At 43.2% G+C, this 119690-nt stretch overlaps 1 protein-coding gene across 6 annotated transcripts; it reads left to right on the plus strand.

The window, feature by feature from the left end:
* Positions 1–39951: 39951 nt before the first annotated feature.
* LOC139569638 (double C2-like domain-containing protein alpha) lies at positions 39952–119340 on the plus strand. 6 transcript variants are annotated; one of them, XM_071391038.1, is made up of 11 exons: positions 39952–40530; positions 72076–72431; positions 73018–73097; positions 75088–75162; positions 75442–75551; positions 87152–87278; positions 93640–93699; positions 104798–105000; positions 106869–106950; positions 110517–110613; positions 115590–117542. In XM_071391038.1, the coding sequence occupies exons 2-11, from the start codon at positions 72080–72082 to the stop codon at positions 115628–115630; spliced, it is 1227 nt and encodes a 408-aa protein (XP_071247139.1). In that variant the 5' UTR covers positions 39952–40530; positions 72076–72079; the 3' UTR covers positions 115631–117542. The 6 variants fall into 6 exon arrangements, with proteins under 6 accessions (XP_071247139.1, XP_071247141.1, XP_071247142.1 ...); XM_071391036.1 differs by lacking the exon at positions 115590–117542 and adding an exon at positions 117549–119340 and having other exon boundaries at positions 39953–40530; XM_071391037.1 differs by lacking the exons at positions 39952–40530; positions 115590–117542 and adding exons at positions 69887–69944; positions 117549–119340.
* Positions 119341–119690: the final 350 nt, after the last annotated feature.

Consider the following 119690-nt stretch of genomic DNA (forward strand, 5'->3'; position numbering starts at 1 on the left):
GTACTGTAGAAAAACCCAGTTCTATCCCCAGATTTTTATTTTCTTTATTTAACTAGGCAAGTCCGTTAAGAACAAATTCTTATTTTCAATAACGGCCTAGGAACAGTAGGTTAACTGCCTTGTTCAGGGGCAGAACGACGGATTTTTACCTTGTCACCTCAGGGATTCGATCTTGCAACCTTTCAGTTACTAGTCCAACGCTCTAACCATTAGGCTACTTGCTGTCCCAAGGCAGGTAGCAGAACCTAAAATAGGAGGATATACAGTTGAAGTCGGAAGTTTACATACACCTTAGCCAACTACATTTAAACTCAGTTTTCCACAATTCCTGACATTTAATCCAAGTAAAAATTCCCTGTTTTAGGTCACTTTATTTTAAAAATGCGAAATGTCAGAATAATATTAGAGAGAGTGATTTATTTCAGCTTTTATTTCTTTCATCACATTCCCAGTGGGTCAGAAATGTACATACACTCAATTAGTATTTGGTAGCATTGCCTTTAAATTGTTGAACTTGGGTCAAACATTTTGGGTAGCCTTCCATAAGCTTCCCACAATAAGTTGGGTGAATTCTGGCCCATTCCTCCTGACAGAGCTGGTGTAACTGAGTCAGGTTTGTAGGCCTCCTTGCTCACACACGCTTTTTCAGTTCTGCCCACAAATTTTCTATAGGATTGAGGTCAGGGCTTTGTGATGGTCACTCCAATACCTTGACTTTGTTGTCCATAAGCCAATTTGCCACAACTTTGGAAGTATGCTTGGGGTCATTGTCCATTTGGAAGACCCATTTGCAACTAAGCTTTAACTTCCTGACTGATGTCTTCAATATATCACATCATTTTCCAGCCTCATGATGCCATCTATTTTGTGAAGTGCACCAGTCCCTCCTGCAGCAAAGCACCCCCACAACATGATGCTGCCACCCCCGTGCTTCACGGTTGGGATGGTGTTCTTCGGCTTGCAAGCCTCAGCCTTTTTCCTCCAAACATAACGATAGTCATTATGGCCAAACAGTTCTATTTTTGTTTCATCAGACCAGAGGACATTTCTCCCAAAATTATGATCTTTGTCCCCATGTGCAGTTGCAAACCGTAGTCTGGCTTTTTTATGGCAGTTTTGGAGCAGTGGCGTCTTCCTTGTGAGCAGCCTTTCACGTTATGTCGATATAGGACTCATTTTACTGTGGATATAGATACTTTTGTACTTGTTTCCTCCAGCATCTTCACAAGGTCCTTTGCTGTTGTTCTGGGATTGATTTGCACTTTCTTCACAAAGGTACGTTCATCTCTAGGAGACAGAACGCGTCTCCTTCCTGAGCAGTATAACGGCTGAGTGGTCCCATGGTGTTTATACTTGTGTACTATTGTTTGTACAGATGAACGTGGTACCTTCAGGCGTTTGGAAATTGCTCCCAAGAATGAACCAGACTTGTTCCAACCAGGTCTACAATGTTTTGTCTGAGGTCTTGGCTGATTTCTTTTGATTTTTCCCATGATGTCAAGCAAAGAAGCACTGAGTTTGAAGGTAGGCCTTGAAATACATCCACAGGTACACCTCCAATTGACTCGAATGATGTCAATTAGCCTATCAGAAGCTTCTAAAGCCATGACATCATTTTCTGGAATTTTCCTAGCTGTTTAAAGGCACAGTCAAGTTAGTGAATGTGAACTTCTGACCCACTGGAATTGTGATACAGGGATTTATAAGTGAGATAATCTGTCTGTAAACAATTGTTGGAAAAATGACTTGTGTCATGCACAAAGTAGATGTCCTAACCAACTTGCCAAAATTATAGTTGTTAACAAGAAATTGGTGGAGTGGTTGAAAAATGAGTTTTAATGACTCCAACCTAAGTGTATGTAAACTTCCGACTTCAACTGTACCCAATGCAGTTCTATTTTCTCTAACCCCTCTTCTTCTTTAGTTTCACTACATTCATTCACTAACTACACTACTGTAAATGGTTCCACATGCGTGTGGTAAATAACCACAATTGGTTTCAATTGTATTTTAACTTCAGTACGGAGGTCTCCCTGTCTCCTCTCTTGTGGATGTAATGGAAGAGTAAACTCAAATCTCTTTCCCAATACGCAATTCACAAATATATCCTTTTCTTGTACTAGTCTTAAAGACTTGTTTATACCAGTCTAGATTTATTTCAGCACATAGAAATTCTTGATATTGACTAGCATATATCCATTCGCTGTTATTAAATACACTCAACTCATACAACAATTCTCCCACACCAAATCTATAATCCCATCAATTATACATATATCAAAACAAAACCAATGCCTTCCTTCAGGTAAAGTCACCATACATAAATCCAGTGTCTTCCCTCAGGTAAGAACACCATACACAAAACCAGTGTCTTCCCTCAGGTAAGAACACCATACATAAATTCAGTGTCAAATCAAATTGATTTATATAGCCCTTCTTACATCAGCGGATATATCAAAGTGCTGTACAGAAACCCAGCATAAAACCCCAAACAGCAAGCAATGCAGGTGTAGAAGCACGGTGGCTAGGAAAAACTCCCTAGAAAGGCCAAAACCTAGGACGAAACCAGGCTCTGAGGGGTGGCCAGTCCTCTTCTGGCTGTGCCGGGTGGAGGGACAGGTAGCACGTCCGGTGAACAGGTCAGGGTTCCATAGCCGCAGGCAGAACAGTTGAAACTGGAGCAGCAGCACGGCCAGGTGGACTGGGGACAGCAAGGAGTCATCATGCCAGGTAGTCCTGAGGCATGGTCCTAGGGCTCAGGTCCTCCGAGAGAGAGAAAGAAAGAGAGAATTAGAGAGAGCATACTTAAATTCACCCAGGACACCGGATAAGACAGGAGAAATACTCCAGATATAACAGACTGACCCTAGCTCCCCGACACATACACTACTGCAGCATAAATACTGGAGGCTGAGACAGGAGGGGTCAGGAGACACTGTGGCCCCATCCGATGATACCCCCAGACAGGGCCAAACAGGCAGGATATAACCCCACCCACTTTGCCAAAGCACAGCCCCCACACCACTAGAGGGATATCTTCAACCACCAACTTACCATCCTGAGAAAAGGCTGAGTATAGCCCACAAAGATCTCTGCCACGGCACAACCCAAGGGGGGCGCCAACCCAGACAGGAAGACCACGTCAGCAACTCAACCCACTCAAGTGACGCACCCCTCCGAGGGACGGCATGGAAGAGCACCAGTAAGCCAGTGACTCAGCCCCTGTAATAGGGTTAGAGGCAGAGAATCCCAGTGGAGAGAGGGGAACCGGCCAGGCAGAGACTGTAAGGGCGGTTCGTTGCTCCAGAGCCTTTCCGTTCACCTTCACACTCCTGGGCCAGACTACACTCAATCATATGACCTACTGAAGATATGAGTCTTCAGTAAAGACTTAAAGGTTGAGACCGAGTCTACGTCTCTCACATGGGTAGGCAGATCATTCCATAAAAATGGAGCCTATAGGAGAAAGCCCTGCCTCCAGCTGTTTGCTTAGAAATTCTAGGAACAATTAGGAGGCCTGCGTCTTGTGACCATAGCGTACGTGTAGGTATGTACGCAGGACCAAATCGGAAAGATAGGTAGGCGCAAACCCATGTAATGCTTTGTAGGTTAGCAGTAAAACCTTGAAATCAGCCCTTGCCTTAACAGGAAGCCAGTGTAGGGAGGCTAGCACTGGAGTAATATGATCAGCTTTTTTGGTTCTAGTCAGGATTCTAGCAGCCGTATTTAGCACTAACTGAAGTTTATTTAGTGCTTTATCCAGGTAGCCGGAAAGTAGAGCATTGCAGTAGTCTAACCTAGAAGTAACAAAAGCATGGATTAATTTTTCTGCATCATTTTTGGACAGAAAGTTTCTGATTTTTGCAATGTTACGTAGATGGAATAAAGCTGTCCTTGAAACAGTCTTGATATGTTCGTCAAAAGAGAGATCAGGGTCCAGAGTAACGCCGAGGTCCTTCACAGTTTTATTTGAGACGACTGTACAACCATCAAGATTAATTGTCAGATTCAACAGAAGAAGAGTGATTTCTCACTCTACTATCTCGGCCTTGAGCCTGCGTGACTCAGCAGGTGCAGACAATTCTCAGCCTGAGACCTAAAGCAGTACATCTCCATTTACCCAGTACTTTTCCATCATTGCGCATTGCAAGCATACACAGGTTATCACATATATACAGTAATCATGGCATTGGTGTAGCCCCATACCCGACCCCCAGGGTAACGCCCAACCTACCTTTCCAACAAGTCAGTTCGTAAAATTTCTACCCTGCTAGAGCTGCCACGGTCAACAGTAAGTGCTGTTATTGTCAAGTTTAAACGTCTAGGAGCAACAACTGTTCAGCCGCTAAGTGGTAGGCCACACAAGCTCACAGAACGGGACCACTGAGTGCTGAAGCACGTAACAATCGTCTGTCCTCAGTTGCAACACTCACGACCAAGTTCCAAACTGCCTATGGAGGCAACGTCAGCACAAGAACTGTTCTTTGGGAGCTTCATGAAATGGGTTTCCATGGCTGAGCAGCCGCACACAAGCCTAAGATCACCATGCGCAATGCCAAGCGTCGGCTGGAGTGGTGTAAAGCTCGCCACCATTGGACTCTTAGCAGTGGAAACGCGTTCTGGAGTGATGAATCACGCTTCACCGTCTGGCAGTACGACGGACTAATCTGGGTTTGGCGGATGCCAGGAGAATGCTACCTGACCCAATGCTTAGTGCCAACTGTAAAGTTTGGTGGATGAATAATAATGGTCTGGGGTTGTTTTTCATGGTTCGGGCTAGGCCCAATAGTTCCAGTGAAGGGAAATCTTAACGCTACACCATACAATGACAATACTAGACGGTTCTGTGCTTCCAACTTTGTGGCAACAGTTTGGTGAAGGCCCTTTCCTGTTTCAGCATGACAATGCCCCTGCGTGCACAGAGGTCCATACAGAAATGGTTTGTCAAGATCGGTGTGGAAGAACTTGACTGGCCTGCACAGAGCCATGACCTCAACCCCAGTGAACACCTTTGGGATGAATTGGAACGCCTACTGCGAGCCAGGCCTAATCGCCCAACATCAGCGCCCAACATCAGTGCCCAACCTCACTAATGCTCCTGTGGCTTAATGGAAGCAATTTCCTGCAGATGTTTTAACATCTAGTGGAAAGCCTTCGCAGAAGAGTGGAGGCTGTTATAGCAGCAAAGGGGGACCAACTCCATATTAATGCCCATGATTTTGGAATGAGATGTTCGATGAGCAGGTGTCCATATACATTTGGTCATGTAATGTATCTCTAGTTGCACAAGAGTTTGACTTACAATGATGTAGTCTGGTCACAATAATGCCCATCAAATATATTTTGACACACATGGCTAGGGAAACCCCTTATCACCCAGTAACTCTCCCTCTAACCATATTCTCATCCCTCTGGCTGATGATATCTGTGCCCTGTTGATGGACACTATGCCCTCAGGCACAGAGAAGAGGGATCCCCAACTCAGATCATCAAACTGTCCAATCTCTGGAGGGATCAACAAAAATAGCTCAATGTGCGCTTGGTTCGGCCCATGTGCCACCCAGCCGAACAAACTAACATTTTAATGCATAAATCCTTTAGCTATTGTTTTAACATTTTGTGTGTATTTCATACAACCTTGTTATGATATTTGCTTTGTAACTCTTATCGAAATCTGTAATCGTGTCCATCAGGGCTACATTGTTAAACGTCAAACTCCATTCTCTTATATGCCAAGGCGAACTGATGGACAGTGGACCAGCAGCAGTCAGTATGTAACCTGACCTCACTGGAGGTGTTGATGGTATTTGTGTAGAACAACAAAGAAGTAGGCGGCCAGTACAAGCAAAACTTTTGTGAACTATTTACATAAATAAAATAATATATATAAGTAGGAGCAAATCAAAATCAAATTAAATTTGATTGGTCACATGCGCCGAATACAACCGGTGCAGACCTTACCGTGAAATGCTTACTTACAAGCCCTTAACCAACAATTGCAGTTCAAGAAATAGAGTTAAGAAAATATTTACTAAATAAACTAAAGTAAAAAATAAAATTAAAAGTAACACAATAAAATAACAATTACGTGGCTATACCGGTACCGAGTCAATGTGCGGGGGTACAGGTTAGTCGAGGTAATTTGTACATATAGGTAGGGGTCAGCCTGTAGTTTACAGCCACATGAACGTTACCATATCCCTGGCCAACAGCAGTAGCTCAGGCAGCTCCATCCCAATGCCGATGTCCACGTACCCCAGAACTCCTTCATCCCAATACCACTTATCCTCCTCCTGTATATCCTGCTCGCCCATCAGGAGGGCCCACTGAAGCTCCCTTGTCCTCTCCTACATCACCCCGGGATGCCAGTGGAGGGCTGGCAGGCCATCCAAAATAGACAAAGCAAGGAAATGTGTAAACAATGTGCTTACCACATTTGTTCGGGGTTTAGAAGGGCACTGAGTAAGCCATCCTTACATTAAACATAATAGCCCTGACCTTTTACTGTGTGACAGAGTTTATTTCACACCTTTGGTGCTATTATTTTTTAGATGCCATCCACCATATCGGGCTCCCGAGTGGCGCTGCGGTCTAAGATACTGCATCTCATTGCTAGAGGCATCACTACAGACACCCTGGTTCGAATCCAGGCTGGATCACAAACGGCCGTGATTGGGAGTCCAATAGGGCGCACAATTGGCCCATCATCGTTCAGGTTTGGCCGATGTAGGCCGTCATTATAAATTTAACTAACTTGCCTAGGTAAATAAAGGTTAAATAAGAATAAAATATCCTTAGAGATAATATATAGAGAGAAACACAAACCCCTGCTGTATGTTTTATGTGAGGATACGGGATGTTAGGATTTTTTTCTCCCATTTAATTGTATAATTTCTTAAATAGTTGTTTTTAGTTAAAATATTCATTTTTACATAAATATTATTTGAACCATTCTTACTCTCATTAAAACATTGTTGATTGTATTAAATAGCAGGATATAAAGTGCCTCATGCTGTACTCATATTGAAGAGACCAGTTGAAGAGATCTGGCGGGGGTTAGAGAGGATGATCCCCTGTAGTTGCAGAAAAACATATATCAGACATCACTCCTAATATTGCTTTGACATCACTCACAATCTCAGTGGCTATAAATAATGTTGTTGTGAGCGTTTTATAGAATACTGTTGAAGTTGATAAACTAATAGTACAAAAAGCTTTTATCAAATACTGTATATATATAGTATTTATATATATATATATATATACTGCTCAAAAAAATAAAGGGAACACTTAAACAACACAATGTAACTCCAAGTCAATCACACTTCTGTGAAATCAAACTGTCCACTTAGGAAGCAACACTGATTGACAATCAATTTCACATGCTGTTGTGCAAATGGAATAGACAAAAGGTGGAAATTATAGGCAATTAGCAAGACGCCCCCAATAAAGGAGTGGTTCTGCAGGTGGTGACCACAGACCACTTCTCAGTTCCTATGCTTCCTGGCTGATGTTTTGGTCACTTTTGAATGCTGGCGGTGCTTTCACTCTAGTGGTAGCATGAGACAGAGTCTACAACCCACACAAGTGGCTCAGGTAGTGCAGCTCATCCAGGATGGCACATCAATGCGAGCTGTGGCAAGAAGGTTTGCTATGTCTGTCAGCGTAGTGTCCAGAGCATGGAGACGCTATCAGGAGACAGGCCAGTACATCAGGAGACGTGGAGGAGGCCGTAGGAGGGCAACAACCCAGCAGCAGGACCGCTACCTCCGCCTTTGTGCAAGGAGGAGCACTGCCAGAGCCTTGCAAAATGACCTCCAACAGGCCACAAATGTGCATTATGTAACGTTACAGCCTTATTATGAAATAGATTAAAGGACTTTTTCCTCATCTATCTACACACAATATCCCATAATGACAAAGAAATATCCCATAATGACAAAGAAAAATAAAAGTATTCACACGCTGTACTCAGTACTTTGTTGAAGCACCTTTGGCAGCTATTACAGCATCAAGTGTTCTTGGATATGACTGACTCTACAAGCTTGGCAACCATGTATTTGGGGAGTTTCTCCCATTCTTCTCTGCAGGTCCTCAAACTCTGTCAGGTTGGATGGGGAATGTCGCTGCACAGCTATTTTCAGGGCTCTCCAGAGATGTTCGATTGGGTTTCAAGTCCGGGCTCTGGCTGGGAAACTCAAGAACATTCAGAGACTTGTCCCGAAGCCACTCCTGCATTGCCTTGGCTGTGTGCTTAGGGTCGTTGTCCTGTTGGAAGGTTTTCATCAAGGATCTCTCTGTACTTTGCTCCGTTCATCTATCCCTCGATCCTGACTAGTTTCCCAGTCCCTGCCGCTGAAAACCATCCTCACAACATGATGCTGCCACCACCATGCTTCACCGTAGGCATGGTGCCAGGTTTCCTCCAGACGTGACGCTTGGCATTCAGGCCAAAGAGTTCAATCTTGGTTTCATCAGACCAGAGAATCTTGTTTCTCATGGTCTGAGAGTCCTTTAGGTGCCGTTTGGCATGCTCCAAGCGGGCTGTTGTGCCATTTACTGAGTGGCTTTCGTCTGGCCACTCTACCATAAAGGCCTGATTGATGGAGTGCTGCAGAGATGGTTGTCCTTCTGGATGTTCTCCCATCGCCACAGAGGAGCAATGTCAGAGTGACCATCATGTTCTTGGTCACCTCCCTGACCAAGGCCCTTCTCCCCCGATTGCTCAGTTTGTCTTGGCGGCCTCACCATCACACCTCCTCCATGCTTCACGGTGGGAACCACACATGCGGAGATCATCTGTTCACCTACTCTGTGTCTCACAAAGACACGACGGTTGGAACCAAAAATAAAACATTTGGACTCATCAGACCAAAGGGCAGATTTCCGCTGGTCTAATATCCATTGTTCTTGTTTATTGGCCCAAGCAAGTCTCTTGTAATTATTGGTGTCCTTTAGTAGTGGTTTCTTTTCAGCAATTCATGTTAAACAAATCAAAATATATTTTATATTTGAGATTCTTCAAATATTCACCCTTTGCCTTGATGACAGCTTTGCACACTCTTAGCATTCTCTCAACCAGCTTCATGAGGTAGTCACCTGGAATGCATTTCAATTAACAGGTGTGCCATTTTAAAGTTATGCTGAACCACACTGCTGACATTTTACAATATTCTTTAGGTCAGTGTTTCGAATCTGGGCACCCCAGTGCACATATATATATATATTTTTACTTCATTACACAGCTGATTAAAATAATTAAATATTATATTTGTATCAACTGTGTAGTAGTATTAACACATAACCCAAAAATGTCCACTCCTTGGGGTCCCCAGGACCGAGTTTGGGAAACACTGCAATAGGTTTTTGGCAGAGTCAGCAGTCAGATCAAATAACTCGGCTAGTGCCTGAAAGAAACGGGAGCTTGATTAGTGGGGAGTTGCAGTAGGGTCCAAAAGCAGCTGGTCAGTGGTAGAACCGGCCAAGCTGGGTCATGGTTCTAGGTTGACTCAGAATGGACAGCTCTTTGGGAACAGTAGCATTAGAATAACAATATTGAGTTAGATGTCAACTGGGCAGCAAGGATGACTTGTGAAACAGAACAAGACATTTAAGTCGTTTTATTGAGTCACTCTATAAAAGTAAATAAAATGAGGCAAGAAGACCAAATGCTGGAACCCAAGCCAATAACACACGGTTGCTGTTCCCGATGACTTGTTAACTCCTTCCACGTGTGAGTGTGAATGGATGACAGGTTGTGTCAATGTGTGTGAATCGGTGCATGTATTGTTTATTCACTTCAATGTGTCATCATTATGCAATTTGTATCAAGTTGTCATAGGTTTACTTTTAATTTGTCATTTCATACTTCAAAACATTTTCGTCATAACAATTATCAGATTATCTTGAACCCAATAACAAACGAATAACAATAACTTTGCCTTTTATTTAACTGGTAACATTGCCCAGTCCCTCAACCCAATGGTGCAACAATAGAGTGAGGGAGGGAACTGACTGTAATCAAACACGGAATGCATATATTGACTAGGAAACAACATATTAATGAATGCAGCTAAGGATGCACAACACATGACTTGGCTAGTTAGCAAGCAAGGCTGCATGGAGCAGAAAACTGCTAGCTGAATCTCCAGTGGTGGAAAAAGTACACAAGTGTCATAAAAAGTAAAGATCGAATATGAATAGAATATGACTCAAGTAAAAGTCATCCAGTAAAATACTACTTGAGTAAAAGTCTAAAAGTATTTGGTTTTAAATATACTTAAGTATCAAAATCATTTCAAACTCCTTATATTAAACCAGAAGGCACCATTTTATTGTAATTTTTTGTTATTTACGGATAGCCAGGGGCACACTACTACACTCAGACATTATTTACAAACAAAGCATTTGAGTTTAGTGAGTCTGTCAGATCAGAGGCAATAGAGATGCCAGGGATGTTCTCTTGATAAGTGCGTGAATTGGACCATCTTCCTGTCCTGCTAAGCATTCAAAATGTAACTAGTACTTTTGGTTGTCAGGGAAAATGTATGGAGTAAAAAGTACATTTTCTTTAGGAATGTAGTAAAGTAAAAGAAGTAAAAAATCTAAATAGTAAAGTACAGTTACCCCAAAAAACTACTTAAGTATTACTTTAAAGTATTTTTACTTAAGTACTTTACACCACTGAGAATTTCTGTTTTTAATCAGATTATGTTACAATTTCTTAACTCTACACCAGTCGGGAAAGAGTGCTTATCCTGCCATCAAGCATCAATTGCCCTGTTTAGTCCCTGAAAGAAAACAGATTGAAAATATATATTTCCAACATTTCTCATTAGCTAGCTAGCCAGATAATCAATTCAGGATTTAAAAACTGAGTGGTTCTTCATAATTTACACATTCCTGAATTAACTAGTTAATTTAACTTTGCTTGTTCATCTAAACAGCTGATGAGATTTGCCTAATATAGTTAGCTAAGTTGGCTAGTGGGATGATCTCGAAAGCACACACTGCATTAGTTGAATATATTTTGGGGGGGGGAATAAATAAACATTATACTCACATTTCATGAAGTCGTTCTTTATTTTTCTAGTTAGCTAAAAAACGTTCTCCCAAGAAATGGCTGAATGAATCGCGTCATGAATTTGTTCTTAACTGACTTGCCTAGTTAAAGGTTAAAAAATATATATATATAATTATAAATGACACAAAGATTATCCCAATGAATGGAGATCGCCGACTTGCATCTGAAGCCACATTTGTGGATTATAATACATCGACAGGCATTTTTAAAAATAAATTCTGTTAGCACAGAATGCAGATCCACAAGCAGTTTTTGAATGCGTAAATTCACATTCCACCATTGTAAAGGTTAGGTATTTCTGAACATTTGCTCACAAATCGTTCTACATTTGTTCAGATTGTATTTTTATTTGTGAGCTATGTTGAATATTGTGCAAATCAATCCCAGAACAACAGCAAAGGACCTTGTGAAGATGCTGGAGGAAACAGGTACAAAAGTATCTATATCCACAGTAAAACGAGTCCTATATCGACATAACCTGAAAGGCCGCTCAGCAAGGAAGAAGCCACTGCTCCAAAACTGCCATAAAAAAGCCAGACTACGGTTTGCAACTGCACATGGGGACAAAGATCATACTTTTTGGACAAATGTCCTCTGGTCTGATGAAACAAAAATGGAACTGTTTGGCCATAATGACCATCGTTATGTTTGGAGGAAAAAGGGGGAGGCTTGCAAGCCGAAGAACACCATCCCAACCGTGAAGCACGGGGGTGGCAGCATCATGTTGTGGGGGTGCTTTGCTGCAGGAGGGACTGCTTTGCTCCAGGAGGGACTGGTGCACTTCACAAAATAGATGGCATTATGAGGAAGGAAAACGATGTGGATATATTGGACCAACATCTCAAGACATCAGTCAGGAAGTTAAAGCTTGGTCGCAAATGGGTCTTCCAAATGGACAATGATCCAAGCATACTTCCAAAGTTGTGGCAAAATGGCTTAAGGACAACAAAGTCAAGGTATTGGAGTGGCCATCACAAAGCCCTGACCTCAATCCTATAGTCCTATATATAATATAATATAATAATATATATAATATAATATATAATATATATAATATAATTTATAATATAAATATATATATATATATATATATATAAATAATAAATAAATATATATTAATATACAGTGGGGCAAAACAGTATTTAGTCAGCCACCAATTGTGCAAGTTCTCCCACTTAAAAAGATGAGAGATGCCTGTAATTTTCATCATAGGTACACTTCAACTATGACAGACAGAATGAGATAAACAAATCCAGAAAATCACATTGTAGGATTTATTATGAATTTATTTGCAAATTATGGTGGAAAATAAGTATTTGGTCACCTACAAACAAGCAAGATTTCTGGCTCTCACAGATCTGTAACTTCTTCTTTAAGAGGCTCCTCTGTCCTCCACTGTCCACAACCTCAAACAGTCACACTCCAAACTCCACTGTGGCCAAGACCAAAGAGCTGTCAAAGGACACCAGAAACAAAATTGTAGACCTGCACCAGGCTGGGAAGACTGAATCTGCAATAGGTAAGCAGCTTGGTTTGAAGAAATCAACTGTGGGAGCAATTATTAGGAAATGGAAGACATACAAGATCACTGATAATCTCCCTCGATCTGGGGCTCCACGCAAGATCTCACCCCGTGGGGTCAAAATGATCACAAGAACGGTGAGCAAAAATCCCAGAACCACACGGGGAGACCTAGTGAATGACCTGCAGAGAGCTGGGACCAAAGTAACAAAGCCTACCATCAGTAATACACTACGCCGCCAGGGACTCAAATCCTGCAGTGCCAGAAGTGTCCCCCTGCTTAAGCCAGTACATGTCCAGGCCCGTCTGAAGTTTGCTAGAGAGCATTTGGATGATCCAGAAGAAGATTGGGAGAATGTCATATGGTCAGATGAAACCAAAATAGAACTTTTTGGTAAAAACTCAACTCGTCATGTTTGGAGGACAAAGAATGCTGAGTTGCATCCAAAGAACACCATACCTACTGTGAAGCATGGGGGTGGAAACATCATGCTTTGGGGCTGTTTTTCTGCAAAGGGACCAGGACGACTGATCCGTGTAAAGGAAAGAATGAATGGGGCCATGTATCGTGAGATTTTGAGTGAAAACCTCCTTCCATCAGCAAGGGCATTGAAGATGAAACGTGGCTGGGTCTTTCAGCATGACAATGATCCCAAACACACCGCCCGGGCAACGAAGGAGTGGCTTCGTAAGAAGCATTTCAAGGTCCTGGAGTGGCCTAGCCAGTCTCCAGATCTCAACCCCATAGAAAATCTTTGGAGGGAGTTGAAAGTCCGTGTTGCCCAGCAACAGCCCCAAAACATCACTGCTCTAGAGGAGATCTGCATGGAGGAATGGGCCAAAATACCAGCAACAGTGTGTGAAAACCTTGTGAAGACTTACAGAAAACGTTTGACCTCTGTCATTGCCAACAAAGGGTATATAACAAAGTATTGAGATAAACTTTTGTTATTGACTAAATACTTATTTTCCACCATAATTTGCAAATAAATTCATAAAAAATCATACAATGTGATTTTCTGATTTTTTTTTCTCATTTTGTCTGTCATTGTTGAAGTGTACCTATGATGAAAATTACAGGCCTCTTTCATATTTTTAAGTGGGAGAACTTGCACATTTGGTGGCTGACTAAATACTTTTTTGCCCCACTGTATATAATATAATATATAATCCTATAGTGTAACAAATGGAACTATCTAAGCAGAAAATACATCTCCTTAAAATGTTGATATTGGTTGCGTTGACAACCAAACACAATTCAATATCACTTTTTAAATATACATTGCCTTGAGAAAGTATTCACACCCCTTCGCTTTTTCAAAATGTTGTTGTGTTATAGCCTGAATTTAAAATGTTTAAAATAAAAAAAAATTGTGTTAGTGGACTGCTCACAATACCCCATTATGCCAAAGTGGAATTATGTTTTTAGTCATTTTTACAAATGAATAAAATGCTAAAAGCTGAAATGTCTTGAGTCAATAAGTATTCAACCCCTTTTTTATGGAAAGCCAAAATAAGTTCAGGAGTAAAAATGTGCTTAACAAGTCACATAAGTTGCATGGACTCACTCTGTGTGCGATAATAGTGTTTAACATGATTTTTGAATGACTATCTCATCACTGTACCTCACACACACAATTATCTGTAAGGTCCAGTGGAGGCTGGTGGGAGGAGATATAGGAGGACTGGCTCATTGTAATGGCTGTAATGGTATAAATGGAACAGAGTCAGAAATATGGGTTCCATATGTTTGATGTGTTTGATACTGTTTGATCAATTCCATTCGAGCCATTACAATGAACCCATCCTCCTTTATATCCTCCCACCAGCCTCCACTGATGGTTCCTCAGTCAAGCAGTGAATTTCAAACCCAGATTTAACCACAAAGACCAGGGAGGTTTTCCAAAGCCTCGCAAAGAAGGGCACCAATTGGTAGATATAAAAAAAAATATTAAAGCAGACCCGTTTGAGCATGGTGACATAATTAATCACACTTTGGATGGTGGTATCAATATGCCCAGTCACTACAAAGATACAGGCGTCCTTCCTAACTCAGTTGCCGGAGAAGAAGGAAACCGCTCAGGGACTTTAATAAGGATCGTACCCTTTCCTTACATTTTTGCCTAAAATGACATACCCAAATCTAACTGCCTGTAGCTCAGGACCTGAAGCAAGTTAATGCATATTCTTGATACCATTTGAAAGGAAACACTTTGAAGTTTGTGTAAATGTGAAATTAATGTAGGCAAATATATCACATTAGACCTGGTAAAAGATAATAAAAACAAAAAAACTTGTTTAAAAAAAAACAACATGTTTTTCCATCATTGAAATGCAAGAGAAAGGCCATACTTTCAGATAGGAAGTCTAGGTGTAATTTAGATTTTGGCTACCAGATGGCATCAGTGTGTGCGCAAAGTTTCAAACTGATCCAGTGAAGAATTACATTATTGCACAATAAGTCTGCCAGGTGTTTGCCCAAATGTGCCGAATTAGTAAATTTATATATTTTCAATTATAGAACTATAGAGAAAATACAAAAATTCTATGTAATAAAACATTTAAGTTTACACACTCCCAGGAATGTCATAATGATGGATCATTAGCTTATACACTAACTTTCACACATCTTGATCCCTGGGCGGGATGGATGTGAAGCCAGAGGCAGCAGTGGGTTCAAACTGTAGACCCCAGTTCCTACATTTGAACATAGTTTTGTTTGGTAAAATCAATTTTTATGCTACATTCTATCTCTGGGGCCCTCAGGAGGACAAATCAGAGCAGGATTACTAAATGTAAGTACATTATTTACCTTCATAGGTGAATGTATCAAACCAAACACATCATTGAGTACCGGTCTTTATTTTTTCAAGCATGGTGGTGGCTGCATCATGTTCTGGGTATTGTTGTCATCGGCAAGGACTAGGGAGTTTTTTTAGGATAAAAAGAACAGAATAGAGTTAAGCACATGCAAAATCTGTGGTGGTTAAATTCTGTATTATCAAATGAGGAGAGACAAAATTATCCCACATCCCGCTGGTCGACGAACCACCCTCAGATGATTCGTTTAGAGCCCCGATACAAAGGCTATAAAAAATATTTTATAGCAAAGATCCACCCCATAGTCTACATGACAAACAACAGATGTGTGGAATGCGTCACAAGGTGAGACTTGATAAATGATTAAGGAGTATCCCGCAGCCAGATAATTATCTATAATACCTAACTAATTCTGATTCTTCCAACACAAATCCTAGAGGAAAACGGTTCACTCTGCTTTCCAGCAGACACTGGCAAACAAATTCACCTTTCTGCAGGATAACTTCTCTAGGGTATGTGGGACGGTAGCATCCCACCTTGTCAACAGCCAGTGAAACTGCAGGGCGCCAAATTCAAAACAACACAAATCCCATAATTTTAATTCCTCAAACATACAAGTATTTTACACCATTTTAAAGATACAGTTGTTGTAAATCCAGCCAAAGTGTCCGATTTCAAAAAGGTTTTAGGACGAAAGCACACCAACCGATTATGTTAGGTATGAGCCAAGTCACAGAAAAAGACTAATTTGGTCGATATATATCCAAAATGTCCATTTATTTGGCGCGTTTGATCCAGAAAAACACAGGTTCCAACTTGCTCAAACATGACGACAAAATATCTCAAAGGTTACCTGTAAACTTTGCCAAAAAATTTCAAACTACTTTTGTAATACAACTTTAGGTATTTTTTAACGTTAATAATCAATAAAATTGAACACGGGATGATCTGTGTTCATTACAGGATTAAAACCAAATGTAGCATGTCTTCTGGACATGCACTTCAATCAAACAGGACACCTGGAGTGACTTGACTTCAAGATGGCCGTATTTCTTCATTACACAAAGGAATAACCTCAACCTATTTCTCAGGACTGTTGACATCCAGTGGAAGACGTAGGAACTGCGAGCTATTCGCTTAGAAATCTGGTTTCACAATGAAAACCCATTGGAAAGAGAGTGACCTCAAAAAAATAATAATAATCTGAATGGTTTGTCCTCGGGGTTTCGCCTGCTAAATAAGTTCTGTTATACTCACAGACATGATTCAAACAGTTTTAGAAACTTCAGCGTGTTTTCTATCCAAATCTACTAATAATATGCATATCTTAGTAGCTGGCAGTTGAATTTGGGTATGCTTTTCATCCAAACGTGAAAATGCTGCCCCCTACCCTAAAGAAGATAACAACCTAAAACACAAGGCCAAATATGCACTGCAGTTGGTTACCAAGACAACATTGAATGTTCTAGTTACAGTTCTGACTTAAATCGGCTTAAAAATCTATGGCAAGACTTGAAGATGGCTGACTAGCAATCATCTAGCAACTTGACAGAACTTCATTTTTTTTTAAAGAATAATGTGCAACTATTGTACAATCACAGATCACTGCACCTGTACATAGCCAATCTGTAAATAGCCCATCCAACTACCTCATCACCATATTGTTATTTTTATTTTTCTCCTTTGCACCCCAGTACCGCTACTTGCACACTCATCTTCTGCACATCTATCACCCCAGTGTTTAATGTGTCCTACTGTAATAATTTTGCCACTATGACCTATTTATTGCCTCACCCCCCTTATCCTACATCATTTGCACACACTGTATATATACTTTCTCTATTGTATTATTGACTGTATGTTTGTTTATTCCATGTGTAACTCTGTGTTGTTGTTTGTGTCGCACTACTTTGCTTTATCTTGGCCAGGTCGCAGTTGTAAATGAGAACTTGTTCTCAACTAGCCTACCTGGTGGAATAAATAATAAATATATAAAAAATACAGGTGTGCTCTCAGAGATTTACCGAAAAAACTCACAGCTGTAATCGCTGCCAAAGGTGATTCTAACATGTATATGATTCTAACATTTTATTTATAATAAATTAGCAAACATTTATAAATACCTGTTGTTGTTTTGTCATTATTCGGTATTGTGTGTAGATTGATGAGGGAAAAAAACACTTTAATCCATTTTAGAATAAGACTGTAACGTAGCAACATGTGAAAAAAGTCAAGGGGTCTGAATATTTTCTGAATGCACTGTATGTGTCCCCCCTCCCATCTCTCTCTCATCTCTCTCTCTCTTGCACCCTCTTCTTTTCTCCCTCATGCTCAGTCTTGGTACCCCTCTTTCCCTTTCTGCCTCTGCCCATCTCTCTCTATAGAAAATAAAGAACCAAATTTCTTCTCTGGTTAATAAGTGCATCCACGTAGTGGCATGGTTTCTTTAAACTTGAGTTCCTTGCAAAATCAGCAGAGATTCCATTTCACATAAAATAGTTATTCAGGGTTGGTGTATGATAGCTTGAGGCAATCCCATGACTACTGCACATTGTAATCCAGGATATAAAAATATTTTGTCTCAGGGAATGTCTTGAGATCACACAGAGCTGAGATATTGATGGCTGGAGTATTGGTGATAGCCTGGTGGTAATTTGTTACATGAGATTTAACTGGCCATAAAGCTGATGGAAAGTGGAGATATAAGAATAGATATCAAGAATATCGTCACATGGATCACATGCCATGTGACGATATTCTTGAATAGAATAGGAGGCTTTTGTACCTCTTCTAGCTAGAGATATTCTGTCACTGTACCAACATCATCATGGAAACACATTGGTAAAAAAATTAAAAGCAAAAACCGCTCATGCACAATGATTTCCAAATTGTTCTAATTCTGTGTATGTTTGTGTGTGTGTGTGTGTGTGTGTGTGTGTGTGTGTGTGTGTGTGTGTGTGTGTGTGTGTGTGTGTGTGTGTGTGTGTGTGTGTGTGTGTGTGTGTGTGTGTGTGTGTGTGTGTGTGTGTGTGTGTGTGTGTGTGTGTGTGTGTGTGTGTGTGTGTGCGTGCATGCATGCAAGTGCATGCTCATGTGTAGTTTGGAGAGGCACATATGGATTGATTTCAATATGTTGTTTCCACACGTCACAGACATTCAATAATTATACATGATCATACACAGAAGCAACCAAGCGGTGTCAAAGTCAATTAAAGTTCACAAGATATCCAGATTCAATAGGACGTATTACCAACCTGGCCTATTTGCATTCATCCCTCGAGGTTCTTTTTAAATTACCTGCTTCAGCTTCGTTCAGCTTTACTGAGCAAAAGAAGTTTAGTTATTGTAATTGTAACTATTATTGTTATTGTAACTGGCGGCAGAGAAGTCAGACGCAGGAGAGAAATAACTGTGTTTCCAACGGCGCAGTTTATTTACAAAAAAAACACCCTAAAACATAATAATAAACATCAATGGGTAACAGAACCCGACGCACACCAGTACAGACGTACACATACACTTACAATAAACAATCACCGACAAGGACATGAGGGGAAACAGAGGGTTAAATACACAACATGTAATTGATGGGATTGGAACCAGGTGTGATGGAAGACAAGACAAAACCAAGGGAAAATGAAAAATGAATCAGCGATGGCTAGAAGGTCGGTGACGTCGACCACCAAGGAGAGGGAACAAGTACCCCCCCCCCCCCCCCGACACCGACCTCGGGGACGACCCGGAGGGCGAGGCGCAGGGCGATACGGATGGAGACGGTGGAACTCTCGCAGCATAGAATGATCCAACACGTCCTCCACCGGAACCCAGCATCTCTTCTCCGGACCATACCTCTCCCAGTCCACGAGGTACTGAAGGCCCCTCGCTCGACGTCTCGAATCCAGTATGGACCAAACGGAGTACGCCGGGGTCCCTTCGATGTCCAGAGGGGCGGAGGAACCTCCCGCACCTAGGATTCCTGGAGCGGGCCAGCCACCACCGGCCTGAGGAGAGACACATGGAACGAGGGGTTAATGCGGTAATCGGGGGAAGCTGTAACCTGTAACAAACCTTGTTCACTCTCCTCAGGACTTTAAATGGCCCCACAAACCGCGGACCCAGCTTCCGACAGGGCAGGCGGAGGGGCAGGTTTCGGGTCGAGTGCGAACACCGGGGCCTCACTGCGGTGACGGTCTGCGCCAATTTTCTGGCGCAGCACGGCGCGCTGAAGGTGAACATTGGCGGCGTCCCATGTTTCCTACGCCGGCCGTAACCAGTTATCCACCGCAGGAGCCTCAGTCTGACTCTGATGCCAAGGAGCCAGAACCGGCTGATACCCCAATATACACTGGAAGGGAGAGAGGCCAGTGGAGGAGTTGCAAAGCGAGTTCTGGGCCATCTCTGCCCAGGGCACGAACGCTGCCCACTCCCCCGGCCGGTCCTGGCAATAGGACCTCAGAAACCTACCCACATCCTGGTTAACTCTCTCCACCTGCCCGTTACTCTCGGGGTGAAAACCTGACGTAAGGCTGACCGAGATCCCCAGACGTTCCATGAACGCCCTGCTGACCCTCAACGTGAACTGGGGACCCCAATCAGACACTATATCATCAGGCACCCCGTAGTGCCGGAAGATGTGTGTAAACAAGGCCTCCACAGTCTGGAGGGCCGTAGAGAGACCGGGCAACGGGAGGAGACGACAGGACTTAGAGAAACGATCCACAACGACCAGGATCGTGGTGTTACCCTGTGAGGGAGGAAGATCCGTCTGGAAATCTACCGACAGGTGCGACCACGGCCGTTGTGGAACGGGTAAGGGTTGTAACTTACCTCTGGGCATGTGCCTAGGAGCCTTGCACTGGGCGCACACCGAGCAGGAGGAAACATAAACTCTCACATCCTTAGCCAAAGTGGGCCACCAGTACTTCCCACTAAGACAGCGCACTGTCCGACCTATCCCAGGATGACCAGAGGGTGACGTGTGGGCCCAATAGATCAGACGGTCGCGGACAGCAGACGGAACGTACAGACGCCCAGCTGGACACTGGAGGGGAGCGGGCTCTGCACGTAGCGCCTGCTCAATGTCCAAGTCCAACTCCCATACTACCGGAGTCACCAGGCAGGAGGCGGGGAGTATGGGAGTGGGATCCATGGGCCGCTCCTCTGTGTCATACAGCCGGGACAATGCATCTGCTTTAACGTTCTGGGAGCCTGGTCTGTAGGAGGGTAAACACAAAACGGGAGAAAAACATGGCCCACCTTGCCTGGCGAGGGTTCAGTCTCCTCGCTGCCCGGATATACTCCAGATTGCGGTGGTCAGTCCAGATGAGAAAAGGGTGTCTAGCCCCCTCAAGCCAATGTCTTCAAGGCCTTGACGACAGCTAACAGCTCCCGGGCCCCCACATCATAGTTTCGCCGGGCTGAGCTTCTTAGAGAAGAAGGCACAAAGGTGGAGCTTCGGTGGCGTACCTGAGTGCTGAGAGAGCACAGCTCCTATCCCAGCCTTGGACGCATCAACCTCCACTATGAACGCCAAAGTGGATGGGCCAGCACGGGAGCCGAGGTAAACAGAGCCCTCAGGTGACTAAAAGCCCTGTTCGCCTCAGCCCCCGTTCAGTAGTTAGGTAATGGGAGCCGCTACCTGACCAAAACCCCGAATAAACCTCTGGTAGTAGTTGGCAAACCCTAAAAATCGCTGCACCTCCTTTACCGTGGTGGGAGTCGGCCAATTACGCACGGCTGCAATGCGGTCACTCTATCTCCACCCCTGAGGTGAAAATGCGATACCCTAGGAAGGAGACGGACTGTTGGAAGGACAGGCATTTCTCAGCCTTGACGTACAGGTCATGCTCCAACAGGCGACCAAGCACTCTGCGCACCAAGGACACATGCTCGGCGCGTGTAGCGGAGTATATCAAAATGTCATCAATATACACCACCACACCCTGCCCGTGCAGGTCCCTGAAAATCTTGTCTACAAAGGCTTGGAAAACTGATGGCACAACCCGTACGGCATGACAAGGTACTCATGGTACTTTAAATTACTATTTTATTTCATGTTATAAGGCAGGCACTGCTGTTTCCTGTTGTCCCTTTCTTTCCATATGCTCCTGGGAATTCAAGCTACCTGTAACGAGTGCGCTGAGAGTCAGGAAGCAAGTTCAGGGAGTGAAAACATTTAATTAATAAATGAACAAAACAAGAAACATGAACAGCGCACCGACATAAAACAGGAACAATGATGACTGGGGAAAAAACCAAAGGGAGTGACATATAAAGGGCAGGTAATCAAAGAGGTTATGGAGTCCAGGTGAGTGTCATTATGCGCCTAACGTTGGTGACAGGTGTGTGCCCTAACAAGCAGCCTGGTGACTAAGAGGCTGGAGAGGGAGCACACGTGACACTACCCATGTATACTATTATAATAACTGGAAAATCTAAATACAAATTACATATTTCTCAGGCATTTATTTTGTTGAACCGTGACACCGAACCTTGACATACCAAACTGACCGTGAGTTTTGTGAACCGCTTCACCGCTAATATGTACCCATTGATTCTTGAAGAATATAACTTATAAATGTCTCATGAGGTTAGTTCAACTGTTGTACCCCATCAGAACCCAAAATATATGCATGTTTTACTCCAATGTTAGTAAACAAAGTAAATGTAAACAAACACTATAGCCTCAAAACATTGTTAAAACTATACTTTTGATGTCATCTATGGTCACTCCCTGCATCCATAAGTCTATGAATTTAAGAAGGATTACATTTCTCGAGCCCCATCCCTCAGCTTTTTACCAAAACCAGGGTGGTGCGAACACTTTGTTTCTAATCTAATCAAATCAAAGTTTATTTGTCACGTGCGCTGAATACAACAGGTGGAGACCTTACAGTGAAATGCTTACTTACAGGCTCTAACCAATAGTGCAAAAAAGGTATTAGGTGAACAATAGTTAGGTAAAGAAATAAAACAACAGTAAAAAGACAGGCTATATACAGTAACGAGGCTACATACAGACACCAGTGAGTCAGGCTGATTGAGGTAGTATGTACATGTAGATATGGTTAAAGTGACTATGCATATATGATGAACAGAGAGTAGCAGTAGCGTAAAAGAGGGGTTGGCGGGTGGCGGGTGGCGGGACACAATGCAGATAGCCCGGTTAGCCAATGTGCGGGAGCACTGGTTGGTCGGCCCAATTGAGGTAGTATGTACATGAATGTATAGTTAAAGTGACTATGCATATATGATAAACAGAGAGTAGCAGCAGCCTGGTGTAGAGGTCCTGGATGGCAGGCAGCTTAGCCCCAGCGATGTACTGGGCCATGCGCACTACCCTCTGTAGTGCCTTGCGGTCAGAGGCCGAGCAATTGCCGTACCAGGCAGTGATGCAACCAGCCAGGATGCTCTCGATGTTGCAGCTGTAGAACCTTTTGAGGATCTCAGGACCCATGCCAAATCTTTTTAGTTTCGTGAGGGGGAATGGGCTTTGTCGTGCCCTCTTCACGACTGTCTTGGTGTGTTTGGACCATTCTAGTTTGTTCTTGATGTGGACACCAAGGAACTTGAAGCTCTCAACCCGCTCCACTACAGCCCCGTCGATAAGAATGGGGGCGTGCTCGGTCCTCCTTTTCCTGTAATCCACAATCATCTCCTTAGTCTTGGTTACGTTGAGGGATAGGTTGTTATTCTGGCATCACCCGGCCAGGTCTCTGACCTCCTCCCTATAGGCTGTCTCGTCGTTGTCAGTGATCAGGCCTACCACTGTTGTGTCATCTGCAAACTTAATGATGGTGTTGGAGTCGTGCATGGCCATGCAGTCGTGGGTGAACAGGGAGTACAGGAAGGGGACTGAGCATGCAGCCCTGGGGAGCTCCAGTGTTGAGGATCAGCGTGGCAGATGTGTTGCTACCTACCCTCACCACCTGGGGGCGGCCCGTCAGGAAGTCCAGGATCCAGTTGCAGAGGGAGGTGTTTCATTTCAGAATCCTTAGCTTAGGGATGAGCGTTGAGGGTACTATGGTGTTGAACGCTGAGCTGTAGTCAATGAATAGCATTCTCACATAAGTGTTTCTTTTGTCCAGGTGGGAGAGGGCAGTGTGGAGTGCAATAGAGATTGCATCATCTGTGGATCTGTTTCGGTGGTATGCAAATTGGAGTGGGTCTAGAGTTTCTGGGATAATGGTGTTGATGTGAGCCATTACCAACCTTTCAAAGCACTTCATGGCTACGGATGTGAGTGCTACGGGTCTGTAGTTATCTTCTTGAGAATACAGGGGGTGCTATTTTCCCATTAGCATAATTTGCTCTACAGATTAAACTGCCTCTTATTCAATTATTGCTCTTACTATATGCATATAAATAATACCATTGGAAAGAAAACAATCTCTAGTTTCTAAAACCGTTTCAATTTTGTCTCTGAGTGATACACAAGTCATTTGACAGCACTTTCCCTGACCAAGAAGTAGAATGCAAGAAGTCTATGCTCGCTTCAACGCTCTGCCTATATATGGTCATGACCCCTATGACCAGAAACACACTTCATTCGCCTTCCTCTGGGTGTCAAGAGGACGTCAGAGGAGAAATTCTTTGTTTATCTGGTACTGACGTGAAATAAGACCTATTTCTTTGGCGTGACCGACAACTTCCGGTCTTCTGATTCGCACGATTTGGAGCTGCGATTGTGTACTGTTTTGCTGGCGTTATGGATGAAAACTATCTCCGTGTCGAATTTTGTTTGATACATGTGACCATATCATCGTAATGTATGTTTTTTCAATATAGTTTAATCAGATTATTTGAATTTTTTCGGGAGTTTTGTGGTGTTCCGTTGTCTGATTTTATTTACGTTTGAGAGATCCGTGCCACTCGACCAGTACCTGTGCTAAATGGAGTGGGAAAGGAACAATTCTGAACGGAACCAACGACTCATCTTGACAAAGGACACTTTGATCAACATTCTGATGAAAGATCAGCCATAGTAAGACCCAATTTACAATGTTATATCATATCTGTTGTGCATGTGAACTGGCCGTGGGCGCCTAGCCGAATCTGCCTGGTATAGCTATGCTAATTTAGCGCTACATTTTGTTTTCGTTATAAAACATTTAATAAATCTGAAATATTGTTTGGATTCACCAGATGTTGGGCTTTCAATATCTGTACGCTGTGTATTTTTCTGAAATGTTTTAAGATGAGTAATTCGTTATATGACGTTGGTCTCTGTAATTGTTCTGGCTGGGTCAGCACTATTTCAGATTGCAGCTGCAATGTAGAACTGTGATTTATACCTGAAAAATGCACATTTTTCCCAAAAAAAACTATGCTATACCATAAATATGTTATCAGACTGTCATCTTATGAAGTTGTTTCTTGGTTAGTGGCTATATATTTTTTTATTTAGTCGAATTAGTGATAGCTACTGACGCAGGAAAAAACTATTGGGAGTAAAAAAATCGTGTCCTTTGCTAACGTGGTTAGCTAATAGATTTACATATTGTGTCTTCCCTGTAAAACATTTTAAAAATCTGAAATGGTGGCTTTATTCACAAGACCTGTATCTTTCATCTGGTGTCTTGGACTTGTGATTTAATGATATTTAGATGCTACAAGTTACTTGTGACGCTATGCTAGCTATGCTACTCAGTGGGGGGGGGGTGCTACCGGATCAGGGTTGGTGACTCGTGAGAAGTTATTTAGGCAGGTTGCCTTTGTGTTCTTGGGTTCAGGGACTATGGTGGTCTGCTTGAAACATGTTGGTATTACAGACTCAATCAGGGACATGTTGAAAATGTCAGGGAAGACACCTGCCAGTTGGTCAGCACATGCCCGGAGCACACGTCCTGGTAATCCGTCTGGCCCCTGTCTCAGCCTTGTGTATGTTGACCTGTTTAAAGGTATTTTTCACGTTGGCTACGAAGAGCGTGATCACACAGTTGTCCAGAACAGCTGGTGCTCATGCAAGACTCAGTGTTGCTTGCCTCGAAGCGAGCATAGAAGTGATTTAGCTCGTCTGGTAGGCTCGTGTCACTGGGCAGCGGCTGTGCTTCCCTTTGTAATCTGTAATAGTTTGCAAGCCCTGCCTAATAAGACGAGCGTCGGAGCCGGTGTAGCCGGTGTATTCAATCTTAGCCCTGTATTGACGCTTTGCCTGTTTGATGGTTCGTCGCAGAGCATAGCAGGATTTCTTGTAAGCTTCCGGGTTAGAGTCCCGCACCTTGAAAGCGGCAGCTCTACCCTTTAGCTCAGTCCGAATGTTGCCTGTAGTCCATGGCTTCTGGTTGGGGTATGTACGTACAGTCACTGTGGGGACGATGTCCTCGATGCATTTATTGATAAAGCCAGTGACTGATGTGGTGTACTCCTCAATGCCATCGGAAGAATCCTGGAACATGTTCCAGTCTGTGATAGCAAAACAGGCCTGTAGTTTAGCATCTGCTTCATCTGACCACTTTTTTATAGGCTGAGTCACTGGTGCTTCCTGCTTTAATTTTTGCTTGTAAGCAGGAATCAGGAGGATAGCGTTGTGGTCGGGTTTACCAAATGGAGGGCGAGGGAGAGCTTTGTACGCGTCTCTGTGTGTGGAGTACAGGTGATCTAGAATTGTTTTCCTTCTGGTTGCACATTTAACATGATAGAAATTTGGTCGAACTGATTTATGTTTCCCTGCATTAAAGTCTCCGGCCACTAGGAGTGCCGCCTCTGGGTGAGTGGTTTCCTGTTTGCTTATTGCCTTATACAGCTGACTGAGTGCGGTCTTAGTGCCAGCATCTGTCTCTGGTGGTAAATAAACAGCCACGATAAGTATAGCTGAAAACTATCTAGGCAAGTAGTGTGGCCTGCAATTTATCACAATATACTCTACTTCCGGCGAGCAAAATCTAGAGACCTTAGATTTCGTGCACCAGCAATTGTTTACAAATATGCACAGACCGCACCCCACCCCCCTCGTCTTACCGGAGTGTGCTGTTCTATCTTGCCGGTGCAGCGTGTATCCCGCTAGCTGAATATCAATGTCGTCATTCAGCCGTGATTCCGTGAAACATAGGATATAAAAAATGTTGATGTCCCGTTGGTATGATATTCGTGATCGTACCTTGTCTAGTTTATTGTCCAATGATTGCACGTTGGCGAGTAGTATTGAGGGTAACGGCAGCTTTCCCACTCACCTTCTCCGGGTCCTGACCAGGCATCCGGCTCTTTGTCCTCTGTACCTGCGTCGCTTCCTCTTGCAAATAACGGGGATGTTGGCCCTGTCAGGTGTTTGGAGAATGTCTTGTGCATCTTGTTTGTTGAAGAAAAAATCTTTGTCTAATCCGAGGTGAGTGATCGCTGTCCTGATATCCAGAAGCTCTTTTTTTGCCGTAAGATACGGTTGCAGAAACATTATGTACAAAATAAGTTACAAATAACGTGAAAAATACACATAATAGCACAATTGGTTGGGCGCCCGTAAAAAACTGCTGCCATTTTAAACTTCTACTGCTGATTACTGCTTTAAGGTTGACTGTAAAACTTCCTTCCAGCTCAGCCTTGAGGCCGAGGGAAAAAGTCACATTGCTGGAGCAGCAGAAGAGACTGGAATGCCTGAATGAATCCACACTGCAGTTCCGTGGAGAGACAGTGAGGCAGTGGCTTCGTCCAAAATGGCACCCTATTCCCTTTTTGGTGCATTCATTTTGACCAGGGCCCATAGTGTGAAGTGACTTGATTTTCCCTTTCTCTTTTTTATACAGCTGGACAAATAGTCCAACACTTCTTTAAAGTGATATTTAGTTGGTAGGCCTACTCATATTTAAATTCCAACTAAAGATTTAAATTTGATCTCTGCCTGGGTATACGCCGCGTGCTAGCTTAGTGGAGGCCTCCTCTGCTCCATCTACGGCTGCCCCCTGGACACTATGATCACTTGGCTACATAGCTGATGCATGCTTGACTGTCCATTAATTCACGGTACTCCATTCTGTTTATTTGTGTTTTACCTGTCGGCTCTGTGCTTTAACTCAGGATCTGTGTGTAGTTAATCCGACCCTCTCTGCCTAGTCGTCGCCATTTTTACCTGTTGTTGCTGTGTTAGACTAACACCCTGTTATTGCTGCTGTTATCTTACCTGTTGTTTTAGCTAGCTCTCCCAATCAAGACCTGCAATCACTTTATGCCTTATTGTATGTCTCTCTCAAATATCAATATGCCTTGCATACTGTTGTTCAGGCTAGTTTTCATTATCATTGTTTTGGTTTGCAATGGACCCTGTAGTTCCACTCTCCGTACCTCTGATACCCCCTTTGTCCCACCCCCCACACATGCGGTGACCTCACCCATTGAGAGATACAAGAGAGATATCCAGAGATATTGTATCCAGAGATACAACCTCTCTTATCATCACCCAGTGCCTGGGCTTGCCTCCGCTGTACCCGCGCCCCTCCATACCCCTGTCTGCACATTATGCCCAGAATCTATTCTACCACGCCCATAAATCTGCTCCTTTTATTCTTTGTCCCCAACGCTCTAGGCGACCAGTTTTGATAGCCTTTAGCCGCACCCTCATCCTACTACTCCTCTGTTCCTCGGGTGATGTGGAGGTAAACCCAGGCCCTGCATGTCCCCAGTCACCCTCATTTGTTGACTTCTGCGATCGAAAAAGCCTTGGCCTCATGCATGTCAACATCAGAAGCCTCCTCCCTAAGTTTGCCTTACTCACCGCTTTAGCACACTCTGCCAATCCTGATGTCCTTGCCGTGTCCGAATCCTGGCTTAGGAAGGCCACCAAAAATTCTGAGATTTCCATACCCAACTATAACACTTTCCGTCAAGATAGAACTGCCAAAGGGGGAGGAGTTGCAATCTACTGCAGAGATAGCCTGCAAAGTTCTGTCATACTTTCCAGGTCTATGCCCAAACAGTTCGAACTTCTAATTTTAAAAATTAATCTCTCCAGAAATAAGTCTCTCACTGTTGCCGCCTGCTACCGACCCCCCTCAGCTCCCAGCTGTGCCCTGGACACCATCTGTGAATTGATCGCTCCCCATCTAGCTTCAGAGTTTGTTCTGTTAGGTGACCTAAACTGGGATATGCTTAACACCCCGGCAGTCCTACAATCCAAGCTTGATGCCCTCAATCTCACACAAATCATCAAGGAACCCACCAGGTACAACCCTAAATCCGTAAACATGGGCACCCTAATAGACATTATCCTGACCAACCTGCCCTCCAAATACACCTCTGCTGTCTTCAATCAAGATCTCAGCGATCACTGCCTCATTGCCTGTATCCGCCACGGGTCCGCGGTCAAACGACCACCCCTCATCACTGTCAAACGCTCCCTAAAACACTTCTGCGAGCAGGCCTTTCTAATCGACCTGGCCCGGGTACCCTGGAAGGATATTGACCTCATCCCGTCAGTTGAGGATGCCTGGTCATTCTTTAAATGTTACTTCCTCACCATATTAGACAAGCATGCTCCGTTCAAAAAATGCAGAACCAAGAACAGATATAGCCCTTGGTTCACTCCAGACCTGACTGCCCTCGACCAGCACAAAAACATCCTGTGGCGAACTGCAATAGCATCGAAGAGCCCCCGCGATATGCAACTGTTCAGGGAAGTCAGGAACCAATACACGCAGTCAGTCAGGAAAGCAAAGGCCAGCTTTTTCAAGCAGAAATTTGCATCCTGTAGCTCTAACTCCAAAAAGTTCTGGGATACTGTAAAGTCCATGGAGAACAAGAGCACCTCCTCCCAGCTGCCCACTGCACTGAGGCTAGGTAACACGGTCACCACCGATAAATCCGTGATAATCGAAGACTTCAACAAGCATTTCTCAATGGCTGGCCATGCCTTCCTCCTGGCGACTCCAACCTTGGCCAACAGCCCCGCCCCCCCCGCTGCTACTCGCCCAAGCCTCCCCAGCTTCTCCTTTACCCAAATCCAGATAGCAGATGTTCTGAAAGAGCTGGAAAACCTGGACCCATACAAATCAGCTGGGCTTGACAATCTGGACCCCCTATTTCTGAAACTGTCCGCCGCCATTGTCGCACCCCCTATTACCAGCCTGTTCAACCTCTCCTTCGTATCATCTGAGATCCCCAAGGATTGGAAAGCTGCCGCGGTCATCCCCCTCTTCAAAGGGGGAGACACCCTGGACCCAAACTGTTACAGACCTATATCCATCCTGCCCTGCCTATCTAAGGTCTTCGAAAGCCAAGTCAACAAACAGATCACTGACCATCTCGAATCCCACCGTACCTTCTCCGCTGTGCAATCCGGTTTCCGAGCCGGTCACGGGTGCACCTCAGCCACGCTCAAGGTACTAAACGACATCATAACCGCCATCGATAAAAGACATTACTGTGCAGCCGTCTTCATCGACCTGGCCAAGGCTTTCGACTCTGTCAATCACCATATTCTTATCGGCAGACTCAGTAGCCTCGGTTTTTCTAATGACTGCCTTGCCTGGTTCACCAACTACTTTGCAGACAGAGTTCAGTGTGTCAAATCGGAGGGCATGTTGTCCGGTCCTCTGGCAGTCTCTATGGGGGTACCACAGGGTTCAATTCTCGGGCCGACTCTTTTCTCTGTATACATCAATGATGTTGCTCTTGCTGCGGGCGATTCCCTGATCCACCTCTACGCAGACGACACCATTCTATATACTTCCGGCCCTTCCTTGGACACTGTGCTATCTAACCTCCAAACGAGCTTCAATGCCATACAACACTCCTTCCGTGGCCTCCAACTGCTCTTAAACGCTAGTAAAACCAAATGCATGCTTTTCAACCGTTCGCTGCCTGCACCCGCACGCCCGACTAGCATCACCACCCTGGACGGTTCCGACCTAGAATATGTGGACATCTATAAGTACCTAGGTGTCTGGCTAGACTGCAAACTCTCCTTCCAGACTCATATCAAACATCTCCAATCCAAAATCAAATCAAGAATCGGCCCTCTATTCCGCAACAAAGCCTCCTTCACTCACGCCGCCAAACTTACCCTAGTAAAACTGACTATCCTACCGATCCTCGACTTCGGCGATGTCATCTACAAAATAGCTTCCAACACTCTACTCAGCAAACTGGATGCAGTTTATCACAGTGCCATTCGTTTTGTTACTAAAGCACCTTATACGACCCACCACTGCGACCTGTATGCCCTAGTCGGCTGGCCCTCGCTACATGTTCGTCGTCAGACCCACTGGCTCCAGGTCATCTACAAGGCTATGCTAGGTAAAGTGCCGCCTTATCTCAGTTCACTGGTCACGATGGCTACACCCACCCGCAGCACGCGCTCCAGCAGGTGTATCTCACTGATCATCCCTAAAGCTAAAACCTCATTTGGACGCCTTTCCTTCCAGTTCTCTGCTGCCTGCGACTGGAACGAATTGCAAAAATCTCTGAAGTTGGAGACTTTTATCTCCCTCAACAACTTTAAAAATCTGCTATCCGAGCAGCTAACCGATCGCTGCAGCTGTACATAGTCCATCTGTAAACTACCCACCCAATTTACCTACCTCACCCCCCATACTGCTTTTATTTATTTACTTTTCTGCTCTTTTGCACACCAGTATCTCTTCTTGCACATGTTCATCTGATGATTTATCACTCCAGTGTTAATCTGCTAAATTGTAATTATTCGATTTATTGCCTACCTCATGCCTTTTGCACACATTGTATATAGATTCTCTTTTTTTCTACCATGTTATTGACTTGTTTATTGTTTACTCCATGTGTAACTCTGTGTTGTCTGTTCACACTGCTATGCTTTATCTTGGCCAGGTCGCAGTTGCAAATGAGAACTTGTTCTCAACTAGCCTACCTGGTTAAATAAAGGTGAAATAAAAATAAAAATAAAAATAAAAATAGCCTACCAAAAAAGAACATATCTATGTGTCAAAAAGGAAAGAGTGCATTTTTATATTTCATGTTTGGAGTGCTCCCGAAATGACACACTCAATCTTCTTAATCTAACCTGAGGCGTTGCTTGGCGTTGCTTATCAAATCGACAATGGGTATTGAAATGATGATGTTATGGTGATAAAATAGATAAGAGATTGGCAGACTGGTGGGGCTGAGATGTAGACAGGTCTGTGTATCACTGTCTCTCCCAATCAAGCACAGGGTCTAAATGAAGTCCCCCTTTTCATCATTATTCTCAACCAACCCCCTCCACACATTCCCTCCTCTGACCCGCCACCCACGTCCCCACCCCCACCAGGCCACTGCAGTCATGATACAGATGGTATTATAAGTTCAACGGTTGCCTAGCAACTGAGTTGAGACTTGCGAGTAGGACCATACACGGTAGAGAATGAACAGTGTTTAGGATTGTGTTTGGGTGGGGTGGGATTGTGTGTGTGTATGTGCATAACAATACCTCAGTCTTAAGTTCTGTTCTATACAGTGTAGATTCTGTTCCCCAAGTATTATACTTCAGTTCCCCATGCATTAGCCTATAGTTTGTTCATGTGTTACACTTCCTTCCACTTTTTCGGAGTTTTGGGGGAAATAGTGCTTCTAACGAAAATATTACATGAATGCTATTTCAAGTTCATAAAAGTGCAATGTCACTCTTGACCTATGATAATGTTTAATATATCCTCTTTCTCCTCCTCTTTCCCCTTCGCTATCTCTCTCTCCGCTCTCTCTCTCTTTCTCCCTCTCTCTTTATTTTCTCTCTCTCTCGATTTCATCATCACCGCTCAGGCAGACTTCCTGAGACTCTTTCATTAATGAAGCAATCAATTAAACATAATCTCTTCGAGGGCCATGTTACAATAAGACCTAATCACTCTCTATTAATTGAGTTTTCTTCAATTGGGGCATAATTTCATGCACATTACACGGCATCCACCTTCATACTACTTTCCCTATTCTAAGGGTTCTATTCAAACAGATCCGCTTTAGCCGACATCCGCATAGCGGTTGTTTTGGCAGTGTCGAAGGTGGAACTGCTTTAGAGCTTTCAAATCCACAAGCAGCTCCTGACATTATACCTAAAGCGGACATTGCCATTGGCTGCAAGGAGTCACATTACGAGAAATCCCATGCAGCCTTGTTTACACGTTTGAACCCTGGAATGTGAGATGTAATCTACACCTCCGTTAGTTAGGCTGATATAAATCAATTTTTTTATTTTTATAATTTGCAATTTCGGCATCATTATTTCTATATAGTCACAACCGTCCCGTGAGAGATATTTTTTGCACCCCCCAAAAAAATTGGGATTTTAGTTTTCGGCCAAAAAATACTAAAATAACCAGGAATTCAGCAAAAACAATAAAATCATTGAGGAAATCTGTTGCCAAAAAATTTATTTGATCGTGTCTCAATGCTATCAAGGTATTAAATTATTGTCATTTTCAAATACAATCTCTTTTGGTCTTAGTTGTGGTCAATTTTGTATATATTTTTATTATTTATTATTTATTTCACCTTCATTTAACCAGGTAGGCCAGTTCAGAACAAGTTCTCATTTACAACTGCTACCGGCCAAGATAAAGCAAAGCAGTGCAACACAAACAACAACACAGAGTTACACATGGAATAAACAAACGTACAGTCAATAACACAATAGAAAAAATCTATATACAGTGTGTGCAAATTAGGTAAGATTAGGGAGGTAAAGGCAATAAATAGGCCGTAGTGGCAAAGTAATTACAATTTAGCAATTAAACACTGGAGTGATAGATGTGCAGAAGATAAATGTGCAAGTAGAGATACTGGGGTGCAAAGGAGCAAAAAAAATACAAAAATAACAGGTAGTTGGAGGTAGTTGGATGGGCTATGTACAGGTGCAGTGATCTGTGAGCTGCTCTGACAGCTGATGCTTAAAGTTAGTGAGGGAGATATGAGTCTCCAGCTTCAGTGATTTTTGCAATTCGTTCCAGTCATTGGCAGCAGAGAACTGGAAGGAAAGGTGGCCAAAGGAGGAATAGGCTTTGGGGGTGACCAGTGAAATATACCTGCTGGAGTGCGTGCTACGGGTGGGTGCTGCTATGGTGACCAGTAAGCTGAGATAAGGCGGGGCTTTACCTAGCAAAGACTTATAGATGACATGGAGCCAGTGGGTTTGACGACGAATATGAAGCGGGGGCCAGCCAACGAGAGCATACAGGTCGCAGTGGTGGGTAGTATATGGGGCTATGGTGACAAAACGGATGGCACTGTGATAGACTGCATCCAGTTTGCTATTTTATAAATGACATCGCCGAAGTCAAGGATCGGTAGGATAGTCAGTTTTGTGAGGGTATGTTTGGCAGCATGAGTGAAGGATGCTTTGTTTGCGAAATAGGAAGCCGATTCTAGATTTACTTTTGGATTGGAGATGCTTAATGTGAGTCTGGATGGAGAGTTTACAGTCTAACCAGACACCTAGGTATTTGTATTTGTCCACATATTCTAAGTCGGAACCATCCAGAGTAGTGATGCTGGACAGGTGGGCAGATGCGGGCAGCGATCGGTTGAAGAGCATGCATTTAGTTTTACTTGCATTTAAGAGCAGTTGGAGGCCACGGAAGGAATGTTGTATGGCATTGAAGCTCGTCTGGAGGTTAGTTAACACAGTGTCCAAAGAAGGGCCAGAAGTATACAGAATGGTGTCGTCTGCGTAGAGGTGGATCAGAGAATCACCAGCAGCAAGAGCGACATCATTGATGTATACAGAGAAAAGAGTCGGCCTGAGAATTGAACCCTGTGGCACACCCCCATTGAGACTGTCAGAGGTCCAGACAACAGGCCCTCCGATTTGACACACTGAACTCTGTCTGAGAAGTAGTTGGTGAACCAGGCAAGGCAGTCATTTGAGAAGCCAAGGCTACTGAGTCTGCCGATAAGAATGTGGTGATTGACAGAGTCGAAAGCCTTGGCCAGGTCGGTGAATATGACTGCACAGTATTGTCTTTTATCAATGGCAGTTATGATATCGTTTAGGACCTTGAGCGTGGCTGAGGTGCACCCATGACCAGCTCGGAAACCAGATTGTATAGCAGAGAAGGTACAGTGGGTTTCAAAATGGTCGGTGATCTGTTTGTTAACTTGGCTTTCAAAGACCTTAGAAAGGCAGGGTAGGATTCATTTTTTTTTTTTTTACTTTTATTTAACTAGGCAAGTCATTTTAGAACAAATTCTTATTTTCAATGATGGCCTAGGAAGAGTGGGTTAACTGCCCTGTTCAGGGGCAGAATGACAGGTTTGTACCTTTTCAGCTCGGGGATTCGATCTTGCAACCTTTCGGTTACAAGTCCAACGCTCTAACCACTAGGCTGCCTGCCGCCCCGGCCTAGGTCTGTAACAGTTTGGGTCTTTGAAGAGGGGGATGACCGCGGCAGCTTTCCAATCTTTGAGGATCTCAGAGGATATGGAAGAGAAGTTGAACAGGCTAGTAATAGGGGTTGCAACAATTGTGGCAGATACTTTTAGAAAGAGAAGGTCCAGATTGTCTAGCCAGCTATCTGGATTTGGGTGAAGGAGAAATGGGGGAGGTTTGGGCAAGTTGCTGTGGGGGGTGCAGGGCTGTTGACCGGGGTAGGGGTAGCCAGGTGGAAAGCATGGCCAGCCGTAGAAAAATGCTTATTGAAATTCTCAATTACCGTGGAGTTATCGGTGGTGACCATGTTTCCTAGCCTCCGTGCAGTGGGCAGCTGGGAAGGGGGTGCTCTTATTCTCCATTGACTTTACAGTGTCCCAGAACTTTTTGGAGTTTGTGCTACAGGATGCACATTTCTGTTTGAAAAAGCTAGCCTTTGCTTTCCTAACTGCCTGTGTATATTGGCTCCTGACTTCCCTGAAAAGTTGCATATCGCGGGGGCTATTCGATGTTAATGCAGTACGCCACAGGATGTTTTTGTGCTGGTCAATGGCAGTCAAGTCTGGAGTGAACCAAGGGCTATATCTGTTCCTGGTTCCATTTTTTTTTAATGGGGCATGCTTATTTAAGATGGTGAGGAAAGCACTTTTAAAGAATAACCAGGCATCCTCTACTGACGGAATGAGGTCAATATCCTTCCAGGATGCCCGGGCCAGGTCGATTAGAAAGGCCTGCTCACTGAAGTGTTTTAGGGAGCAGTTTGCAGTGTACAAAGGGAGCAATTTGCAGAAATCGGCCTGTGTCTGTATCTAGCTGCCTACCCCTGCACTAAACTAACATAGCTACAGCAAACCAGGGCAGATCTCAAGCAACTGCACACACAAACATGCTCTGTGCAGACTCATGTGAACGAGTGTAAGCCCCTACAGAGAAGTGTGTTGCAGGCTGCCTGTCTCCAAGTGGCAACCAAGGACAGTGGGAATGGCGCTTTTGCCACTTGTCTATGGAATATACACTGAGTATACAAAACAGTAAGAAGACCCGTTCTTTCCATGACATAGATTGACCAGGTGAACCAGGTGAAAGCTATGATCCCTTATTGATGTCACTTGTTAAATCCACTTCAATCAGTGTATATAAAAGGGTGGAGACGGGTTAAAGAAGGGTTTATAAGCCTTGAGACAATTGAGACATGGATTGTGTACGTGTGCCATTCAGAGGGTGAATTGGCAAGACATAAAATGTAAGTGACTTTGAACAGGGTATGGTAGTAGATGCCAGGTGCACCGGTTTGTGTCAAGAACCGCAATGCTGCTGTGTTTTTCACACACAACAGTTTCCCGTGTGTATCAAGAATGGTCCACTACCCAAAGGACATCAAGCCAACATGACACAACTGTGGAAAAGCTTTGGAGTCAACATGGGCCAACATCCCTGTGGAATGCTTTCGACACCTTGTGGAGCCCATGCCCCGAAGAATTGAGGCTGTTCTGAGAGCAAAAGGTGGGGGGGTGCAACTCAATATTAGGGAGGGGTTCTTAATGTTTGGTATTCTCAATGTAAACTTCTTTTGAATCATTTTGCAGTGCATATTTGACATTTTAGTCATTTAGCAGATGCTCTTATCCAGAGCGACTTACAGTGGTGAGTGCATACAGGGTGGCAGGTAGCCTAGTGGTTAGAGAGTTGGACTAGTAACCAAAAGATTGCAAGATCGAATCCTCGAGCTGTCAAGGCAGTTAACCAACCCACTCTTCCTAGGCGGTCATTAGTTAAATGAAGGTAAAATAAATGTTCATACTGGTCCCCCATGGAACCCACAACCCAAGCACCATGCTCTACCAACTGAGCCACACAAGATCACTAAAAGCTCTCCAAGACTTTAAGACGTCAAGGCCATTTTGTTTTTTGTGTGAAATTATTGTTTTCTTCTTCAAGATGTCAAGACCATTATGAGAGTGGGAATATCTTATATAAAAATGGACAGTCTTTTTGGGATCATGGATCTAGCCTATTACCTTTCATTTTTACATTCAATTATGTTATTTTAATATGATCTATACTAGTGTTTGGGGTTGTACTCTCACAGTATCATACACCAATGTTGGTATTCGTCTAGCCTGAGTGCCAGTCTGTTTGTGATGTCATGCTAACTTCTTGTCATGCAAAACATGGCTTGACAATGAGCAATGGAGTTGGCAAGAGCACAAACAGATCTGGTACCAGGCTAGTATTTGTCCTCATATCATTAATAGACTATACTGTAAGTCACACAACAGCCTCTCTTTTATTTCAGGCAGGATCTAAGTTAATACCGGTAATGATGCCAATGTTTCCGTCTGTCACTTCTGTCAGCTAGTGAATCACCCAATACTCCAGGGTGGATTTGGATCACAGAATATGTACTGGAGAGGATGTCTGCTTCCCCAATAGCACCCTATTCTTTATAAAGTGCAGCTCTTTTGACCAGTACTTTGGTCAAAAGTAGTCTACAATATAGGAAATAGGGTGCCATTTGGGATGCAGTCGATGTACCAGAGTGCTTCTTTTACAAGAGCCTTCTTATATTTCACTCCTCCGTACAGGATCTTACTCGAAAAAGATCTTACTCTCAGGAAAATTGCAACAGGAAAATGAAAGAAACAAACCTTCCCTTCTAAGTCCACAAGTCTCTGCGATCATCGTCTGTGATTTTATTAGTGGTTCACCGCGAAGCTGTGAAATCTATTGTTATTGTCTGAATTATTAATAAAAAATATATATTTACATGGTCAAATAACCTAATTGATTGGTAAAATGTTTTCTAATTTGGCACTCAGAAACTAGATGTCACGCCCTGACCATAGAGAGCTTTTTATTCTCTATGTTGGTTAGGTCGGGGTGTGACTAGGGTGGGTCATCTAGGTAATTATATTTCTATGTTGGCCTGGTATGGTTCCCAATCAGAGGCAGCTGTTTATCGTTGTCTCTGATTGGGGATCATATTTAGGTAGCCATTTCCCCTTTGTGCTTTGTGGGATCTTGTTTTTTTTGTGTAGTGCATGTGAGCACTGCATTTTCTTCACGTTTCGTTTGTTCGTTTATCGTTTTGTTTTGCTTTGAGTTTCACATAGTAATAAAATATGTGGAACCCAGATCATGCTGCGCTTTGGTCCAGTTATTATGACGATCGTGACACTAGAGGACATGAGTAACTTGGTCAAAACAAATGGCACCGATTGGCTTATAGGGGGTGCTATTGTAAGCAGTCTCACTTAAACCCTCATATCGTCACCCCATTTGACCTACTTTGTATGTAGGTGTCTTTCCTCATGCTGAACAAATTTCCCATAAGGTCCATCAGCATAGATTTTCCTCAATCTTAATCTTCTCATGAACCGTACGTCCAAATAACACCAACTAAGGGATTAGATAAGAGACGGCTGAGTTATTGATCAATCAGGAAATCAGAGTTTATGTGTCCATTTGAATCCTTTGTAAATCCACTCCACAATGGCCTATCAACTTGAAACTTTTTAGGGTCATCAAAGACATTACCAGGATGAACCATGTTACGTTTGGCATTGATATCTTAACAAATAGGGAAACTATTAACATTTTTTTTTTTTTACTATGCAACACTAATGGTTAAAATAACCATAAAAAAATCTGTAAGTCAGATTCACTCCAAATGTGGTCTTTGGACTCATCACAATAGTGCCTAAAGAGTTTGAGAAAATAACATTGAAGCATTCAAAGATTCCAACATTATGCCAGTAGATTCATATTAGCGCATACACTAATATGCAAAAAAAATCAAAAAAATACTTACAAAATCCTCTTCTCATGAACCAAATGACAGCAAATTACATGTACATGTTTGACCTTAGTTTGAGAAAAGCTAAGGCATTTTACATGTCAATTTAAATCACTGTAAATCCACTCCATTGTGGCGTTTTAACTCAAAACTTGTAATCACTAACATGGACGTACCTAAGATGAACCACACTGAATTCCTACATGATAGAGTGGTTGCTCTGTTATCCAAATGATCTTATGTCCTTTCTGTCATACTGTGAAACCTGATCATTGCTGCTCACAGCTATATATTTTTTTCTTCCTTTCAGCATCCATCATCAATCATCACTCTATTCCAGAGAGTCTTGGGATCCTTTAATCGATATTGCTGTATTTCTCATATATAGTCTTATACTCACTTTGAGGTAAAAAATTTGTCAGATTGAAACACCTGGTTTGTTATTATGCCAGCCCAATCTTTAAAAAAAATACGGGACTAGGCATGTACAGGGTATAATCCATATAATCCACAGGCATATGCAATATTCCTAGGAGTCAATATTTTTTATGGTCAATCATTTTCTTCTAATGTCAACACAGCCAAGCATGACATAATTGCTTTGGAGATACTGGGTAATTACTTTCACGCTGATAGTGGACCACATGCATTTTTATGAGGGGATTTTCACTGTTCATCAACACTAGTGGATGTTAAGAGAAGAAAAGAGCAGCTTTGGGAAAGTGAGATATGGGTGAGGGAAAGAGTAGCGGATTAGAGAAGGTTAGAATGATTGAACACCCTTTTTTGAGAGTTTACGGGAATGTGTGTGTATGTGTGTGTATGTGTGTGCGTGCGGTGTCTGAGAGAGAATGTGACTGTGAATTCATATGCATTTGAGTGGAAGGGGGAAAGAATAGAAAGACATGAACAGAAAGAGACTGACTCTGTGCCAGCTAGTCCTAAAAATGGCCAGCTAGTCCTCATTGCTATACTACAATGCAACTTTGACATTATTTGTGCTGCTCTGTGATGGATGAATAGATTCAGAGAGTGAAGGCCAAGGATTGGGTTGTGAGAACCACAGAGAGAAAGGGATAGGGAAGGATGGGAAGAGAGAGAGAGACAGAGAGAGAGGGAAAGACAAGGAGGGAGGGTGTGAGGAATAACGACAGGAAGACCCATAAGCAACACCAATTATGACCCTTTACCAAGAGGAGAGAAGAGGAAATAGCATGTCTGCCTGTGTCTATCACTGCCTGAAGTACAATTAGTTTAATTATATGGAGAGAAAGAGTGAGTGTGTGAGAGAGGGAGAGAGAAAGAGGGGCAGACAGAGAGAGACTGAGGGGTGGGGGGGTTGACTGAGAGGGGGGAGTTGAGAGTGAAGAGTAGAGACGGAGAGAGACTGGGAGGGGGAGAGGGAGGGGAAGAAACAGACATACTGAGAGGAGAGAGAGACAGAAAGGGAGACTGGGAGAGAGGTGGATAGAGAGGCGAGTGATAGACTGGCACTGTCTGTACTGCATTGCATTGGCACTGGCTTGGAAAGCAAATAGAACAGAAAAAAGAGGAAGAGAGAAATAGTTTGTCTGGTGATCCTGGAACAACTGCAACACTGCACTGAAGGAGGAGGGAGGGCAAGTGGGAGGAGAGAAAGAGAATGAGGGAGAGAAAGGAAAGACAGAAATAGTCACACACAGAAGCGCAAAACAGACTGTCAAGGAATATCTGTCAAGGAATAATTTTCCTTCCCGTTGACTCACTCTATAATCTTCCTCCTCCAGCATGCCTTTGTACTTCCTCCTCTCCTTCTCTTTTTTTATCTCAACTTGAACTATTCATGCATTACATTTTGAATGCATCTTTCTCCTCTCCCTGACTCTCTCTCACTGTCTCTCTTTCTCCATCTCTCTCTCTCCCTGTCTTCCTCCTCCGTCCCTTCTACTTACCACCTGTTAGTCTTGATTCTCTCTTCACCGGAATTTCCAGTTTTTTGGGGGGGAGTTTCACACTCACGCTATTACTAAGGTAAGTCCATACTTTTATCAGTGGATATTGCATTTCCATCTATTTCTAAGCTCTTTTTTTTGTGATTGCAATGTTTCTTTTTGTAAATCTTGATCTTTCGTTTATTCTATCACTCTGCTTATTTTACTGTCCACATTCACTCTTTCCCTGCATTGTCTGTCACATCCCCTCTACTCCTCTCTTTTTTCTCTCGCTATCAGTAGGTCTAATGTACAGTTTGTCAGTATAGCTGTTTGAGCTGTCAGTGTCTCCTCACTCAATGTAGTGTGTCCTTGTGTCAGTGTGTCTGTTCACTTCATGTGACATTTACTCTCAACGATTGTCACCTGTGCTACGCTGTGAAACGAATACAGGAAAAACAATGCGTAGCCAATGTTGTAGGGTGTACCCACCCGCGCAGATACGCACGTATGTACAGACACATATGCACGTACACACACGTACACACTTTAAGTTTGATTTAGTTAACTCTCTCTCTCGCTCACACACAACTAGAGACTTGATGCTTTATCTCGCCCTCACACATATGCACATTTTTTGGGTCTTTTTTTTTGTATCTCCCTCTAACACACATGCCCCCCCCCCCCGCAACCCCTACCCCAGCTCCAATCCTGAAACAAACACACACAAAAGCACACACACACACACACTGGAAATAATTTGACTCTAATTGACAAGCGCTCACCGTGGTACTCGGAGGCTGAGTGAAACACAGACTATTAGGTTCTAATGAGTAGAGTGCACTGCACAATAATGTCTGTCTCCGCAGTGTTATTTAAAGGCGAAAAGAGACTGCCCAAGGACCTATTTGTGTTCTATGAAGGACTGGAAAGAAAGTAACTCAACACAGGTTGGGGAAAGAAACGCCAAAAAGACTGACAGAGAGATAATGAGAAAGATAAAGACGGGAGGATGCAAGACGAAGGGTTGACGGATAGAGAGCGGAAAAGGGGGCGAGAGGATGAAAAGAGGAAAGTTGTGGGAGCGACCATGCATATGATATGAGTCTGATTCAAGGTGAAAGAGCTAACTGAAGGGAGAGTTGCTAAGAAGTTTTTCTGAGATGTTCTTGTCTGTCAGGGTGGATAAAGCCCTTTTTATTCAAGTTTGGAGCTGAGAACTGGCTGTCCCCATAGAAGAACCCTTTGAAGAACCCTTTTTGGTTCTAGGTAGAACCCTTTTGGGTTCCATGTAGAACCCTTTCCACAGAGAAATAAAAAAATCCAAGAGCCAATGTTGGAGAATTACAGTACCTTCAGGTCTCTAAATCTACAATTAGATGCCACCTCTATGCCAATAGGCTTTTTGGAAGGGTTGCCAGAAAAAAATCCTTTATTGAGAGCAACCAACAAATGTACACACCTGGAGTTTGCTAAACGCCTGGAGTTTGCTAAACGGCATTGGCACTTGGATTGGAGCCGGTGCTATTGTCCGATGAGAAGAAAATAGAGCTCTATGGTCATGCACACCAGTGGTGGGTTTGGCATCGAAAGAAAGATGCATATACAGAAAATAACCCCAAGCGCAATGATGGCAATCATCCATTTTTATCACCAGTAAGAAACAATTGGCTGCTAACAGCTGAGAACTTCTAGCTAACTGGCAAGCACAAAAACAGTCAACAACTTTGGGAGTAGAGAGACCCCTATAAATTGGCAGATCGCCCTCTAGTTGCGAAAGTAAGAACCGCCGAAAATGCGGAGTCAAAGAAGAGAATAAGTATTCTGTAAAGGAAACGTACATACAGTACCAGTCAATAGTTTGGACACACCTACTCTAGGGTTTTTCTTTATTTTTACTATTTTCTACATTGAAGAATAATAGTAAAGACATCAAAACTATGAAATATCACATATGGAATCATGTAGTAATCAAAAAAGCTTTAAACAAATCAAAATATATTTTAGATTTGAGATGTTTCAAAGTAGCCACCCTTTGCCTTGATGACAGCTTTGCACACTTTTGGCATTCTCTCAACCAGCTTCACCTGGAATACTTTAACAACAGTCTTGAAGGAGTTCCCACATATGCTGAGCACTTGTTGGCTGCTTTTCCTTCACTCAGCGGTCCAACTCATCCTCAACCATCTCAATTGGCTTGAGATCAGGTGATTGTGGAGGCCAGGTCACCTGATACAGCACTCCATCACTCTCCTTCTTAGTCAAATAGCCCTTTTACAGCCTGGAGGTTTATTGGGTCATTGTCCTGTTGAAAAATAAATGATAGTCCCACTAAGCGTAAACCAGATGGGATGGTGTATCGCTGCAGAATGCTGTGATAGCCATGCTGTTTAAGTGTGCCTTGAATTACTACATATTCCGTGTCTTCACTATTATTCTACAATGTAGAAAATAATACAAATAAAGAAAACCCCTGGAATGAGTAGGTGTGTCCAAACTTGACTGGTACTGTATATATTTTTTTAGGCACTCTAAGACAAAATAAACCTGAGACAGTGTGTAAATGATAACACAGTGCAGGAAATTAAGAATTTGATTAAAATGCTTGAAGTGAATGCTGGAATTAAACAACAAGCTATGCAAATGGTAAAAAGCCGTGTGCATTAAGGAAATAGACACCTGGCTCAAATAGAAGTCTCTCTCTAATAAGCGCCTGTTTAATTTAAGTTTTACAGTATTTATTTTACAGTTATAAGGAAGGTAGTCTCGCGTTGCCATACCTCCAAAATCACGTAATTGTCACGCCTCCCTTGGAGGTTTGGAGATTTTTGCATTGCAAAAACAGTTTGAAAGATCTGCTGGGGGCAATATTTAGATTGGATGTTACATTTCAAGTACCTTCCCCCAACACGCCCATTGAAAGGGGTGGTACGTGTTATGTTTGTCACTATTTTCCAACCGGGTAGGGCACATTTTGTAGAAAGTCTCTCTCCGGGAAGATGTCAATTTATATTTACAACCTGAACTTTCCTCAGTTCAAAATACTGTAAATATTAAAAAATATATATATGTATTACCGTAAAACGTCAATTAAAAGCTGAGTCTCAAATAGCTGCCTTTCCTTTTTAATAGCTGGGCAACAGCACACATGTCAGCAAATATACAAACGCCTGTTTTAAATAAATCTAAATGAATTGTTTACAAGGTTATCATGAATTACTATGAATTGTTTTCAAGGTTTAACGTTAGATTTTTTTGTACATTAAATAATTCAGTAATGACTTGAAAAAATTATGGCAATCATCCATTTTTATCACCAGTAAAAAACTGCTAGCCATTGGCTGCTGACAGCTGAATACTGCTAACATGGCCCCAGATGAGTCAACTGATCGATGTCCCCCTAGATATGATGTGCATCATTATAGTAGTGCCATATCTCTAGATTTAAAACCTACGATCCATAACTCTGTTAATAAGTGTTATTGGAAATGTACGCTGATCTTCTTAAGGATGAATCTTACTGGAAAGAGAAAAAATTTGATTGAGATTTTTTTTTAACAGCACTGATGTACAGAAGTAAATGGGAATATCTAAAATTTAAGATCTATGAATTTTCCATTTCTTTTACTAAAAAGGTTTTTCAGTGTATAAAACAGTCACTTTGATTCGGAAAGTATTTAGACCACTTGACTTTTTCTAAATTTTGTTACATTACAGCCTTATTCTAAAATTGATTAAATACTTTTTTTTCTCATCAATCTTCACACAGTACGCCATAATGACAAAACAAAAACAGGTTTTTAGAAGAAAGAAAAAATATCACATTTACATAAGTATTCAGACCATGTACTCAGTACTTTGTTGAAGCAACTTTGGCAGCGATTACAGCCTTGAGTCTTCTTAGGTATGACGCTACAAGCTTGGCACACCTATACTTGGGGAGTTTCTCCCATTCTTCTTTGCAGATCCTCTCAAGCTCTGTCAGGTTGGCTGGGGGGTGTCGCTGCAAAGCTATTTTCAGGTCTCTCCAGTGATGTTCGATCTGATTCAAGTCCGGGCTCTGGCTGACATTAAGAGACTTGTCCCGAAACACTCGTGCATTGTCTTGGCTGTGTGCTTAGGGTCGTTGTCCTGTTGGAAGGTGAACCTTCGCCCCAGTCTGAGGTCCTGAGCGCTCTGTAGCAGATTTTCACCAAGGGTCTCTCTTTACTTTGTTCAGTTCATCTTTCCTTCGATCCTGATGCTGCCACCACCATGTTTTAAGAAGTTTAAAATTTTTTATTAAGCTTGCTTTCAAATGCACCTACCTCCCTGTTGCACACAACAAGCTCCATTCCCCCTGTCATAAGGGGAGTTCTGGCTCATTTAATCCTTAAGAGTCTACTGACGTACCCGTGGGTCAATCTAAGTAACATATTTTTTTTTGCATGGGCAACAATCCACCACATCGGTCTATGACGGCCTTCCGTAGCATCAGAACCGTTTGGGCTAAAAACTAATGTGACCCCACCTTGGAAAGAGGACACTCTCATGAACAGAACGTGTTCTCCGTTTTGCTCTACGACCCCTGTGGTGGTTAATATCTGTATTACCAAATGAGGAGAGAGACAAACTTCACACACCAGTCAGAGTTATACTTAAACTACATCTTTAATAATAAGAGCTTTGCAATAGCAATGACTTTCAATGATGCGCCATTTCTAATGAACCATTGAAAGTCACAACACAAAAGTACAAAGATCTTTTATAGCCAAGATCCACCCCTCTCAACCTACATGATGAAAAACAGATACATAGAATGGTCACAAGGTTAAGATTTGTATGAAAGGTATCTATAGTACATAGCAGACAGCAACTGCTGTGTCAACAGTTGTCATTGTAAAGACCAGTGTCTGGTCCTCCTACTCCAAACTGGAACCGTCTCACCCTGGTACGGTATAGCACAAAAACATTAACTCATGTTCTCTGGAATGCTCTTTAGGTTTTATCACCCAAAGACATCGTAAATCTCCTCTGTCATTGTTATCTCATAGAGGCCCTCCTCAGTAGAACACACACAATAGTTAACATAACACTCTATTCTGTGGAATAAAACAACCATTATAACACAATCTTGCAATTTCCATGACACCCCACTAGTGTCACGGGATGTGTCAGAGGGTAGGCCATACAAATGAATGGAAGTATGGAGGTAGTTTTATGCCAACAAAAATAAGGGGTTAAATATGTGTAATATATACAGTGTATTCAGAAAGTATTCAGATCCCTTCCCTTTTCCCACATTTTGTTATGTTACAGCCTTATTCTAAAATTGATTAAACATTGGTTTTTCTCATCAATCTACACACAATACCCCAAAAGAACAAGGTGAAAACAGGTTTTTAGATGGTATTGAGTATGCCACCTCAGTCACTGGCCTCATCAATAAATGCATCGACGACGTCGTCCCCACAGTGCTTATCCCAACCAGAAGCCACGGATTACAGGCAACATCCGCACCGAGCTAAAGGCTAGAGCTGCCGCTTTCAAGGAGCGGGACACTAATCGGGACGCCTATAAGAAATCCCGCTATGCCCTCAGACGAACCATCAAACAAAGTGTCAAAACAGGACTAAGATTGAATCCTACTAAGCCTATTCCCCCTCAGGAGACTGAAAAGATTTGGAATGGGTCGTCAGATCCTCAAAAAGTTCTACAGCTGCACCATCGAGAGCATCCTGACCAGTTGCATCACTGCCTGGTATGGCAACTGCTTCCAACCGCAAGGCACTGCAGAGGGTAGTGCGTACAGCCCAGTACATCACTGGGGCCAAGCTTCCTGCCATCCAGGACCTCTATACCAGGTGGTGTCAGAAGAAAGCCCTAAAAATAGTCAGACTCCAGCACCCTAGTCATAGACTGTTCTCTCTGCTACCGCACGCCAAGCAGTGCCGGGGCGCCAAGTCTAGGTCCCAAATGCTTCTTAACAGCTTCTACCCCCAAGCCATAAGACTCCTGAACAGCTAATCAAATGGCTAACCAGACTATTTGCATTGCCCCCCCCCCCCCCCCCTTTCACACTGCTGCTACTCTTTGTTTATTATCTACACATAGTCAACTCTACCTACATGTATGTACATACAACCTCAATTACCTCGACTAACCTGTGCCCCTGTACATTGACTCTGTACTAGTACCCCCTGTATATAACAAATCTACTGTTATTTTACTGCTGCTCTTTAATGATTTGTTACTTTTATTTAAACATTTTTACTTATCTATTTTTTACTTAACAATTATTTTTCTTACAACTGCGTTGTTGGTTAAGGGTTTGTAAGTAAGCATTTCACTGTAAGGTCTACACCTGTTGTATTCAGCGCATGTGACAAATATATATATTTTTTCTTGTGTTTCTTGGCCCAAGCAGTCTCTTCTTCTTATTGGTGTCCTTAAGTAGTGGTTTCTTTGCAGCAAATCGACCATGAAGGCCTGATTCACGCAGTCTCCTCTGAACAGTGGATGTTGAGATGTGTCTGTTACTTGAACTCTGTGAAGCATTCATTTGGGCTGCAATTTCTGAGGCTGGCAACTCTAATGAACGTATCCTCTGCAGCAGAGGTAACTCTGGGTCTTCCTTTCCTGTGACGGTCCTCATGATAGCCAGTTTTATCATAGCGCTTGATGGTTTTTGCGACTGCACTTGAAGAAACTTTCAACGTTCTTGAAATGTTCTTCATTGACTGACCTTCATGTCTTAAAGTAATGATGGACTGTCGTTTCTCTTTGCTTATTTGAGCTGTTCTTGCCATAATATGGACTTGGAATTTTACAAAATAGGGCTATTTTCTGTATACCACCCCTACCTTGTCACAACACAACTGACTGTCTCATATGCATCAAGAGGGAAAGAAATTCCACAAATGAACTTTTAACAGGGCACACCTGTTAATTGAAATGCATTCCAGGTGACTACCTCATGAAACTGGTTGAGAGAATGCCAAGAGTGTGCAAGAGCTGTCATCAAGTCAAAGGGTGGCTACTTTGAAGAATTTCAAATATATAATATGTTTTTGATTTGTTTAACACTTTTTGGGGTTTCTTCTTGATTCCACGTGTGTTATTTCATAGTTTTGATGTCTTCAATTTTATTCTACAATGTAGAAAATAGTAAAAATAAAGAATACCTTTGAATGAGTAGGTGTGTCCTAACTTTTGACTGGTACTGTATATTTCTTGAGCTTTCTTATATCTCCTAGATATAGGTCAGACACTTAAAAACCCTATTACTTATGATACATTGTATGACTGTATTTTTTGCCATTTATGAACGTGTTACCACGCGTTTCTATGGGCTATTGTAGTAAAGGCCAAATTCAATATTTTATTAAATATATTTTTTTATATACATTTTGGATAGTAAGGATCCGCCCCTTTTATTTTTAAATTTTTGCCTAAAATTACATACCCAAATCTAACTGCCTGTAACTCAGGCCCTGAAGCAAGGCTATGCATATTCTTGGTACCATTTGAAAGGAAACACTTTTAAGTTTGTGGAAATGTGAAAGTAATGTAAGAGAATATAACACAATAGATCTGATAAAACATAATACAAAGACAAAACCACCCATTCATTTGTATTTTTTTGGTACCATCATCTTTGAAATGCAAGAGAAAGGCCATCATGTATTTTCCAGCCCAGGTGCAATTTATATTATGGCCACAAGATGGCAGCAGTGTATGTGCAAAGTGTTAGACTAATCCAATGAAGCATTGCATTTCTGTTCAAAATGTTGTATCAAGACTGCCCAAATGTGCCTAATTTGTTTATTAATAACTTTTCATGTTCAAAATTGTGCACTCTCCTCAAACAATATCATGGTACTATTTCACTGTAATAGCTACTGTAAATTGGACAGTGCAGTTGGATTAACAAGAATTTAAGCTTTCTGCCAATATCAGATAGGTCTATGTCCTGGGAAATGTTCTTGTTACTTAAAACCTCATGCTAATCGCATTAGCCTACGTTAGCTCAACCGTCCCTTGGAAGGGACACCGATCCCGAAGAAGTTGAAGTGGGCCTAAAATTATAAATCAAATAGTTAAATAATCCATCCATCTTTAAACAATTCCATATATTAGCTTAGACCGCCCCCCCACCCCAACGGTTAACACTGTTATGGTCAAACTTTTATAGTGTCGTGTCTTTGACTATGCCAGATTAATTGTTATGACATGCTATTCTATAAAATAATTTCTCCGTAATTAATATTACCTGATTGAACTAATCATGTAAATGTTAATTAACTAGAGAGGGACACCACGAAATAATATTTATAGAGCTGTTATCTTTCGAATAAACTCTTAAAGATTTAGTAAGATTTTACATCCATAACAGTCACATTAATCGTCATTTTATTCAGTCTCATCTGAAAGTTGTAAATCCTTGATTATCTGCAAGAATCCTGGCTAACAAGTTGAATCAGCAATACAAAATTGGGTTTAATTATTTATTTACTAAATACCTAACTAATCACACAGAATCACACATATACAATTAAATCATAACTTGATCACAAATTACGTCATACAGAAAAACGTCCCTAGCGGGCGGAATAGATATGACAGCTTGTTACACAAAGGGAAGGGGCTGAGTCTTAGTGAAAGAGCGGGAGACTGGAACATAGGCGAGCTGTGCTATCGTAAATACAGTATCTTATGCATTCTAAATTACCGCCCATTTGAAAAGGAAAATGCAATAAATATTTACTCTGAGCTGCGCTTCAGTAGGTTGGTGGTAGATGGAAGACCGTATCGCCAACCCGAGTCCTCTGTCCTTTGGAGAATGTCTCTGGTAGTCACGGGATACGTTGGAGTAACGTTGTGTGTAGTAGACGGGATACTCGGACTGTCCTTCCTAACCTGCGTTTAGCTGTTGCTAACTCAACGGCTAGGAGATATCACTTCTGTAGTGAATACGAGTTCAAAGTTCATACCATTCACAATCAAAGTCCATGCTGATGTTGGCTTAGTTCTGTAGTTATTATCTGAACCATTCTGACACCGGACCGTCATCCTAGTGTACCCGGAACAGAAAGTTATATTCTTGTCAATGGCTTTTATAGTGGAGGGAGAGGGGTGTGTCTGAAAAGTTTATAACCCATGCCTCTTCACAGGGGCGGGCCACTGTGAGCAGAGGAAAACTTATGAAAGCCCAGATCTCTCATTTGGAAGCTAAAATTACATTTCACCTCTTCACAAATAGTGTCATATTCAAACATTTCAATTAAACAACAATTCCATGTGAATCCGATACCTCTGACGTTTAGACTTTCCACAGTAGAGTTTATGTCATTCTATCATTGATGAGAATGTGTCAGAGGGCAACCGAACTGACATAATATACCTTAAGTACCACCGCATATGTTCAGTTGGTCGGATTACCAGAATATAGTTCATTTCCCCCCACTTCTGATGTTACCCAGAATCTCTATGTTAACCCATGGGTTTCCTTATGTCACATCAGTTATAGTAGGGAGAGAGAAAAAGGGGGAAAGAGGTATTTATGACTGTCATAAACCTACCCCAACTGCCAACGTCATGACAATAGTAATTTTTCTTAATTGAATCTTTTAAAATGGGAAAACATGCTTGTTAAAATAATTTGAACGTGCTCTTTATGGCAGAATGTAAAAATGTTCTGAAATAAATTATCTTTGTCAAAATTACACTATCCAAAAGCCACTCTATTTGTGGAATGACACTGTTGTTGCAACTGCAACAGCTAATGGGGATCCAAATAAACAAATAAATTGTCACGCCCTGACCTTAGAGAGCCTTTTTATTCTCTATGTTGGTTAGGTCAGGGTGTGACTAGGGTGGGTAGACTAGTTTTTTATTTTCTATGTTGGCCTTGTATGGTTCCCAATCAGAGGCAGCGGTCTATCGTTGTCTCTGATTGGGGATCATATTTAGGCAGCCTTTTCTCCACCTGTTGTGTGTGGGATCTTGATTTTGTATTGTAGCTTTAGCCCTACAAAGCTGTACGTTTCGTTTGTTATGCTTTCTTGTTTTGTGCTGGTTATCATTAATAAAAAATTATTAACCTACCCCACGCTGCATCTTGGTCCGACCATCCTTCCAGCAACGATCGTTACATAAATGCATACTTTGTTAAAGGTGTGGTAGGAGGCTATACTTGGGGTTTGAGCAATGGCAGGACATATATAATAATACATATATAATACATTTGAGGTATTAGACTATACATCTTCTAGCAGAATGAAAGTACGAGGTGACACTTCCATATGAGTTATGCCTGAGGCAACTAATCTCCAACATAATCCATAAGAAAGCCATGATAATCTTAATTGGTGAGGATATTATGAAGAGGCATAATAGGATTAGTAGCCTCATAGTCATCATTTATATACCAGCTTATTATAAACTAGTCTGGTCCCAGATCGGTTTGTGCTCTTGCCAACTCCATTGCTCTCATTGTCAAGCCAAACATGTTTGGCATGACATGTCCATAAAGAGGTGGTAAGAGATCAGAATCAGTCTGGCAACCAGGCTACATATTTTTATGAACTATGAATGAATAATTTATTTGTATAAGCTATAAATTACGAGGCTCGGCGACTGGTATAAATTATGACTGTGAGGCTACTAATCTTGTACAGCAGCTATAAAAGATCCATGATAAAACCTGACAGGTTAGGATATATGACAATGAATTTGTACTTTGTATGAGCTGTAAGCTTTGAGGCTGGGAGACACATCTGTATAATGTTCTGGAGCTGGTCATGATGTGTAGACAGTGCTGGTTTACGGGTGATTCTTCGGGCTTGTCGGTGACTGACTGATCAACACCCACCAGCTGCCATGGCGCGCGTGCGAGTGTTTGTTTTTGCGAATGTGTGTACTAATTTCAATCTGATCTTGATGTTGTCTGAGAGTGTGTGTGTGCTTGTGTGAGTTTTGCTATCTGTGTTTTGCCAGTTTACATCTGATCCTGAGGATGCTTGAGTGTGTGCGTGTGCATGTGTGAGTGCTTGTGTGCATACGTGTGTGTGTGTATGTGCGTGCCAGTGTCCATCTGATCCTGATATTGTTTAAGTGAATGTGTGTGTGTGTGTGTGTGTGTGTGTGGGCCCAATAGCGACTATAGCCTGATGGTTTATTCTTGTGTTGTGGTGGTCGAGTTGTTGATCGTGACAAGGCTCTCCTGTCACCACATCAAACCCCCCTATATTATCATGGATGGCGTGTCACAGAAACACAATGTGGATTTAGAGAAGCCCCGGGAAAAGTAATGGCCCCTTTTCTTCAGGTGCTGCAATCCAAGATTTGTCTCTCACTATACCATGCTACTTAATTGAGCGCTGATGAACTCTGACCCCGGGCTTACAGCTTCAACATGGAGTCATCAATTCTGCCTTTGTGCTCTGATGATGTCGGCTACGTCCCAAATGGCACCCTATTCTCTATGTAGTGCACTACTTTTGACCAGGGCCCGTGGGACCTAGCTTCCCATGCTTGGGAAACTGAATGTGCACTGACCGTGCTACAACATTGAGTCAATATGGTTGCAGTCTGCCCCAGCCAGCCAACAGAGTCGTGTTCAGTAGATGTTTCATATTAAGTCCACATAGTTACTCTTTATTTAGTTTGTGGCCCGATTCAGACGCCTTTCCTACGCACATCTTTCCTACCCACTTCTCAGTAGCTGGTATTCAGACTTAACTTATGCAGGTCCGTAATGGGCTTTGCAGACGTGTTTCCCTTACACATGCGGAATACATATAATTACAACGCTGAAAACCATCCCACTTGCAGGCCAACAGATTTTCTCGTGGAGTTTGCATTCAATAGGGGTTTCAGTACATTTACTGTATCTTAAGCCATCCCTTTAAATACGGTGTTCTTTAAATTTGAATTTTGGCAAACTCACAAGAATGCATTGGGAGAATGGGTTCAGAATATAGGGATCAAGGAAAGCCATCTAAATACAGTTATAGTCGGAAGTTTACATACACCTTAGCCAAATACATTTAAACTCAGTTTCACAATTCCTGACATTTAATGCTCGTAAAAATGCCCTGACTTAGGTCAGTTAGGATCACCACTTTATTTTAAGAATGTGAAATGTCAGAATAATAGTAGAGAGAATGATTTATTTCAGCTTTTATTTCTTTCATCACATTCCCAGTGGGTCAGAAGTTTACATACACTCAATTAGTATTTGGTAGCATTGCCTTTAAATAGTTTAACTTAGGTCAAACTTTTCAGGTAGCTTCCCACAATAAGTTGGGTGAATGTTGGCCCATTCCTCCTGACAGAGCTGGTGTAACCGAGTCAGGTTTGTAGGCCTCCTTGCTCGCACATGCTTTTTCAGTTCTGCCCAGAAATGTTCTATAGGATTGAGGTCAGGGCTTTGTGATGGTCACTCTAATACCTTGACTTTGTTGTCCTTAAGCCATTTTGCCACAACTTTGGAAGTATGCTTGGGGTCATTGTCCATTTGGAAGACCCATTTGCGACCAAGCTTTAACTTCCTGACTGATGTCTTAAGATGTTGCTTCAAGATATCCACATAATCTATTTTGTGAAGTGCACCAGTCCCTCCTGCAGCAAAGCACCCCCACAACATAATGCTGCCACCCCCGTGCTTCACGGTTGGGATGGTGTTCTTCGGCTTGCAAGCCTCCCCCTTTTTCCTCCAAACATAATGATGGTCATTATGGCCAAACAGTTCAATTTTTGTTTCATCAGATCAGAGGACATTTCTCCAAAAAGTACGATCTTTGTCCCCATGGGCAGTTGCAAACAGTAGTCTGGCATTTTATGGTGGTTTTGGAGCAGTGGATATAGGACTCGTTTTACTGTGGATATAGATACTTAGGTACCTATTTCCTCCAGCATCTTCACAAGGTCCTTTGCTGTTGTTCTGGGATTGATTTGCACTTTTCGCACCAAAGTACGTTCATCTCTAGGAGACAGAACGCATCTCCTTCCTGAGCGGTTGGCTGCGTGGTCAAATGGTGTTTATACTTGTGTACTATTGTTTATACAGATGAAAGTGGTACCTTCAGGTGTTTGGAAATTGCTCACAAGGATGAACCAGACATGTGGAGGTCTACAAAAAAAATTCTGAGGTCTTGGCTGATTTATTTGGATTTTTCCATGATGTCAAGCAAAGAGGCACTGAGTTTGAAGGTAGGCCTTGAAGTACATCCACAGGTACACATCCAATTGACTCAAATGATGTCAATTAGCCTATCAGAAGCTTCTAAAGCCATGACATCCTTTTCTGGAATCTTCCAAGCTTTATAAAGCTTGGCACAGTCAACTTAGTGTATGTAAACTTCTGACCCACTGGAATTGTGATACAGTGAATTATAAGTGAAATAATCTGTCTGTAAACAATTGTTGGAAAAATTACTTGTGTCATGCACAAAGTAGATGTCCTAACCGACTTGCCAAAACTATAGTTTGTTGACAAGAAATTTGTGGAGTGGTTAAAAAACGAGTTTTAATGACTCCAACCTCAGTGTATGTAAACTTCCGACTTCAACTGTTTATGCATATTCGTCTCTGTTCAGCACCAACTGGTAGACAAAGAAATACTCTGATAATGTAGATTATTTAATCAAATTGTAGGGTTAGGTAAGTATGTATGAATCATAAGAACAGTGTTTGAGTCATCTGGAAAGTTACCGTATTCAAATTCGATGAATAAAATATTGGAAGGTGGAAAAAAGTGTACAATAGGGGTTGAACAACAGTCCTATAAATCTACCCTAATCCTCACTAATCATGGAACTGCATGGCAACGGTTCAGTCGTTGTGAACCGTGCACCAAGCTCCATAATGATTCAAATAGGCTACATGTCCCAAATTATTGCACAACTTTAGCCTAATATGAAACACTATTACTAGCGACCGTTGGGAACATTTACACAGATGAGGAAAGACAGGTGAATGGAATGGAATGGAATAACGCTAAATTTTGTCTACAAATTGAAGGAAACAAACACTAAAATGACAGTTATAAATTCATGTGGGTATTACTGACAGTGGGTCCCGATAATGGCTAATATTTAACATTATAAAACTGGTAGAATCAAACTGAGAGATTTCATCCCTGCAAATGATGAGGGCGTCCAATTAAAATTCTGAATAATGGCACAGCTATTTATAGCCCACTTCACTGTTTAAAAGTGGCCGCAATACATGTCATGTCGATATGATTTTCAGTTTTCATCAATTTGACTGGTTTCACATTCGTCTCCAGGGATCATGAGGAAAATGTATCTAAAACAATTGCTATGTGTTAGGTTCTTATTTTTCAGAGTAAATAACTCACGGACACTAGAGAAGCTTTTACCAAGTTTAATTCTTCCCAAAGGTTCTGTACAGCTGTATCCAGACAACTCAACATTTCTCCCATCCAGATATATATATCCCACTTAAGACACTCCTCCTTCTCTCCAATCCTTACATTTTATGGTTCTACAGGAAGAGAGTAAAGATGGTAACAGGATACCAAACATGTATTACTCCCTTCAGAGAATCTGTCCTCACCTCCTGACCTCAACCCCTCCTTCATCTAATCCACAGATGTCCATCTGTCTCCCCTGTCTCAACACGTTGTTCTCCTCTTGTCACCCAACACATTCCACAGCTATCTGTCTTGCTACAGAGACTCAGTCTCTTTCACTCCTTGATATACTATGCGTCTGATCAATCATGTCTTTAATATCTCAATGTTCAAAATGTCAAATCCAACAGTGTATTTACAATCCAGTTCTCCAAACGGATGACTAATTTACCTAGCTCTCAATAGCTCCTATGAATTTATCAATTACAGTGCCTGGAGATTCTATCTGAAAAAAGAAAGTAGATGCTTTTTCTACTTGGAACCGGCACGTTCGATCAACCTTATTCATGGTCAGAATACGGTGTATCTGTAGACACACCTCCGCCACACGTTCATTTCTTTGATCTCCACCCAAAACGAATAGCGGATGAATAGCACGTTATTCTCATGCTTAAGTTCAAGGTCAGAATACGTGTAGAGAGAAAAGTGCATAGAAAGGGAATTACATCCCATTTAAGCACACATAACTAGATCCCTAATGACCATGACCTAGGTCTGTGTCAGGGTCATGTTCATTAGGGCACGCAAAGGAAAATGTTTTAAAATGGAAAATGAATGTTTCTTATTATTAAGTTCAGGTTGTCGTCTTTTCTGTTTGGTGCCTAATGGTCTGTATTATTTGGTCAATGTGGAGGTGATCTACCTGGTGTCAGCTTGGGAGATGTTTGTTTGATCTCAGGCCAGAGAAAACTAGATGAGTTCTGCCTCCTTCCACCCAATTCGCTGCAGAGAACTTGGGCTCAACATGACCAATGACCCTCATGACTTTGTAAGCACTCTCAAAGTCATTGGTCAGTGACCCAAAGTGTGTCGCCACTACTGAACATTTCTTTAGTATGTGTCACATTCCCCTTATGTTCCCAAGAACTCTAAGGCTTCGTGCCACAATGACTACCGCCCTATGAAAGGCTTTGAGAGGCTGGTTATGGCACACATAAACTCCATCCTCCCAGACACCCTAGACCCACTCCAATTTGTGTACTGCCTTAGCAGATCCACAGACGACGCAATCTCAATTGCACTCCTTACTGCCCTCACCCACCTAGATAAGAAGGATACCCATGTGAGATTTCTGTTCACTGACTAATGCTCAGTGTTCAACACCATTATCCCCTCCAAGCTCAGGACCCTAGAACTGAACACCTCCCTCTGCAACTGTATCCTGGACTTCCTGACGGGCCGACCCCAGGTGGTGAGGGTAGGCAATATCACCTTCGCTACACTGACCCTCAACACGGGGGCCCAACGGGGGTATATGCTTAGTCCTCTCCTATACTCCCTGTGTTACAAATACACAGAGGCTTGTTGTGCAATTAAACTGATCGTCTTTACTTCAGGTCAACATGTTCACAACTCGTACAAAACTCACTCATCCCATCCTCACACCTCCGTTCACACACAACGTGCCTGATACATATTACTGAACACAACACAACACCATGGCCACGACTGTGTGGCCATGCACGACTCCAACACCATCATCCAGTTTGCTGACTACACAACGGTAGTAGGCCTGATCACCGGCGACGATGAGACAGCCTACAGAGAGGAAGTCAGTGACCTGGCAGTGCCGGAACAACCTCTCTCTCAACGTCAGTAAGACCAAGGAGCTGATCGTGGACTACAGGAAGCGGGAGGGCGAACACGCCCCCATTCACATCGACGGAGTTGCAGTGTAGCATGTCGAGAGCTTCAAATTCTTCAGTGTCCAAATCACAGACATAAAATGGTCCACTCACACGTGCACAGTCACGAAGAAGGCGTGACAGTGCCTCTTCCCCCTCAGGAGGTTGAAAAGGTTTGGCATGGGCCCTTAAATCGTCAAAAAGATCTACAGCCATACGACTGAGAGCAGCTTGACAGGCTGCATCACTGCTTTGTATAGCAATAGCACTGCCCTAGATCGCATTGGCTCTACAGAGAATGGTACATTACTGGGGCCGAGTTCCCTGCCATCAAGGACCTCTATAAATCGTTAAAGACTCCATCCACCCAAGCCATAGAGTCTCTGCTTCCGCACGGCAAGCGGTACCAGTGCACCAAGTCTGACACCAACAGGCTCCTGACAGCTTCTATCCCCAAGCCATAAGAGTGCTAAATAGCTAACTAAATAGCTAACAAAATGGCTAGACAGACTATCTGAGTTGACCCTTGTGTATATACAGTATATACATTTTTTGCACTGTCGCTATGCACACTCACAGGGCCCTACACACTCACGCACACGCACACTGACACTCCAACACACACAAAGACTCACTTCATAATTTGCTCACACATATGATATGCACATACATGTATACTGACTCTACACACACGCACACCCACTCACAAACAGTCATCATACACTGAGTGTACAAAACATGAAGAACATCTTCCTAATATTGAATTGCACCCCCATGTTGACGCCAATGCGTCCCACAGTTGTCAATTTGGCTGGTTGTCCTTTGGGTGGTGGACCATTCTTGATACACACGGGAAACTGTTGAGTGTGAAGAACACAGCAGTGTTGCAGTTCTTGACACAAACCGGTGCACCTGGCACCCGCTACCATACCCCGTTCAAAGGCACTTCACCCTCTGAATGGCACACATACACAATCCATGTCTCAATTGTCTCAAGGCTTAAAAATCCTTCTTTAACCTGTCTCCTCCCCTTCATCTACACGGATTGAAGTGGATTTAACAGGTGACATCAGTAAGGAGTCATAGCCTTCGCCTGAACATAGGGCATGGGTGTCTGTGGTGGCTGGTGATATCCCACTGGGCACAACACATCGTTTCTGTCTATGTCATGTTTTGTACACTCAGTGTAGGTTGTAATCGACCAAAAATATCAACCAAATATTTATCCACACCGAAACGATGTGGTGTGCACAGTGGGACATCACCAGCCACCACAGACACACGTGTTCTGTGTTCAGACAATGACTGAGTCCCAAATGGTACCCTATTACCTATAGTGCACTATTCTGGACCAAAGCCCAGACAATGGAAACGTCCCAAATGTCACCGTATTCCCTATATTGTGTTAGGTTTGTTAAAATAGAGCCCTTATACTTAGAATTATTCTTATGCTTTAACTTATTCATTTTCTTATCTTATACTTATCTTATACTTGTGATGAACATCCCTCCTGAAAAAAAGTCTATAATTGCTCCCTTAAAATTTCATCCTGAATAAAAGTCTCAGTCATTGGACTGATTCGGAATAAAACCACAGCATATCAGAGAAACAAATTAGTGGTCTGAAGACAGTAAGGCCGGGGAACGAAAACGCCCTAACTCCAATCCTCATTATCCCGGTCTGATAGCAGTGTCAGACCGGGAGCCACTTCAAACATGCACATTATCTTAACATGCAGCACACTGCCTCACCAAGCATATTGAAGAATTGGCTAATTATCAAAACGTCTGCTTATGGAGGACGACAATTCTTCATTGTGGCTGTAGACGTCTCAGTGGTTCTTGTACTGAGTGGTTCATGTTGGTTTCATCCCAGTTGGCACCCTATTCCCTACATTGGGCCCTGGTCAAAAGTATTGCACTATGGCAAATCTAAGGTTGTTCGATATTTTTTTTGCTATGTTCAAAGCCATTATTATGAGAACAGTAGCTGGCGGAGGCGCAAAGGGTCTGGATTTTGATGAATAAACAAGTTGTAGGTGTGAAGAGGGCTTGGCCATTGCTTAATACTGCATATGTTTGTCTCAAGTTGTGTAGGTTAAACCTTTACTTAACTGGGCGAGTCAGTTAAGGACAAATTCTCATTTACAATGACGGCCTACCAAAAGGCAAAAGGCCTCCTGCGGAGATGGGGGGGATATATATTTTTTTAAACAACACACATCACGACAAGAGAGACACCTCAACACTACATCAAGAGAGACCTAAGACAACAACATAATAACATGGCAGCAACACATGAGAACACAGCATGGTAGCAACACAACATGACAACAGCATGGTAGCAACACAACATGGCAGCAGCACAACATGGTAGCAGCACAAAACACGGTACAAACATTATTGGGCACAGACAACAGCACAAAGGGCAAGAAGGTAGAGACGCGAAGCAGCCACAAGTGTCAGTAAGAGCGTCCGGGATCGAGTCTTTGAATGAAGATGGAGATAAAAAACTGTCCAGTTTGAGTGTTTTTTGCAGCTTGTTCCAGTCGCTAGCTGCAGCGAACTGAAAAGAGGAGCGACCCAGTTTCATTTGGATTGATACTACAGTTTATTAAATAGCATAGGCTAATGTAACCAGTGATAGTAACAGTAAAACAAATCCAGTGTTTGACAGGCAATGTTGTTGTAATTAGCTTCAATGAGTATAGGCCTTTTACTCATCTCACTTCTCCTCAAACAAAAAACACTAGGCTCCCTTGTATTGTATGTGAGGCACATTCTTAATAAGCAAGATATAGCCGACCTTTGATATGGCATTAGAGTACTGAACATTTTGAACATGTCTTTGGCAACCGGACAAGAGACGCTCTCTGGAAATGGGGATGGACTCGAGCCAAATGGAGTATGCACTGCAGGTACTGTAGGCCTGTGTGAATAGTAAATAATGCAATAGCCTCGTGAGTAGACGATTTAGAAACATGGATAGGCTACTTGGCTAATGTTCATCTTTCCCTCGATCCAGTCCCAGACACTGAAAAATATCCCCATAACATGATGCTGCCACCACCATGATTCCCCATGGGAATGGTGCAAGGTTTCCACCAGACGTGACGATTGGCATTCAGGCCAAAGAGTTCAATCTTGGTTTCATCAGACCAGAGAATCTTTGCTTCTCATGGTCTGAGAGTCCTTTAGGTGCCTTTTGGCAAACTACAAGCGAGCTGTCATGTGCTGTCATGTGCCTTTTACTGAGGAGTGCCTTCCGTCTGGCCACTCTACCATAAAGGCCTGATTGGTGTAGTGCTGCAGAGATGGTTATCCTTCTGGAACGTTCTCCCATCTCCACAGAGGAACTCTGGAGCTCTGTCAGAGTAACCATCGGGTTCTTGGTCACCTCCCTGACCAAGGCCCTTCTCCCCCAATTGCTCAGATTGGCCAGGCGGCCAGCTCTAGGAAGAGTATTGGTGGTTCCAAACTTCTTCCATTTAAGAATGATGGAGGCCACTGTGTTCTTGGGGACCTTCAATGCTGCAGAAATGTTTTGGTACCCTTCCCCAGATCTGTGCCTCGATAACAAGCTCTATAGATAACAAGCTCACTGTCAACTGTGGGACCTTATATAGAGAGGAGTGTGCCTTTCCAAATCATGTCCAATCAATTGAATTCACCACAGGTGGACTCTAATCAAGTTGTATAAATATCTCAAGGATGATCAATAGAAACAGGATGCACCTAAGCTCAATTTCGAGTCTCATAGCAAAGGGTCAGAATACTTATGTAAATAAAGTATTTCTGTTTTTTTAATTTTTATACATTTGCTAAACTTTCTAACAAAATCTTTTTTTCGCTTTGTCGTTATGGGGTATTGTGTATAGATAGATGTATTTATTTTTTAATCTATTTTAGAATACGGCTGTAACGTAACAAAATATGGAAAGAGTGAAGGGGTCTGAATACCTTCCGAATGCACTGTATGTATGGCGTGCGCCAAGTTAATAAATCTCAATATTTGTGATAGTGTCTAGTCTTTTCAAATATTTAGTGTAAAATTTACACAACAGTTATAAATGAGCCCCCAGGGCATAACCTAGCGAGCCTGATCGCAGTGTTCAACATTCCATTTCACTTCACATTTTATGATATCTGAATTGAAATAGAAAGATGAATGCATCAATCAGGTTGGTTCCACTAGGCTAATCATAACCACCATTGATAATGTAATCAATTGTCACGTTTCCCCCTGCTCCCCCGCTCCGGCGCTCAACGTCGCCGGTCTACTAAACACTGGTCCTAGCAACCCATCAGTACGCACACCTGGCAACCATCATTACGCACACCTGCGCCCAATCATGAGGCACACCTGGACTTCATCACTACTTCATCACTCCCTGATTACTTCCCCTTTATCTAGCACTCTTTTGTATCACCCATTAGGTAGTATTGTTTCCTGCTGTCATGTTTAGACACTACTCCTGTTTTTGTATTCACTCCATGTTCGTTCCTATTAAACTGCACCTGCTTCTTGACTCCCTGCGTCTCCATCACACAATACGACCTCACAGAATGGAAGTAGCAGCCAACCGAGACCTCTCCCAGATGGGAGGCTATGGGGACGGCTATGGATCAGGTCATCTGCTTTCTTCAACGTCTAGATCTTCCTCAAAGGACGTCACCCCCAACAAGCGGAGGATCTTCTACCATGAGTCGACCCAGCACCCCAGCCCAGTCTGTCCAGGTCAGCGATGCCCGTTTGTCCTTTCCGGACAAATATGACGGGACTCCATACAAATTCCGTGGCTTCCTCCTCCAGTGCTCCCTCTATTTTTCTCATCAAACGGGAGTCCCCACCACCGAGAGGTCCAAGGTTATCACGGTTATTTCCCTGCTGACCGGGAGTTGCAGTGGGCTACGGCCATCTAGGAGAGAGGGGAGGAGGAGCTGGGTTCCTATGGGAGGTTCATGGCTCTGTTCATAGGAGTCTTCGATCATCCACCGGAGGGCAGAGAGGGGAGTGAGCGCCTACTCCAACTACGGCAGGAGGACCAGACCACTGCGGAAGTACGCCCTCATCTTCCGTACAGTGGCAGCATCCAGCGGATGGAATGAGCCGGTGCTGCGCACCTTATTCAGAAGAGGATTGCGCGAGGAGGTACAGACGGAGTTGGCATGCCGAGACGACATCCTCTCATTTGACTCACTCATCGCGATGGCCATCCGTCTATATAACCTCCTTCGGGAGCGTCAGCGCTCCCATCGCCTCTCTCCCTCCTTCATTGAACAATCTGAGTCAGAGTCTGAACCCATGGAGGTAGAGGCCACACGCCTCTCTGCAGCTGGGAAACACCGTCTGAGATAGCTGGGGCTCTGTCCCTACTGCGGTCAAGAAGGGCACCAGCTTCAACGGTGTCTGCTACGTCCCAAAACCCGGGAGCCACTAGAACAGATTGACGGCCCTGTGATCATCCGTCTCCTGGGGTAGGTGTGAGTATTCCATTATCATCAGTCTCCACCAAATTCTTTTTAGTACCGATTACACTAGCTGGCTGTCCCTCGTGTTGTTCCTACAGCTCTAGTGCACTCTGGTGCCACAGGGAATTTTATTGACCAGGCTCTTGCCTCCTCCCTGAACATAACATCATACCCGCTCTCCTCTCTTTTTCCGATTCAAGCGCTGGATAACCGACCACTGGGATCTGGGACAATCACACACATCACAGAACCACTCACCATCACCGTGGGACCCCTGCACCAAGAAAACTGCTTTCCCTTACCCTGTCGTTCCACGTCAGTTGAGAGTCCTGTGGTTGCCCTCCAGGCCGACATCCCGGAGGTTTACCAGGATTGGAGGTTTTCTCCAAGACCCTGTCTCCCTTCTCATCGCCCCTGGGACTGTGCCATTGACCTGCTAACAGACTCGGCGCCTCTGCGCAGCTGCATCTACCCCCTGTCGGTGGCTGAAATCAAGGCTATGGCAGAATACATCCAGGATGCTCTCCAACAGGGTTTCATCTGCCCATCCACCTCCCCTGCATCGGCAGGTTTCTTCTTTATGGCCAAGAAGGAGGGGGGTCTTAATCCATGTATTAACTACAGAGGTCTCAATGCCATCACCACCAAGTACTGCTGACCGCCATTGAACAGCTCCGCGGGGCCTGTTTTTTTACCAAGCTGGACCTGCGGAGTGCCTACAATTTGATCCGCATCCGGGAGGAGGATGAATGGAAGACGGCCTTCAGCATGATGTCTGGGTACTACGAGTACTTAGTGATGCCTTATGGATTATCCAATGCTCTGTCAGTGTGGCAGGCATTCGTGAACGAGGTGTTTCGGGACACGCTTGGGCGTCAGGTGGTCGTGTATATCGATGACATCCTGATCTACTCGGCCAACGGAGGAGCACATTGCCCACGTCTGGGTAGTCCTGGAATGCCTCCTGGAGAACGATCTGTACGTCAAAGTGGAGATGTGCCCGTTCCAACAGGCCACCGTCTCCTTCTTGGGATATCGGATCAGCCCGCAAGGAAGGTAGATGCAGTCAGGTCATGGCTAGTCCCAAACACCATAAAGTGGGTCAATGAGGAGACATACCGATTACAGCTTCCCACTAACTACCGGATCTCACCCTCTTTCCACATTTCCCTCCTCAGTCCGGTGGTTTCTGGTCCCCTGGCTGATGCCGTCCCCCACAACACCCCTCCACCTTCCCTGGACATTGAGGAAAGCCCCACCTATGCTGTCAGATCCCTCCTGGACGTCATGGGGGTCAGCTCCAGTACCTGGTGGACTGGGCGGGTATGGTCCAGATGACCGGTGTTGGGTTTCGGTGGACGAGTAGTATTGTTTCCTGTTTTTATGTTTAGACTCTACTCCTGTTTTTATATACACTCTATGTTTGTTCCTATTAACCTCACTGACTGCACCTACTTCCTGACTTTACCTCCAGCCGCACATCTTGCCAGGTCACCAACGGTCGTCGATGGGGTTGGTAGGTTTCGTCTGACCTGTTCAAACTTCAATATAGTACCTGTTTGTGTGTCAGATATGACCTATCCTAACTGCCATTGATAATAGAACAGTGTGTGTGTGTGTGTGTGTGTGTGTGTGTGTGTGTGTGTGTGTGTGTGTGTGTGTGTGTGTGTGTGTGTGTGTGTGTGTGTGTGTGTGTGTGTGTGTGTGTGTGTGTGTGTGTGTGTGTGTGTGTGTGTGTGTGTGTGTTCACAAAAACCTGTATGGAGCCATGATGATGTGATAAAGTCGATTGACAGACCGGCTTGATACTTTTTTATTTATTTATCCGTTATTTCACCAGGTAAGTTGACTGAGAACACGTTCTCATTTACAGCAACGACCTGGGAAATAGTTACAGGGGAGAGGAGGGGGGTGAATGAGCCAATACTGATGACCTGACACTCGGCATAAACATTTTACTCGACACAATTGTCTTTTTGATTATTGAATTGAATGGTATCAGTCAATATGGGGAGGGAGAACCCCTGTGTATTTTGCCAAGGTAGCCCCCTTACCATCAGAAAAAATGCTGATATAAAGATGAAATCTGCATATTGTCATATTAGCAGAACACTGCTTTTATTGTATTATGTAAAGGGTTGTTTATTCTACATGGACTTGTGACTACATCTGAAAGTTATCAAAACACTTAGTTTAGAATATGTACATAAATGTAGCAATTGCATTCTTCTCATGCTCTGTAGGCTACTGACCTATTCAAAGCTTCCTCTGCCATCTCACCATACATCTATCAGCCTGTAGTTATTTAACTCAACCTGCAAGAGGGCTGTTTGTTGTGATTGAGTGGGGGAAAACAGCCGTGGGCAAAGTTCTGAGGACACACCCAAGAAACAACCACATCTCACCACGCCCCCAAGGCAACTCACCAGCATTTCTTGAGGAGCAAGCCAAAAAACTAGGCCAAATCATTGGGTGCAGTTCCACTTTAAGCCCTGATGGTTGTAAAGTGCCAAAAGAGTTCCCTTTGGTACAGCTTTTTCTCAGTGTTCCCTCCTCTGGGTAAAGATAAACCTTTTTCAATACCTGGAAAAAGTAAAGTGACACTGCGTGAACATTTGTTAAAGTGGCAGGCAACAGAGTCATTTTCATCATTACGCCTTATGCTCACTAATTATTTGCTTAAGGCGCCTATAGGTTTTCCCAACATACAACATATCACATGGGTAACATAAGATGTAAATAACATGCATAGTGTTACATGTAATAAAACCTTGAATGTTAAACCTTTTACCAGAACAAAGTCAGAGCTTTTTACTGTAATATTACACTGTGCTTAATTGCCACAGGGATGATTGCCATCTCTGAGAGGCGCAAGGAGGGTTTGTTTGGGACCAGAATTAAGGTCGCTCTAACAAGTTTTTTGTGGAAGTTCGGACCTTGTTTATAAAAAAAAAAGGGGGGTCTTTAAATAGCTGGCTCAGCGTAGGATGCTAGTAGATGCTAGTGTTGCATCACATAATTATTTTATCAATCAGTGTCACGACCTCCGCCGAAGTCAATCCATCTCCTTGTTCGGGCGGTGTTCGGCGGTCGACTTCACCTATGTTCTAGCCATCGCTGATCCATTTTTCATTTTCCATTGGTTTTGTCTTGTCTTACATCACACCTGGTTCCAATCTCATCAATTACATGTTGTGTATTTAACCCTCTCTCTTTCACAAAGGCTGGGAGTTTGTGAACTAAAGGCTTAATTCAATTATCAACAAAATTAGACAAAGGCTCCAATAAAGCATCATTACCAGCAACAATGGGTCTACCCTTAGGTTTGTTTAGGCTTTTGTTAATCTTAGGGAGTGTCTAAAAACAGGAATTTGCAATTGAGATAAAGGAATTCATGCTTGGATATCCAGTTTAGTTCAAGGGCAGATAATAATTAAATAATTAACAATCTTAGTCTGAAAATCACGGATAGGGTCGGCCTTAAGTTTCCTATAGAAATATGAATCATACAGCTGGCGATAGGCTTCTGTCTCATAGTCTGATAGATTCTGGATGACAATAGCGCCGCCTTTATAGGCAGGTTTAATCACAATTTGGTTATGCTCGGAAAGTTAATCAATAGCTTTCATCATGGCTGAGACTGTGAGGTACACTACACTATGATTCCATAAGTGTTATTTAATAGTTTTGATGTCTTCACTATTATTCTACAATGTAGAAAATAGTAAAAATTAAGAAAAACCCTTGAATGAGTAGGTGTATCCAAACTTTTGACTGGTTCTGTAAATATTTACACCCCTGAGTCAATACTTTAAGGAAGCACCTTTGGCAGCGATTACAGCTGTGAGTATTTCTGGGTAAGTCTCTAAGAGCTTTCCACATCTGGATTGTGCAGCATTTGCCCATTTATTCTTTTCAAAATTCTTGAAGCTCTGTCAAGTTGGTTGCTGATCATTGCTTGACAACCATTTTCAGGTCTTGCCATAGATTTTCAAGCAGATTTAAGTCAAAACTGTAACTCGGCCACACATTCACTGTCTTCTTGGTAAGCAACTCCAGTGTAGATTTGGACTTGTGTTTTAGGTTATTGTCCTGCTGAAAGGTGAATTCATCTCCCAGTGCCTGGTGGAAACAGACTGAACCAGGTTTTCCTCTAGGATTTTGCCTGTGCTTAGCTCCATTCTGTTTATTTTTTATCCGGGAAAAATTCCCCATTCCATTAACAATTACAAGCATACCCATCACCTGATGCAGCCACCACTATGCTTGAAAATATGGAGAGTGGTACTCAGTAATGTGTTGTTTTGGATTTGCCCAAAACATAACCCTTTGGGTAACAATTTACTTCACTCCTAGCGTCATAACACGTTATGCCACAGTTATAACTATGTCAAAATATGTCATAACAGCTGTCATAACTTGGCATAATATGGTCATAACACTGTCATGACTTATATATTTAGACCTGTTGTGAGACATATTGCGTTATTTTACGGCTGGTTATGACACCTACATAAGAGTGTCAAAACACGTAAAACCTACCACAGGAGGCAAAACATTCCATTCCATTATAGCCTACATTATAGCCTACTTGTCAACAGTATTTTTATTATATAACATTTTATGAAATTGACCATATTAAATTATCATTATCATTTTCTTAGTCCCAGCAAAGTGACACACGATGGTCATAATGCTTTATGACAGTGTCACGAAGTGTATTTTCTAGTTATTCAAAATTAAATAAAAAAAACAACTGTAAAGAGTTAATTACAACAACATCAAAGGATTTAAGAAACAAATGTTCAAACTAAAGGAAACTTCCTGGCAGATAAAAAGCTGATTTGAATAAATGTGGGTTTTGACACTCTTATGTAGGCGTCATAACCAGACATAAAATAACACAATATACAGTATGTCACAACAAGTGTAAATATATGGGTCATGACAGTGTTATGATCATATTATGACAGGTTATGACAAATTATGTCAGCTGTTATGACATATTATGACAGCGCTATAACGAATTATGAAGCTACACTATACATACGAAAGTTTGTGGACACTTGCTGACAGGTGTATAAAATCGAGCACACAGCCATGCAATCTCCAGAGACAAACATTGGCAGTAGAATGGCCTTACTGAAGAGATCAGTTACTTTCAACCTGGCACCGTCGTAGGATGGAAGTCAATTAGTCAAATTTTTGCCCTGCTAGAGCTGCCCCGGTCAACTATAAGTGCTGTTATTGTGAGCCTCAAAGTGGTAGGCCACACGAGCTCACAGAACAGGATCGCCGAGTGTTGAAGCGCATAAAAGTTGCCTGTCCTTGGTTGCAACACTCATGATCGAGTTTCAAACTGCCTTTGGAAGCAACGTCAGCACAAGAACTGTTCGTCGGCAGCTTCATGAAATGGGTTTCCATGGCCGAACAGCCACACAAAAGCCAAAGATCAGTAAGCACAACGCCAAGTGTCGGCTGGAGCGATGTGGAGCAGTGGAAATGCGTTCTCTGGAGTGATGAATCACGCTTCACCATCTGGCAGTCCGACAGATAAATCTGGGTTTGGCTGATGCCAGGAGAACGCTACCTGCCTCAATGCATAGTGTCCACTGTAAAGTTCGGTGGGGGAGGAATAATGGTTTGGGGCTTTTTTTCTGGCTAAGCTCCTTAGTTCCAGTGAAGGAAAATCTTAACGCTACAGCATACAATGACATTCTAGATTATTCTTTGCTTCCAACTTTGTGGCAACAGTTCGGAGAAGACCCTTTCCTGTTTCAGCAAGACATTACCCCCATGCAAAAAGCGAGGTCCATACAGAAATGGTTTGTCGAGATTGGTGTGGAAGAAATTGACTGGCCTGCACAGAGCCCTGACCTCAACCCCATCGAACACCTTTGGGATGAATTGGAATGGTGGTGCGGTGGTGCTGGGAAATGGAATCGACAGAGCCCTCTCTGGACGTCCGCGGGTGACCAGTAGGTTATCCAGCCGAATGGACATGTCCACCAGCTGGTCGAAGGTAAGAGTGGTATCGCTGCAGTCCAGCTCCCGACGGACATCCTCGCGTAGGCTGCAACGGTAGTGATCGATGAGGGCCCTGTCGCTCCATCCCGCTCCGGCAACCAAGGTCCGAAATTCCAGTGCAAACTCCTGGGCGCTCCGGGTGAATTCCGTGAAGTCATCCAATGGGCGTTGGAATGGGCGTTGGCCCATTCCAGAGCTCTCTCTGAGAGGCACGAGACGAGGGCGGACACCCTCTCCCGTCCCGAAGGAGCTGGATAAACGGTGCCCAGGTAGAGGTCCAGCTGTAGTAGGCAGCCTTGGCACCGTGCCGCCGTCCCATCATACTCCCCGGGAAGGGCGAGACGCATCCCACTGGAACCGGGTACAGGAGGGACGTGTAGTAGGACCCCTGTTGTGCTGGAGGAGGTACTGGAGGACCTCCCTGTCTCTCCCAGCGATCCATCGTCTGACAGACGCGGTCCATGGCGGTGCCGAGATGGTGAATCAACGCCGTGTGCTCCTGGACGCGCTACTCGACTCCGCTACCATAGGTACCTGCTCCTGCTGACTCCATAATGGGTGTGGTATTCTGTCAGGTATGCGTAAATGGCTGTAAGAGAGTCAGGTGCAGGAGAGCAGATATTGGGTTGCCAACAGAGCCTTTTATTTAGGCGAATCAAAAGCACACGGCAAAATAACACGAAATAACAATTGGGGTTAACATAACCCAGCGCAACAGACTAACGTGCGCATAACATGAAACAGAATAAACAATACCACACAAAGACATGGGGGAAACAGAGGGTTAAATACACAACCCATAATGGGGGAAATGAGAACCAGGTGTGTGGGAAAACAAGTCAAGACAAATGTAAAATGAAAAATGGATCGGCGATGGCTAGAAGACCGGCGACGTCGACCGACGAGCACCGCCCGAACAAAGAGAGGCATCGACTTCGGCAGAGGTCGTGACAACTTCACCATTAACTATGACTTATCACAAATCAGTTTTCTTGATGTGATGGTTATTAAGGACAAACCCTCCCTCTACAGATCTCTATTAGGAAACCTACGGACAGAAATACCCTCCTTAGAGGTGACAGCTTTCATCCACGTCCACTTATTAAAAGTCTCCCTATAATTAAATTCAGTCGTATCAGAAGAATATGCAGCTCTGATGCTTCTTATCAGAAACAGACCACGGACCTCACACAAAGATTTAAGGAAAGGGGGTACAAAGACAATTGGGTAAAACATGCCAATGATTGTTTTGAAGGTTTAACACAGTTGGAAAGCCTTCAACCAAAAGTCAAAGAAAAATCAGAACAAGTCCCATCATGCTTTACCCAATACTCACCATTGGGGAAGACATTTAAGGACAGTATCAGGAAACACTGGTACATTATTGATTCTGACCCACAATTGAAACCCATTTTTAAATATCCCCCACACATGGGTTTTAAAAGACCCCCAAATGTGAGAGATATTGTGGTTTAATCTGATTACCCACCAGAGAAAAGGGAAACTTTTTTGGACAAGGTTCCAGAGGGTAATTACAAATGTGGCCAATGTGCTCAATGCAGCTTTACCTACAAATGCAACTAATTTACCCACCCCCGCACAGGACAAAGATTTAAGATCAAGGGCCTGATTACCTGCATGTCCACCAATGTTATTTACATATTGAAATGTCCTTGTGGTCTGTCTTACATAGGGAAAACCCATAGAAGCCTTAAGACACGGATCAGTGAGCACCGCAGCAATATACGGACAGGTGAGCCAAAAATCCAGTTGCTTCTCATTTTGTACAAGCTGGACATCCTATTAGCTCTCTGAGATAAATTGGAATAGAAATGGTCAAGATGTCACGTAGGGGAGAGGACATTGAGAGGAAACTTCTTCAAAGGGAATCTTTCTGGATCCACAGGCTCAACACACTGTCTCCTCTTGGCCTTAATGAGGAGTTTGACTTGGACCTGTTTCTATAGTTTCAATGTCTAAATTGTGGGGGGGGGTTTTTCATTGAAATTGAATATTGTATGTATATTACTGTAAATGTTGATCACATTCCCTGTGTATGATCATATATTTTGATACATTGAATGCTAATATTGTGAAAATATATATTTTTAAGAATTTACCTCCTGTTCCAGGAAGCGATGTCACTGAGTACTGCCCCTATAGATATATAGGACCTTCCACACCCACCGGGGATATGGATGCCTGATGAAGACCTAAGGGTCGAAACGTTGTTAATAAATATCACCTGGGGGCATGAGCAGCGGTGTTTTCCTTTCTGTTTTCCATGAGTTTCTGCTATTTTCAACTCTTGATGATCGGCTATGAAAAGCCAACTGAAAATTATTCATGATTATTATTTGACCATGCTTGTCACTTATGAACATTTTGAACATCTTGGCATAGTTCTGTTATAATCTCCACCCAGGACAGCCAGAAGAGGACTGGCCACCCCTCATAGCCTGGTTCCTCTCTAGGTTTCTTCCTAGGTTTTGGCCTTTCTAGGGAGTTTTTCCTAGCCACCGTGCTTCTACACCTGCATTGCTTGCTGTTTGGGGTTTTAGGCTGGGTGTCTGTACAGCACTTCGAGATATTAGCTGATGTACGAAGGGCTATATAAAATAAACTTGATTGATTGATTGAGTTTGCCTACAAATCCAGCTCCTGCGGAAAGTACCTGGATGTGCGTATGTTCTTATTAAATACACTTTGGATGGTGTATCAATACACCCAGTCACTGCAAAGATACAGGCGTCCTTCCTAACTCAGTTGTCGGAGAGGAAGGAAACCGCCCAGGGATTTCGCTGTGAGGCCAATGGTGACTTTAAAACAGTTAGAGTTTAATGCCTGTGATAGGAAAAAACTGAGGATGGATCCACAACTTTGTAGTTACTCCACAATACTAACCTAATTGACTGAGTCAAAAGAAGGAAGCCTGTACAAATCACAATTATTCCGCAACATGCATCCTGTTTGTATCAAGGCACTAAAGTAATACTACACATTGTTTTGCAAAACAATAAACATTTTGTCCTGAATACAAAGTGTTATGTTTGGGGCAAATCCAATACAACACATTACTGAGTGCCACTCTCCATATTTTCAAGCATAGTGGTGGCTGCATCATGTTATGGGTATGCTTGTAATCGTTTTTCAGGATAAAAAAGAAACGGAATGGATTTGAGCACGGGCAAAATCCTAGAGGAAAATCTGGTTCAGTCTGCTTTCCACCAGACACTGGAAGATTAGTTCACCTTTCAGCAGGACAATAACTTAAAACACAAGGCCAAATCTACACTGGAGTTGCTTACCAAGAAGACAGTGATTGTTCCTGAGTGACCAAGTTACAGTTTTGACCTAAATCTGCTTGAAATCTATGGCAAGACCTGAAAATGGTTGTCTAGCATTGATCAACAACCAAATTTGACAGAGCTTCAAGAATTTTGAAAAGAATAATGAGCAAATGTTGCACAATCCAGGTGTAGAAATCTCTAAGACTCACTGCTGTATTCACCGTCAAAAGTGATTCTAACATGTATTGACTCATGAATGCTTATCTAACATGAATACTTATCTAATGAAGATATACTGTATAAGTGTTTTTTACAAATGTTAATGTTGTTAGTATTCTGTGTAGATCGTTGACAAAAAATGACAATTAAATCCATTTTAATCCCACTTTGTAACACAACAAAATGTGGAAACTTACACTGAATCGCTTGATTACGTACAACCCCAGGACTGAGTTGGAAAACACAAAGTGGTTAGATGGAAAAAGGATCAGATGTCATCAAAGACTAAGTACCACAACTGAATATATCCGCAAGGTCAATATCATGATTTGTGTCTATTTCCTGACTATAACAACTGTTTCTTTCCCCCTCCAGCCCTATGACTGTGCGAAAGGGAAACAAGCGCCTGACCATCTCCATCCAGGAACACATGGCCATTGACGTCTGTCCCGGGCCAATCCGCCCCATACGACAGATCTCTGCCTACTTTCCCCGCCTCTCGCCCACTTCCTCCGTCTCTGAGTTGAATCCAGCCAATCCATCTGGGTTTCCCGCCACGCTCAGCCCCAGCAGCGGAGGAGGGGCAGTAGGTGGAGGAGGAGGGGGCAGCGGTGGCCTGTTGTCCCCACTGTTGGCGGGGGCAACAGGAGACGGCGGAGGGGGCACGTTGTCGGCCATGAGTAGCATGGACACATCAATCGAGATTGACAGCTGTGACAGCGATGACAGCAGTGAGTGGAAGGGTTGTGGAGTGGAGTATCAGAGTGGAGCAACAGGGTAGAGTAAGGCAGTACATACCCAGGGTGGAGTAAGTGGGTCGCACAGGGTGGAGTAAGTTGGTGTAGAAGCACAGTGGAGTAACAGAGTGGAGTAAGAGGGTAGAGTAATTGAGTGGAGTAATGGGGTGGACTAACAGGGTGACGTAACAGAGGGGAATAACAGAGGGAAGTAATAGGGGGGAGTAATAGGGTAAAGTAACAGAGTGGAATAACGGGGTGATGTGACAGGGTGGAGTAACAGGTTAGAGTAACAGGGTGGTGTAACAGAGTGGAATAAAGGGGTGGAGTAACATGATGGAGTTAACAGGGCGAAATGACAGAGTGGAGTAACAGAGTGAAGTGACAGAGTAGAGTAACACGGGTGGAATAACACGGTGGCGTAACGGAGTAACAAGGATAAAGTATCAGGGTGTAAAAAAGTGAAATAACGTGGTTGAGTAATGAAGTGAAGTAATGGGGTGGAGACCAGAACCATCACATAGATTTGTGGGATAAAGGAATCATACATGAACGTCTTATTTCTGTTACTGTCTTTCAGCCGCCTTGGGGACATTGGAGTTTGACCTGCTGTATGAGCGAGCCACCAGCTCCTTACACTGCACCGTAATCAAAGCCAAGGTAGCTACACTCAAACCCCCAGTCTCAGAGAAACTGTTCTCTCCAAGCATCTCTCTCTCTATCCTCCACCTGCCACTAGTGGTAGAAAAAGTACCCAATTGTCATACTTGAGTAAAAGTAAAGATACCTGAATAGAAAATGACTCAAGTGAATTGAAAGTCACCCAGTAAAATACTACTGGAGTAAAAGTCTGAAAGTATTTGGTTTTAAGTATCAAAAGTAAATGTAATTGCTCAAATATATTTAAGTATTATTCCAACCTCATAGCGTGGAAATATGTATAAACACAGGTAAATCAAGTTTTTGAATGCACCAGCCTTTCATCTAACATGTTCAAGCAGGAATGCATGATTCCAGGTATTTTTATTTGAAACTTTAAACAGTGATCGTCATGAATGTTGTGTTTGAAGATATTAGGCAAATGGTGCTACGATTTTATTATCGAAACAGGGTTCCAGTTTTTCTTATTTTTTAATTCACTAGATTAGTGTCTACATCTCTTTGGACACTAATATTCCATAGGTTAATTCATTTGGGGGCTAATTCACCACCTGAGGAAGTGGTTAGTTAGATAATATAGCCTTGCCCAGCTTTTCCCAAACCTGGTCCTGAAGACCCCGAAGGGGTGTACATTTAGTTTTTTGCCCTTAGCACTACATAGCTGATTAAAATAATCAAAGCTTTATAATGTGTTTATTATTTGTTTCAGCTGGGAAGAGTTAGGGACAAAAAATAACTTTGGGGTCACCAGGACATAGTATGGGAAACGCTAGCCTAATATTTAGGCTACTAATAGTTAGCCGTGTAATTGATATCTGTAACGATTTTCTTCCTCTTCTGACGAGGAATATGAAGAATCGGACCAAAATGCAGCGTGGTACGTGTCCATGTTAAATTTATTAAACTGAACACTGAAAATACAAAATAAAAAAACGAAACAGTCCTATCATGTGACACAACACAGAACAGGAAACAACTACCCACAAACACAGGTGGGAACAGACTACCTAAGTATGGTTCTCAATCAGAGACAACGATTGACAGCTGCCTCTGATTGGGAACCATACCAGGCCAAACACAGAAATACAAAACATAGAAACAAAACATAGAATGCCCACCCCAACTCACGTCCTGACCAAACCAAAATAGAGACATAAAAAAGGAACTAAGGTCAGAACGTGACAATATCAGTAAATTTAATGAATAGGCCTATGCACTCACTCACCTTGAATGGCTGACGTGAGTACCCTTTGGTCAATATTAAGAGTTGATAAATCAAATTCTGACCAAAAGAAAGCTGGGACCCTCTTCTCTTTTACAGTAACAACAGTTGTTGCTTTCAAGACATTGCGCAATAAATAAATCGCAAGGAAAAACGATCACAACAAAAATGATCCCGCAACGGAGCACACAAAGGAGAGAGAGAGAGAGAGAGAGAGAAAGTGGACTGCTAGGCGTAAATGTTTTGGAAGCCTTGCCTATTCATTCAACCCGTTTGAATACAAGAGAAGCCATCCACCATTGATGGGCAATCAGCAGAACACTATAATATTTGAGAGCATGTGAGAATCTTGAGGGTGCTCTAAATGACAGCAATGCTGACAAAGTTTGATCAATTTTCCCTCTTTGATACGAAGTAATCCCAAATGCAATCAGCTGTTTTTAAGAATGTAACTGTAATCAGATTTCTTTTGTAACTGCGCTGATTACAGTTCCTTCAAATTTGTATTCGGATTACGCAATCCCCGTTACATGTAATCCTGTACTACCCTGTCCCCTCTACCATTATTATCCTCTACTATAGTAAGATAGATTTTTGGAGAGGTTTTATAATAAATTGTTCATATGCCCACCCGTGTAGGGCTTCGACTGTGCACAATCGATGTTGTCAGTTGGACTTGATATTCTCTCTCTCCTCCCCACCACATGCTCTATCCCCCTCTTTCTCCCTCTCTCTATTCTCTTTTTTTTCTTTCCCCATCCCCCCTAGGGTCTGAAGCCAATGGATTTCAATGGCCTGGCCGATCCTTACGTCAAGCTGCACCTGCTCCCAGGCGCCTGCAAGGTCCACTTTTGTTATTAGCACACATTACATACAGTATATTGATATAGCCTTATCATCAAAAGTCTCATTTATTTTGCACCTATAACGAGTTTTACACATAACCTTTGTTGGAGTCGGGAAATCCCTTGCCACTGGTTATTTATTATTAACAAGGTTATCCCGTGCCATGAAATGTTTCCCAAATAGGTTGGTACTTTGCCCGTTAGGGCCAATGTAAATCGGTATGGGTTTGCTGTTACTGTTTTAACCCTGCTTTGTTGTGATCTTCAACACTCCCAGGCGAACAAACTGAAGACCAAGATCGTGCACAACACCCTGAACCCTGTGTGGAATGAAAGACTCACCTACCTGGGCATCACAGAGGAGGACATGTACAGAAAGACACTCAGGTAAGTATTATACTTGGGAAGGGTTGAAAGTAGATTTCATTTATTTCTGGTACGGGACCTCCTATGTGTGCACGCGCTTGCGCGTGTACCAACATAATGTAGGGGCCTAATCATGAAATTACATATAGAATCAATGCATTTAGTTGTCCAACTGACTAGGTATCCCCTTTCCCTTTCCCTAAAAATAGTGCCCCATGTAGGGAATAGGGTGCCATTTTGGCACAGTAATAAATTATATATATATATATATATATATATATATATACTAAGCAACAACAAAAAAACATCCCTTTTTCAGGACCGTGTCTTTCAAATATAATTCATAAAAATCCAAATAACTTCACAGATCTTAATAGGATCTCTGTGGGCCTAGTCGTAAAGATTTGTCATTTCACTTAGAAAGTGTTTTACCTTTTATTGTGGCAAAAAATATATATACTAAGCAACAACAAAAAAACATCCCTTTTTCAGGACCGTGTCTTTCAAATATAATTCATAAAAATCCAAATAACTTCACAGATCTTAATAGGATCTCTGTGGGCCTAGTCGTAAAGATTTGTCATTTCACTTAGAAAGTGTTTTACCTTTTATTGTGGCAAAAAATATATATACTAAGCAACAACAAAAAAACATCCCTTTTTCAGGACCGTGTCTTTCAAATATAATTCATAAAAATCCAAATAACTTCACAGATCTCAATAGGATCTCTGTGGGCCTAGTCGTAAAGATTTGTCATTTCACTTAGAAAGTGTTTTACCTTTTATTGTGGCAAAAACACAGCCAGTCATGATCTTTTCATCTGATTGTCAAACAGTCACTTCAAAGGGCTCCTTTACTAGGCTACCCACGCACATTCATCCACTCGCAACATATTTCCAGCCTCCAAAACAGTGGTGATTGGAAAGAGACACCTGATGCTGCTGGAGGACGGTCATGACCTGGAATATGAAATTTGAATGCAATTGGCCTAAAAGCATTTTTTACCTCTATTGGATGTAGAAACTAAGTGACTTGTTAGAATGAATTCTGAAAAGAATATCGTCACATTATTTTAGATTGACTCCCGAGTGGCACAGTGGCACTGCATCTCAGTGCTAGATGCGTCACTACAGACACCCTGGTTCGAATCCAGACTGTATCACAACCGACCGTGATTGGGAGTCCCATAGGGCGGCACACAATTGGCCCAGCGTCGTCCGGGTTTGGCCGGTGTAGGCCGTCATTGTAAATAATAATTAGTTCTTAACTGACTTGCCTAGTTAAATAAAGATTAAATAAAAAATGTTAAAATACTAGATACTTAAAACTGTCTGTCTCTGTCTGTCTGTCTGTCTGTCTGTCTGTCTGTCTGTCTGTCTGTCTGTCTGTCTGTCTGTCTGTCTGTCTGTCTGTCTGTCTGTCTGTCTGTCTGTCTGTCTGTCTGTCTGTCTGTCTGTCAACCCTGTGACACTCATCTTTTCCCATTGAATGAAATGCATTAACAAAAACATCAACCATTTGACACCTACCTTTTCCCACTGAATGCAATGTATTAACAAAAACAATATATTGTGATGTTTTCCTTTTTCCAAAACATGCTGTAACGATAAATAATGGTTTAATAGCCTACAGTTTTCTTGACCTATTGTGATAGGGTCATGTTTTACCGTTACGGTGTACCCCCACAATTTATTTTGCTGGGACGTCGTACCTGACGTACCGCCTTACTTTCACCCCTGTACTCTGGGCTCCCTTTCTATTTATGTCCTCTTTGTTCTCTCTCTCTCTGTCTCGCTCTCTCACACAGGCGCGAGACAGACACAGACAGACAGACAGACACACACACAAAAACAAACACACACTTTCTTTTTCATTTCTCAGTGTCTGTTTCACTCTCATCTGCATGTTTTGTCAACCCCTTTTCTGTCTTCCCCTCCTCTCTTTCTCTTCCCTCCCTCCCTCTCCTTCACCTCATCCTTCACTATCACTCACTCCCTCTCTCTCTCCTCTCAATCTCTCACCATCCCTCCCTTCCCTGCTCCTCCCTCCCTATCTCCCTCTCTCCCACACTCCCTTCCGCCTTCCCTCTCTCTCTTCAGCTGCAGTGACAGATTGAGGTCGGAGTCATCACCAGGGGGTATTTAAGTTAATTGACCCCTCCCCCAGAAGTGACGCAAGCCTCAGATTGTTCGTCTGGGCGACTTCAAAACTTTCTCTAAAGCCGCACGTGGGTGACGGAGTTGTATAGAATAGACTATCGATCTCCTGCGGGAAATTCGATTGTCACCAGCATGAGAGACAATGTCTGCATCAAAAAATAGTGCCCCATGTAGGGAATAGGGTGCCATTTTGGCACAGTAATAAATTATATATATATATATATATATACTAAGCAACAAAAAAAAAACATCCCTTTTTCATGACTGTGTCTTTCAAATATAATTCATAAAAATCCAAATAACTTCACAGATCTTAATGGTAAAGGGTTTAAACAGTTTCTCATGCTTGTTTAATGAACCATGAACAATTAATGAACATACACCTGTGCAACTGTCGTTAAGACACAAATAGCTTACAGACGGTAGGCAATTAAGGTCACAGTTATGAAAACTTAGGACACTAAAGATGCCTTTCGACTGACTCTGAAAAACACCAAAAGAAAGATGCCCATGGTCCCTGCTCATCTGCATGAACGTGCCTTAGGCATGCTGAAAGGAGGCATGAGGACTGCAGATGTGGCCAGGGCAATACATTTCAATGTCCATACTGTGAGACGCCTAAGACAGCACTACAGGGAGACAGGACAGACAGCTGATCGTCCTCGCAGTGGGAGACCATGTGTAACAACACCTGCACAGGATCGGTACATCCGAACATCACACCTGTTGGACAGGTACAGGATGGCAATAACTGCCCGAGTTACACCAGGAACGCACAATCCCTCCATCAGTGCTCAGACTGTCCGCAATAGGCTGACAGAGGCTGGACTGAGGACTTGTAGGCCTATTGTAAGGTACGTCCTCACCAGACATCACCGGCAACAACATCGCCTATGGGCACAAACCCACCGTCGCTGGACCAGACAGGACTGGCAAAAAGTGCTCTCCTCAATCTTAACGCTGTGCGTTACAGGGAAGACATCCTCCTCCCTCATGTGGTACCCTTCCTACAGGCTATATAATAGTCATTATAAACATCACAGAAGACTGAAATGTATTTTGAAAAACATAATTCCACTTTGACATTATGGGGTATTGTGTGTAAACCAGTGACAAAAAAAAACAAAAATTAATACATTTTACACAGCAAAATGTGGAAAAAGTCAAGGGGTGTGAATACTTTCTGAAGGCACTGTATAGAGATTAATGAGATCTATTGAGATTCATGGCGCTCGGTGGGGAATGGAGGTGCTGTGATTGTGTGATATTCATCAGTGACAATTGTTCAGGAACTTTCTTGCTTTATCTCTTCATCTGTCCTCTCAAGAATCTTAATAATCTAGGGGCTTATCGAATTTAGTTTTACCGTCTCTACTTATCCATGACCTGCATACAAAATTTGTATCAGGGAATATATTGGAGTGGCTGACACCAAACTGATGTGTCAATTAATCTAAAATCACCCATTGATACACTAAATGACCAAAAGTATGTGGGCACCTGCTCGTTGAACATCTCATTCCAGATGCATGGACATTATGGAGTTGGTCCCCCTTTTTCTGTTATAACAGCCTCCACTCTTCTGGGAAGGCTTTCCACTCGATGTTGGAACATTGCTGCGGCCACAAGAACATTAGTGAGTTCGGCCACTGATGTTGGGAGATTAGGCCTGGCTCGCAGTCGACGTTCCAATTCACCCCAAAGGTGTTCGATGGGGTTGAGGTCAGGGCTCTGTGCAGGCCAGTCAAGTTCTTCCACACCGATCTCTACAAACCATTTCTGGACGGACCTCGCTTTGTGCACGGGGGCAATGTAATGCTGAAACAGGAAAGGGCCTTCCCCAAACTGTTGCCACAAAGTTGGAAGCACAGAATCATCTAGAAAGTCATTATATGCTGTATGCTGCAGCCCCAGACCATTATTCCTCCTCCACCAAAGTTTACAGTTGGCACTATGCATTCGGGCTTGTAGCGTTCTCCTGGCATTTGACAAACGTTGGACTGCCAGATGGTGAAGCGTGATTCATCACTTCAGAGAATGCGTTTCCACTGAGTTCAATGGCGGCAAGCTTCCTCCACTCCAGGCGACGCTTGGCATTGCGCATGATGATCTTAGACTTGTGTGCGGCTGCTCGGCCATGGAAACCCATTTCATTAAGTTCCCGACAAACAGTTATTGTGCTGACGTTGCTTCCAGAGGCAGTTAGGAACTCGGTAGTGAGTGTTGCAGCCCAGGACAGACAATGTTTATTCAATTTGATTAACTGACTTGTTGGAAAGGTGGCATCCTATGACAGTGCCCCGTTGAAAGTCACTGAGCTCTTCAATAAGGCCATTCTACTGACAATGTTTGTCTATGGAGATCGCATGGCTGTGTGCTTGATTTTATATACGTCAGCAACGGGTGTGGCTGAAATAGCTGAATCCACACATTTTAAAGGGTGTCCACATACTTTTGGATATATAGTGTACGTTAATTTGCATGTTTGGATTGGCGTATTTCACTGATTGAAGTGTCTTCATTTAAATAAATTATTTCACTGATTGAAGCTTCGGTTTGTGCCACTCTCCCAGTGCGAGGATTAAATTCAAACAGCCTTTTATCACCGCTACAGCCATTGTGTTCGCCAAGGAGCTGAAAATGTCAGCCACCATCACGGTAATAGGAAATTGATAATGTATTCTGAGGGCAATAGAGTGCCGCTCCCTTCCTCTCCCCTCCATTTTTTTCTGCTTCTCTCTCTCTGTCTCACTGACTCCCTATCTGCCTCCCCGCTATCTCTCTCTCTCTTTCCCTGCCTCCTCTCTCTCTGTGTCTCGGTCTGTGTCTCTCTGTCTCTATGTCTCTATGTGTTTGTTTCGCTGGTTTTCTTCTAGAGGACGTGAAGTAAAGGTTGCTTGTGTTCTGAGGGCTAATAAGACAATACAGTGTAAATTATCTCTGGAGCCTTCAACAGCTATCGAGTGGTTTCCCTGGGCAACTGGCCTCTCGCACCTGACCGCACATAAGCAAAGTCCTAAATGGCACCCTATTCCCTACATAGTGCACTACTTTTGACCAGAGCCATATGGGCCCTGGTCAAAAGTACTGCATTATATAGGGAATATGGTGCCATTTGGGACACAACCATATTTGTACAGTACATCCTTCCCAGTTCCAGGCGGCTGAAGACAGCCAGGCAATTTGGCCGTCTTGGTCCCTTGATCAAGGATTTAGTTAAAGAGGAAAATCAGACGATCGGGTCGGTGGACAGGCAGCACATTCTATTACACACTCTCTCTTACACACACACACACACACACACACACACACACACACACACACACACACACACACACACACACACACACACACACACACACACACACACACACACACACACACACACACACACACACACACACACACACACACACACACACACACACACACACACACACACACACACACACACACACACACACACACACACACACACACACACACACACACACAAATGCCTGTGCATACAAAACAGAAGGTAACACTTTATTTGGAGAGGCAGAAACATTTCAACTATCTACTAACCCTGACTCTAACCATAACCTTAACCTTAGCAAGCAGCTGCTTATCAACAGTGGTTTGTTGATAGTATGACCATCTGTACAGATGGACTATCCAGATTATCCAAATAGTGTCTCTCTCTCGTTTTCCTTTCTCATCTTTCCCTGGCTTTCATCACCTTCCACCCTCTCCCTTGATTTCACATGCACACCCTCTCGCTTTCTCTCCCACCCACTTCTTTCTCCATGTGTGTTTCTGTCTAATTTAGGTGACATAGTGGCAGGATATAAAAACAACTGCAGAGCCCATAAATATGGATTAGATTAGCCTAACATGCTGCACTTTCACTCTCTGAAATCCCAGTGGTGCCACATGCTAATTGTGTCTGCTATGTGTGCATGTATTATTCATTATATTTGCCTGTATCTTTATCAGACACAGCATACATGCATCATTTTCACTATTGCAAAAACATAGTCTAAGCCAAAGCAGCAAATGTATGTTGTGTAACAGCATTTTGCATGATTTTTGAACTTTTATTTAACTAGGCAAGTCAGTTAAGAACAAATTCTTATTTACAATGACGGCCTAACCTGGACGACGCTGGGCCAATTGTGTGCCGCCCTATAGGACTCCCAATCACGGCCGGTTGTGATACAGCCTGGAATCGATCCAGGGTCTGTAGTGTCGCCTCTAGCACTGAGATGCAGTTCCTAAGACCACTGCGCCACTCGGGAGCAGAATTATGATACAGTTGTAATGCATTTTAAGACTTGTCATGAGCATTTGAGCTTCACAATGTCTTGTCATTATGATGACTAATGACAAAATAAGAGCCATTTGAGTCAGTTGAAATTTGGATACATAGAGACTGATGGCTGATGCATGTTTATAACGAGTTAAAAAGCATTATACTTGCAGGTGTAACAGATGTGGATTTGTGAATCTCACTCCTCAGCCGGAAAACGTGCGACTGGTTAGAATGTATCAGGACAGCGATCACGTGTCTGCAAGGCAAATGTCCCAGGTTCTAGTCTTGGTGTGAGCTAGAGCAGAAGGAATTGGTACAGCTAAGCAATGCACAGTGACGTCCGCTACACAGGCTGTGTTTCTTTCGAATTCAGTGCATGTCAGTCCTGTCAATGGTTAGTCATCGTAATTGAGTTAAGTTAGTCATGACCGACTTTGTTGAATGTTCATGTCTACTTGTATGCTCTCTCGCTCTCTCTGTCTCGCTCTCTGTCTCTGTGCCCTATTCCTCCCCCCTATACCTAGGGCTCTATTAAATCCGCATCGCGGAAGTTTAGCTTTCTGGGTAGTTGTAATTTACAGTTTTTTACAATCACTTTGGCACTAATTTCAGAACCTTGTGGTCATTTTTCAAAACTCTAGACACAAAACTCAACACGGTCATGACTTTGTAAGACAGGCTGTCCAATGTTCAAAACATTGCATTGTGCATTCATATCTTTAAAGAAACCTTGCACTTGCAGAATCATTGGTTCAAATAAATCATTTATTTATGAAATACCATAGGAACATTCATTTAGATCACCCACACACAAGATACCGATAGTTTCACTGTGTAGTTGTTCGTACAATCATTAAATATTGTAGTACAAAATATGTGATACATGTTTCATTATGCTACTACACGTAAATACATCACTGTAAAAGGACTAGTAGAGAGAATACTACAGACACAGTGGAATCATTGAACAAAATATGAAGTGTATTGATGATATACAATAAAATCACAACTTAGGTTTCTTTGAATCAAAGCAAAAATAATTGGCTACAATTTTTTTTTTAAACAGCTAAAGGTCAACTGCAGTGTTCCTCACCTGCCTTACTGTAAAAAGCAAAACAAAAGATTGATTACTGTACTTCTATATTCCATTAACCCTGTCTTGTGGATTTGGCCACAAGTTCTCATCCACATCACAATGGATGTTTTCATTAGCCAAACATCTTGGGATGAATCTTCGGGCATGGGCAATCCTGGCCTGACACTGGTCTGCCGTGATGTCATTGCATGCGTCATCCATGGCCTGGAGAAGGGTGGCTTGTTCGTGAGGGCGCCAATCATATACCTTCCACCTCCATGTGGAGAAAAATTCCTCAATTGGGTTAAGGAAAGGAGAGTATGGGGGTAAGTACAGGGTGGTAAATTGTGGATGGGCCTGAAACCATGCTTGCACCATTTGAGCATGGTGGAACCTGACATTATCCCACACAATGACATAGGTCATGCCATCAGCTCTACAGACTGGATTTAGCTCATCAAGGAAGGTTACATTCGAACAGCGAATCATGTGGCTGCCTGCACCTCAATATATAGAGTATATAGAGTAGAGAGCTTTAGATGTTGTTCGACCAAACATTAGAACGGACAAGATGCGAAATCTAAGCAACTTTGACCGTGGTATGATTGTTGATGCCACACATTGTCACGCCCTGACCTTAGTATTCTTTGTTTTCTTTATTATTTTGGTTAGGTCAGGGTGTGACATGGGTGATTATATGTTTTTGTCCCGTCTAGGGTTTTTGTATGTTTATGGGGTTGTGACCAGTCTAGGGCTTTTGTATGTCTATGGTTGCCTAGATTGGTTCTCAATTAGAGGCAGCTGTTTATCATTGTCTCTGATTGGGAACCATATTTAGGCAGCCATATTCCTTGAGTATTTCGTGGGTGATTATCTATGTCTATGTTTAGTTGCTTGTGTCAGCACTATGATTATATAGCTTCACGTTCGTTTTGTTGTTTTTGTATAGTTCATTCCGTGTTCTTTCTTTATTAAAAGAAGATGTATTCAAATCACGCTGCGCTTTGGTCTCATCGCTATAACGAACGTGAACGAATCACCCACCAACCAAGGACCAAGCAGCGTGATATCGGGCAGCAGCAGAAATCTCAGGACTCATGGACATGGGAGGAGATTCTGGACGGAAAGGGACCCTGGACCCTGGGCGGCGTTGGTATGAGGAGGCAGCACGGCAGCGCGGCTGGGACGAGAGGCAGCCCCAAAAATGTATTGGGGGGGGGGGGGGCACACAGGTGGCTAAGTCAGGTAGGAGACATGAGCCAACTCCCCGTGCTTACCGTGGAGAGAGAGTGACCGGGCAGGCACCGTGTTACGCGGTGAAACGCACGGTGTACCCAGTGTGCATACGTAGCCCGGTGCGCTATATTGCAGCTCCTCGTATCGGCCGGGCAAGAGTGGGCATCGAGCCAGGAGTAATGAAGCCGGCTCAGCGCATCTGGTCTCCAGTGTGTCTCCTCGGTCCATGTTATATGGCACCAGCCCTACGCACAGTGTCTCCCGTGGGTCTGCACAGCCCAGTGTGTCCTGTGCCTGCGCCCCGCAAGTGCCGGGCTAAAATCAACATCCAGCCAGGACGGGTTGTTCAGGCCCTTAGTTCGAGACCTCCAATGCGCCTCCACGGACCGGTCTATCCTGTGCCTCCTCCAAGGACCAGGCCTCCAGTAGATCTCTCCAGCCTGGTGAGTACTGTGCCTGTTCTAAGAACCAAGTCTCCTGTGTGTCCCTCCAGTCCGGACGCTCCAGAGCCTCCCTCCAGTCCGGACCCTCCAGAGCCGCCCGTCTGTCCTGAGCCGCCAGAGCCGCCCGTCTGTCCTGAGCCGCCTGAGCCGCCCGTCTGTCCTGAGCCGCCTGAGCCGCCCGTCTGTCCTGAGCCGCCTGAGCCGCCCGTCTGTCCTGAGCCGCCTGAGCCGCCCGTCTGTCCTGAGCCGCCTGAGCCGCCCGTCTGTCCTGAGCCGCCTGAGCCGCCCGTCTGTCCTGAGCCGCCTGAGCCGCCCGTCTGTCCTGAGCCGCCTGAGCCGCCCGTCTGTCCTGAGCCGCCTAAGCCGCCCGTCTGTCCTGAGCCGCCTAAGCCGCCCGTCAGTCAGGAGCCGCCTGAGCCGCCCGTCAGTCAGGAGCCGCCTGAGCCTCCTGTCAGTCAGGAGCCGCCTGAGCCGCCCGTCAGTCAGGAGCCGCCCGTCAGTCAGGAGCCGCCCGTCAGTCAGGAGCCGCCCGTCAGTCAGGAGCTGCCTGAGCCGTCCGTCAGTCAGGATCTGCCAGAGTCTCCCTCCAGTCCGGATCTGCCAGAGTCTCCCTCCAGTCCGGATCTGCCAGAGTCTCCCTCCAGTCCGGATCTGCCAGAGTCTCCCTCCAGTCCAGAGGCGCCACTCACTCTAGACTCAACCATCAGTCCAGTGGCGTCCTCTAGTCCGGGGTCGGTGGTGAGGGTTCCCGCTCCAGAGACATTACGTAAGTGGGCCGAGTCAGAAATGGAGCGGGGTCCACGTCCCTCACCAGAACCGCCACCGCAAAGTTATGCCCACCCAGACCCTCCCATATAGGCTTAGGTGTGCGGCCAGGAGTCTGCACCTTTGGGAGGGGGGGGGGGGGGGGGGTACTGTCACGCCCTGGCCTTAGTATTCTTTGTTTTCTTTATTATTTTGGTTAGGTCAGGGTGTGACATGGGTGATTATATGTTTTTGTCCCGTCTAGGGTTTTTGTATGTTTATGGGGTTGTGACCAGTCTAGGGCTTTTGTATGTCTATGGTTGCCTAGATTGGTTCTCAGTTAGAGGCAGCTGTTTATCATTGTCTCTGATTGGGAACCATATTTAGGCAGCCATATTCCTTGAGTATTTCGTGGGTGATTATCTATGTCTATGTTTAGTTGCTTGTGTCAGCACTATGATTATATAGCTTCATGTTCGTTTTGTTGTTTTTGTATAGTTCATTCCGTGTTCTTTCTTTATTAAAAGAAGATGCATTCAAATCACGCTGCGCTTTGGTCTCATCGCTATAATGAACGTGACACACATGGTGATTCCAGCATCTCAAAAACAGCTGCCTTCCTGGGATTTTTACGCACTACAGTCTCCAGAGTTTACAGAGATTGGTGCGATAAACAAAACACATTCAGTGAGCGGCAGTTCTGTGGGCAAAAACACCTTGTTAATGAAAGAGTTCAGAGGAGAATGTCCAGACTCATTCAAGCTAACAGAAATGCCACAAATGCTCAAACAACAGCTGTTTAAAACAGTGGTGTGCAGAAGGGCTTCTCTTAATGTACAACACCGTAAATAACCCAGGCTGTTGTGGAGGCAAAAAGGGGGTCCTACCCAGTACTAGATAGGTGTACCTAATAAAGAGTGTACAGTAATGTCAAATCTGAAAACATGGTCTGGAAAAGTGGTACATGGGACCATAGAAACAGTGTATGATAAAGAATGATGATGAAATATTACAGCCATAGATAATGTAGTCCAATTGGTTCATATTCCACGGTAATTGGTGTCAATGGATCTCTTTATCCTGAAACTTTCATGATCTAAACATGGAATATTATTTGTCAGTTTCCATAAAACTATGCATTAAGAGTAATGCAACAGTTACTCATCATTTTGAGCAGTTGTATCAATTGATAGTTAGATCATTGTAATGAAATGAATAGACAGTCATCTCAGATTTAATGTGTGATTTGCATTTTGAAATGGTAATACTTTGATGTTAAGTTGTGTCATTTTGAACAGGTGATTTTAGTTCAATGAACAAATTATCTTAGCTTTATGTGTATTGTATCCAAGCAATTGGAAAAAGTGTTAGAGTTTTGAAAAATTTGCATTTTGATCATTGGTTGTGAGTTTTCTGTCTAGAGTTTTGAAAAATGACATCAAGGTTCTGAAATTAGTGCCAAAGTGATTCTAAAAAAACTGTAAAGGCAATGTTACTGCTTTAGTGGAGACTGCATTCACGGTAAATGCTGCATGTCTGCTCAACCGGAAATTACAGATTGAATAGAGCCCTTAGTCATGACTGAGTTAGACACAAGTGACCAACTCTGCTTGACTTGTGTGTGTTCTCTCTCTCTCTCTCCTTCTGTCTCTCCTCCATCCATCCGTCAGGGTGTCTGTGTGTGACGAGGACAAGCTGACGCATAACGAGTTCATCGGAGAGTCGCGGGTGGCCCTGCGCCGCGTGAAGCCCGACCAAACCAAGCGCTTCAACATTTGTCTGGAACACCCACCGCCTGTGAGAAAGAGGGAGAGAGGGATGAGGGGGAGCGAGGGACGGAGGGGGGATGGAGTTCACTTTATTGGACTTTTTCAGGAATTTCTCTCACATCATAAGTTCTTCTTCTTGAGTCATCTCTTCCCCACCCCGTGCCAAACAAAACCATACAGTCAAAATGTCAGATCCAAACCACCAGCGATGAGAAGATAGATAAAGGCAGATTACAATAAAAAGGGATAAGGGAGTGAACGTTGTTTATAATAAGGGTTACAAGAGGAAAATCAGACCACTCTGAAATTAAAACAGATAGCCCCCTCTTCAGCAAAATATATTTGACCTGAACGTTTGGAAATAAAAAGTTTGCTAAACACAAAATAATAAAACAAATTGGAGGATAGCCGAGAACATGTCTACCGTTTACCCTCACTTCTTCAACAGACCAGAGTGTTAGATATGCATCCTGTAAGCATTACATGGCAATGCAGGAATTTTGATAGCGCCCAGGGCCGTGGGCCAGAAGGTTGTGGGTTCGCAGACCACTGTAGACAAGAGTAGGGGTGGCCTCCTTAGTGGTCTAAGGCATTGCATCGTCGTGCTAGCTGTGCCACTAGAGATTCTGGGTTCAAGTCCAGGCTCTGTTGCAGCCGGCCGCAACCGGTAGATCCATGGGGCGGAACAAAATTGTCCCAGCATCATCTGGGTTAGGGAGGGTTTGGCCGGCAGGCATGTCCTTGTCCCATCACGCACTAGCGACTCTTATGGCGGGCCGGGCGCAGTGCACCCTGACATGGTCACCACGGTCACTTCCGGGTTAAGTGGGCATTGTGTAAGAAGCAGCGCGGCTTGGTTGGGTTGTGTTTCGGAGGATGCGTGGCTCTTCGTCTCTCCCGAGTCCGTACGGGAGTTGCAGCGATGAGACAAGACTATCAATTGGATACCATGAAATTGGGGAGAAAAAGTGGTAAAAAAAAAGAGTAGGGGTGGAAAAATCTCCTTTATAGTAAAAGTATTACATGAATCGATCATGGTATTTGCTGGTCTGAGAAAAAAACATTTTTTATAAAACTTTCATGCAATTCTGAAACATTTTACAAATTGTCACGAACCGGCTCGAAGTTCGTAACAAAAAGGGAGACAACGTGGAGATAAGGAATAACAAAATATATTTATTAACTGAAGTAAACTAAATACAATTAACAATGGTGTGTGTAGTCAGTAATCAGTAGTGTAAGTGAGTGGTTGCGTGCATAAATGTGATAATGAGAGAGGAAGGTGCCAACGCAAACAAAAACGGCCACAACCAAAATCTATCAGTGTCTGCATGGAGAGAGTCTCCCCAATGAATGGGGAAGAGGTGTATTTATCCCATTTTCCTGACGACCCTCCTTGCTCCGCCTACCGACATCCTATTAAGGAAAACAAGAGCAAAGAGAGAATTCCGCAGACAGAGTGGGAGGGTCGTCACAATATAAGCAGAATATTTTTTAATACCACACAAATTATCAGGTGTGACGGTAAAACAGTGATGCAGACAACGTCAAATTAACAATGGTTTAATAATCCAACAGGGGCAGACAATAGACAGGTCAAGGCAGGCAGGGGTCAGTAAACCAGAGGTGGGGCAACGGTTCCCGGACAGCAGGCGGGCTCAGGGTAGGCAGAGGTCAATAATCGAGGTGGGGAAAATGTACAGATCGGCAGGCAGTGTAAAGGCTTCTAGGAGTAGTGGGTGGAGGAGTCAGGCGCAGAGAGCAGGGTAGTTCAAAACGTGGATCTTTATTCCAAGAACAGAGTAACTGTCACGCCAAACACAAGGGCTCATAAATACCCAGTCCAACAAATAGGACGAAACTGTACAGAAAAGCGGAATCCACAATAATCCACACACCATGAACAGAAAAACAAGCCCGCACAAAAGCTGGCGGGCCTACCGGGTTTAAATAGCCCGAAACAAAACCCAAACAAGAAACAGGTGAAACTAATCAGACAAACTAACTGAAACAGAAAAGGGGATCGGTGGCAGCTAGTAGGCCGGCGACGACGACCGCCGAGCGCCGCCCGAACAAGAAGAGGCACCATCTTCGGCGGGATTCGTGACAGGCAGGCTCATGGTCAGGGGCAGGCAGAGTGGTCAGGCAGGCGGGCTAAGAGTCAAGACAGGCAAGGGTCAAAACCAGGAGGGTGAGAAAAAGAGAGACTAAGAAAAGCAGGAGCTGAGACACAAAAACGCTGGTTGACTTGACAAACATGCAGCAGACAAACACAGGTATAAATACACAGAGGATAATGGGGAAGATGGGCAACACCTGGAGGGGGGTGGAGACAATTACAAAGACAGGTGAACCAGATCAGTGTGACAAATTATGGAAATTACAGGCTAAGAATAGACAGAGGCCGATGTGTTCATATTAATCATATTTATCCAAATGCCAAATCAGTGTGTCTTGTTTGGAACTAAATTGTCCCTGTTTGCAAATAATTCAATCTGAAACTATAACGGCACAAGGCGAGACCCAGATGCAGACACAGGAGGCAGATGGTTCGAGTCTTAGTTGTTTATTTATATCCAAAAGGAGTAGGCAAGAGAATGGTTGTGGACAGGCAAAAGGTCAAAACCAGATTCTGAGTCCAAGAGGTACAGAGTGGCAGACAGGCTTGATGTTAGGGCAGGCAGGTGGGTCAGGCAGGCGTGTCCAGAAAAAACAGGCAAGGGTCAAAACCGAGAAGACTAGAAAAAGAGAATAGAAAACATACAAGACGAACTGGCACAGAGAGACAGGAAACACAGGGATAAATACACTGGGGAAAATAAGCGACACCTGGAGGTGGTGGAGACAATCACAAGAACAGGTGAAACAGATCAGGGCGTGACAGAAACGTAATTTGGAATCTGAGCATGGTACTTTCCAAAAGTTAGGCCTAACTTTCCACCCCATACAGAGTACGCCTACCGTTGCAGAAAAATGTAAGCTTTAATTGCTGGCTACACTTCTTCAGTTGCGTAACCCAATGAGAGAAGATCACAGGTGTTTCCCTAAAAGCTGTCTGGGTTTAAGCATCTTCTATTGTACAGAAAGTGAATAGCTTAATCAGTTGATAGTGACAGAATTAGAATACTTCCAAGCAAAGTAAATGTTTTTGTCTCCTCGGCTATAGGACATTGTAGCTCAGCCTCTGAATGTCAAATAAACGAAACAATGATATCCCCATATGCATCAAAGTCACGTCTTTCCCGGGTATTTTACAGCTTGTTTCTAGAATAAAGCACTGCGGACCAAAGCGCTGTTATAGATCATTTTATATAATCAGATCTGTTTTATTTTCTTCAAAATCTTAAGCTAACAAGGGGTAGGCCTGTGCTTTTTGACATTTTATTTAAAATAAGGTAGGCCTATGGCATACCCTCTCATACCCCCTCAATTCGAGTCCTGGTTTTAACTTAACAGCCGTTCACTGACACAGAGGTAGGCTTTTTTAAGAGTGAATAGTGGGTGGAGGAACTGACCGACAAATCTATGGTTATATCAGCCTATAGCTTAATTTCATCTGTCAAACATTTAGGCTTACCTCTTATTTCTTAATAGGTAAAAATAGGCTCCAACACAAAGCCCTCTTGTTGTTAGTAGTCTAATTAAAATGAAGACGGTTGAAATGCCTAGTCGAATTTGCCTTCTTTCAGCACTATGAGCTGTCCATTTCTGATTGCTGCTGCTTCAAGTTTCAGCACCGCAATGTAAATGATTCGAATCTGTCTTATTGTGAGGTCAATAACTCTGATAAATACATAATGGGCAAGAAACATATTGTTTTTAATAAAATCAATTATAGTAGTAGCAAGCTATCAAAGATGACCTCCGGTCCTCCCCTTCGCACTCTCTTTTCAAACTGAACAGAACATAAACTATAGGCCAGTCTTCACGCACGTTTTTGGACAAGGCTTAATAGCCACCAAAAATCAAAAGAAGCCTTTGACTCTCCTCCTGAACTGCCACCGTAGATCTACACAGCACAGCCATTGGTTAGGCAGCACACAAAAACTTTTTTGATCAGTAAGAGCAGAGCAGCCCGGGGCTCAGGGTTGGAATATCCTTTGCAGTGTGTAATGCTGCCTAGTTTTAGTTAGACCACCCCAGCAGATATCTTAGAAAGATAACTTTGTTCCGTGCTTCTCTGAGCACGCACTTCGTAGCCTATAGGCTATGGATCCTTATTGAGACCACATGAAATAGCCTATAGACACACTTGATATTGCGTGCCCAGCAAAGCTGTGAAACCTATTGTTATTCTCTGAATTCTTATTATTTTCATTTCCCTTGACTTGGTCAAATAACTCAAGCAAAGATAGTGAAAAAATATATATATTTGGCACACAGACACTAGAGGTCATGAGTAACTTGGTCAAAAATAATGGCACTGATTGGCCTATGAGGTGCTGTTATAAGCAGTCTCACTTAAACCTTCAAATCCGTCGCCTCTTTAGACCTAGAGACTTGAAATGCTGAACAAATTTGCCTCAAGGACCCAAAGGTCTCTCAAGATAGATTTTCCTACATCTTGAACATTTTTGAAAACGTATTCTCATTCTTCTCTCAACTTAGTTTCAGAAAAGCTAAAGGATTGGGTAAGATATGGCTGAGTTATTTATAAATCAGATTTTACCTGTCCATTTAAATCCTTTGTAAATCCACTTCACAATGGCTTATCAACTTGAAACGTTTTAGGGTCACAGTTCTCTTTTTTGACTGTAACTGTAATGCTTAAAATAATCACAAAACATCTTCTCATGGACTAAAAGTCAGATTGACTAAAAATTTCACAATAGTCACTAAAGAGTTCGAGAAAATAATGTTCAATAACATTCAAAGATGGCCACACAATACCAGTGGATTCATATTAGCACATACGTCTTCTCATGAACCATAGGACCAAAAGACACCAATTTGGAATGTAGGCCCATGGTACATGTCTTAACTTGGTTAAAGAAAATCTTGGTCAAAAGATGGCTGAGTTATTGACCTATCAAAAATCCGATTTGACATGTCCATTTAAACCAATGTTAATCCACTCCACAGTGTCCTATCAACTTGAAACTTATCATCGCTATCATGGATGTCTGAAAGTCAAACTGAATTTGGTATGGATGTCTAAAAAAACAAGGAAACTAGAAACAACTAATTGTTTGCATATGTAACGCTAATGCTCAAAGTCATCTGCAATCATCTTCTCCTCATTAACCATATGTCAGATTCCCTCCAGGTTTTGTATTTACTCATTACGTCAGTCTTTAATAGTTGCCGCATTCAAAACATAAGCTGTGTGAATAGTAAGTCACTGCTACCTTAGATGGCTGCACCAGACTAGATGGCGGCACTATAAATGTCATTGGCACCAGTGGCACCATAGGACACTAGAGCAATAACACTTGATCAAGTGGACTTTGTCTAATGCAAAGGATTGTTAAATTATGCTGACGAATAATGTGAAAAACAGGTTTTTAGAAATGTATTAATTTATTTAAAAAATGGAAATACCTTATTTACAAAGGTATTCAGACCCTTTGATATGAGACTCGAAATTGAGCTCAGGTGCATCCTGTTTCCATTGATCATCCTTGAGATGTTTCAACAACTTGATTGGAGTCCACCTGTGGTAAATTCAATTTATTGGACATGATTTGGAAAGGCACACACCTGTCTAAATAACTCCCCAAATACGGGTATCGCAAGCTTGTAGCGTCATACCCAAAAAGACTCGAGGCTATATTTGCTGCCAAACCTGCTCCAACAAAGTACTGAGTAAAGAGTCTGAATACTTATGTAAATTTGCAAACATTTCTAAAAACCTGTTTTTCTTTTTCATTATGGAGTATTGTGTGTAGATTGATGAGGGGGGTAAAAAAAAACAATTTAATCAATTTTAGTCTAAAGCTGTCACGTAACAAAATGTGTTAAAAGTGAAGGGGTCTGAATACTTTCCGAATGCACTATATGTGGTCTGAACGTAGTGAAAAGTGGAGATTTTATTTGGGAAAATATGAAACCGGAAGTCCTGCCTCTTGCTCTGTCAGGATACGACAGTTGTGAGGGTATATTTAAGTATTTTGGAATGCTAATGTGGAGTGAACCGACTGAGATTGAAATCATTTACACAAGCAGAATTAAGTAATGACTTTAAGAATGATTACAAGCTGCATTCTAAGATAACGAACCTACAGCACAGACTAAACTTCACTTGCGTCATCCTTGTGATACTGAGAGATAAACACGCTAATGCTTTCACTGATTGCACATAAAGGAAGATAGTTGTGAACCGTGTTCATTGCTGCTCGCAGCTATATTTATCTTTATTCCTCTCTCTCTCTCTCTCCCTCTCTCTCCAGCTTCCCTCCCCTTCTGCAATGAGTGCGGCACTGAGAGGCATTTCCTGCTACCTGAGAGAGGTACACCAAAAACACCCCTTCGCCTCTGTCTGTCTGACCATGGTTCAAACAAACTGTGCTGTGCCAACATCGCACGGCGCTTGTCTTTTAAAGGCCGTGTTGGCTTGAGCAACACCGGATTCAAAACGTTGAATTTTTCCATTTCAATTATTATACAAAATTCTTGCCACCAATAGAATGTTATATAAATGGGGGATAAAACCATCCCAGCTCTGCAGATTTCGCTACGAAGAGACAGAATCATTAGATCATTTGTTTTTTGGTACTGACCATATGTCGCTTGTTTTTGGTTGCAGGAATGGTTGAAGAAGTGAAACATTTACCTGGCGCTAACTCTGCAGATAGCACTACTGGGTGACTTGAAAAGTCAAAGTCAATCGCTCAAAAATATAATAACACTTTTAACAAAAATGTTTGTCTTTAATTTACAATCTTTAGAAACTATGAGAATAGAAAGGTTCAGAACTTTCAAAACATTAAAAAAATGTAAACTTAAATATGACATTCAGACCCTTTACTCAGTACTTTGTTGAAGCAAACTTTGGCAGAAATTACAACCTTGTGTCTTCTTGGGAATGACGCTACAAGCTTGGCACACCTGTAATTGGGGAGTTTCTCCCATTTTTCTCTGCAGATCCTCTCAAGCTCTGTTCAGTTGAATAGGTAGCGTCGCTGCACAGCTATTTTCAGGTCTCTCCAGAGATGTACGATTGGGTTCAAGCCCGGGCTGTAGCTGGACCCCTCAAGGACATTCAGAGACTTGTCCCGAAGCTACTCCTGTGTTGTCTTGGCTGTGTGCTTCAGGTTGTTGAAAGGTGAACTTTCGCCCCAGTCTGAGGTCCTGAGCACTCTAAGCAGGTTTTCATCAAGAATATCTCTGTACTTTGCTCCGTACATCTTTCCCTTGATCCCGACTAGTCTCCCAGTCCCTGCCACTGAAAAACATCCCCACAGCATGATGCTGACACCACCATGCTTCATCGTAGGGATGGTGCCAGGTTTCCACCTGACGTGACCCTTGGCATTCAGGCCAAATAGTTCAATCTTGGTTTCATCAAACTAGAGAATCTTGTTTCTCATGGTCTGAGAGTCCTTTAGGTGCCTTTTGGCAAACCAAGCAGGATGTCATGTGCCTTTTACAGAGGAGTGGCTTCTGTCTGGCCACTCTACCATAAACACCTGATTGGTGGAGTGATGCAGAGATGGTTATCCTGGAAGGTTCTCCCATCTCCACAGAGGAACTCTGGAGCTCTGTCAGAGTGACCACCGGGTTCTTGGTCACCTCCCTGACCAATGCCCTTCTCCAACGACTGCTCAGTTTGGCGGCCAGCTCTAGGAAGAGCCTTGGTGGTTTCTAATTTCTTCCATTGAAGAATGATGGAGGCCACTGTTTTCTTGGGGACCTTCAATGCTGCAGACATTTTTTGGTATCCTTCCCCAGATCTGTGCCTCGACACAATCTTGTCTCAAAGCTCTTTCGACCTCATTGCTTGGTTTCTGCTCTGACATCCACTGTCAACTGTGGGACCTTATATAGACAGGTGTGTGCCTTTCCAAATCATGTCCAGTCAATTGAACTTACCACAGGTGGACTCCAATCAAGTTGTAGAAACATCTCAAGGATGATCAATCGAAACAGGATGCACTCTATAAGCAGGAAGTAGAAGCCTAAGTGTTGTTGTCCATTAGTTTACTCCAATTAGGGGAGGGGTGTTAGGGTTAGTGGAAAATAATGAAGGAAAATATATTTAAAAAATATATATATACAGTACCAGTTAATAGTTTGGAATCACCTACTCGTTCAAGGGTTTTTCTTTATTTCACTATTTTCTACATTGTAGAATAATAGTGAAAACATCAAAACTGTGAAATAACACATGGAATCATGTAGTAACCAAAAAAGTGTTAAACAAATAAAAAATAATTTAATTTATATTTGAAATTCTTCAAAGTAGCCACCCTTTGCCTTAATGACAACTTTGCACACGCTTGGCATTCTCTCAACCAGCTTCATGAGGTAGTTACCTGGAATGCATTTCAATTAACAGGTGTCCCTTGTTAAAAGTTCATTTGTGGAATTTCTTTCCTTCTTAATGCGTTTGAGCCAATCAGTTGTGTTATGACAAGGTAGGGGTGGTACACAGAAGACAGTCCTATTTGGTAAAAAAAACAAGACTATATTATGGCTCAAATAAGCAAAGAGAAATGACAGTCCATCATTACTTTAAAACATGAAGGTCAATCAATCCTGAAAATGTCAAGAACTTTGAAAGTTTCTTCAAGTGCAGTGGCAAAAACCATCAAGCGCTATGATGAAACTGGCTCTCATGAGGACCGCCACAGGAAAGCAAGATCCAGAGTTACCCCTACTACAGAGGATAAGTTCATTAGAGTTAACTGCACCTCAGATTGCAGCCCACATACTGTAAATGTTTGAGAGTTCAAGTAACAGACACATCTCAACATCAACTGTTCAGGAGGTGACTGTGTGAATCAGGCCTTCATGGTCAATTTGCTGAAGAGAAACCCCTACTAAAGGACACCAATAACAAGAAGAGACTTCTTGTCTGAAGTCCCTGCAACATACGTCACGTGTCTGAGCCGTTGACCTGCAATTCTACTTTATCTCTGTATTGATGTTGTGCTTATTTGATTGCCTTACGGAGGGCATAACTGCACTGTTTGTATTCAACCATATTCCCAGTCACATTGCTGTGGTTAAATGCGATGGTTTGTGTTTTCAGTTTTGCGCGAATGCTGCCATCTATCCACAGTTTTTGGTTTGGGTAGGTTTAAATAGTCACGGTGGGAACACCATCCCCTATACACCTCCTTTCCCACTGTATGTAATAACACAAAAAACATTCTGGGCTAATAATGTAAGGAAAATATATCCTGCAAAGTTGCTTAGGAGCTAGAAGCAGAGCTGCCATTTCGAAATTATTTGTATTTTTTTTAATATATATATAAAAAGTAGTACTCACTCTTCAAACAAGTGATAGGCTAATAGTGTCACCCATCAGACTATTCTGAATTGAATCTTGTCTTTACATATACTAAATATTATATGTATGACATTTGTTTTGATTTAGAATGGACCATTATCATGCACCTGTCTCAGAACAGGGGCAGAGGGGAAAAAATGCATGTCATCTATATGGATTTTCCCATGGCTTATTTTCATGCCAGCCAGGTAGGTTATACTCCTGTTGTAAAGCTTAGAAATGTGCTTGATATTTGGAAAGTTGAGAAATAAATATAATAGGCCTAGCCTATAGAAAGCTGATGGAATCCTCCTCTTTTTAATAGAGGCCATCAAAAGTCTGTTTTCTCACGCAATTGCTTAGGCTATAGAAATGTTGCCCAACACGAGCTCATGGGCTCTCATGAAGTGCCTGATTTTTTAAAATACATTTGCATTGATGTTGTTAGAGGGACAATTACTTACTTACTGACTTTATTGTCCCTATGGGGAAATTTTTGTTGCAGTGTCATGTTGTCACGATCGTCTTCGGGAGAAAGAGAGGAGGACCAAGGCGCAGCGTGAAGTGAATACATTCTTCTATTTATTAAAGAAGAAACGAAGAACACTTGACAAACTTACTAAAACAACAAACGAACGTGACGCTATATATAAAACGTGCAGACACAAGCAACTAACATATAGACAATAACCCACAACCCACAATACAAAACAGGCTACCGAAATACGGTTCCCAATCAGAGACAACGCAAAACACCTGTCTCTGATTGAGAACCATATCAGGCCAAACACATAGAAATAGACAAACCAGACATACAACATAGAATGCCCACTCAGATCACACCCGGACCAAACAAAACATAAAACATACAAAGCAAACTATGGTCACGGCGTGACAGTACCCCCCCCCCCCCCCCTCCCCCTCAAGGTGCGGACTCCGGCCGCAAACCTAAACCTATAGTGGAGGGTCTGGGTGGGCATCTGTCCGCAGTGGCGGCTCCGGCGCGGGTCGTGGACCCCACTCCACCATAGTCATAACCCGCTTTGGTGGCGCCTCTGGAGCGGGGACCCTTGCAGTGGGTCCCGGACTGAAGACCATCCTAGAGGGCGCCACTGGACGGAGGGGCAGCTCTGGACTGAGGGGCAGCTCTGGACTGAGGGGCAGCTCCGGACTGAGGGGCAGCTCCGGACTGAGGGGCAGCTCCGGACTGAGGGGCAGCTCCGGACTGAGGGGCAGCTCCGGACTGAGGGGCAGCTCCGGACTGACGGGCAGCTCCGGACTGAGGGGCAGCTCCGGACTGAGGGGCAGCTTAGGACTGAGGGGCATCTCCGGAATGACGGGCATCTCCGGACTGACGGGCAACTCCGGACTGACGGGTAGCTCCGGACTGAGAGGTAGCGCCGGACTGACGGGCAGCTCCGGACTGACGGGCAGCTCAGGACTGAGGGGCAGCTCAGGACTGACGGGCAGCTCAGGACTGACGGGCAGCTCAGGACTGACGGGCAGCTCTGGACTGACGGGCAGCTCAGGACTGAGGGGCAGCTCAGGACTGAGGGGCAGCTCTGGACTGAGGGGCAGCTCCGGACTGAGGGGCAGCTCCGGACTGAGGGGCAGCTCCGGACTGACGGGCATCTCCGGACTGACGGGCAACTCCGGACTGAGGGGCAGCTCGGGACTGAGGGGCAGCTCCGGACTGAGGGGCAGCTCCGGACTGAGGGGCAGCTCCGGACTGAGGGGCAGCTCCGGACTGAGGGGTAGCTCAGGACTGAGGGGCATCTCCGGACTGACGGGCAACTCCGGACTGAGGGGTAGCTCAGGATTGAGGGGCAGCTCCGGACTGAGGGGCAGCTCCGGACTGACGGGTAGCTCCGGACTGAGGGGTAGCGCCGGACTGACGGGCAGCTCCGGACTGACGGGCAGCTCAGGACTGAGGGGCAGCTCCGGACTGACGGGCAGCTCCGGACTGACGGGCAGCTCCTGACTGACGGGCAGCTCAGGACTGATGGGCAGCTCAGGACTGAGGGGCAGCTCAGGACTGAGGGGCAGCTCCGGACTGAAAGGCGACTCCGGACTGAAAGGCGGCTCTGGCAGCTCCTGACTGGCGGGCGGCTCTGGCAGCTCCTGACTGGCGGGCGGCTCTGGCGGCTCCTGACTGGCGGGCGGCTCTGGCGGCTCCTGACTGGCGGGCGGCTCTGGCGGCTCCTGACTGGCGGGCGGCTCTGGCAGCTCCTGACTGGCGGGCGGCTCTGGCGGCTCCTGACTGATGGATGGCTCTAACGGCTCCGGACAGACGGGCAGCTCAGGCGGCGCTGGACAGACGGGCAGCTCAGGCGGCGCTGGACAGACGGGCAGCTCAGGCGGCGCTGGACAGACGGGCAGCTCAGGCGTGCCGAGGCGCACTGTAGGCCTGGTGCGTGGTGCCGGAACTGGTGGTACCGGGCTGGGGACACGCACCTCAAGGCGAGTGCGGGGAGAAGGAACAGGGCATACTGGACTGCCGAGGCGCACTATAAGCCTGGTGCGTGGTGCTGGTACTGGTGGTACTGGGCTGGGGACACGCACCTCCTTGCGAGTGCGGGGAGGAGAAACAGGGCGTAACAGGGCACTGGAGATGCACAGGAAGCCTTGTGCGTGGTGTAGGCACTGGTGGTACTGGGCCTGTGCGAGGGGCTGTCACAGGCAGACTGGTGCGTGGAGAAGGCACCGGATAAACCGGACCGTGGAGGCGCACCACAGGTCTCGAGCACCGAGCCTGCCCAACCCTACCTGGCTGAATGCTCCCCGTAGCCAGGCCAGTGCGGCGAGGTGGAATAGCCCGCACTGGGCTGTGCTGGTGAACCGGGGACACCATGCGTAGGGCTGGTGCCATGTACCCTGGCCCAAGGAGACGCACTGGTGACCAGATGCGGAGAGCCGGTTTCATGGCACCTGGCTCGATGCCCAATCTAGCCCGGCCGATACGAGGTGCTGTTATGTACCGCACCGGGCTATGCCTGCGCACCGGGGACACCGTGCGCATCTCCGCATAACACGGTGCCTGACCGGTCGCTCTCTCTCCACGTTAAGCACGGGGAGTTGGCTCAGGTCTCCTACCTGGCTTAGCCACACTCCCCGTGTGCCACCCCACCCCCCCCAATACATTTTTGGGGCTGCCTCTCTGGCTTCCAGCCGCGCTTACGTGCAGCCTCCTCATACCGCCGCCTCTCCGCTTTCGCTGCCTCCAGCTCAGCTTTTGGGCAGCGATATTCACCAGCCTGTGCAGGGTCCCTTACCGTCCAGAATCTCCTCCCAAGTCCATTTCTCCACAAAGCGCTGTTCCTCCATTTCACGCTGCTTGGTCCATTGATGGTGGGTTATTCTGTCACGATCGTCTTCGGGAGAAAGAGAGGAGGACCAAGGCGCAGCGTGAAGTGAATACATTCTTCTATTTATTAAAGAAGAAACGAAGAACACTTGACAAACTTACTAAAACAACAAACGAACGTGACGCTATATATAAAACGTGCAGACACAAGCAACTAACATATAGACAATAACCCACAACCCACAATACAAAACAGGCTACCTAAATATGGTTCCCAATCAGAGACAACGCAAAACACCTGTCTCTGATTGAGAACCATATCAGGCCAAACACATAGAAATAGACAAACCAGACATACAACATAGAATGCCCACTCAGATCACACCCTGACCAAACAAAACATAAAACATACAAAGAAAACTATGGTCAGGGCGTGACACATGTACACGTTTAAAGTAGCGTTTAAATACGAAACAAAATTGACAATACAACTTTCATAACAGTTACATACCAATAAAATATATATATTTTTAAAGACTAGCCTGCTGGTCTTACTGAGTCGATAGGAACATTAGAACGAGCAATTTAGGAGGGATATCACACCTGGCACAAATGATGGTCTAGTTCTGTTTTTCCTGTTGACTACCAGAGTGCTCAGAGTGCTGAGTACCAGGTAGTTAGCAAGTTTGGTATGTTACCAATAACCATCAGCAGCATCAGAACTTGGAGAAGCCTAGTTACCTTGACTAAAAGGTCATGTGGAATTTGACTGTGGTCATGACTCGTGAATGCCAGTGTGGTGGTAGTATGGTCACTGTAACAGCCCTAATCAAAGGTTGGCAAATTTATGCACTCACAAAAATAACACAAAATAGACATACATGTAAGGGGGTAAAAATGGATGTGGAATACAGACGAATGTATGCTTCACTATTAATACATGCATGTAGCTCGGCTCTGCCTGTGGCCATGGGAGTGACTCATGCTTCCCTGAGATGTTGCATCTCATCATTCTTAGCTTCTTTGAGTGGCTGCTCCCTCGCTTTTCTTTTCTATTCCTTCATCCGTCAATCTTAATGTGATGTGCCATGATGCGTACCGTGCTGTACTTGCGATCAGACTCTTCCATCACAATAGTCAGTCTATAAGACACACAAGAGGATGAATGAATAGATCAATTTTATTGATCCCCAGAGGGGAAATTGAGCTTGTCACTAGCATAAGATCGATCACTGGCGGACTTACCACTAGGCGGAAAAGGCAGTTGCCTCAGGCCTCGCATCATCAGGGGCCTTGTGAGCTGGGCATAATAAAAAAATAATAATACTAGTAGCCCCCCCACCATGCTCTGCCTGCTAGAGTGGCACCTCCTTTCCTTATTTTCCTTCTTCTTCGTCTGGTTTTCCGGCAGACTAGACGCTTTGTTGCGTATTGCTGTCATTCACAGTTCGGGAAAATGCATTGCACATTTTGTTCACAAAAAAAGGGAAAAGGGAAATGGGCAACACCACCTTTCTGTTCCTTCTGTCCCTCACGCTTTTTCAGCTACGGTTAATAAAGTAGCTTAAAAATTGACTTTTCCGCTGTTTACTTCACTCGGATAAGACCAGGTCTATACGGAACTGGTCTAGTTGGCCTCGGGTCCGTTCGGAATGAGTCGCTATATTAAACAAATACATTTATGCATATCGGGTCCAACATTTTGGACCCATGAAGAACTCTAACGTGACGTGCCATACTCTTTTTGGCCAGACAGCATCAGATACATGGCCTACATACACTGAGCGTACAAAACATTAGGAACAATATTGAGTTGCACGCCCTTTTCCCTCAGGACAGACTCAATTCATCGGGGCACGAACTCTACAAAGTTTTGAAAGCGCATGTTGACTCCAATGCTTCCCACAGTTGTGTCAAGTTGGCTGGATGTCCTTTGGGTGGTGGGCTATTCTTGATACACATGGGAAACTGTTGAGCGTGAAAAACCCATCAGCATACTCAAACCAGTGTGCCTGGCACCTACTACCATACCCTGTTCAAAGGCACTTAAATATTTTGTCTTGCCCATTCACCCTCTGAATGGCAAACATACAGAGTACATTTCTCAATTGTCTCAAGGCTTAAAAATCCTTCTTTAACTTGTCTCCTCCCCTTCATCTACACTGATTGAAGTGGATTTAACAAGTGACATCAACAAGGGATCATAGCTTTCACCTGGATTCACCTGGTCAGTCTATGTCATGGAAAGAGTAGGTGTTCCTACTGTTTTTTACAGTCAGTGTACAGTATAGTTAGACAGAGGGGCGCTGTTTCCCTCGTTTGGATGCTTTCCCTGGTAAGATAAACTCAGCAAAAAAAGAAACATCCTCTCACTATCAACTGCGTTTATTTTCAGGAAACTTAACTTCTTAGTGATCCCTTCGGGCAGTTGTTGTTGCCATCCTGTACCTGTCCCGCAGGTGTGATGTTCGGATGTACCAATCCTGTGCAGGTGTTGTTACACGCGGTCTGCCACTGCGAGGACAATCAGCTGTCCGTCCTGTCTCCCTGTAGCGCTGTCTTAGGCGTCTCACAGTATGGACATTGCAATTTATTTCCCTGGCCACATCTGCAGTCCTCATGCCTCCTTGCATGCCTAAGGCACGATCACGCAGATGAGCAGGGACCCTGGGCATCTTTCTTTTGCTGTTTATCAGAGTCAGTAGAAAGGCCTCTTTAGTGTCCTAAGTTTTCATAACTGTGACCTTAATTGCCTACCATCTGTAAGCTGTTAGTGTCTTAACGACAGTGCCACAGGTGCATGTTCATTAATTGTTCATGGTTCATTGAACAAGCATGGGAAACAGTGTTTAAACCCTTTACAATGAAGATCTGTGAAGTTGGATAGTTGTGTTAGTTGGATTTTTACAAATTATCTTTGAAAGACAGGGTCCTGAAAAGGGGACGTTTCTTTTATTGCTGAGTTTAGTTTCAGACACTGAATTGAAGGAAAGTTGAAGGAATTGAAGGAAAGTTGGCGGGTGCACAGTGCACTGTTGCTGGAATTATTTTGGATGAACGTGTGACCTACTTTTTGAAGTGATTTGGTAGTCAAAGGTAATACATGTTTACTGTTAAATTACGTCTTTACTATAAAACCCCAAATCACTAAGTCTGTCCATGCATAAGATAGGACACGTACAGGGACAATATGTAATAAAAAAATATGGAATGAAGTTCAGAGCGACACTGTATTGAATGTACTGACATGGACATGTTTCAACCCAAAGGCTATTGTCTTATGTCAGATAACGTGTTTGTCTGCACTAGCAACGCGTAGTAGTGGTGCACCTGTTGGAAGACAATGTCCCAATGCAGTAATTCGACAATGGCAACAACAAAGAAATGCTAATATGATACTGTATCCATAAGTATTAAATATACTTTATGTAAGGGATAAACGCCGAAGTCATGTACATTACCTTGGAAATAATGGACAACGCAGAGGGACGAGGCAGGACCGAGTACCCATTGCAGAGTAAATTTTTCAAAGGTAATGTACAGAACAGAGCCGTTTATCCCGCTTATACCACCCACAGTTGCTAGAGAAAACAATATGATGAAAGCACACATTTACCAGTAGGGGGAAAAATTATGTTTATATTTTCATTTTTATAAACTAATTCATACTTTCTCATCTTTTGGTTGCTAGAGTCGCGAACAAGTCATTTGTTCAGTTAGTTTGATACTTATGGACGCGATCCAGTCGTTCGTTCTTTATGTTCTGTGGCCATGCTCGCTGGCAATCTTCTTATCCCTTGCTTGCTAGCTAGCCAGCTAGCTACGGCTAACACAGTCACGACCTCTGCAGACAGAATAACAACAAAGTAGCTGTTTTCTAATGACGTTAATTTGGATACATCCATAACAATGAGCTGATAATGCCCAATTTTGCCTGGCGTAGCCAGAAAAGTTTGCCTTCACTTCAGGACACTCAACACTGTTCGTTACGAGGAGATCGCATTGCATATCAAACACAACTAGTTTGTTGCTAGCAAACCTGCCAATATGACAACCGAATTAAAAAAGATCCGTTTCTGAAAACAGCTGGTCAAAATGTGGGAGTATTTGACAGCATAGAGCCACTTGTACCATGACTGCAACAGTAGGGACCAGAGAAATTCATTTCCATCACTCACCACGTTAGGTCATCAGATGCTCCAAAAAAATATGTCTCTGCAAAAACAAATCAATGCTAGCTAGCTAAGTTCTTCCTCGTTGGACCTGCGTTTACAGTGTATCCAATTTTGGTTTGTTGGTTTAGGGCTCTGTTACTTTGTAGCAAGTATGGTCTAACCAATCAGAAACGAGTATTCAACAATGCTGTGGTATAATTCTCATTGACTGGTAGTTGCTAACTTTTTTTGACCTTGCACGTCCTTTTTCCCAAAAACGTGCCGCTAGGTCCTTTCAGCTAGTAGTTGCTATGTCAACATCGTGTCTGACAAATGCTGTCACTGCTAACTTAAGTGCCTTCAGTACAGACACAAAAGGTCAATACACAGTCATCCCAACAGACTGTTGGCCTAAATACTGAAGAGCACAACGTAAAAAGTTCAACAGTTCTTTGGCACTCGCTCATTTAAGAGGGCGATGATAGCAGCCCCTGGTTTGACTCTTTCCTTTTCTCTCTCACTCTATCCTTTATTTTTATTTTTCTCTGCTACTTTCTCTCTCATTCTCTATCCTTTTCTCTATATCTGTTCCTATCTCTCACTCTCTCCTTTTCTCTACCACTTTTTCCTCATCCTCAATGTCCCCTTTCCCTCAGTGGGAGAGTGAACAGCAGAGGAGTCTGGAGGAGAGGGGTCGTCTGCTGCTCTGCCTGCAATTCCTCCCCACGTCCGGTGTGGTCGATAAGGCCAAAGGGGAGGCCAAGGAGATGGCCCACGGAGGGCTTTGTGTGGGTGTGCGACGCTGCGCCCACCTAGCCGCCATGGACGTCAACGGATTCTCGGACCCCTATGTCAAAACGTGAGTATAGACGTTGACCGTGATACCAATACTAGACCTGGGTTGTGTTCATTAGAGCACACCGCAGCAAAATGTTTGATGAAAGGCTCAAAGTATCTGAAAGAAAACAAATACGTTATTATTTCCAGTGGGCAAGAGCGGTAGAAAGAGATGCAGTGTACAGAGAGTCATGGTTATTAAGATGACTATCTTACTGTATATGCCCTTCAAGTAACATACAGAGATTTACGGACTGGAGCTGTTGCACAATTGCATTTCAATAGTAAATTATTTGAAAACAAGTAGAGAGAGAGAGTGTGTGTGTATGTATATGCATGTGTGTGTGTGTGTGTGTGTGTGTGTGTGTGTGTGTGTGTGTGTGTGTGTGTGTGTGTGTGTGTGTGTGTGTGTGTGTGTGTGTGTGTGTGTGTGTGTGTGTGTGTGTGTGTGTGTGTGTGTGTGTGTGTGTGTGTGTGTGTGTGTGTGTGTGTGTGCAAGCCATGGCTAGTGAGAGGGGGAATTTTTCCCAGCGTGACTGATGCATCCTGACAGAAATCGTACAAAGGAAATAAACATTTCATCCCTTGTCAATGTGTTCACTTCAATTCCGTCACTGGCCTTGAGTGCCGAGCTCACTTTACCTCCCTTTCACACGTACATAAACACACACATACACACTTTCTTGGAGAAATATGCCAAACCAGCTATTTCCCCCCTCAGGTTAAAGTACAAGCAAGTCATACAAATAGACATGCCACCATTTTCCTACTGCCAGTTCACACAATCAAATGTCTCTCCTGCAGACGCTTTCTCTCTCACACACACACGATCATGCACACACACACACACACACACACACACACACACACACACACACACACACACACACACACACACACACACACACACACACACACACACACACACACACACACACACACACACACACACACACACACACACACACACACACACACACACACACAATCATGCACGCAGACACAAACTGATGCATGCAGACACACACAGGCACACACAGGCACACACAGACACACAGCGTCTCGTTATTTTTCTTCTCTCTCTCTCTCTCTCTCTCTCTACCACGCTCTCTCTCACGTTGTTCTGTATTAGCACTCAGTACATTCCCCATCTGTTTTGTTGTGTCTGAGTGTGGGGGAGAACATCAGGTCTTCGTGCTGCGGGGTGGTGGGTGGAAAATATGTGTGTGATGGAAATGCAGAACACTAGCTCTCTGTCGGTTTATATATTAGAGAATGTGTCAGAGCACAGAGAGAGATACATGGCACAGTTAAAGAGTCTGCTGTGTAGCTTAAGACTTCAAGTATCAGACCGTGAGATAATACGAGTTCACGTTCAGAACTGTCCTTGTTATGACACACGTAGCTAGAAACGTACTATACAATATAGATTCGGACATGGGAAACGTACGGATAGCACCCTATTCTCTAGATAGTCCATTACTTTTGACCAGGGCCTATAGGATCTGGTCAAAAGTGAATAGGGTGCAATTGGGACACAACCATAGTTTCTTATGCTGTAAGATGACAGCATCATATCTGCCCCATAAATTATGTGGTCTTTACATTTGGAATGTAACAACATCACGCTCCGAAAGTTATGTTTGGGATTTCATGTGTTTCAGAAGACATTATAATTCTGCAAAAGTTTCAGTGGATGGGGATTTGCAATTACAATAGCAGCAAGAAATCATGCAGAATGTACAGCAGCTTTAAACCGGACCTTGCATTAGGAACAACAATGGCAAATGGCAACCTATTCCCTAGATAATGTTCTACTTTGGACTGCATAATAAATTGAGTTTTTGTTTTCTTAATGGAGCGTGACAGCCTCACATTTCTCTGTATCAGGTACCTCAAGCCAGACCTGCAGAAGAAATCCAAGCATAAAACAGCCGTCATAAAAAAGACTCTTAACCCCGAGTTTAATGAGGTGTGTGTTTGTGTGTGTGTGTGTGGTTCTTGTGCTTGTGTGCAAGTTATAATCTGCATGTTTGTGAATTGTGCGGGGTGTGTGTTTGTGTGCATGTTTGTACGTGTTATTGTGCTTGTGTGTGTCCTGTGTTTGTGTGTTGGTGTGCATGTGTGTGTTTCTGTGCCTGTTAGAATCTGCATGTTTGTGAATCGTGTTTGTGTGTGACGTATGCGTGTTCTTCTGCCTGTGTGTGTGTGTGCCTGTTGGAATCTGCATGTTTGTGAATCGTGCGGTGTGCACCATGAAGAAAGCTTATTAGGACTATAATCAGTCCTCGGAGACACAATCAGCCTTTTGTTTACACATCATTTCTCTAAAATGCCCAATTATATACAATTGTTTGTACAATACAGCACTTACATTTCACATTGTTGTCATTCATAGGATGCTCATACCCCGAGCCATTTGCACTGCGAACATACTAATACACGTTTTCTGAGTTTCTCTGGTCCAGTCCTGGGGACAGCCACTGTTTGGGTTCTCATTTCTAACCAATCACTTCTACAGCCTGAGTGCCAATCTGTTTTTGTTATCATGCACAAACAGATCTGGGGTCAGGCTATCAGTTATGCTGAGCATGCATTACACAACTTCTAAAAACACATTTCACAAATTCCTTGTAGCAAATCTTTCATTCCGTCCATCCTCAAACCCAGGATGTAAAAAAATGCCAACACGCAAACAGTGAGCTACATTTTTTTAATATTTTGGAATAATTTTACATTTAAATAAATGTATTAGTGTGCACGTTATTATGTGCAGAAACATCAAAAAATTGATTTCACGGAGCTGCAGAATATGGGCTCCCACATTGAAAAGGCAGCTGCTTTCTTTCCACAGCTCCACCAATCTGTCTTCCATCACCTCCGTACACACGGTGCCTGTTCTTGTTGCTTTCCTCTTCACCATCATTGTTTTCGTCTCACATGCTGCATGCTCATTGGCTATTAGCAGCAGTCCTTGGCCAATCGCAATGTAGCACTGCTCATACTACAGCATGACCAACAATGAAAATTATTGAGACATCTGGCAGGGATCTGGAGAATGGAATAGCCATCATCGGTGTGTCCTTAACCCGCTCAAACTACATGTGCCGAAGTACTGATCCTAGCCCAAATTCATTTTGGATTTCACCCCGATCATGAAAATTGTCATGTTTGATTTTCGGTTTAAGGACCGATTTTACGAGATGCAGATTAAGCTTAGTCCTGGACTAAAAAGAAACCAGGACTATACACAGTATAGGCGATTGTAGGTGATTATCGATCTATTTTAGTGGATTGGTTTTGTTGAACTGTGCAGATACTAATTGTTTAACTCTGCTGGAGTCTTCACTGTAATGGCCATCGAGGATGCATCCTATGCACTGCTTTTAAAAAATCATGTAGCTATATATCTATATATAGATATCCGCTGCTTATATGTCCTGCATTCCCAAACAAATTCACAAAAGGGCAGTTTAGCCAAGCAGAAATAATGACAATGTAAAGCATGACCCAAAAGGACAAATAAAATAAATATATTTTGTCTCTCTTTGTCAAGGTGTCCCCCCACCTTTCAGAGCTAGTAGCTAGCTGGAAATTCAGAAGGCCGGGACAAAACCAGTATCGCGATACTTGTTATTATCATGGCAAGGAAACAAAACACGAAGCGAATTCAACTTCTTTAGGAAAAACAACCCTATTGTTAGAAACTAACATAATTTGTCACATGTATTTATTTTCAGGCTTTTAAAGGACCAAATAGTTCGGTCTGCTTCGTGTTTTCATTTTTGGTATCTTCCCAGCCCTCAAATTCAGGGTTGCAAAGTCATTTGAAAATTTCCACAACAATTGCCACACAACACAAGCCAAAAGATTGCGTAATCGTGGAGCTGGCTAATCGTAATGCACACATGGCAACAACCACCCTGACCACCTGTACTCATTAGCAACAATGTGCTGGGATTCAATCCAAGGCACATTATAGAGCAGCTCACTGGACAACTGACAATGTGCCGTTTAAAGGCAATTTCACCTTTTAAAAGGAAATGGTTGGCATTGTTAGTATTTCCACTTGGCTAAACAGCTCTCTATTTGTGAATTTATTTGGGAATGCAAGTCTTACAAGCAGCAGATACACTACATATACAAAAGTATGTGGACCCCTTTCAATTTAGTGGATTCGGCTATTTCAGCCACACCTGTTGCTGACAGGTGTATAAAATCGAGCACCCAGCCATGCAATCACCATAGACAAACATTGGCAGTAGAATGGCCTTCCTGAAAAGCTCAGTGACTTTCAACATGGCACCGTCATAGGATGCCACTTCTCCAACAAGTTAGTTCGTCAAATGTCTGCCCTGCTAGAGCTGCTTCGGTCAACTGTAAGTGCTGTTATTGTGAAGTGGAAACGCCTATGAGTAACAACGACAACGGTGTGTGTGCTGAAGTGCATAAAAATTGTCTCCTCAGTTGCAACACTCACTACCGAGTTCCAAACTGCCCCTGGAAGCAACGTCAACACAATAACTGTTCGTTGGGAGCTTAATGAAGTGGGTTTCCATGGCCGAGCAGCCGCACACAAGCCTTTAAGATCACAATGTGGAATGCCAAGTGTCGGCTGGAGTGGTGTAAAGCTCGCCGCCATTGGACTCTGGAGCAGAGGAAGTACGTTCTCTGGAGTAATGAATCACGCTTCACCATCTGGCAGTCCGATGGACGAATCTGGGTTTGGCGTATGCCAGGAGAACGCTACCTGACGAATGCATAGTGCCCACTGTAAAGTCTGGTGGAGAATGACTATTTCCCCGTGCACAAAGCGAGGTCCATACAGGAATGGTTTGTCGAGATCGGTGTGGAAGAAGTTGACCGGCCTGCACAACGCCCTGACCTCAACCCTATCGAACACCTTTGGGAAGAATTGGAACGCCGACTGCAAGCTAGGCCTAATCGCCCAACATCAGTACCCGACCTCACTAATACTCTTGTGAATGAATGGAAGCAAGTCCCCGCAGTAATGTTCCAACGTCTAGTGGAAAGCCTTCCCAGAAGAGTGGAGGCTGTTATAGCAGCAAAGGGGGGACCAACTCCATACTAATGGCCATGATTTTGGAATGAGATGTTTGAAGAGCAGGTGTCCATATACTTTTGGTGTATATAATGTATTTAATGCAGCTACACACATTTTGAACGCAACTGCATAGGTCCTAGGATGTAGGATCGACGACAATACAGCGAAGTACTGTATGTTGTCGATTTAAATTGGCTAAACTGGAGTGAAATTCAGCAAACACACTGGCTGCCACAGGACCAACAATGAGAAACTGAATCTGTTACCATTCTCATTAGGAAATTTAAGAAATCCTGTTCAACAGTGTGTTTCTATGTTTCTTTCATTGCTTTACTTTTTCTACCCAAGTTACTAGACATGCATACACTATTTCTATATTAATTATCCTTATAGGGCCCATTTGTCTCTCTATCTCTCTATCTCTCGTTAATGATTGCCTTTTGACCCGCCATCCATCCCATGGCTCTCTGCAGGAGTTCTTCTATGAGATCTCCTTCACGGAGCTGTCCACCAAAACCCTGGAGGTCACCGTCTGGGACTACGACCTAGGGAAATCCAACGATTTTATTGGTGAGTTGGCGACTGCACCACCCACAGTCATAAGTGGGATTCTAGTCGTGGGCGGTCTGGTTGCCCAATTGGGCCAGTTTCTTCATTTTCTTCACCAAGGCCGTGGTTCATTCAAAGGCACAGTGGTGTAAAGTACTTAAGTAAAAATACTTTAAAGTACTACTTAAGTCATTTTTGGGGTTATCTGTACTTTACTTTACTGTTTACATTTTTGACAACTTTTACTTCACTACATTCCTAAAGAAAAGAGTGTGCCCCTGGCTATCCGTAAATGTAAAAAACAAGAAAATTGTGCCATCTGGTTTGCTTGATATAAGGATTTATTTTATTATTTGTACTTTTACTTTTGATACTTAAGTATATTTTAGCAATTACATTTACTTTTGATACTTGAGTATATTTAAAACCAAATACTTTTAGACTTGTGTCATTTTCTATTAAGGTATCTTTACTTTTACTCAAGTATGACAATTGGGTACTTTTTCCACCACTCGTCAAAGCACTGATCTCATCAGTGCAATTGCTCCAGGTCTTCAACAGTGGTAAGCGCAGATGCAAGCAGCTACGGCTTGGGTGGGGTACAAGAACACAACGGCACCCTTAAGCCTGTAGCTTTCTGCTCACGTACACACAGTAACGGCAAAAAGAGATCGAGAATGAGTGACTCGTAGGCTTGTGGGCATCAGCAAAGATTTACTAGCATTTGTGAGGGTTGGAGAACTATCGCTTGATCACAGATCACAAACCGCTGGTGACATTGATAAACAACAAAGACCTGGACAATGCACACCTTTGATGTCAGTGGCCGCTGATTCGACTTGATGAAGTTCAACCCCATCGAGGGAAGAACAGAAGAACCTGGTCGTCGCCGATGCCTTGTCTAGGCACCCCAAACCAGAGATGGACGATACAAGGTTGGAAGCAGATGTCCAGGCTATGGAAATGATCATACAGTGCCTTCAGAAAGTATTCATACCCCTTGACATTCCACATTTTGTTGTGTTACAGCCTGAATTCACCAATCTAGATATAATAGCCCATAATGGCAAAGGGAAATCATGTTTTTTGAAATTTTAGCAAATGTTATTGAAAATGAAATACAGAAATATCAAATTTACACCCCTGAGTCAACACATGTTAGAATCACCTTTGGCAGTGATTACAGCTGTAATCAGCTGAGTCTTTCTGGGTCAGTCTCTAAGAGCTTTGCACACCTGGATTGTACAATATTTGCTCATTATTCTTAAAAAAATAATTGAAGCTCTATCAAGTTAGTTGTTGATCATTGCTAAACAGCCATTTTCAAGTCAAGCCGATTTAAGTCCAAACTGTAACCTGGTGACTCAGGAACATTCAGTGTTGTTTTGGTAAGCAAGTATATTTGGCCTTGTGTTTTAGGTTATTGTCCTGCTGAAAGGTAAATTTGTGAAATTGGCAGCAGACCTCAGCGAGTTCAAGGGGAAAACGTTCCTAGTCTTCATAGACTACTACTCTTGGTGGCTCAAGATCTTGAACTTCACAAAGACAACTAGTGAGGCAAAACTTCCAAGCATCTTCGCAAGGTTCAGAATACCTAAAAAAATGGTTACAGATAATGGCCCACATTCTAAATCGCAGAAACTTTGAGATTTTACAGCCACGTACGACTTCAAACGCACAACTTCAAGTCCATAATATCCCCAAGCAAACGGGATGGTGGAACGGGAAAATGGCAAAAGTCATCCTCAAACAGAAAGATTCACAGCTCGCACTAATGAGCTACAGGGACACTGCAAAGGAACCAACACGAGAAAGTCCAGCCAGACTCCTTATGGGAAGGAGACTCCACACGACAGCTCCTACTCTGAAACAAAACTTGAAGCCAGCATGGCCAAACCTGGCCACTGTAAAGCACAATGATGCCAAAGCCAAACACTCCTATGAGAAAACGTGCAACAGGAGGTACTCTACCAGACCACCCTGTGCTCTGCAGATTGGCTACAAGGTTCGCTTGAAAACTGATGGAGAGAAAGAGTGGAAAACGACCTGAGTCATCCAAAGTAAGCGCTTCACACCATAGTCCTTTGTCGTACAAACATAGCATAGGGACTCGACAAGACGGAACCCCCAACACTTGCAACGCGGTCAGAACGCACAGAGCACAGGCAAAAGTAGGCAAAAGTCAATTGACCAAAGTTGCTAAGCTTGCTAGATAAACTCCTTCAACGAATGACAGAATATCGAGTTTATGATTATACAGATAGCTCATGAATAATGGGGAGATATGAAGAGTGGAAATATACTGAACAAAAATATAAACGCAACATGCAACAATTTAAAATATTTTACTGAATGACAGTTCAATTACAGGAAATCAGTCAATTGAAATAAATAAATTAGGCCATAATCTATGGATTTCACATGACTGAGCAGGGGCGCAACCATGGGTGGGCCTGGAAGAGCATAGGCCCACCCACTTGGGAGCCAGGTCCACCAACTGGGAAGCCAGGCCCAACCAATCAGAATGAGTTTTTCCCCACAAAAGGGCTTTATTACAAATATAAATACTCCTTACAAACCCCTCCACCACCAAATTCTCTAAAAAGATGTGGAGGGGGCATATGTGGAGGGGGCAAATTAACATTTAATCATGTGGCAACAGCTCTGTTTGACATTCCTGCAATCAGCATGCCAATTGCACGCTCCCTCAAAACTTGAGACATCTGTGGCATTGTTGTGTCACAAAACTACACATTTTAGAGAGGCCGTTCATTGTCCCCAGTACAAGGTGCACCTGTGTAATTATCATGCTGTTTAATCAGCTTCCCGGGATCCCGGTTACCCATGTTAATCCCTAGTGGTAACTAGTGCTACCTTTGAAATCTCTGGTCCCAGACCAACACCGATCAGCTTTACCTCAGAAAAGTGTGATCCAGGACAAGCTCTTACCGGTCCGGAAGCATTGTGAAGCCTGCAACCAAGTTAACCTTTTAGTTAGGGAATGAGCAATATGGGGCAGAATAATCCCCTTTTCTTTTCATCTTGGTGTACCCATTACCCTGTAGTTTTGAAAGAGTGAAAAAGAAAAGAGAAATTGGTCAAATAAAATTACTTTTTTTTTTTTGACGAAAGACTATCAAAACTATAGAAAAGCATGTCGTAAAAAGCTTTGCTACTAAAAACAGTGTAGTGCTTTAGCCTAAATACAGTTGAAGTCAGAAGTGTACATACACTTAGGTTGGAGTCATTAAAACTCATTTATCAACCACTCCACAAATTTCTTGCTAACACACTATAGTTTGGCAAGTAATTTTTCCAACAATTGTTTACACACAGATTATTTCACTTATAATTCACTGTATCACAATTCCAGTGGGTCAGAAGTTAACATACACTAAGTTGACTGTGCCTTTAAACAGCTTGGAACATTCCAGAAAATGATGTCATGGCTTTAGAAGCTTCTGATAGGCTAATTGACATCATTTTAGTCAATTGGAGGTGAACCTGTGGATGTATTTCAAGGCCTACCTTCAAACTCAGTGCCTCTTTGCTTGACATCATGGGAAAATCAAAAGAAATCAGCCAAGACCTCAGAAAAAACATTGTAGACCTCCACAAGTCTGGTTCATCCTTGGGAGCAATTTCCAAACGCCTGAAGGTACCACGTTCATCTGTACAAACAATAGTACGCAAGTATTAACACCATGGGACCACGCCGCCGTCATACTGCTCAGGGAGGAGACGCGTTCTGTCTCCTAGAGATGAACGTACTTTGGTGAGAATAGTGCAAATCAATCCCAGAACAACAGCAAAGGACCTTGTGAAGATGCTGGAGGAAACAGGTACAAAATATCTATATCCACGAGTCCTATATCGACATAACCTGAAAGGCCGCTCAGCAAGGAAGAAGCCACTGCTCCAAAACCGCCATAAAAAAGCCAGACTACGGTTTGCAACTGCACAGAACTGTTTGGCTACAATGACCATCATTATGTTTGGAGGATAAAGGGGGAGGCTTGGAAGCCGAAGAACACCATCCCAACCGTGAAGCACGGCGGTGACAGCATCATGTTGTGGGGGTGCTTTTCTGCAGGAGGCACTGGTGCACTTCACAAAATAGATGGCATCATGAGGATGGAAAATTGTGTGGATATATTGAAGCAACATCTGGGTCTTCCAAATGGGTCTTCCAAATAGAAAATGACCCAAAGCATACTTCCAAAGTTGTGGCAAAATGGCTTAAGGACAACAAAGTCAAGGTATTGGAGTGGCCATCACAAAGCCCTGGCCTCAATCCTATAGAAAAGTTGTGGGCAGAATAATGGGGTCAACTTTGGGTCATGATAGGGGCTGCACCAAATGTTTTATGTATTATAATAATTGACTATGCTTATGTTGTATTAATAGAAGGGGAAGGGCTATAAGACCCCTACCCCACTACATTTATAGGGTCCTGGACTATAGATTAGCAATATATATATTCATTATAAGGTTTAATGTTGTTCCACAGTTCTTTTCTAGTCTCTGCTTCTTATAAGAAGCGGTCTGAGAGATGTGTGAGTTATTGCAGTCAAAATAGGGTGTCTGTGAGAAAGCGCCTCAAGGCTAAAAGAGATTCATAGCCACAGAACCCTGCAGGGGAGTGAAAAAGATAAGAGACTAGTCAGACATACCACTATAAAGCAACTTGGGGAGTGGAAAATAACTGCTGAGCCCTTAGAAAACACTGGAACTATTGTCTCACCTGCAAGTTTGTAAAACTGTATGTGCATGGGCTTGGTCTCATGGGTAGAAGGTATTGACATAGGCAGTTACATCGCTAGGACTTGACTGCAAGCATATTAAAAGCAACTTGGACTTTTCCTATTTTGCAGAACTCAGGAGAGACATCAGTTGTATGTTTGATTTTTGATCTTTGACTTCTGTCTACAGCTGTATTTTGATTAAAATTGTTATGATTTATAAGTGCACATTTTGAGTATTCCTTATTTGTTTAGTAAATAACAGAGCCCAGAAAAGTGGAACCAACAAGAACTGAAAAAGCAGGTGCGAGCAAGGAAGCCTACATACAAACCTGACTCAGTTACACCAGCTCTGTCATGGAGGAATGAGCCAAAATTCACCCAACTTATTGTGGGAAGCTTGGTGAAGGCTACCTGAAACGTTTGACCCAATTTAAACAATTTAAAGGCAATGCTACCAAATACTAATTGAGTGTATGTAAACTTCTGACCCACTGGGAATGTGATGAAAGAAATAAAAGCTGAAATAAATCATTCTCTCTAGTATTATTCTGACATTTCACATTCTTAAAATAAAGTGGTGATCCTAACTGACCTAAGACAGGACATTTTTACTAGGATTAAATGTCAGGAATTGTGAAAAACTGAGTTGAAATGTATTTGGCTAAGGTGTATGTAAACTTCCAACTTCAACTGTAGTTATACACGGTATGTTGTTTGTTTATATACTGTATGTGAACCTAGTTATTATGGGATCAGCCGTCTTGCTTAAAAACTTCTTAGGGATAGGCGTCAAACTAGCGGGACACCAGCCGACAACATCCGGTGAAATTGGAGGGCACGCAATTCAAATAAATAATTGTAATATTAAACATTCATGAACATTCAAGTATCTTATATAATTTAAAAGCTTAAATTCTTGTTAATCTAACTGTGTTGTCCGATTTCAAATAGGCTTTACGGCGAAAGCATACCATGAGATTGTCTGAGGACGGCGCCCCACGTCAACATATTTTTCAACCAGCACAGGCTTCATAAATTCACAAATAGCGATGAAATAAATCACTTACTTTTGAAGATCTTCCTCTGTTTGCAGTCCCAAGAGTCCCAGCTACAACATGAATTGTCGTTTTGTTAGATAAAATCCTTCTTTATTTCCCAAAAAGTCAGTTTAGTTGGTGCCATCGATTTCAGTAATCCACTCGTTCAACATGCAGACAAAGGAGTCCAAAAAGCTACCACTAAACTTCGTCCAAACAAATGATGTTTCTATTCAGTAGGAAAGGAAAATTAGTAAGCGTGCCGAAAGACTGATATTGTTCCGGTGCTCGTCTCACCAAAACTCAAAATTCTTGCTTGTTTTTCAAAAAACAAGCCTGAAACCTTGAATAAAGACTGTTGACATCTAGTAGAAGCCATAGGAATTGCAATCTGGGAGACGGATTTACATAGAAACAATAGGTTTCCATCATAAGAGCCTGGGAGCTAAAAAAAAGAAAATCCAGTTGGATTTTCTTCTGAATTTTGCCTGCCATATTAGTTCTGTTATAGACTCAGACATTATTTTAACAGTTGTAGAAACTGCAAAGTGTTTTCTATCCAATGCGACCAATTATATGCATATCCTGGCTTCTGGGCTTGAGTAACAGGCAGTTTACTTTGGGCAGGTCAGTCAGGCGGAAATTCAGGAAACTAGACTATCCCTAAGAAGTTTAAGGGGGGAGATGTAGCGATATACTGATAACCTAACATCATTAAATAGATTTTAGCCTAAGTTCAAGCACGCACTGCCAGACATGCGCAGTTAGACCAATGATGTTCAGCAATAAAGACCCATAAAGATAGCTCGGGGGTATATCGTTTCATTTATACATTTATACAAGTTAATACAGTTTACCAGTAAGACAGCCGAACTTTACAGTCCCTTTTATTGAATCCCGGCCCAAGACTTGTTGGGCAACAACTAGAGGTTGCTGCAATGGTCACGTTCCAGGCCGACTACATTGCAGTCACCTGCCAGAAATCTCAACTCTTGGATAAGTGTTTATCAGCTAATCCCATTATAAATAATCTGATGCTGACTGCAAAGTTAATAACTTGGAACGCATCAATGGATTGATCCACACAGTGCTACTATGATATAAGTTGCCTGGAATGCCATCTATTGCTACACAGATTGTTTTGTAACTTCATTTTTCTGTCTACGTCTTCTAGGAGGCGTGTCCTTAGGCTGTCACTCACAAGGAGAAACTCTCCAGCATTGGATAGACTGTCTGAAGAACAAGGGCACAAAGGTGGAGCGATGGCACACGTTGACCAATGAGCTGCCTGGATCCACATTCCATGAATGAAAATGGGCCAATAATGATATCTCACCACTGTACTGTTTTTGGCCAAAATGTTTGGCTAAAATGGGATTATCGATGAAAAGGTGTTCATCATCGCATGTTATGAAGATGTATTCTGAATGACTTGAACATTTGAGTTCAGAAAGAAATGGTAGGGGTGTGGTGTTAATTGAGCCAAAGGGGTAAGTTAAGGCATCCTTGTTTCTAAGAAACCATACACAAAATGTATAATTTGGCCAAATACTTAGGAAGCGGTCATCATTTCATGGAGTCTGTGCAGTGCTAGGGACCGAGTTTCCTAAACTCGGTCCCTAGCACTACACAGCTGATTCAAATAATCAACTAATCATCAAGCTTTGCTCATTTTAATTAGCTGTGTAGTGTTCAGGCAGTAAAACAAAACGTGCACCCCTTGGGGTCCCGAGGACCGAATTTGTGAAACGCTGCTGTGAAGGAAGAAACCAGGAAAAAGTGGGAAGCAAGTCAGGTCCCCAAAAATGATTTTCACCAAGTCAGATGAATATGTGTTAGAGGTTTCATGATGCTTGTATTTTAACCAAAGTAGATCATTTTAAGATTGTTCTATACATCAGTTGGGGTCTTTATGAGCTTCAATATGAGGTCCTAAACCTAGCATGAAGTTCATCCTTGTAGCTGTGTGGGCTAATATAGTCAAAATGTTTGCATTTTGGGTAAGTGTTTTCTTCCCAAGCATCATGCAAGGCATTATCGCTGGGACATGAGGTAATAACAGGGCATGGCCTATGTTAAAAATGCTTAAAATGATTCAAAGACAAAAAGTGCTTGTGATTGTGTTGAATTGTGTTTGGAAAATAAAGATAGACATGGTTTTAAAAAGGTAGTGGTAATATTTCATTCAGTACAGAAATGTGCAGCCAAGTTTGTCCCGCAGCTCAACTTACCCCATACCCAATGTAAGTTGTGCCAAGAGATCACTTTTTTGGGACAAACTAGGCTTTCAATATTTACATGAATTCTGATTATTTCCAGGGATACACAACATCCTGAAATATATATAGATATCTTTGTTAGAAAGAATACTATACTGTATGTCCCTTGATGGAATGAGGCTGAATGTAGAAAATGGCACAACTTACATCACTCTCCCCTAAGTAGAGAGTATTTCCTTATACTTAGGCTGTACATAATTCTCTTTTACGTTACAGAGGGCCATATCCATTCTGTATATTTAATTTGTTCAGAAACATAGTTCCCTAGGCTACTGAATAGACCTCCTGTGAAAAAGGGAAATTAAAATCATGTAAATCACGTCTAAGGAAGAGAATAATTTTTTTTTTTTTGTCAATTTACTCCTCATTATTCATACTGCTTCATTTGTTTATTCTTCTAAAATTAGATTTAGTTCTTTCATTAACTTCTGATTCGTCCTGACCTGGAAAATATCCCCCCGTATTTCCATTCTCACTGCCTGAATACCTCTCCCACAGCAATAACGTCTTGCCTAATGCTTCCAAAGAATTCTCAATGGGTCTCATTAGTAACAAACATTTTTTATCGACTGATGTAATTGCCATTAAATTATCTGAAAATTATAATTCATTTGATTAAATAGTGCAAAGTAATAAGACAGTTGGTTCTTTGCATGTTTGATGTAATAAAAAAAAATGTGACTCTGACTTACGTCTCCTCCATTTTTGGTTGAACAGACACAAATGCTCGAAGAGGATCATTTCAAGATGTAGGCCTACATCTCTGTGCTGTTCCAGATTTTCTCGAGTCACATTGGGATGACTACCCTTGTAAAATAAATATGTACTTTGTTCAAGTAAAGCATTGTGGAAAGGTTTTTCTGCTTTTTTTCTGCTTTTTGGACGGTCTAGGGCTGTGGCGGTCATGACATTTTGGCAGCCGGTAACTGTCACGCAATTGACCATTAATTGTAGAATAAAAAACATGAGCTGGTGCACACCCAGCAAAATGTGTTCACGTGGAGGTGCTGACTAACGGCGAATAAACTATAAAAATA

The sequence above is a fragment of the Salvelinus alpinus genome, chromosome 3 (genome assembly GCF_045679555.1).
Source record: "Salvelinus alpinus chromosome 3, SLU_Salpinus.1, whole genome shotgun sequence".
Classification (NCBI taxonomy): domain Eukaryota; kingdom Metazoa; phylum Chordata; class Actinopteri; order Salmoniformes; family Salmonidae; genus Salvelinus; species Salvelinus alpinus.

Bases quoted from the DNA above. Each gene is read 5' to 3' on its own strand.
- LOC139569638 (XM_071391036.1), top strand. From the start codon at position 72,080: ATGACTGTGCGAAAGGGAAACAAGCGCCTGACCATCTCCATCCAGGAA. The intron at 72,432-73,017 runs GTGAGTGGAAGG...ACTGTCTTTCAG, and splicing joins CTGTGACAGCGATGACAGCA to CCGCCTTGGGGACATTGGAG. The intron at 75,163-75,441 runs GTCCACTTTTGT...CAACACTCCCAG, and splicing joins TGCTCCCAGGCGCCTGCAAG to GCGAACAAACTGAAGACCAA.